Source organism: Globicephala melas, chromosome 7 (assembly GCF_963455315.2).
Source record: "Globicephala melas chromosome 7, mGloMel1.2, whole genome shotgun sequence".
In the NCBI taxonomy this organism is placed as follows: domain Eukaryota; kingdom Metazoa; phylum Chordata; class Mammalia; order Artiodactyla; family Delphinidae; genus Globicephala; species Globicephala melas.
This window is the reverse complement of record NC_083320.1, coordinates 108,024,703-108,168,881: the sequence shown is the minus strand read 5'-3', so window position 1 is coordinate 108,168,881 and position 144,179 is coordinate 108,024,703. Positions and strand designations below refer to the sequence as shown.

Below are 144,179 nucleotides of genomic sequence, written 5' to 3'. Positions count from 1 at the left end.
CCTAAAGCCAGAGCAGCTTCTGAGGCCCCAGGTGCGCACCTGCGCGAAGCTGTGGCCCCAGGTTTTCAGACTCATTTGAGGGGCATTACAAAGCCTTGTTCTTAGATTCCCAAATCTGGATAAGCAGTTTAAGCAGAGCTGAACAGACCCTCCCCCACCTGGAGGTGGGCACTCCAGGAAAGGATTTGGGCTCAATCTGGTGGACCCTTGGCCCCCAGGTGACTCAAGAGCAGCATTGAGATCAGGGGGCTGGATCATGTGGGTGTGCAGGGCACAGGTGCAGCCAACCCCATAGCCCTGTACCCACAGACCTTCCTCACACACACGGAGGTCACCCCCGTGGTGACAGTACCCTCACCCCCTCACCCCCTCACCGCTTAACAGCCTGACCTGGGAGCGGGGGCGGTCATTTCCCTGCTGGGGCATCTTTCTCGCAGCATTTCCCAAGGTCTGCCTGACCACTGGCTCAGGTGGCTGGTGCAGTCCGGCTGCCGCCTGACTTCTGCTTCCCACTGGCCACCCAGCACCCCAGCACCAGGCCTGCCCTCAAGGCTGCCCCTCCTCACTCCCTTCAACGTTCATTCCTGGGCTCTGCTGACGCCCGTGTCCCCGCTGCTATTTCTAAGAGCTGGCTCATGCTGGGGCAGGGCCAGGGGAGGAACATTCTAGAACCTCCGAGGAATTTGCCCCTTTCCTGGAAGACTTTGAGGATATTCCTTAAGAGTGAGGGTGACTGACACCCGGGGTCCAGCAATCAAGCCAGCTGAGTGATGTTGGGGAGACTGGCCAGCGTTCCTGCTTTCTGAGAACCGCCACATGCCGGGCCTTTATAAATAATGCCAACTCCAGTAATCTTCCATCCTGCTGGGGGCCGGCTGCTCCTTCAGGTCTTGGGGCTCAGGTACATCAAGTGGTCTGCCTAAGGCCACCAATGAGTAAGGGGACCCCAAAGACTTCCTGGGGTTGGGAGGTGGTTGAAGAGAATGGTACATACCTGTTATCCTCAACATCTGGAAACCACTGGAGGTCCAAGAATGGGGGGAGAGTTCAGGTCACAGTGAGGAAGCTTCTCCCTACATTTGGAACCTTCCATAAGCAGTGTGCTCTCCCCCATCCCCCCGGCAGGATTGCCTGGCCAGAGACTGGCTGGTCAGAGGTGAGGGGTACACAAGTAGTGGCATTAACTGGAGGTTGGACTTTAAGAGCCCTGGGTCTGAGAGGTAGCAGGCTAGACACTCAGCTCTTTGTATTTTAGTAAGGATTTGCTTCTCAGACTGGCAGTCCTGCCGGTTTTCCCTCCTAAATATCTCTTGAGCCTGTCCACCCTTCACCTCCGCAATCACATGCTCCAAGTGCCAGCCTGCTGTGGCCATGGCTTTCTAGTTATCTCCCAGCTTTCTATTTGGCCCTTTATCCATCTTTCTCCAGTCTGCAGCCAGCATGATTGCGTTAAAATGTGAAACTGTCAATGTCTCCCCTCCCCCACCCCCTTCTATACAACCCTTTTGCATGGCTTTTTTATCACTCTTAAAATAAAGTTTCCTGCCCTGACTACAAGGCCTGAATGGTCTACACCCCTCTGCCCAGCCTCACCTTGCCCCTTCTCCCATGTTCTTCATTCCTCCACGCTGGCCCGTGGGACAGGTGATTCTGGTGCAGTCCCACCCCAGGGCCTTTGCAGACACCAGTCCCGCTCCCCGGATAACTCTCCACCACCTGCTTCCCTTCCACTTCCCCCAAGGAACTCCTTCCCAACCTTCAACTCTCAGCTCAGGCCTTGCTTTCCATGGAAACTTTTCTTGCTGCCCCCTCCCCATTCCATCCTTAACAGCACTGATGTCCTATTATAATCGCTCACTACTCATGTGTTTATTTCTTCCTCCAGCGTCTGCTCTCTGCCAGCTGTGAGCTCCATGAAGGCAGGCACCAAGCCTGCTTTGCTCACAACCTGTCTCCAGCAGCGGGGAAAAGAATAACTACACCAGGCATACCTGCTGCATACATTAAATGGCAAATCCTAAGGCAATGAGACCCAGGAGAGAGGATTTTGAGAGATGAAGGGCTAACCTGACGCTGCTGACAGGTAGGCTGTCCAGGGGTCATTGGGGTTGGCTTCTGGCCCCCAGTGATGGCAGAAGGGCCCTGACATGGGAAAGCCCTTCACCAGGGTACCTGCTCCCTTGGGAACAATTCACCTGTCTTACCTCTGTAGGGACCTGTGACCTGTTGGGGGCGGAGTTACAGGTGAGGGCGGTGAGCTCAGACCCAGATCCCAGGCAGGCGCACCCCGGACTCTGCCCAGCTCAGGTGGTTATGGGTCCCCCTGGGAGAGGGGTTTACTGACACTTCAGCGACCATTCATTCTTGCCCTAGTAGTCTTCAGTATTTGCATTATTACACATTCATTCATTTGTTTGGCCGTTCATGATTTCATTCCTTCTTGAGCATCAATTGGGAAGAATTGTGTACATTGAGACAACTGCTTTAACTAATGAAATGGAGCAGGACCCCATGGTCCTCCCCCCAACCCAGGTCTTTCTCCTGCTTTTTGTCTGTAGAAAAACTTTAGTAAAAAAATAAATTTAATCAGAGAAGTGAGAAAATACAGAAGCAAAGGAAAACAGTCAAACAGGACAAAACAGTAATAGTTTAGTCATTAAGCAAAGTCAAGGACTTTTAGTTCTTCCTCAAGGGCTATAGATAATATTATGCACCATAAACTTCGAGCTGTCTTATAGATACTGAAACCCCCAATAGGTGGAAGGAGTTAACTACATGATGACCAGATTGTTGCCATGACATAAGCTGCCACGATTCTGAGCACTGGCCTCAAAGAAATGGGAACAAACTGACCGTGGAACTGAAGACTAACTTAAAACAATCAAGATGACACTGATCAGATACTACATGATCAATTTCAAGATGACTTTCAGAGCTGACTGTGCTGTTTCTGCATGTAGTCCCTTCCCTCCACCTATACAGCCCTGAAACTCCCCTTTAAAAGCTCTTGCCCCCTGATTGTCAGTGGGGGGAATTGGCCTTTGGACAGGAGTCTGCCCTGCCTATCCCCGACCCTGGTTGCCAGCCTCTGAAATAAAGCAAACTTTCCTTTCCACCAACCTTGCCTCTTATTTGCTTTAGAGCAATGAGCAGCTGGACCCCACTTTCGGTAACAGTAGTGCTAATTTGGGTGAATATTCTTATTTCCTTGTAAAAGTAAAATGATAGTTTACCCTTTTTGAAGATGGTTTGATTTCAGCCATAATGAGAAACCAGAAATCTTGCTAAACTGTCTCCCTTTTGCTTAAGAGCTGGCATCCCTACATCTGGCTGATGGAAATGTGATCTCATTAGTTACCTGTGCTAAGACCTGGGCTTCCTCTGACTCAGCTGTTCTAACCCAGTTAAATATTTAATGTGTGTCTAGTTCATTTTATCTCCTCAGCCTCAAGTTGGTTTATCCCCATCACAATCTAATTCCAGCCTTCCTTTATTAAAGGGGCTTTCTTACAGAGCAGAATGCTTGGGTGGGCTAAGTAATAAATATACAGCAGTGTTTCTCAACACTGTTAGACCCAATCACCCCTTCACAGAAAATATTTTGTAACACTCCCTTTACTATACTGAAATGGAATTCAAAGATAGGATGACTTACCTGTACACATGATTTTTTAAAAAGTCAATAAATCCCTGAACATAATAACTAGAGTGAAAAGGAAAAATAAAGGGAAAGCAATCTGTAACAAAATGCTATGTATTATAATATGTAAATGATCAGGCCTGACTCTATTAGAAAATATAATGAAGTTATCAGATGTTTTCACCTACTTAAAGTGAATAAATGTGGATGAAGAGAAAAGAGACAATAATTTTGCTAAACATTTTTCTTTATGCTTGACCTTTTGAAGTAAGGGCTACAGAAGAGTACTTATACATGGAGTGTACTTATGTATGGGGCCACTGTGGTAGCCACAAATGCAGATGTAACCAGGTGTTTGTGCTGATGTATCCAGGTGTTTGTGCTGGAGGTGACTCAAACACTTTGAAGGGCATTGCCCTTGTTGCAGGATTTTCCCGAAAGAAGAGCAATTCTTGGTAAAGAAGCAATTCTTCCCTTGATTCACATGATTGTTGCGTTTGAAAATTCAGTGTATGTGAAACTATGTAAATATACTTTGTGTATATATGTAAAATCATGTAAAGTTCAAATAACAAACAAGTCTGTTGCCTATATGAATGTCCAGTAACACATTCAAAAGTGGGTTGGGGCCCTTCCCCATACCAAAGAAGGGCCACTTGTCATATTGATAACCCCAAGCACCTCCACAAAGTTCCAAAACACCCCTAAGGGTCAGCAACCCCCATGTGGAGAGCCACTGATGGATGGAGTGGGTGTCAGTGTGGCCCAGAGGAGCTGAATCAGGGTTTCTGCCTCTGCCTCTGCCTTTTCTCCACAGGTTATGAGACAACCACGCCAGTCATAGCAATGATAGGATTCTGAGCATTCACTGCCTGTTGGTCACCGTGGTAGCCACCCTACCTATATGATTAACCCACATCCACCTCCCCAGGTTGGTGGTATTATTCCCATTTTAAAGAAGGAAACACTGAGTCTCTGATGTTGGGCAACTTGTTTAGGTTCTTAACTTTGAATGTATCAGAAGAGGAGAATATCTGCTCTGCAGTTTCAATAGAGGAGGAACAAAGACTGTGGATAGAAAGGTTTTCATCTGATGGGCTATGGAAGTTCTAGTGGAGATTAATACATGTTAAGCATGTAATAATTTGAGAGTGCTTCTCTACTGTGTGCAGCCACAGGAGACCTCCACTGGTAATCACTAGGAAGCATAAAGAGGTCTGTGTTTCATATTACAACCAGGAAGTGACTCTTGTGACCATTTGGGTTTTAAAGTTTCCTTCCTGTTCTGACAGAAGCAGGAAAAGTGGATAGTGCCCATGGGCTGTTGAAGAGTGAGCCCTGGTTTAGAGAAATAAGGAGCTGCAGCCTCAGGGAACCATACTTGTAAAGAACAGAGAACTCAGCAGCATGACAAAGAGCCATGGCTTCACAGGCAAATTCTATCAAACATTTAGAGAAGACCTAACACCTATCCTTCTCAAACTCTTCCAAAATATAGCAGAGGAAGGAACACTCCAAAACTCATTCTACGAGGCCACCATCACCCTGATAACAAAACCAGACAAAGATGTCACAAAAAAAGAAAACTACAGGCCATTACCACTGATGAACATAGCTGCAAAAATCCTCAACCAAATACTAGCAAACAGAATCCAACAGCACATTAAAAGGATCATACACCATGATCAAGTGGGGTTTATCCCAGGAATGCAAGGACTCTTCAATATATGCAAATCAATCAATGTGATACAAAACCATATGATAATCTCAATAGATGCAGAAAAAGCTTTGACAAAATTCAAACCCATTTATGATGAAAACTCTCCAGAAAGTAGACATAGAGGGAACTTACCTCAACATAATAAAGGCCATATATGACAAACACACAGCCAACATCGTTCTCAATGGTGAAAAACCGAAACCATTTCCTTTAAGATCAGGAAAAAGAGACGGTTTCACACTCTCACTGCTATTATTCCACATAGTTTTGGAAGTTTTAGCCATAGCAATCAGCAATCAGAAGAAAAAGAAATAAAAGGAATCCAAATTGGAAAAGAAGAAGTAAAGCTGTCACTGTTTGCAGATGACATGACACTATACATAGAGATTCCTAAAGATGCTACCAGAAAACTACTAGAGCTAGTCAATGAATTTGGTAAGGTAGCAGGACACAAAATTAATGCACAGAAATCTCTGGCATTCCTATACACTAATGATGAAAAATCTGAAAGTGAAATCAAGAAAACACTCCCATTTGCCATTGCAACAAAAAGAATGAAATACCTAGGAATAAACCTACCTAAGGAGACAAAAGACCTGTATGCAGAAAACTATGACAAGGATGAAAGAAATTAAAGACGATACAAGCAGATGGAGACATATACCATGTTCTTGGACTGGAAGAATCAACATTGTGAAAATGACTCTACGATCCAAAGCAATCTGCAGATTCAATGCAATCCCTATCAAATTACCAAGGGCATTTTTCACAGAACTAGAACAAAAAAATTCACAATTTGTATGGGAACACAAAAGACCCCGAATAGCCAAAGCAATCCTGAAAAAGAAAAACGGAGCTGAAGGAATCAGTCTCCCTAACTTCAGACTATACTACAAAGCTACAGTAATCAAGACAGTAGTGGGGCTTCCCTGGTAGCGCAGTGGTTGAGAGTCCGTCTGCCGATGCAGGGGCCACAGGTTTGTGCCCCGGTCCGGGAAGATCCCACATGCTGTGGAGCAGCTGGGCCTGTGAGCCATGGCCACTGAGCCTGCACATCTGGAGCCTGTGCTCTGCAACGGGAGAGGCCACAACAGTGAGAGGCCCGCGTACCGCAAAAAACAAAAACAAAACAAAACAAAAAAACAGAAGGGGAAGATGGCGGAAGAGTAAGCCACGGAGATCACCTTCCTCCCCACAGATACACCAGAAATACACCTACACGTGGAACAACTCCTACAGAACACCTACTGAACGCTGGCAGAAGACCTCAGACTTCCCAAAAGGCAAGAAACTCCCCACATACCTGGGTAGAGCAAAAGAAAAAAGAATAAACAGAGACAAAATGATAGGGACAGGGACCTGCACCAGTGGGAGGGAGCCGTAAAGGAGGAAAGGTTTCCACACACTAGAAGCCCCTTCGCGGGCAGAGACTGCGGGTGGCGGAGGGGGAAGCTTTGGAGTCGCGGAGGAGAGCACAGCCACAGGAGTGCGGAGGGCAAAGTGGAGAGATTCCCACACAGAGGATCGGTACTCACCAGCCCAAGAGGCTTGTCTGCTCCCCCGCCGGGGCGGGCGGGGCTGGGAGCTGAGGGTCGGACTTTGGTCGGACCACAGGGAGAGGACTGGGGTTGGCGGCATGAACACAGCCTGAAGGGGGTTAGTGCACCATGGCTAGCTGGGAGGGAGTCCGGGGAAAAGTCTGGACCTGCCGAAGAGGCAAGAGACTTTTTCTGCTCTGTTTCCTGGTGCGCGAGGAGAGGGGATTAAGAGCCCTGCTTAAAGAAGCTCCAGAGACGGGCGCGAGCTGCGGCTAAAAGCGCGGACCCCAGAGACGGGCCTGAGATGCTAAGGCTGCTGCTGCCGCCGCCAAGAAACATGTGTGCGAGCACAGGTCACTATCCACACCCCTCTTCCGGGGAGACTGTGCAGCCTGCCACTGCCAGGGTCCTGGGATCCAGGAACAACTTCCCTGGGAGAACGCATGGCGCGCCTCAGGCTGGTGCAATGTCACGCCGGCCTCTGCCATCCCAGGGTCACCCCGCAATCCGTGCCGCTCCCTCCCCCCGGCCTGAGTGAACCAGAGTCCCCGAAGCAGCCGCTCCTTTAACCCCGTCCTGTCTGAGTGAAGAACAGACGCCTTCCGTCGACCTACACGCAGGGGCCGGGCCAAATCCAAAGCTGAGCCCCGGGAGCTGTGAGAACAAAGAAGAGAAAGGGAAATCCCTCCCAGCAGCCTCAGAAGCAGTGAATTAAAGCTCCACAATCAACTTGATGTACCCTGCATCTGTGGAACACATGAATAGACAACGAATCATCCCAAATTGAGGAGGTGGACTTTGAGAGCAAGATTTATGATTTTTTCCCCTTTTCCTCTTTTTGTGAGTGTGTATGTGTATGCTTCTGTGTGAGATTTTGTCTGTATAGCTTTGCTTCCACCATTTGTCCTAGGGTTCTATCCGTCCATTTTTTTTTTGTTGTTGTTGTTTTTTAAACTTTTTTTCTTAATAATTATTTTTTATTTTAATAACTTTATTATATTTTATCTTATTTTATTTTACTTTATCTTCTTTCTTTTTTTTTCTTTCCTTCCCTCCTTCCTTCCTTCCTCCCTCCTTCCCTCCCACACTCCTTTCCTTCTTTCTTTCCTTCTTTCTCTTTCTTTCTTTCTTTCTTTCTTTCTTTCTTTCTTTCTTTCTTTCTTTCTTTCTTTCTTTCTTTCTTTCTTTCTTTCCTTTCTTTCTTTCTCTTTCTTTCTTTCTTTCTTTCTTTCTTTCTTTCTTTCTCTCTCTTTCTTTCTTTCTTCTTTCTTTCTTTCTTTCTTTCTTTCTTTCTTTCTTTCTTTCTTTCTTTCTTTCTTTCTTTCTTTCTTTCTTCTTCTACTAATTCTTTCTTTCTACTTTTTCTCCCTTTTATTCTGAGCCATGTGGATGAAAGGCTCTTGGTGCTCCAGCCAGGAGTCAGGGCTCTGCCTCTGAGGTAGGAGAGCCAACTTCAGGACACTGGTCCACAAGAGACCTCCCAGCTCCACATAATATCAAATGGTGAAACTCTTCCAGAGATCTCCATCTCAACACCAGCACCCAGCTTCACTCAACGACCAGCAAGCTACAGTGTTGGACACCCTATGCCAAACAACTAGCAAGACAGGAACACAACCCCACCCATTAGCAGAGAGGCTGACTAAAATCATAATAAAGCAACAGACACCCCAAAACACACTACCAGACGTGGACCTGCCCACCAAAAAGACAAGATCCAGCCTCATCCAACAGAACACAGGCACTAGTGCCGTCCACCAGGAAGCTTACACAACCCACTGAACCAACCTTAGCCACTGGGGACAGACACCAAAAACAACGGGAACTACAAACCTGCAACCTGCAAGGAGACCTCAAACACAGTAAGATAAGCAAACTGAGAAGACAGAAAAAACAGACAGAAAATGAAGGAGCAAGATAAAAACCCACCAGACCTAACAAATGAAGAGGAAATAGGCAGTCTACCTGAAAAAGAATTCAGAATAATGATAGTAAAGATGATCCAAAATCTTGGAACTAGAATAGAGAAAATGCAAGAAACATTTAACAAGGACCTAGAAGAACTAAGATGAAACAAGCAATGATGAACAACACAATAAATGAAATTAAAAGTTCTCTATAAAGGATGAATAGCAGAATAACTGAGGCAGAAGGACGGATAAGTGACCTGGAAGATAAAATAGTGGAAATAACCACTGCAGAGCAGAATAAAGAAAAAAGAATGAAAAGAACTGAGGAAAGTCTCAGAGACCTCTGGGACAACATTAAACACACCAACATTCAAATTATAGGGGTTCCAGAAGAGGAAGAGAAAAAGAAAGGGACTGAGAAAATATTTGAAGAGATTATAGTTGAAAACTTCCCTAATATGGGACAGGAAATAGTTAATCAAGTCCAGGAAGTACAGAGAGTACCACACAGGATAAATCCAAGGAGAAATATACCAAGACACATATTAATCAAACTGTCAAAAATTAAATACAAAGAAAACATATTAAAAGCAGCAAGGGAAAAACAACAAATAACACACAAGGGAATCCCCATAAGGTTAACAGCTGATCTTTCAGCAGAAACCCTACAAGCCAGAAGGGACTGGCAGGACATATTTAAAGTGATGAAGGAGAAAAGCCTGCAACCAAGATTACTCTACCCAGCAAGGATCACATTCAGATTTGATGGAGAAATTAAAATCTTTACAGACAAGCAAAAGCTGAGAGAGTTCAGCACCACCAAACCAGCTTTACAACAAATGCTAAAGGAACTTCTCTAGGCAAGAAACACAAGAGAAGGAAAAGACCTACAATAACGAACCCAAAACAATTAAGAAAATTGGAATAGGAACACACATATTGATAATTACCTTAAATGTAAGTGGACTAAATGCTGCCACCAAAAGACACAGATTGGCTGAATGGATACAAAAACAAGACCCATATATATGCTGTCTACAAGAGACTCAGCTCAGACCTAGAGACACATACAAACTGAAAGTAAGGGGATGGAAAAAGATATTCCATACAAATGGAAACCAAAAGAAAGCTGGAGTAGCAATTCTCATATCAGACAAAATAGACTTTAAAACAAAGACTATTAGAGGAGACAAAGAAGGACACTACATAATGATCAAGGGATTGATCCAAGAAGAAGATATAACAATTGTAAATATTTATGCACCCAACATAGGAGCACCTCAATACATATGGCAAATACTAACAGTCATGAAAGGGGAAATCGACAGTAACACATTCATAGTAGGGGACTTTAACACCCCACTTTCACCAATGGACAGATCATCCAAAATGAAAATAAATAAGGACACACAAGCTTTAAATTATACCTTAAACAAGATGGACTTAATTGATATTTATAGGACATTCCATCCAAAAACAACAGAATACACATTTATCTCAAGAGCTCATGGAACATTCTCCAGGATAGATCATATCTTGGGTCACAAATCAAGCCTTGGTAAATTTAAGAAAATTGAAATTGTATCAAGTATCTTCTCTGACCACAACACTATGAGACTAGATATCAATTACAGGAAAAGATCTGTAAAAAATACAAACACATGGAGGCTAAAAAATACACTACTTAATAACAAAGTGATCACTGAAGGAATCAAAGAGGAAATAAAAAAATACTTAGAAACAAATGACAATGGAGACACGACGACCCAAAAGCTATGGGATGCAGCAAAAGCAGTTTTAAGGGGGAAGTTTATAGCAATACAATCCTACCTTAAGAAACAAGAAACATCCCAAATAAACAACCTAACCTTATACCTAAAGCAATTAGAGAAAGAAGAACAAAAAATCCCCAAAGTTAGCAGAAGGGAAGAAATCATAAAAATCAGATCAGAAATAAATGAAAAAGAAATGAAGGAAATGATAGCAAAGATCAATAAAACTAAAAGCTGGTTCTTTGAGAAGATAAACAAAATTGATAAACCATTAGTCAGACTCATCAAGAAAAAAAGGGAGAAGACTCAAATCAATAGAATTAGAAATGAAAAAGGAAAAGTAACAACTGACACTGCAGAAATACAAAAGATAACGAGAGATTACTCCAAGCAACTCTATGCCAATAAAATAGAAAACCTGGAAGAAATGGACAAATTCTTAGAAATGCACAACCTGCCAAGACTGAATCAGGAAGAAATAGAAAATATGAACAGACCAATCACAAGCACTGAAATTGAAACTGTGATTAAAAATCTTCCAACAAACAAAAGCCCAGGACCAGATGGCTTCACAGGTGAATTCCATCAAACATTTAGAGAAGAGCTAACCCCTATCTTTCTCAAGCTGTTCCAAAATATAGCAGAGGGAGGAACACTCCCAAACTCATTCTACGAGGCTACCATCACCTTGATACCAAAACCAGACAAGGATGTCACAACGAAAGAAAACTACAGGCCAATATCACTGAAGAACATACATGCAAAAATCCTCAACAAAATACTAGCAAACAGAATCCAACAGCACATTAAAAGGATCATACACCATGATCAAGTGGGGTTTATTCCAGGAATGCAAGGATTCTTCAATATACGCAAATTAATCAATGTGATAAACCATATTAACAAATTGAAGGAGAAAAACCATATGATCATCTCAATAGATGCAGAGAAAGCTTTCGACAAAATTCAACACCCATATACGATAAAAACCCTGCAGAAAGTAGGCATAGAGGGAACTTTCCTTAACATAATAAAGGCCATATATGACAAACCGACAGCCAACATTGTCCTCAATGGTGAAAAACTGAAAGCATTTCCACTAAGATCAGGAAGAAGACAAGGTTTCCCACTCTCACCACTCTTATTCAACATAGTTTTGGAAGTTTTAGCCACAGCAATCAGAGAAGAAGAGGAAATAAAAGGAATCCAAATCGGAAAAGAAGAAGTAAAGCTGTCACTGTTTGCAGATGACATGACACTATACATAGAGAATCCTAAAGATGCTACCAGAAAACTACTAGATCTAATCAAGGAATTTGGTAAAGTAACAGGATACAAAATTAATGCACAGAAATTTCTGGCCTTCCTATACACTAATGATGAAAAATCTGAAAGTGAAATCAAGAAAACACTCCCATTTACCATTGCAACAAAAAGAATAAAATATCAAGGAATAAACCTACCTAAGGAGACAAAAGACCTGTATGCAGAAAACTATAAGACACTGATGAAAGAAGTTAAAGATGATACAAATAGATGGTAGAAATAGATGCAGAGCTATACCATGTTCTTGTATGGGAAGAATCAACATTGTGAAAATGACTCTACAACCCAAAGCAATCTACAGATTCAATGCAATCCCTATCAAACTACCACTGGCATTTTTCACAGAACTAGAACAACAAATTTCACAATTTGTATGGAAGCACAAAAGATCCCGAATAGCAAAAGCAATCTTGAGAAAGAAAAACGGAGCTGGAGGAATCAGGCTCCCTGACTTCAGACTATACTACAAAGCTACAGTAATCAAGACAGTATGGTGCTGGCACAAAAACAGAAAGATAGATCAATGGAATAGGATAGAAAGCCCAGAGATAAACCCACACACATATAGTCACCTTATCTTTGATAAAGGAGGCAGGAATACACAGTGGAGAAAGGACAGCCTCTTCAATAGTGGTGCTGGGAAAACTGGACAGGTACATGTAAAAGTATGAGATTAGATCACTCCCTAACACCATACACAAAAATAAGGTCAAAATGGATTAAAGACCTAAATGTAAGGCCAGAAACTATCAAACTCTTAGAGGAAAACATAGGCAGAACACTCTATGTCATAAATCACAGCAAGATCCTTTTTGACCCACACCTAGAGAAATGGAAATAAAAATAAACAAATGGGACCTAGTCAAACTTCAAAACTTTTGCACAGCAAAGAAAACCATAAACAAGACCAAAAGACAACCCTCAGAATGGGAGAAAATATTTGCAAATGAAGCAACTGACAAAGGATTAATCTCCAAAATTTACAAGCAGCCCATGCAGCTCAATAACAAAAAAACAAACAACCCAATCCAAAAAAGGGCAGAAAACCTGAATAGACACTTCTCCAAAGAAGATATACAGACTGCCAACAAACACATGAAAGAATGCTCAACATCATTAATCATTAGAGAAATGCAAATCAAAACTACAATGAGGTATCACCTCACACTGGTCAGAATGGCCATCATCAAAAAATCTAGAAAGAATAAATGCTGGAGAGGGTGTGGAGAAAAGGGAACACTCTTGAACTGCTGGCGGGATTGTGAATTGGTACAGCCACTATGGAGAAAAGTACGGAGGTTCCTTAAAAAACTACAAATAGAACTACCATATGACACAGCAATCCCACTACTGGGCATATACCCTGAGACAACCATAATTCAAAAAGAGTCATGTTCCAAAATGTTCATTGCAGCTCTGTTTACAATAGCCCGGAGATGGAAACAACCTAAGTGTCCATCATTGGATGAATGGATAAAGAAGATGTGGCACATATATACAATGGACTATTACTCAGCCATAAAAAGAAACGAAATTGAGCTATTTGTAATGAGGTGGATGGACCTAGAGTCTGTCATACAGAGTGAAGTAAGTCAGAAAGAGAAAGACAAATACCGTATGCTAACACATATGTATATTCAATTTAAGAAAAAAAATGTAATGAAGAACCTAGGCGTAAGACAGGAATAAAGACACAGACCTACTAGAGAATAGACTTGAGGATATTGGGAGGGGAAAGGGTAAGCTGTGACAAAGCGAGAGAGAGGCATAGACATATATACACTACCAAACGTAAGGTAGATAGCTAGTGGGAAGCAGCCGCATAGCACAGGGAGATCAATTCGGTGCTTTCTGACCGCCTGGATGGGTGGGATAGGGAGGGTGGGAGGGAGGGAGACGCAAGAGGGAAGAGATATGGGAACATGTATATGTATAATTGATTCACTTTGTTTTAAAGCAGAAACTAACACACCATTGTAAAGCAATTGTACTCTAATAAAGATTTTTTTAAAAAAAGAAAAGACAGTAGTGTACTGGCACTGCAACAGAAATATAGATCCTTGGAACAGGATAGAAAGCCCAGAGATAAACCCACGCACATATGGTCACCTTACCTTTGATAAAGTAGGCAAGAATATGCAATGGAGAAAAGACTGCCTCCTCAATAAGTGGTGCTGGGAAAACTGGACAGCTACATGTAGAAGAATGAAATTAGAACAATCCTTGACACCATACACAAAAATAAACTCAAAATGGATTAAAGACCTAAATGTAAGGCCAGACACTATAACACTCTTAGAAAAAAACATAGGCAGAGCACTCTTTGACATAAGTCACAGCAAGATCCTTTCTGATCCACTTCCTAGAATAATGAAAATTAGAACAAAAATAAACAAATGGGATCTAATTAAACTTAAAAGCTTTTGCACAGCAAAGGAAACCATAAACAAAACAAAGAAAGCCCTCAGAATGTGAGAAAATGATTGCAAATGAAGCAACTGACAAGGAATTAATCTCCAAAATATACAAATACCTCATGCAGCTCGATATATAAAAAAAATGAACAACCCAGTCAAAAAATGGGCAGAAGACCTAAACAGACATTTCTCCATAGAACATATACAGATGGCCAAGAAACGCATGAAAAGCTGTTCAACATCACTAATTATTAGAGAAATGCAAATCAAAACTACAATGAGGTATCACCTCACACTGAAACTTTTAAGATAATTGTAGATTTACATGTAGCTTTAGAGGTAATATAGAGAGATCCATGGACCCTTTACCCAGTTTGTTGTAAGGTAGCCCCTTGGAAAACTACAGGACAATATCCTAACCAGGACATTGGCATTGATACAATCCACGAGTCTTAATTAGATTTCCCCAGTTCTAGTTGTACCCGTGTGTGTATGTATGTGTGTGTGCATGTGCATTGATAACACAATGTTATCTCATGCAAAGGTTCATATAGCCACCACCTGAGTTGAGGTATAGAACAAGTTCCAACAGCACAAGGATCTCCTGTGTTGCCCTCTAAAAAAACAGTTTATTGAGGTGAAATTCACAGAAAATAAAATTAATGCACTGGGAGTTTGGGGTTAGTAGATGCAAACTATTACATATAGAATGGATAAACAACAAGGTCCTACTGTATAGCACAGGGAACTATATTCAATATCCTGAGATAAACCATAATGGAAAAGAATATAAAAAATGTATATATGTGTATGACTGAGTCACTTTTCTGTACAGCAGAAATTAACACAACATTTTAAATCAACTATACTTCAATAAAAAATGAGAAAAAGTAAAATAACCATTTTAAATTGGATAATTCAGTGGCATTTAATGCATTTACAATGTTGTATAACCTCCACCTCTATAAAAACAATTCCATCATTCCAAAGTCAAATTTCTTGCCCATTAAGCAGTTTCTTCTTACACCTTCTCCTTAGATACTGGCAAGAATCAATACGTCTTCTGTCTCTATGGATGTATTTATTCTGGATATTTACATAAATAGAATCACACAATATATGACATTTTGTGTCTGGCTTCTTTCCCTTACCATTATGTTTTCAAGATTCATCAACATTGTAGCATTTGTCAATATTCTATTCATTTTTATGACTGAATAATATTCCATTTTATCTATAGACCACAATTTGTTTACCTATTCATCTGTTGATGGACATTTGAACCTATATGAATAATGGTGTTATGAATATGCTTATATATGTAACAGTATTTGTTTTCAGTTCTTTGGGGGCACGTATACACCTAGGAATGGAATTTTGGATGATATGGTAATTTAATGTTTAAAGTTTTCAGGAAAGGCCAGACCATTTTCCATAGTGGCTGAACCATTTTACATTCCCACCAGAAATGTGTGAAGGTTCCAATTTTTCCACATTTTTGGCAACACTTTGGGAGATTGTTCTTCAATCTTATTTACTTGTTACAGGTTGTATTAATCTGCTGGGTCTTCAACACACGTGTTTTGAGGGGGGAAAAAATTCAGTCCATAACCAGCATCTATTCAGATTTTTTATTTCTTCTTGAGTCACTTTTGGTAGTTTACATATTTCTAGGAATTTGTCTATTCATCTAAGTTATCTACTTTGTTGGTGTATATTATTCATGGTATTTTCTTATAGTCCTTTTAATTTCCATAAGAAAGGACTTAAAGTCCTTTCTTGGAAATAAAGTCCCCACTTGAATTTCTGATTTTAGTTATTTGTGTCTTCTCTCTTTTTTCTTTGTCAGTCTACCTACATGTTTGTCAATTTTGCTGATCTTTTCCAAGAACCCACTTTTGGTTTCATGGATTCTATTGTTCTCCTGTCCTCTATTTCATTGACCTCTGGAGGGGGTAGTCAGGAATGTTCCCAAAGGTGATGGCACCTGGTTAAGTCCAGAGTGAAATGGGGGGTGGAAGGGACAGGTCTCTACCCACAAGGAGGTCCCAGGCTGGTGGGGAAGACACAGTGCAAATCTGGAACAACATGGGGAGGTTAGGGTCCTGATCTCAGCCTGAGGCCCCGTGGCCCATGCAGCAGCCTCTGTGCATGCTCTTGAGTAGAGATGTGGTCTGTTGACCTTCACAGCTGGCGGTATCCCATTGTAGGACCAGACACAGTTTACATATCCAGGCTCCTGTGACAAAAATTTGGTTGTTCTAAGTTTGGAGGTACTACAGACAGTGCTGGAATGACCACATCTGAAAATGTCCTTTGGTGCATGTATGCACACATATCTGTTAGGAATATGCCTATAAGTGGACTGGATATGTTCAGCTTGAGGAGATACAATCTTCCAAAAGAGGTATGGATTTATTTATTTATTGGTGAATCAACCTAACTTCCTCAGTGCTTTAACTGGAGTTGTGGCAAAGCCCTCAATCCACTAGCGGTCTTGGTGAAGCTTTTTACCAGTCCCCAAATCAGCCCAGTGGGCATGTGAAGGCCATGTGAATTATTGGAAGGAACATGAAAGGGATTTGGAGTCAGAAATGTCTGGGATTGACTCCTGCCTCTGTCACTGACTAGCTGTGGGGCTCTGAGCAAGTCACACAACTGTCCCAAGTCTACTTCCTCATGATGAAGCCCAATAGCATTCAGCTGTTGAAAGGAGTTAAATGAAATTGTGTGAACAGTGGGCCTGGTGAAGGACCTAGCGCATGGTGAGTGGGCGATAAATGGCCACTGTCAGTCATGTTGTAAATGCTTTTTGCAGGTGGTGACCCAGGAGGTGAGAAGGGCTTCAAGTTAAAATCACAGGTGTGCAAGTGGCCAAAGCTGCTCTCATAAAGGCCATGTACCAAAACCCAGGCAATTGAGCTTGGAAAGGCTCTGAAGTTCTCCTTCAAAGCCCAGTCCTTCCTATTTTACACCAAGTCCTAAGAAGTTTCTATTTCTTTCATCCCCAGTTCACAGCTGATTAGTAGAAGGCATGATGACAGTGGTGGAGGTCATTATGGGGAGGGGTTTGCCACCCACAGACATTCAGACAACAGTGGGCAACTTTAGCTGAGGGTCGGAAAAAAGGAACTGGCCAAAAAAAAAAGGAAAGAAAAGAAAAGAAAACCCCTATGCCCATGGGCACGGCCATGCCTCTGCTCCTTTGAATATACTCAGCACATCCACATTGGCTGGAGCAGGAAATCTTAAAATGCTGCTGCAGCCCCTTGGCCTCAGGGCATCCTTGGGCTGGCTGTTTGTCTGCCTCAGTGGTTCTTCCAGTGTTTTTGCCCATCAGACTCCATCTTACATCCCACCTGCATTTCCCCACAATTTTGTGTTGTACCAGGCTCTGAATTCACGTTCCTTTTGTACCACACTTTGAGGTTTGCCCTTCAGCTCTACTCACCATAAGTAAGAATCTCCTGGTGCAACCCTACCTCTAGGCTTCCCTGGTTCTCCAGGTAATGCCAGCTACCAGACAGCCTGCTGAAAAAGGTAACAGTCAGTCATCCCTTTAGCGGGTCAAAGGTGCCCCTCACTGCCCCCCAAAATGTCCAGGAAGAGCACAGCACCATTGTGGTAACTCAGAAAAATGACCCTTAGTCACAAAGATGTGTGAAGTTGTGTGTAGGATGTCAAAAGGCAGGGTGGTGTGGGGATATTTCCACCCACAAAATTAAAAGAGAGAAGTTTTGAATCATCAAGAAATCATTTTTTATTATTTGGTTTCTACTTGGCCATATCTTACTTTACAGAAGGTATTATGATCTCCATTTGCAATATTAGAACCTGTGGACTTCTTAAAGGTCTGGGACATGCAGGATGTCACAGAGCTGGTCCTCGTGGCTGGTGCCCAGAGCTGACCCCCAGTCCAGGGAACCACACTGCTGAGCAGAGCCGTTCTCTGACCTGTATCATACTCTGAGTGTGTGTGCACATGTGTGTATGTGAGGTAGCCGGTCTTTGGGAGTCCCAGGGCTGCAGGGTCCTAGGAACCCAAAGGAGCAAGACCTGGATATCCCAGGAGATGCAACAGAAGATGACAGATGAACACAGTACTGGGGAGGGGTTGGCAAGAAGTCCTTTATGAGCATCCACCCTAGGGCACAGTCTGGGAGGAGACAAGCTGTAAAATACAGAAGCCCAAGGCTCAGTCATTAACCATATTCAATACCCACTGGCCAAAGGTGATGTGCATTTTCAGAGAGGTGAACAAATTCATCAAAGGAGTGGAATTTTGCTCTGTTGTATCATAGGGGACACCGTGTCAGTATAAACAGCACTGGCTGGAGGAGACAGGCAGAATTACAAAGGTAGGTGAGCCTTCCCAGGGGCCCCACTCCTAGGAAGCCTCCAGGCATTTGCTGCCTGTGCCCTCTTCAGGCACAGATGCTCTGCTTTTCCACTGTGACTGGTATTTGGTATTACCTGTACTCAGCATGTCTCTGTTACTGAAATACCCACAGCCCAGAGCCAGCACACTCATATGAGGGGGAGCTCCAGCTGGGATTGGGGCCCCAGACTTTGTAGCTTTTGAGGGGACCAGTGAAAAGTGGATGGATTGAAAGGATTTCCAACTCTTAATTTTGCCAAATTAAGACTTTAAAAAAAGTTGACTATTTCACATTCCTTTCCCATTTAGATTATTACAGAATACTAAGTAGAGTTCCCCGTGCTATACAGTAGGTCCTTATTTGAGAAAGAATAGATATATGTATATGTATAAGTGAATCACTTTGCTGTACACCTGAAACTAACACAACATTGTAACTCAACTATACTCCAATATAAAATAAAATTTAAAAAAATGCCTATTACTAACTATAGCTAATCATTTCTCCAAGGGCGTTTTGGCACTAAGAGAAAGAAAATAATATTTCAAAATAAAGGACAATCTTTTATGTTAACTAAATAGGCTAAATTTATATTTTCTTTCTCCCTTTTTTCTCATTTCTCCAAGGGTCAGTGGATAGTTCACCATGAAACAGGACAGCTAGGAGGACTTCAGGCTGTCCCAGATTCAAACCCCTAGCCTCAGAGAATGTACCTTCACTGAGCACAGTACTTTCACTGTATTTTACTTCTCTGAGTGCAATAGTCAGGATTCTCCAGAGAAACAGAACCAACAGGGTGTGTGTGTGTGTGTGTGTGTGTGTGTGTGTGTGTGTGTGTGTGTGTGTGTGTGTGTGTGTGTGTATTCCAAAGGAAATTGGCTGGCAGTATTCCCTCTTGCTTGGAATTTCATCTTTGTTCTCTTATGCCCTTCAACTGATTCACCTGCATTGTGGAGGGCAACCTGTGTTACTCAAAATCCACCAATTAAAGTGTTAATCACAACCAAAAAACACCTTCACAGAAACACCTAGAATAATGTTTGACCACATGTCTGTGCACCGTGGCCTAGCTGAGTTGACACGTAGCATTAAGCATCACACTGAGCTCAGTTTTCCTGAGTTAAAAATAAAAATAATCCATGTAAATTGGTTAAAAGGACTTCATAAAGGCTGTGCCGGAAAGCCTGCCTAGCTTCAGAGGCCTGGCTACACGAGCTGTCCTTCCTCCAGGCTCCACAGACCCCTGCAGACAGTCAGTGGACCCTAAGCTCCTGAGGATTCTAAGCTCTGAGCTGTTTCTTCCTTCTTTTTTTTTTTTTTTTCAGGTACACGGGCCTCTCACTGTTGTGGCCTCTCCCGTTGCGGAGCACAGGCTCCGGACGCGCAGGCCCAGTGGCCATGGCTCACGGGCCCAGCGGCTCTGCGGCATGTGGGATCCTCCCGGCCCGGGCCACGAACCTGTGTCTCCTGTAACGGCAGGCGGACTCTCAACCACTGCGCCACTAGGGAAGCCCTATTTCTTCCTTCTGATCAACCCTCCAGGGTTTGGCCCCAGGGGCCTCTGCAAGGTCTGTGCTTGACTCTTCACAACTCTCCTGTGTTGCGTGATTGGCCCACTTCCCTCATCCAATGATGCTTATTTGTGCAGTCAGAGCCCAGCACAGACCCTGACACCCAGTGCGTATGTGTAGAATGACTTAAGACCTGGATGAATGAGGGGATTTTAGGTGGAATTTTGCTCCTCCATCAACTGCTTTTGAAAAGCTAGACTTCCTTTGCACCAGCCTCTTTCTTCCTTCTCCTGCCCTCACAGTGGGACTTGTGTTCTGTGTTCTGAGCAATCACACTTGCCTCTCCCAGGCCCCCTCCCCCTGGGTCCCATGGAAGCCTCTGTCACTTAAAGGCACCAGGTATATTCCCTGTTTACCTTCTGTAGCACCTCTCAACTTCAGGGGTCCTGTCCGACCCTGCAGAGCTGCTAAGGTCCATCTACACCGGGTGCTGTCACTCCTTGGGGCCTCACGGACACACAGCGTCCTGATTCATCTTGGACACCTACCCCTTGCTCCCCAGACCCTCCAGGCACCTCTTCATGATCCAAGATGACCGCTTTGTGTTGGCCGATAACTTGGTTTCCTGCTTTGCTGGGACTTCTGCTTTCTGGCTAGTTTCTCCTGCTGGCACCATAAACTTTCTCACCATCTTCACCAAGTGTTTACAACTCACTGGGAAGATGGAGAGATGATATCACGCCTCTCAGTCTCTCTCTTAGGACCCCAAATGTCAGTGAGTGCTTACTGTCTTTTCTCCCACCCCTCCAACTCGGAACAAGTAATTTAAGGCAATCCCCATGCCCTCTCACCCCATCTGAGCCCTTGCTGTCTTGCTGAGCATGATGTGATGAAAAAGAATAGGATAAAGCAAGTTCTCTGGGACTTTGGATGAATTACTTCACCTCTTTGAGCCCCAGAGTCCTTGTCTTCCATCCCTACTATCCAGTGGAGTCACTGCTAGGAAGACATGAGTCACTGGACATTCAGGTGCCTGGCACAGGGCTTGGCACAGAGAAGAGGTACAAGGAAAGACAGTTTCCATTACTAACCATGCCTTCAAAAATGCATAGTGCCCCTTCCATCCCGCCCCCACTGGTGTGGAAATGAACCTTGGTGCCCAGTTCATGTGCATCTTACCCCATACCTGCCATACAGGCTGAGCATGGGACGGAGCTGTCCTCCTTCTCCCAAAGCAGGGCAAGGTTGGGATGGGACTGTGGTGGTGTGAAGAACAAGGGTCTTGTCTTTCTCTTGGAAGTGGTGTTGATGGAAGGATGCCAGCCCGGCCCCCGGCCCCTCTGCTCACTGCAGCCGCTGCCCACCCTCCTGATTCCTCTAGCATACTGAGGTGGGACCTTGCTCCCTTGGGGTGAATTTAGCCTTTGCAGCGGCCTCTCATGACTCACACAAGCAAGCCTTCCCAAAGGTGGCCTGGTTTCACCCTGTAAACCTCCCATCCTGTTCCTGGGGCCCTTCCAAACCAGCTCTGCTCTTCCACACGAGGTTCTGCGCTGCCGGCTGAGGTGTGTATTGGTGATGACTCCCCTGGTGGCCATTCAGCTCTGACCTCGTGGCCCAGCAGCAGCTGGCCAGTGGAGGGCAGAGGACTGCACAGAGGACCACCGCATCCCTGCCCACCCCCAATGTTCCCATCGTGCACTTTTATTGAACTATTAAGACTACATTATGAAAGAGAACTAATTAGAGGAGAGACAGCCTTGAACAGGGAAAAAATAGAGGCAGCCAGAGAGGCAGAACCGACTTGATTTTGATTATTTATTCAGTGGTGGAAGAAAAAAGTGTGCAGTTAAGCACTTACTGGACATTAGGGGCTCGCCATTAGAGCTTCTGCTTCAAGCGGAGAGTGTGCTTTAGGCTTTGGGGTATATAAATGCCATCTGCAGAGAAGGCCTGGGGTGCTGGTGGAGAATGCCTACTAGGCCCTCAGAGCCAACAGCCCAAGTCCACCTCATTTCCGTGGTTGGGAAAATGAGCTCCAGAAGGGGCCCAATGCCTCTGCCTCTGGGGAACCCCACCTTGTCACTGTAGCTTTTGTGCACAGCAGTTGTAGAGCGTATCACATGCAGTTGCATTGCTTGTCTGCAAGCCTGTGACAGCTTGTGTCCTGGGTGCCCAGCACTGGGACTGCCATGTAGTAGACCCCCGCTCAGTAGTCATCTTTCAGTTGACAAAGACCATCTTGAGATGGCTGATTGACTTTTGTATCTCCATTTCCTGACTGGCAGCTCTTGGAGGCAGGGACTGAATCATAGTCACCCCAATGTTCCCAGCCTGGCACATGGCTGGGATCCAATAAGCTGCTCTTATTATAATGTCTCCATAGCTCTTGTGGGGAGAGAAGACTGAATCCCGCCAGCTAGGGAGCAGACAACCCACAGGTGTGAACTGTTCACGTGGAGGCTGGAGGAGCCCAAGGCTCCCTGGGCACCAAGGAGTAGACTGAGCTGCAGCTTTTCTGGCAAAACACATGGCAGTTCCCATCTGGGATTGGGGTGTGCATGCTGACACCTGCTGGGGTGGGATGGAGCTCTCATGTTTTTTATGTTTGTTTTTTTTTTTTTTTTTTGCGGTACGCGGGCCTCTCACTGTTGTGGCCTCTCCCGTTGCAGAGCACAGGCTCCGGACACGCAGGCTAAGTGGCCATGGCTCACGGGCCCAGCCGCTCCGCAGCATGTGGGATCTTCCCGGACCGGGGCATGCACGAACCTGCATCTCCTGCAACGGCAGGTGGACTCTCAACCACTGCGCCACCAGGGAAGCCCATGTTTTTGTTTTTTAATGGAAGTAAAGTTGACTTACAATATTATATTAGTTTCAGGTATACAACATAGTGATTCAATATTTTTATAGATTATACTCAATTTGTAGTTATTATAAAATACTGGTTATGTTTCTTATGCTCTACATTGTCTCCTTGAATCTTATTTACTTTATATCTAGTAGTTTTTACCTCTTAATCCCCTTCCTCTATCCTGCTTCTCCCCCTACAGCTCTCCCCGCTGGTAACCACTAGGTTGTTCTCTGTTTCTGTTTTATTTGTTCATTTGTTTTAGTTTTTAGTTCCACAGACAGGTGAAAACATACAGTATTTGTCCTTCCTTGTATGACTCACTTCACTAGGCATAATACCCTCCAGGTCCATCCATGTTGCTGCGGGTAGCATTACTTCATTCTTCTTCTTCTTTTTTTTTAATCAAGGAGTAATATTCCGTTGTACACATATACCACATCTTCTTTATCCATTCATCTGTTGATGGACCTTAGATTGCTTCCATATCTTGGTTATTGTAAATAGTGCTGCTAAAAATACTGGGGTACATGTATATTTTCAAAAATAGGGTTTCTAGGAATTCCCTGGTGACGCAGTGGTTGAGAGTTCATCTGCCGATGCAGGGGACACGGGTTCGTGCCCCGGTCTGGGAGGATCCCACGTGCCGTGGAGCAGCTGGACCCGTGAGCTGTGGCCACTGAGCCTGCACGTTCAGAGCCTGTGCTCCACAATGGGAGAGGCCACAGCAGTGAGAGGCCCGTGTACCACAAAAAAAAAAAAGGAAAGAAAAGGGGGTTTCTGTTTTCTTCAGATATATACCCAGAAGTGGAATTGCTAAATCATACAGTAATTCTATTTTTAGTTTTTTGAGGAACCTCCATACTCTTTTCATAGTGGCTGTACCAGTTTGCATTCCCACCAACAGTGCACGTAGGGTTCTCTTTTCTCCACATCCTCACCAACATTTGTTATTTGTTGTCTTTCTGACAAGACCATTTTGACAGGTGTGAGGTAATATTTCATTGTGGTTTTGATTTGCATTTCCTTATGGTTAGTGATGTTGAGTATCTATTCCTGTGCTTGTTTTCTATCTGTATGTCTGCTTTGGAAAAATGTCTTCTGCCCATGTTTTGATTGGGTTTTTTTTTTTTTTTTTTTTTTTGCGGTATGCGGGCCTCTCACTGTTGTGGCCTCTCCCGTTGCGGAGCACAGGCTCCGGATGCGCAGGCTCAGCGGCCATGGCTCACGGGCCCAGCCGCTCCGCGGCATGTGGGATCTTCCCGGACCGGGGCACGAACCCGCGTCCCCTGCATCGGCAGGCGAACTCTCAACCACTGCACCACCAGGGAAGCCCCTGTTTTTTTTATATTGAGCTGTATGAACTTTCTCTATATTTTGGATATTAACGTTTTATCAGACATACCATTTGCAAATATTTTCTCCCATTCAGTAGGTTTTTTCGGTTTGTCAATGATTTCCTTCACTGTGCAAAAGCTTGTAATTTTACCTAGGTCCCATTTGTTTATTTTTTCTTTTATTTTCCTTGCCTGAGGAGACAGATCCCAAAAATATCCCTAAGACTTATCTCAAAGGTTGTACTGCCTATGTTTTCTTCTGGGAGTTTTATGGTTTCCGGTCTTACATTTAGGTCTTTAATCCTTTTTGAGGTTACTTTGTATGTGGTGTGAGAGAATTTTCGAATTCACTCTTTTACGTGTAGCTGTCCAGTTTTCCTAGCACCAGTTATTGGAGAGATTACCTTTTCCCCACTGCATACTTCTGCCTCCTTCTTCATAGATTAATTGACCATATGTGCCATGGGTTTACTTCTGGGTTCTCTGTTCTGTTCCACTTATCTATGTATCTGTTTCTGTGCCAGTTACCATACTGTTTTGATTACTCTAGCAACCTTGTGACAATTTTGGAACAACTATAACATCTACAAGGCCATAAAAAACATTGACTTTGCTTGGCGTGAGTTTATGGCTATCACCATGAATGGGCTTTGGAAGAACTTTTTTGTTTTGTTTTGTTTTTGTTTTTGTTTTTGTTTTGCGGTATGCGGGTCTCTCACTGTTGTGGCCTCTCCTGTTGCGGAGCACAGGCTCCGGACGCGCAGGCTCAGCGGCCATGGCTCACGAGACCAGCCGCTCCGCGGCACGTGGGATCTTCCCGGACTGGGGCACAAACCCGTGTGCCCTGCATCGGCAGGCGGACTCTCAACCACTGCACCACCAGGGAAGCCCAGGAAGAACTTTTGCATGCAGTTTGTTCATGATTTTTGTGGATTTGAGAAGGTGGATGAGGAGTCCAAAGAGGCTTCAGCAACTTAGTGACCCTCAGCAAGAAGCTGGATCTAGATCTGCAAGAAGACAATTTCATTGAACTCCTTGCTGTGCAACATGAGGAGCTTACTAATGAAGACCTGATGGAATTGGAGGCCCAGAGAAAGGACGAAGAGTGACAAGAGGAAGAAGAAGTAACTGAAGAACCAAAGAGATTCACAACACAGGAAATGGCATGGGGGTTTTCTTTATTTGAGGAGGTACTGTTAGTTTTTGAGGCACAGGACCCAAACACAGAACGATACACAAAGGTTGCAGCAGCTGCTCAGAGTGCAATCCAGTGCTACTGTGTCATCTATGATGAGAAAAAAAGAGCTACTACCCAGATATCATTGGATCATTTCTTCAAGAGGGTAGATAGAACTGAATCCAGCAAGGAACCAGAACCTGTGCCATCAGCATCAGGCATGAGTGACATTGCAGCTTGCCCTCCGTCTCCTATTGCTGACAACCCTTCTGCTCTACCACCTCCCACCTCCTCTCCCTCCTCCAGTCAGTAACTCTTCCTGCCTGTTCACTTGATTCCAGCCCCTGTATGCCAGCAGTTGTACTGTACTACCACACTTTCCAAGGTACTGTACTGTAAGATTAAAAATGTTCTCTTTGTTATTACTTTGTGTTTGTTTCTTACATATTATTTGTGTGAAAAGTATTATAAACCTATTACAGTACAGTACTATAGAGCCGATTGTGTTAGTTGGGTACCTAGGCTAACTTTGCTGGATTTGCGAACAAATTGGACTTAAGGACGGGCTCTCAGAATGGAACTTGTTCGTATGTAGGGGACTTACTGTAGAGTAGTCTTGGTTGTAGGTGTTTCCCTTTCAGGACTTGAATCTATCATGCCACTCCTTTCTGGCCTGCAATATTTCTGCAGAAAATCAGCTGATAGCCTTATGGGCTTGTATATGACTCTTTGTTTTTTTCTTGCTGCCTTTAGAATTCTCCCTTTAACTTTTGCCATTTGAAGTATGATATGTCTTGCTGTGGGACTCTTGGGTTCATCTTGTTTGGCATCTTTTGTGTTTTCTGTACCTGAAAATCTGTTTCCTTCTTCAGGCTTAGGAAAAATTTTCAGCCATAATTTCATCAAATACATTTTTACCCCTTTCTCTCTCTCTCCACCTTCTGAGACCCCTATAATGTGAATATTAGTACACCTGATGTTGTCCCAGTGGTCCCTTAAACTATCCTTATTTTTTAAAATTTGGATTTGTTTTCATTGTTCTAAATGGGCAATTTCCATTATTCTATCTTCCAGATCACTTATGCATTTTTCTGTACCACTTAATCTGGTGTTAATTCCTTCTAGTGTATATTTCATTTTAGTTATTTTATTCTTCATCTCTGTTTTTTAAATTATTCTCTAGTGGTTTATTAAAATCGTCACTGTGTTCATCTATTCTTTTCCCCAGTTCAGTTAGCATTCTTCTTCTTCTTATCACTTTGAGCTCTTTATCAGGTTAATTTTTTATCTCTGTTTTGCTAGGGATTTTTTTTTTTTCGGGTCTGTTTTCTTGTTCTTTCATTTGAAACGTATTTTTCTATATTATTTTGTTTAACTCTCCCTGTCTCTATGAAATTAGGTGAAACAGTCACCTTTCCTGGTCTTGCATGTGTGTCCTTGTGTGGGAGCATCCCTGTGTGGTCTGCACGTGACCAGTGGCTTTGAAGGGAGAGCTGGGTCTGAAGTGCGCACAGCATGTATCTTCCCTTGGGGTGTGCTTGTAGTCGCTACCTTGGTGGGAGGTAAGGCTGGACTTAGAGGGGCTAGAGCCAGATGCAGGTGTGAGCTGGGCTTCTGCTACGCTCAGTGGCTGTGATTACCCTATTGGGGGTGGGGTCAGGGTCCAAGGCATTGCAGCAGGAGCCATGAGGGAGTTGATTTTCTGCTGAGTGTGATGACAGTCTCTGCCTTGGTTTGGGTTATGGCCAGGGCCTGAGGGCTTGGGGCTGCCCTTCTACGTTGGTTTCACTTTTTTAGTTGGTGTGTGTGCCTTGGTTAGAGGTTGGGTCAGGGCTGGAGAGGTTGGGGCCACACTATTGAGCTGGTTTCACTCCTGCCAGTGATGTCAGTCTCTGCGCTGGAGCTAGTTTCCTTCCTCCCAGAGGTGGGCAGGGACATGTGCACTGGCGATGGCTGTCTCCACCCTGGTGAGAGGCTGGGGTCCAAGCTGGCTCTGTTCCCTCCAAATGGGCCACTCTTATTGGCGATGGCAGCCTTTACCCTAGCAGAGAGCAGCTCTGGAGCTAGAGGGGCTGGAACAGGAGGCTGGTATGGGCTGGGGGGTGCACTGGGGTGATCCTGGCAAGCCAGCCACAGCCCCAGGCAGTTTTTCATCTGCTGCCTCCATGCCATGACTGGAAGTGAGCAAGTCTATGTGTGTGCTCTTCAAGAGCTGAGTCTCAGTTTCTTACAGGTTCTTTTCAAACCAGCTAAGGAGCTTATCTTGCCAGTGTTAAACCCTGGGCTGGGGTGCCTTATATGTGGCTCAGACCCCTCACTCCCGAGGGAGGATCCCAGCACCAGTGGTATCCTCTCCTCTTCTGGGTCCCTCACCAGGGGTATGCTTCTCCACCCTTCCTACCAGCTTTCATGTGGATCCTTTTTTTTTTTTTTTTTTTTTTTTGCAGTACGCGGGCCGCTCACTGTTGTGGCCTCTCCCATTGTGGAGCACAGGTTCCGGACATGCAGGCCCAGCGGCCATGGCTCACGGGCCCAGCCGCTCCGCGGCATGTGGGATCTTCCCGGACCAGGGCACGAACCCGTGTCCCCTGCATCGGCAGGCGGACTCTCAGCCACTGCGCCACCAGGGAAGCCCCATGTGGATCTTTATATATAGGCTTGGTTGTAGAAGTTGTCTTGCTAAGTTTCATGTTGATTTCAGTGAGAGTTATTTTACATGTAGTTGTATTTTTGATGTGTTTGTGATGGGGAAGTGAGCTCATCCTCCTCTTCCACCACCCTGATTTCTCTGGAATGCTCCTATTTCAAGCCCACAACCCAGCGTGCCACCGCCGCTGTGATGCTCATTTGAAAACTCAATACAGTAAGTCCCCTACACATGAACGTGTTCTATTCCGAGAGTGCATTCATAAGTCCAACAAAGTTAGCCTAGGTACCCAACTAACACAATCGGCTATATAGTACTGTACTGTAATAGTACATATCACACAAATGATATGTAAGAAATAAACACAAAATATAAAGACAATATTTTTAATCTTACAGTACAACAGTATAGTACAGCAGCTGTATCTTTAAAAGTACAACAGTATAGTACAGCAGCTGGCATACAGGGCCTGGCATTAGGTAAACAGGCAAGAAGGCGTTACTGACTGGAGGAGGGAGAGGAGGTGGGAGATGGTGGAGCTGAAAGATCGTCAGCCAGAGGAGATGGAGGGCAAGCTGCAATGTCACTCCCGCCTGACGTGGATGGAATGCACATTCGCACCTTTGAAAGTTCGCAACTTGAAGGTTCATATACAGGGGACTTACTATAGTGTCTTTTTCTAGATGCAGTGGCCGCTGATGGCTAAGCGGCCCTATGTGTTTTATGATGTTATCCCTGGTAACACTCTCTGCTAGCCCCCTCTCCTGCAGAGAAGCGATCTCCCCAAGGGCAATGAGGGAGAGTCAGGGCTGGATCCCAGAAACGGCCCACCCAAGCCAGATCTCAGTTCAGCTGATGTCCACTCCTCCCTCCTGTTCTAGTCCAGCCACCAGGAAGGACCACTGAGCCTGAGTGGGTGTGCCACATGCCCTAACATCCCTCAGCCCTGTCATTTCTTCCTGCCTTCCCAGCCTCCCATCTCTGAGCCTGCATATTTGGTCCCTGTGCATCTAGGGAAGCTCTCAGGCCTTCTAGCCTTGAGCCTGGGTCTTTAGATTCCTGTGTTGTTGGGTTTTTCTGCTCTGGCCATGAGCACTTCCCTAGTGTGCTAGTCCATCTCTAGTGGGTTTCAAACTGGAGCTGCCTCAAAATTACCCAGAGGTTCTGATTCAAGAGGTCTGGAGAGGGTCCTTGTACTTTACCATGGCTGCTGGTGCTGGTGAGGCAGGAGTGGGGGAGGGGGAGAGCCAGGGCCTGGCTCCACAGTTCCCTAACTGTGTGATCTTGCATAAGAGCCAGAAGCTCTCTGGGCTCACTCTCTGCGTGTGTAAAGTGGGGATGCCCACACCTGTCTCATGCCATTGTTTCTAGAGAAGGCAGTGGTGATGGGGACTTCCCTTTGGTCCTCAGACAGGTGCACGCTCTCTGTCTGGGTCTTCAGGTCTCTGCGGTGTCCATGTCCCCAAGATGGACCATAAATGCCCCTGGCGCTCCTCACGGGGTCACACTGTCTTCAGGAAAAGGGGAGGAAAAGAGACGTGAGGATAAGAAAATTCTTCCACCCATAGCCTGACTTTCCTATGATGAGAAAATCTATCACCAAACCTAACCAACAGACAAATCATACAAATAACAGCAGCTACCGATCCATCTCACCTAGCAGGAGGCACTGCTGTAGGTTTATGTTTCGTCACTAATCCTCACAACCCTATGATTTGTATATGTTTATCTCCTCCAGCTTTCCAGGGTGCTGTCCTGAGCCCAAGGCCATGTGGTGAAGCCAGAAATGGCAGCCAGATGGCCTCTTTTGGGGCCTGGGGTGACCACACCTCTCACTGCCTCAAGCTGGGGCTCCTAGACATGCTCACAGCTACTGTCTTCCCTGTCCTTCCTCCTGAGATGGTCCTTCTGGGAGGACTCAGCACACAGCAGCACACCCTCCTCCGGCCCTGCCCACTCCCTTTCCTGTGACCTCAGACACCCTGCTTGTTCCATGTGGGTCTGAATTAGGCATTTCCCCCCAGGGATGTCAGTTTTAAATTCTATTTGACCAAACTGAGTCCCCTGGCATGCTGGCTTGGTGGCATCCCCAGCCGTTTTTCACCTTTCTTCTCCCAGGAAGGGTTAGTCTAGGACCCATTTTTGGACCCAGCTTCTCCTGGAATCTGTAATGGATGGCTCATAGGAAGAGAATGAGGCAGCTCACAGGAGCTCCTAGATTATAACTTCTCCTGCCCCTTGACTCTGAAATTGCGATAATGGCTACCTAGATGCTGTGCTTGTATTCATATATCTAAATCTGTTATTTTACAAGTGAAGAAACCCAGGTACAGAGATGTTGTGTAACTTACCCAAGGTCACACAGCTAGTAAATGGCAGTGCTGGGTCTGGCTTGAGAGACCAGAGTCTCAACCAGCATCTGTCCTGCCCCATGCTTGGCCCCTGCTGGCAAAATGCCTTGTCAGTCTTCCATTTTTCTTGGGAGGGAAAGTTTAGAAGGCAAGTCCTTCCTGGGGTGGGCTGTCTGACTCTTCCTTCCTGGCTCCTCCATCACCCTCCCAGCTCTCATAGTGCAAGGCACTGTGTCCAGGTCCCCCAGCTTCTCTGCTAAGGGGCTCTGTGTGAGTTTCTGCTCACCCTGGGGTTGGGGTTGGGGTTGGGGTGGAGGGTTTGGAGCAGCAGTCGAGGATACAGGCATGATTTTGAACATTGCGAGTTCTACGAAAGGTCTCCCCATTGACAGTCTCTGTACTTTTCACAGATGTCCTGCGGTTCCCCTCTCTGGCTCCACTTCATCCTGTTGAATCCCGTGGCTCTCAAGGGAAAGAAAACCCTTTACTCAAGAAACTCACTTTAGATCCTTTGTAGAACAAAGCTTTTCTGGCCCTAATGGAAAAAGGGAAGCAAAACCAGCACCCAGAGCAAGGGTTTCTTATTAGCCACGCACTTAATGGGACCTGTTTAGAATCATGCACTGTTTCCAATGTCTGCATTTTTGGAAGTGCCCCCTCCAGATGGCAGTGCATGCTGGGCTTCTAGAACTGGTCCATGCTGGCCACTTTCACTGAGGGTCTGGGCCGTGTGTGTCTTCTCGGCTTCTCAGATGGGTGGGGCTCTGGGGCAGAAGAGTAAACACTGCTTTGCAGAAGAAAAGATGAGGCAGGAAGGGTAGCTGAGACCAGGGTTGGGCCAGGATGGGAGGAACTGGTGACATCTGAGGACCCCTCAGCTCCTAGCTCTCTAAGACATGACGTCATCCAACTCTGACAACACCCTGTTCTGGAAGTGAGGAAAATATGCCTCAGAGAGGTTTAGCAGCTCTCCCAAGGTGGTTTGGCCAGTGAGGAACAGTCTTTCTGACTCCACGGCCAGATGTTCAGGGCTTTGCACGCCAGCTATCTCCAGGTGGGTGTCGGCTTTCTCTCCCTGGAGAGTTTTGCTTTTCTCTTCACTGGTGAAAGGCTTTGTATGTGAATTCAAAGAACAAAGTGAGCATCAGAGGAAGAGGATATTTTCTCTGGAAAAGGCAGAAAACCCCAGCTTGGAGTCAGCAGCCAAGAGCTGTCAGTTCTGACAAGACAGTGGCCAAGATTTCCCCTCCGTAGTCCCAGGACCCAGGAGAGCCTTGGCAAATTTACAAGAATAAATGATGGAGAGAACCAATGGCTTTCTCCACCTCTGCTGCTCTTTCCTGCCCCTCAGCCTCATGCCTGCTTTGGGAAACAAAACGGCACCAGCAGTGACAATAGAGGCACACACACACATGCACGCATGCATACACACACGCACACGTGTGCACACATGCACACACACAGTTGCACACATATGTACATACATTCTTACACACACATGCGCACACAGACGTGCACACACATACTTTACAGGACATGGAGGGTCTTGTGGTTTGGAAACAAAAGAGGAGGAACTGGGAAAATCTCAGTAGAGAGGACCCTGAATGCTTGACCTCCAGGAGTTGGTCACCCTTGGTTCCCATCAGACGTTGCTTCTTCCGTAAGCTCATCTTGTGCCCCTAAATATAAGATCCATGACAGCAGAGACCACTATTCACTGCTGCATCCATGAGGCCCAGGAGAGGGCTTGACATCATGTGGCATTTTTAGAAAACAAATGTTTTTTTCACTGACCATAGCTGTCTGCAGGGACCTTGTGTGGGAACCAGGACCTGGGGACCGGATGTCGGGGCTACAACTTTCTCCTGAGATGAGCTGGCAGAGAGCTGAGATGAGCTGTTCAGGTGCACAGAGGCTGCCTCAAGCTCAGAAGCACAAGGGTGGGCAGAATAGAACGGGGTGGCTGCCTGTGGGCCCGGTGGGTTGATGCCCAGGAGGATGGAGAGATTGGAGCAGGGCATGAGGTGTCGGGAGGTGGGGGTGAGGTGGGTGTCACCCTCCTGCTGCCCGCCCACACCCCCGCTCCTCTCCTCATGCATGCCCCCACCCTTGTTGAATGTACCCAAGGCTTGCAACCCCTTCCTCTTTCTCCTGAACTCTTTGGGCTGCTGGTGGGATGCCCTCCCCCCATTAGAGGTGGGAGAAGCCAGGGAGGTGACCCAGTTCAGCCCCCCTTGAGTCCACTGCACTGTAGAGACACTGCCTCCTACCTCCCAACCTCTTCAGCTTTACTTGTTTGCCGGACTTTTTTTGCACCTTATAGTGGAAAATTTTTAAACATTTACAAAAATAGAGAGAAAGTATAATGAACCCCCTATGCCCATCAACGATTTTTTTCATGATTCTTGATATTTGCCAACCCTGTTTCATGTCTTTCACATCTTTCCTGAATGGTTGTAAAGCAGACCCCAGACATTAAGTCATTTCACTTGTAAACATGTGAATATGCATATTTTGTTGATAAGGACATTTTCTTTTTAAACATAAGGTCAGTCACCCTACCCTCATCTGGCTGGGAATGTCTCTTCAAAGCTGGCCACCAACAATCCCTCCTGTTTCTACCCCATTCCTCAGGAGTGTGAAGGCTGGGCCCCATCCCTCGAATCTCGGCCAGGCTTGTGACCTGCTTTAACCAATATAACGTGATGGAAGGAACACCACGTAATGTCCAAACCCAGGTTAACAGGCCTTGCAGTCTCTGCGTTTTCCTTCTTGGGACCCAGTTGCCATGTAGTGAATCTTGGTCTGGAGTATAAATGCTGAGATTCCATGAACAGAGGGAGCCAGATGGCTACAAGAGCCCCAGCCACCTCCGCAGAGGCATCAGACATGTGGATGAAGTCGTCTAGAATGTTCCTGCCCACCTGGGCTCCCAGCTGAGTGGAGCCACATGAATGACCCCAGCCAGGACCACACTCAGTGAAGAACCCCTCAGGTAAGCCAAGCTTCACTTTGCAGAATAAACGGTTATCCCGCTTGAAGCTCGACAGTTAGGGTGCGTGGCCCAGCCCATGATGTGAGCTGTTCACAGCAGCCCCTTCTTTGCTAAGGGAGGGATTCTAAGCTGTGGGGAGGCCGTGGTGAGGAGGTAGCTCTTCAACCAGGCAGGAAAGGGTCTGGAGAGTGTGCATCTCCCTCCCAGGGAGTCCTGACTGGGCCAGGCAGGCTCTGGCTCCTGCAGAGTAGGTGCAGGGTCCTTGCAGCCTGGCCCCCAGGGATCCCCCTGCCAGCACTGGCTGAGTGCTCTTGGGCCGGCCACTTCACTACTGTTAATCACAGTTACCTCATCTCCAAAACTGAGGAAACACGGCTTGAGTCCTGGGGCTGCAATGAAGATGAGACAAGGACACAGATGAGGGAGCGGCAGTTCCTACCCTGAGTAACCTTCCCATGTTGTGACCTTCTAGGGACCTGGGATCCAGGAGACCAACAAACCAGCTGAGATGTGACTTGGGCTCTTACTGAGTCCAAGCTCACTCTGCTTGCTGCACGACATGTCAATAAATTGGGAGATGAGGTGTTGAGGCAAGGAATAATGATTTTATTCAGAAAGATGGCAGATGGAGAAGATGGCAGATTACTGTCCCCAAAAACCATCTGATTGGAGGCTGGATGCCAGTTTCTCTTATAGAACAGAGAGGGAGAGGTGGTGAGGAAGTAAAGTAAAAGGCCATTAGTCTTGTAAGATATCTCCTTTCTTGGCCCTCATCAGGGAGGGGATGTGTTAGTCTCTTCTTTTCTGCAGCCATTCATAGCTGGGCAGGGTTCCCTGTGACAGGTCATTATGTATGCTTACAGCTATAGACAGCATCCTTTTAGTGATTTATAATAACAAAAGCAACATAAAGCAAAGGTTAAAGTAAAAGAAACAGATCCAACATGGAGTCAGATTTCCCTCTTCCCTGTTACAATTCCCCACTGTCAATGTCCATTCCACAATCTTGTGGGGAAAAGGGACGAGGACCACTCTTGGTGACTTCCTGCTGTGTAGGGGTAATGAGGGGTGATTGTAGAATGCAACTGATCAGCCTTGGGCAGGGGATAATTCTTAGAATTGTTAATGCAAGTTCATGTGCTGGACACACAGTGAGGCCAAACAAACTGAAACATCAGAGTTTGGAGCAGAGAAAGGTTTATTGCAAGACCATGCAAGGATAAAAAGTGGCTCATGCCTTAAAAAGCCTTGAGCTCCCCGAAGGGTTTCAGCAAAGCATTTTTAAAAGCCAGGTCGAGGGGGTGATCAGATCGTGAACAGTTCTCTGATTGGCTGATGGTAAGGCAGCAGGGTGGTGTCAAAGGGGTTAACTTTATCAGTCTTTAGGCTCCAGGAAGCCTGGGGTTATGTGCTTCTGGTCATCAAGTAGTTAATATCTTCCATTTGGTGAGGGGTTTTCACATCTGCAAAACAACTCAGGAAATTTGCATCAAATACTATTATCTGTGTACTTCAGAGAGCAGCTAAAGCAGGGGACATGGGGGAAGGTCTGTCCCAGGAAGGCCCCATAGGGTCCTGCTCAGTTACATAGTTTTTAGTAAATAGTACAGCTCTCAATTATTTGAACCTGATGCTCTGTTGTTCAGTAGAACAGGATTGACCCACCCTTCTCAAGCTGTAAAGAAATTGCAGTCTCAACACCTATCCTTTTTGAAGTGCAACCTTACGTCTTCTAAAGGTTCACAAACCCACTGCTCTCCAAGCCTCTCAGGAGTTGCGTCATTTTAGATGATGGTGGTGCAGGTTTAATGCAAGTGTGATGAATCCAAGGCTTTATCCCAGCCAATCTGACAGATGAATGCATGGTGAGTAATACCACATGTGGTCCTGTCCACCTTGCAGTCAGCTGGTGCCCAGGCCTTTGTTCTCTCCAGGTTTTAAGGAGGACTTGATCTCCGGGTCAGAAATGATGTAGGGTACTTCAGTTGGATAGGCAGATCTGCTGGAAGCAGATGAACAGAGGTTAGCATAGTGCCTGGAGCTTTAACATAATTAGAAACAGCTAGGTCTTTCAGAGCATTTACAGATTCCCCTGTCCAGGCAGACACCTGGAATGGCCTGCCATACAATATTTCAAAGGGGCTTAATTTAAGCCTGCTTCTGGGAGCCACTCTGATCCATAGCAGGGCAACTGGCAACGCCTTATCCCAAGTTAAATTAGCTTCTTGCCATGTTTTAGCAACGCTCCTTTTCAATGTATGATACATTTTCTCACTTTTTCCTGTTGATTGTGGTCTCCAGGGTGAATGTGACTTCTAATCAATTTGCAGCACTTTACACACTTTTGGAGTTATGCTAGAGAAAAGAGCAGGTCCATTATCACTCTGAAGGGTGTTAGGCAGTCCAAACCGGGGAATAATTTCCTTAAGGAGGACTTTAACCAGTTTGGAGGCTTTTTCTGTTTGTGTGGGATATGCTTCCACCCATCCTGAAAAAGTGTCCACACACCAGCAGGTATCTGAAGTTTCCTGCAACTCGAGGCATTTGAGTAAAGTCTATTTGCCAGTCCTCGGTGGGGCAGGTCCCTTTGTGCTGGGTCCCCATCTGGGAAGGTCTGACAGCAGTTTTGGGGTTATTTTTAGCACAAATCATGCAATTCCGTGTGACTCACTGGATGGCCTTTTGTAGGTGAGGTCCAAGTATATACTTTGGAATCCACTGCAGGCATCTCTCCCGTAACATGTACTGTCATGAATGTGCTTCAGCACAGTGTCCAAGAGGGCCTCAGGAATCAAAACAGTTCCTTGTGCATTACATTTCCAGCCAGGTGAGTTATGGTCAAAGTGAAACCCCACTCTTTGGTCCTCTCCTTGTCCTTTTCTGAATACACTGGCTGATATTGTGACAAGTCGATCTGTGGGAGAAGTGACCCAATCATGGCTTGATAATCACCTTCCTTTGCGGCTTTCTTTGCAGCTTGGTCAGCTAATCAATTGCCTTTTATTATATGAGTCTCGCCCTTCTGGTGGCCTGGGCAGTGCATTACAGTCATTTGTGAGGGCTTATGGACTGCTTCTAATAGTGACAGGATTTCAGAAGCATGTTTTATGTCTTTATTGTTTGAAGTGAGAAGCCCCATTTCTTTCCAGATCGCTCCCTGAGCATGCACCAAAGAGAATGCATAGTGGGAATCTGTGTATATATTTACTCACTTCCCTTTAGCAAGGAGCAGGGCTCTTGTCAGAGCAATGATTTCTGCCTTCTGAGCTGAGCTTCCTGGGGGCAGGGCTTTTGCTTCAACGATCCTTTTAAGCGTTACCACCGCGTACCCGGCACGTTGCCTACCTTGGCCCATGAAACTGCTTCCATCGGTGAACAATTACATATCTGGTTCAGCCCAGGGTTGGTCCGTTGTGTCCGGTCTGCTAGGATACAGTAGCTCGATGATGTGTAGGAGTCAGGCTCTGAGGATTGTGCAGCAGCCATCGGGAGCAATGTGGCTGGATTTAGGGCTGAAGGGACTTGAAGTCTTATGTTGGGATTGTCCAGGAGGATGGCTTGGTACTTTCCCATTCTCCAGGAAGTCAGCTGATAGCCGGCTTTCTGTTCCAGCAAAGAAAGGACACGTGAGGAACATACACAGTGTTCACAGTGGTGGTTTGCCCCGGGGTAAACTTCTCACCTTCCTGAAGTATATCCCAAGTAGCTGCTACAGCTCGAAGGAAAGGAGGCCATCCCTTAACCGTCTGTTATAGTTGTTTTGAGAAGTAGGCAGTGGGTGGAAGGATATTCCCCAGAGTTTGAATTAACACCCCAAGGCTTATGCCTTGTCTCTCATGGACACACACTTTGAATGGTGTCTTTAAGTCCGGTTGTCCCAAAGCCGGTGATGAGACTAACTTCCTTTTTATTGTTTCAAAGGCTGTTTGGCACTCTAGCCTGCAATTACCTGCTTTCTGTCAGGCAAAAGATCCCGCTATCCTTGGGAGAGGACAAAGCCCAGATAAGAGATTTGCTGTTTGCATATCTGGGTCTTTTTCTGGGGACATTATATCCACAATTAGCTAAATAATTCAGGGTTCTGATGGTATTTTGTAGACATTTATCATATGTAGGGCTCGCTATGAGCAAGTCATCCACATAGTGGAGCAAGAGTCCTTTGTCCAATATTAAGTTTCTAAGGTCTTTAGTCAACATCTCCCCAAACAAGGTGCAGGAATACTTTTTTATTTAGGATCTTTATTGGAGTATAATTGTTTTACAATATTGTGTTACTTTCCGCTGTATATAAAAGTGAATAAACTATATGTATATATATATATATATATGTATATATCCCCATATCCCCTCCCTCTTGTGTCTCCCTCCCACTCTCCCTATCCCACCCCTCTAGGTGGTCACAAAGCACCAAGCTGATCTCTCTGTTCTATGCGGCTGCTTCCCACTAGCTATCTATTTTACATTTGGTAGGGTATATATGTCCATGCCACTCTCACTTCATCCCAGCTTACACTTCCCCCTCCCTCTGTCCTCAGGTCCATTCTCTACATCTGTGTCTTTATTCCTGTCCTGCCCCTACATTCATTAGAACCATTCTTTTTTTTTAAAAAATATTCCATATATATGTGTTAGCATACGGTATTTGTTTTTCTCTTTCTGACTTACTTCACTCTGTATGACAGACTCTAGGTCCATCCACCTCACTACAAATAACTCAATTTCATTTCTTTTTACGGCTGAGTAATATTCCATTGTATATATGTGCCACATCTTCTTTATCCATTCATCTGAAGAGGAACACTTAGGTTGTTTCCATGTCCTGGTTATTGTAAATAGAGCTGCAATGAGCACTGTGGTACATGAGTCTTTTTGAATTATGGTTTTCTCAGGGTATATGACCAGTAGTAGGATTGCTGGGTCATATAGTAGTTCTATTTTTGCTTTTCTAAGGAACCTCCATACTGTTCTCTATAGTAGCTGTATTAGTTTACATTCCCACCAATAGCGAAAGAGGGTTCCCTTTTCTCCACACCCTCTCCAGCATTTACTGTCTGTAGATTTCTTGATGATGGCCATTCTGACCAGTGTGAGGTGGTACCTCATTGTAGTTTTGACTTGCATTTCCCTAATCATTAGTGATGTTGACCATCCTTTCATGTGTTTGTTGGCAATCTGTATATCTTCTTTGGAGAAATGTCTATTTAGGTCTTCTGCCCATTTTTGGATTGGATTTTTTGTGTTTTTGATATTGAATTGCATGAGCTGCTTGTGTATTTTAGAGATTAATCTGTTGTCAGTTGCTTCGTTTGCAAATATTTTCTCCCAGTCTGAGGGTTGTCTTTTCATCTTGTTTATAGTTTCCTTTGCTGTGCAACAGCTTTTAAGTTTAATTAGATCCCATTTGTTTATTTTTGATTTTATTTCCATTTCTGTAGGAGGTGGGTCAAAGAGGATCTTGCTGTGATTTATGTCAAAGAGCGTTCTTCCCATGTTTTCCTCTAAGAGTTTTAGAATATCTGGCCTTACAATTAGGTTTTTAATCCATTTTGAGTGTATTTTTGTGTATGGTGTTAGGAAGTGTGTGCACTTCATTCTATTACATGTAGCTGTCCAGTTTTCCTAGCACCACTTATTGAAGAGGCTGTCTTTTCTCCATTGTATATTCTTGCCTCCTTTATCAAAGGTAAGGTGACCATATGTGCATAGGATTATCTCTGGGCTTTCTATCCTGTTCCATTGATCTATATTTCTGTTTTTCTGGCAGTACCATACTGCCTTGATTACTGTAGCTTTGTATTATAGTCCGAAGTCTAGGAGCCTGATTCCTCCAGCTCCGTTCTTCTTTCTCAATATTGCTGTAGCTATTTAGGGTCTTTTGTGTTTCCATACAAATTGTGAAATTTCTTGTTCTAGTTCTGTGAAAAATGCCATTGGTAGTTTGATAGGGCTTGTACTGAATCTGTAGATTGCTTTGTGTAGTATAGTCATTTTCACAATGTTGATTCTTCCAGTCCAAGAACATGGTATATCTCTCCATCTGTTTGTATCATCTTTAATTTCTTTCATTAGTGTTTTATAGTTTTCTGCATACAGGTCTTTTGTCTTCTTAGGTAGGTTTATTCCTAAGTATTTTATTCTTTTTGTTGCAGTGGTAAATGGAAGTGTCTCCTTAATTTCTCTTTCAGATTATTCATTATTAGTGCATAAGAATGGAAGAGATTTCTGTGCATTAATTTTGTATCCTGCTACTTTACCAAATCATTCATTAGCTCTAGTAGTTTTCTGGTAGCATCTTTAGGATTCTCTATGTATAGTATCATGTCATTTGCAAACAGTGACAGCTTTACTTCTTCTTTTTTGATTTGGATTACTTTTATTTCCTTTTCTTCTCTGATTGCTGTGGCTAAAACTTCCAAAACTATGTTGAATAATAGTGGTGAGAGTGGGCAACCTTGTCTTGTTCCTGATCTTAGTGGAAATGTTTTCAGTTTTTCACCATTGAGGACAATATTGGCTGTGGGTTTGTCATATGTGGCCTTTATTATGTTGAGGAAAGTTCCCTCTATGCCTACTTTCTGCAGGGTTTTTATCATAAATTGGTGTTGAATTTTGTCAAATGCTTTCTCTGCATCTATTGAGATGATCATATGGTTTTTCTCTTTCAATTTGTTAATATGGTGTACCACATTGATTGGTTTGTATATATTGAAGAATCCTTGCATTCCTGGGATAATCCCCACTTGATCACAGTGTATAATCCTTTTAATGTGCTGTTGGATTCTGTTTGCTAGTATTTTGTTGAGGATTTTTGCATCTATGTTCTTCAGTGATATTGGCCTGTAGTTTTCTTTTTGTGTGACATCTTTGTCTGGTTTTGGTATCAGGGTGATGGTGGCCTTGTAGAATGAGTTTGGGAGTGTGCCTTCCTCTGCTATATTTTGGAAGAGTTTGAGAAGGATAGGTATTAGCTCTTCTCTAAATGTTTGATAGAATTCGCCTGTGAAGCCGTCTGGTCCTGGGCTTTTGTTTGTTGGAAGATTTTTTCATCACAGTTTCAATTTCAGTGCTTGTGATTGGTCTGCTCATATTTTCTATCTCTTCCTGGTTCAATCTCGGAAGGTTGTGCATTTCTAAGAATTTTTCCATTTCTTTCAGGTTGTCCATTTTATTGGCATATAGTTGCTTGTAGTAATCTCTCATGGTCTTTTGTATTTCTGCAGTGTCAGTTGTTACCTCCCCTTTTTCATTTCTAATTCTAGTGATTTGAGTCTTCTCCCTTTTTTTCTTGATGAGTCTGGCTAATGGTTTATCAATTTTGTTTATCTTCTCAAAGAAGCAGCTTTTAGCTTTATTGAGCTTTGCTATCGTTTCCTTCATTTCTTTTTGTTTTATTTCTGATCTGATCTTTATGCTTCTTTCCTTCTGCTAACTTTGGGTTTTTTGTTCTTCTTTCTCTAATTGCTTTAGATATAAGGTTAGGTTGTTTATTTGGGATGTTTCTTCTTTCTTAAGGTAGGACTGTATTGCTATAAACTTCCCTCTTAGAACTGCTTTTGCTGCATCCCATAGGTTTTGGGTCGCCGTGTTTTCATTGTCATTCATTTCTAGGTATTTTTTTATTTCCTCTTTGATTTCTTCAGTGATCTCTTCGTTATTAAGTAGTGTATTGTTTAGCCTCCATGTGTTGTATTTTTTACAGATTTTTTCCTGTAATTGATATCTAGTCTCATAACATTGTGGCCAGAAAAGATATTGATACAGTTTCAATTTTCTTAAATTTACCCAGGCTTGATTTGTGAACCAAAAAATGATCTATCCTGGAGAATATTCCATGAGCACTTGAGAAGAAAGTGTATGCTGTTGTTTTTGGGCAGAATGTCCTATAAATACCAGTTAAGTCCATCTTGTCTAATGTGTCATTTAAAGCTCGTGTTTCTTTATTTTGTTTCATTTTGGATGAGCTGTCCATTTGTAAACGTGGGTATTAAATCCCCCTACTATTATTGCGTTACTGTCCATTTCCCTTTTATGGCTGTTAGCATTTGCCTTATGTATTGAGGAGCTCCTATATTCGGTGCATAAATATTTACAATTGTTATGTCTTTTTGGATTGATCCTTTGATCATTATGTGATGTCCTTCTTTGTGTCTCTTAACATTCTTTATTTTATAGTTTATTTTATCTGATGTGAGTATTGCTACTCCAGCTTTCTTTTGATTTCCATTTGCATGTAATATCTTTTTCCATCCCCTCACTTTGAGTCTGTATATGTCTGTATTTCTGAAGTGGGTCACTTGTAGACAGCATATATATGGGTCTTGTTTTTGTATCCATTCAGCCAGTCTATGTCTTACGGTTGGGGCATTTAATCCATCTACATTTTCGGTAATTTTCAATATGTATGTTCCTACTGCCATTTTCTTAATTGTTTTGGGTTTGTTATTGTAGGTCTGTTCTTTCTCCTGGGTTTCCTGCCTAGAGAATTTCCTTTAGCATTTGTTGTAAAGCTGGTTTGGTGGTGCTGAATTTTCTTAACTTTTGCTTGTCTGTAATGGTTTTAATTCCTCTGTCGAATCTGCATGAGATCCTTGCAGTGTAGAGTAATCTTGTTTGTAGGTTTTTCCCTTTCATCACTTTAAATATGTCTTGCCACTTGCTTCTGACTTGCAGAGTTTCTGCTGAAAGATCAGCTGTTAACCTTATGGGGATTCCCTTGTATTATATTTGTTGCTTTTCCATTGTTGCTTTTAATATTTTTTCTTTGTATCTAATTTTTGATAGTGTGATTAATATGTGTCTTGGCGTGTTTCTCCTTGGGTTTATCCTGCATGGGACTGTCTGTGCTTACTGGTCTTGATTGACTATTGCCTTTCTCGTGTTAGGGATTTTTTCAACTATATCTCTTCAAATATTTTCTCAGATCCTTTCTTTTTCTTTTCTTCTTCTGGGACCCCTATAATTCAAATGTTGGTGGGTTTAATGTTGTCCCAGATGTCTCTGAGGCTGTCCTAATTTTTTTTCATTCTTTTTCCTTTATTCTGCTCTGTGGTTGTTATTTCCACTATTTTATCTTCCAGGTCACTTATCCATTCTTCACCTCAGTTGTTCTGCCATTGATTCCTTGTAATGAATTTTTAATTTCATTTAGTGCTTTGTTCATCATTGTTTGCTCTTTAGTTCTTCTAGGTCCTTGTTAAATGTTTCTTGTATTTTCTCCATTCTATTTCCAAGACTTAGGATCATCTTTACTATCATTACACTGAATTCTTTTTCAGGTAGACTGCCTATTTCCTCTTCATTTGTTTGGTCTGTTGGGTTTGTACCTTGCTCCTTCATCTGCTGCTTATTTCTCTGTCTTCTCATTTTGCTTAACTTACTGTGTTTGGGGTCTCCTTTTCACAAGCTACAAGTTCATAGTTCCCATTTCTTTTTTTTTGGTGTCTGCCCCCAGTGGGTAAGTTTGGTTCATTAGCTTTTGTAGGCTTCCTGGTGGAGGGGCTGGTGCCTGTATTCTGGTGGGTGGGGCTGAATATTGTCTTTCTGGTGGGCAGGGCCATGTCCAGTAATGTGTTTTGGGGTGTTTGTGAACTTATTATGATTTTAGGCAGCCTCTCTGCTAATGGGTGGGGTTGTGTTCCTGTCTTGCTAGTTTTTTGACATGGGTCATACAGCACTGGAGCTTGCTGGCTGTTGGGTGGAGCTGGGTTTTATTGTTGAGACAGAGATCTCTGGGAGAGCTCTTGCTGATTGATATTACCTGGAACCAGGAGGACTCTGTTTGTCTAATGTCGTGAACTTGGCTCTCTCACCTCCGAGGCTCAGGCCTTACACCAGCCCAGAGCATCAAGACCTTGTCAGCTGCACGGCTCTGAAGAAAAGGGAGAAAAAAATAAAGAAATAAAGAAAAATAATAAATTTAAAAAATTATAAAAAATAATAATAATAAAAAAGAGAGCAACGAAACCCATAAACAAATCCACAAATGATCACAAGCTCTAAAAACTATACTAAGGTAAGCATAAAAAGCAGAAACAAATCAGTTGCAGGAGGCAAACCCCAAGTCCACCGTGTCAATTTTGGGATGATTCGTTGTCTATTCAAGTATTCCACAGATGCAGGGTACACCAAGTTGATTGTGGGGAATTAATCCACTGCTCCTGAGGCTGCTGGGAGAGATTTCCCTTTCTCTTCTTTGTTCGCACAGCTCCTGGGGTTCAGCTTTGGTTTTGGCCCCACCTCTGCGTGTAGGTCACCTTCAGGAATCTTTTCCTGCCCAGAGAGGACAGGGTTAAAGCATCAGCTTATTAGCTGGCTCTGGCTCACTTATGTGGGTGGGTGAGAGGGGAACGGTAGTTATAATTGGAATTCAGGCGAGTGTGTGGCGGCAGAGCCTGGCTTGATGTTGCAACAGCCTGAGGCGCACCATGTGTTCTCCCAGGGAACTTGTCCCTGGGTCATGGAACCCTGGCAGTGGTGGGTTGCACAGGCTCCTGTGGGGTGTGGATAGTGACCTGTGCTTTCACACAGGATTACTGGTGGCTGCATCAGCATCGTTAGGTTTCATGCCCGTCTCTGGGATCCAAGCTGATAGCCGTGGCTTGTGCCTGTCTTTGGAGATGTTTAGGCGGTGCTCTGCTTTCTGTGGGCAGACGAGGAAGGAATACCCTCCCCTTGTGCATCCCGAAACAATGGTCTCTTGCCTCTTAGGCAGGTCCAGACTTTTTCCTGGACTCCGTCCCAGCTAGATGTGGTGCACTAGCCCCCTTCAGGCTGTGTTCATGCAGCTAACCCCAGTTCTCTTCTGGGATCTGAACTCTGAAGCCCAAGCCTCAGCTCCCAGACCCCACCTGCCCTGGCGGGTGAGCAGACAAGCCTCTCAAGCTGGTGAGTGCTGGTTGGTACTGATCCTTTGTGCAGGAATCTCTCTGGTTTGCCCTCTGCACCCCTGTTGCTGCACTCTCCTGTGTGGCTCTGAAGCTTCCCCCCTGCCACACCCCTGTCTCCACCAGTGAAGGGGCTTCCTAGTGTTTGGAAACTTTTCCTCCTTCACAGCTCCCTCCCAGAGGTGCAGGTCCCTTCCCTATTCTTTTGTCTCTGTGTATCCTTTTTTCTTTTGCCCTACCCAAGTACGTGGATAGTTTCTTGCCTTTGAGGAAGTCTGAAGTCTTATGTCAGCATTCATTAGGTGTTCTGTAGGAATTATTCCACATGTAGATGTATTTTTGATGTATTTGTGGGGAGGAAGGCGATCTCCACATCTTACTCCTCTGCCATGTTGAAGGTCCCCACTCAAAGTAGGGGAATCCTTAAATCCTTGAGGCAGGACTGTCCAACAATACTGTTGGGCTACCTGTGTTTTTGGGTCCTGTCATTCAAAAGCAAAAGGTTGCTGTGATTAGTCTGCAGTAGGAATGCAGAAAATAGCATCTTTCAAGTCCAGGACTAAGAACCAGCCATATGTTCCCAGAATAGCTGTGAGCAGTGTGTGGATTAGGCACCACAGGGTGTAAGTCTTGGATTACTTCATTAATAGCCCTCAAATGTTGGACAAAGTGATACTCTGCTGAGTTTGACTTTTTGACTGGGAGGATAGGGTTTTTATATGAGGACCTGCAAGGTTTAGTCAGTCTTGTTTTCAAAAACTTCTACAGAAGTGGCTGAATTCCCTTGCGGGTCTCTTGTCTCAGAGGATATTGTTTTAGATTAGGTGTCCCACGGGATTTGTATTGGTCTTGCGTTTTTGGCCTTCCCTGGAGTGCCATCAGCCCCCACTTCTTGCCTTACCTTTTTGTAGACCTCAGGGGGAAAGAGCTCTGTCTCCTTTTCTAGGGTTTCCATGAGTGTCATTTGTAGGTTTAAAGCATGCTCCAGTGGGACCCTGATATTAAGCTGTTCTGGTGAAAATGTTACTTGAACATTTAATTTACAAAGGAGATCTTAACCCAAAAGGCAGATTGGACACTCTGGCATATATAAGAAGCTATGTTTCAGGGTGAGGTCCCCTAGTTGACATTTTAGAGATTTTAAGAATGAACGGTTTTGTACTTCTCCAGAAACTCTGGTGACCAGACTGAGATGTTCTCTGTGCCACCTTGGTTTTTACCAGAGAACATCCCCACCAGAGCCCTACCCGGTTATGGCCCCTCCAGTTCAGTGGCAGCCTTTCTGCCCTCAGGATAAGAAGCAGTTAATCTGACCTAGTCCTGCTGCAGCCCTGAGCCAGGAGGACATGGAGAGGTTTCCATGGGCACTCCCAGGGCCCATGCAAGCTGCACTTACCTCCTTACCCAGGCTTCCTCCTAGCAGCTAGGAACTTGACTGCAGTGGCTGCCCCTTGTCATCAAAAAAGAAAAAATGCAACACTTAGTTTTGCTAAGGTGTGAAGGTTTTGACATGTTAATACCTGGCCAAAAAGGTCTCAAATTTGTAAAGGTGAAACCCCACAACCCAGATTGGGACTTGAACCCACTGTCTTTTAATTGAGATCACACACCTGGTCTCAGGACTTAATGAAGCGCAGGTTCTTTTGTGTCTGTACACAGAAAGAATTCAGTGAGAGACAAAGTGATAGAAGTAGAAGTAGATTTATTTAGAGAGATACACATCCCACAGACAGAATGTGGTCCAGCTCAGAATATGAGATGGCCCCAGGGCATGGGTTTGTCTAGGAAAGTGAGAGCGGCCAAGGGAGAAGCACACTCCACAGACAGAGTGTGGACCATCTCAGAAGGCGAGAGGCACCGACATATAGGGTGGTTAGTGTTTATGAGTTGGATAACTTTATAAGCTAATGAGTGGCAAGATTATTCCAACTATTTCAGGGAAGGGGCAGGGATTTCCAGGAATGGGCCACCATCCCACTTTTTGACCTTTTCTGGTCTGCCTCGGAACTGTCATGGCAACTGTATGTCATTTAGATGCTGATGTTTACAATAAGCATATAATGAGGTTCAAGGTCGACTAGAAGTTGAATCTTTCACCATCTCGGACCTAGTTTTTCCTAACCAGTTTATGCCATATCCTCAAGGGCTACGTAATTCTTTTAAAGGTTGTGCCCTGCTCCCTCCCCTCCTGTTTCAAAAGGGCTAGGAGACCAGTCAACTGGAGCCAGAGTGTGGGCCTGTTCCTCCTCCCTTCCCTCCCCCACTCCTTTCTTCCTCTCTTTCCGCTCAAACCTACATAGCATGTCAAGTCTCCAGCAGCCTCTGTATTAATCTCTGGGGATTTAAAAGTGAATAAAAACATGTCCCTGCCCTTACATTGTGGGAGACAGACATTTATCTGAACAATAGTCTTCTGAATAATAATGCAGAATGCCTATAGTGGTAGAGAAATCCTCAGTCCTCTGACAGCATAAAGGCAGGAGTGAGGTGGTTTGGGTGGGCCAGGGAAGTTTTCAGGGTGGGAAGGAGCTCCTGTGGGTGTCATAGGAAGAGCAGGTGTCAGGCATGTGGGCCAGAGAAGTGTGATTCCTGGTAGATCCAGCCACACAAAGGCAGCCCCGGGCTCATATCTGTGGTATCAGGCATTATTATGGTTGGCTTGGAAACCCTCATCCTTCACGACTCATCCCCAGGCTGCCTTTGTGTGAAGTTTCCTGTGATTTCCCTCGAGGCCCCAGAGTACCAGTGCACACATCATGCACAGAATGGAACAAAACCGGAGCTCCCAGGGGAGGTGGCCACTTCCTGTTGGCCTCTGAGTTCTCAGCCCACACAGAATGCATTTCCACACGGGGTAGGTTTGCCCTGTAGGGTCAGATTACAGTGAGATCCAATAAGGAGCTCAAGTTTGGGCTTTTTCTTGTGGGAAATAGGAAGTTGCTATAGGAGATTATGTGCAAAAGGGATGTAAGCAGAGAGGGTAGGGGGTCCCTGGAGAAAGAGAACCAGGCATGGCTTCCTTGACATAAGAGAAGTCATTTTGGCCTGAGCCATTTGGGAATCTAAGCCTGGAAACAACATGTGTCCTTGAACAGGTCTCAGTAATCCGTGGTCTTAAGGAAAGTGAGGGAATGCAGGAACAAAGGAAAAGCAGTCAAGAAACAATAGTTCAATGATAAAACAGAGTCCTAGTTCCTCCTCGAGGCATATGCCTCAAAATCTGATACAGTCTTTGAGTTCTGCAGGAACCAAGGTCCCCACCCAGGTGGAGGATGGAAAGATGACGTTGACCCTCCTGACTTCAGTCAACTAAAGCTTAGACTCTGTCGACCTTTGCCCCAATTCTATGCTGAGTTCTCCTCTGCTCAAGCCCCTTCATGAACGTGCACGTACCCTTAGCTTAAAAGGTCCCCAATTTTGCTGTCTGGGGAGACACTGCTTTGGGAAAGATCCCCAGTGCTCTCCTTACTTGCTGCAAGTAATAAATGCTTCCTTCTGGTCTTTGTCTGGGTTGTGTCTTTTGACTCAACACCCACCAGAAGGTTACCCAGTTTTGGGGTTAACAGGGACATTGTCAGATTTTATGTTACAGTGATTTTTTTTGGAGGGGGGCACGTTACGCCGGAGGCTTGGATCGCTGGGCTGGCTCTTACCTCCTTCTCTGATCTGACACTTTGTGTCCTGAGCCTTTGTGACGGGCAGGAAGGGACAAGGGAGGGATTGGGCCTCATCTCAGGGAGGGAGGAGCAGGGAACAAAGGCCAGGAGGATGAATCTGAAGACACATATTAAAAAAAAAATATCTCTCAGGATGCTTTGGGCTGAAAGCAAGAAGCTCCGGCTGCAAATGGCTTTAAGAAGAAGGACTTACACCATATGCTGAGGCAGAAGCAGAGCCACGAGTGGTCTCAGAGTTTGTGCACTGGCTCCAGACATCCTCGGAGACCCAGGCATATTCCATCATTCCCCTCAGTTATCCTCTCCCTACCAGGGATGTTTCCCCAGTGGTTGTGTTAGGGGAACCACTGATTGAAACCGCCCATCCTGGCCAGGCCCGATAGCAACCACTTGCATGAGTTCTCTTACAACAGGAGGTCCTGGTGAGGAATGTGGAACTAATGAGCTACCACCAACCACAAGAATTCGGCAAAGGTCAAAAGGAGAGAGGAGATGCCAGTCCATACATCCTACCAACCTCCCAGAATCCTCCTGGCTGGAATTCATCTCAGCTGAATGATGTGTGCGCCACCAGGAAGGAGCCTGAGTCAGAATGATTGGTCAGAGACAACCCGGAAACTAACCCCATCACCATAAAACCTGAGACTGTGAGTCACGTGGCAGAGCAGTTCTCCTGGGTTCCCTTACCCTCTTGCTCTCCACCTGGGCTCCCTTTCCCAATAAAGTATCTTACTTGGTCAGCACATGTGTCTCCTCGGACAATTCATTTCCGAGTGTTAGACAAGAGCTCACTCTTGGACCCTGAAAGGGGTCCCCCTTCCTGCAACAGTTGAGGGAAGACAGCAGAAGAAAGGGCACCTTCTCAGCCACTCTTTATAGTAGAGGAAACCTCCTTCCCCAGGAGGCCCCAGCAGAAGTCCCAACATGTTGTTATTGGCCAAGTCTGGCTCCAGCGCCCAGAACTCCTCAGGCAGCATGGGAAGGTGGGGTGTGCCATTCTCTGCCACTGGCGCAAAGTGGGCTGTGCACGTGGAGAGCAAGGCGGGGAGGGGTGGCCCTCAGTCACATCCCACACACCAGCAATCCTGCAGGGTTCATTTCTGTGTCTCCCCATTGGGATTCACAATGGAATTCTCACAACAATGGGGAGAATCCTTTTAAAGGAAGAGGGGTGCCGAGGAGTCAGCATCCTCCATCCCAGCTAGACTCTGTGGGTCTCAGGAACAAACCACTGAGTGTCTGGTCCACGGTCCACTGAGCTGGAGAAGGCTGCTGATCCTATGGGAGGAAGAAAGGGGGCCCCCAGGTGCTTCCCTGGGATCGTGAGTGAATCAGGGGCTTAATCAGCCACGAAGCAACATTCTCAAGTGGCAGTGCTGAGCCATTAGGCGCAACTAATAGCTGCCTGTTTCTGAAAGATGCTAGGAACCAGACAGTGAGGAGTTCTTTGCATGCACTCCTGCTAATCCTGATTGTGCACACGTTACCCCGACGCCTGACTTGCCAAAAAGGACTAAAGGTTTCCTGTCACCTGTTGACCACCAGCTCCTTCTCTGTTCTCTCTAGCCGCCACCCCCAGTTTCTCCGTGGGACTGAATTTGTACAGGTGCCTGATTTCTCAGGAGGGAGTTGCTCTTATTTTAGGCTCTCCCTGGTCTAGGAGCTCAGCCTGGAGCTGCACAGGTATCCTTGCTGGTGTTTTGTTTTGTTTTTCACTATTGTTGGTGTTTTCTGTGAGCGTTCAGGTGGTCTTTAGCAGCCGGCCCAGTGCCCGTGGAGTACGGGGCCCCTTATGTGAGGAAGGGGGGGGTGCTAGAACTGCAGTCACTCTGTGGGGTGCTGTTGAGAATCCCCAGAGACCAACCTGGCCAACTCTTGTCCCCTTTCTCTGGCATGTGGTCTTGTCTGTTGGTCACCTTTGCTGCCCTCTGGGCACTCTGACCACCGCCCTGACCCTTCCCTCCCTGAGCACGGACACAGGCCCCTCCCTTGTGTCCCCAAAGCACAACTAATACCATGCTGGGGCAGCTTACAAGACTCCTCTGAGGCTTGGGCATGGCCTGGGAGATGACACACAGAGGAGGGGAGGGCCACGCTGATTCTCAGGCACATGCGCAGAATATCTAAGGAAGAACCTTGTTGGGTGCCGTGTGGACTAACGGGGGATGAGGCTGAAAGCGAGAGTTGCTTTTTGGTGTAAACTTTCTGAATTTTGCACTTAAAATTTTTAACCATGCGTATTATTCCTTTTTCCAGCTCACTCAATCAGTTAAACAACCAATAAACAAACAGGCACTACTGTGTCCAGAAGCCCTTCCCAGGGGTCTTCTTCTACGTCAGCCTGCGACCCTGAGATCCCCTGCTGAGTCTCCAGGGCCCCAACACAATGTCAGGAAGAAAAGCCACAGCAACCCTGTCCTGACCTCCTGCCCTGGCTCCTCTCATACATGTCCTTGGTGTCCCCTAAGATGTTCTTGACCCCTGGGCAGATGGCCTCTTACACGACTATGCAGTATACCTCTCGTTGGTTCATCTCTTCTTTCCTAGGAGAAGATTTAGGCTTTATGGCAAAACTAAAAGTTCCACTGAAAAGTCTGCCTCTGTTTGGAGAGGCCCAGTGGCCAAAAGACAACTGAGAAAGTGCTGGCAGCCCCAAGACTGCAGTTTTTTACATTTCACATGGGGTCCTGGAGCTGAGGGACCCGGGAGGTCTCAGAGTGCAGCCAGCCCACTGTACTGATGAAGACATTGTGAGTCACAGGGAAGATAGGGCTGAAACTTGAATTCCACTCCGCCCCGCCCCCGCCGCCCCCCCCCCCCACCGGAAAACCCTGGTGGCCCTGTCATGGGCTGGGCTCTGGGCCCTGACATCCCGTGCGCTCTGGTTCCACCTCCAGGCTCCCCCGGGGGCCGCGTAACTGAGCCTGGAGTGGGCTCCAGGGCGGAGTATTTCTGGAGTGGGTGGGAAGGGATGAGAGATCCAAGTCTGACCTGGGCAGAGGTTTGACAACTGGAAGGTACTGCATGTAGCCCTGCAGACCTTCCCCACAGGGAAGCTGCGGCGGCGTTTTCGGTGGGTGCCAGCTCTGAGGGGGCAGAAGCAGGAGCTCTTTGAGGTGGGAGCCGGCCGGCCCTACAGGCTCGTCCACAGCAGCTCTCAGACGGAGGCTGCACGTCTGCAAGAAACCAGGTTCAGCCAGGGAGTGTGGAAGGCACCCCAGCGGTGCTTGCTGAGGCTGAAACAGCGCACAGTCAGGCGTGGGTCCAGGTGACACTGAGAGTCAAGAGTGCTAAGCACCGGGACTGCATCCTGCCATGTCCTCCATCTGCTTCCTTTTCGGCCTTTCCATGTTTCTTCAGGGCAGTGCTTCTTAATTATGGGTGATGTCAGAATCACTAGCGGGGTTATTTTCCCCAAAATTGACCTGCCAAAGCCCACTTCAGGGATTCTGATGTTGGAGTCTGAGGTGACAATTTTGAAATTCCCCCTGGGTAATTCAGGTGAATGAGCCCATGGTCCTCAAACTCTGCCTCTTTCACACAAGGCGGGGCGGGGGGTAGAGGAAGGGGGCAGGGTTGAGTGGGCAGAGCACCGGCTCAGGGCTCAGGATGCGAATCTCCGCCTTCGTCCCCTTATCTCTGCCCGGAGTGCCAGCTGCTCTCAAGGTCCTACCTGAGCCTGTGCAGTTCACCTGGAACACACTCTGCTCATTTCCGTGTTCACCCCTTTGCTGCCAACATTCTTGCAGCTGCAAAGTCTGATGCTCTTCCTCCTTAGGAAACCTCCCTGCTAACTTCCCTCCAACCCCCTGACTTCCTACTACATTCACAAACTACACCCCTGGGGGGATATTCGCTACGCCCACTTCACAGTTTAAAGTCAGGGGGCTCTTGCCTCTTACTAGGTCCTGTTTCCATTTCCTAGAACATCTAGCTAAGGGCTATACTTATTGAGCGAATGAAATAAGAAGAAATGAGTGTCCATGGGAATGAAATGTAGGTAGAAAGAGCAAATGAATCAAGAATGAATAAGTGATTGCAGACTCTCCCCAACCTCTGCTGAAAATAGACCAAACCTGGTCACTCTCTCATATTCTTTCCCAAATCTCTTCCCTCTTCGTAAGGTGGTTGAGGTTGGGGGTGACAATTTTTTTAAAAAATTTATTTTATTTTTGAAGTATAGTTGATTTACAATGTTGTGTTAGTTTCTGTCATACAGCAGAGTACAGCAGATTCAGTTATATATATATATATATATATATATACTTTTCATGTTCTTTTCTATTATGTTATTACAAGATATTGAATATATTTCCCTCTACTATACAGTAGGTCTATTTTATATATGGTCTATTTTATATATGGTCTATTTTATATATGGTAGTGTGCATCTGTTAGTCCCAAACTCCTAATTTGTCCCTTCCCCCACCTTTCCCTTCTGGTAACTATGAATTTGTTTTCTATGTCTGTGAGTCTCTTTCTGTTTTGTTAATAAGTTCATTTGTATCATTTTTTAGATTCCACATATAAGTGATATCATATGATATTTGTCTTTCTCTGTCTGACTTACTTCACTTATTATGATAATCTCTAGGTCCATCCATGTTGCTGCAAATGACATTATTTCATTCTTTTTTACGACTGAGAAATATTCCATTATATATATATATATATTCCATTTTATATATATATATATATATATATATATATATATCACATCTTCTTTATCCATTCATCTGTCGATGGACATTTAGGTTGCTTCCACATCTTGGCTGTTGTAAATAGTGCTGCAATGAACCTTGGGATGCTTTTTGAATTAGAGTTTTTTCTAGATATATGCCTAGGAGTGGGATTGCTGGATCATATGGTAGCTCTATTTTTAGTATTTTAAGGAACCTCCATACTGTTTTCCATAGTGGTGGCTCCAATTTACATTCCCACCAACAGTGTAGGAGGGTTTCCTTTTCTTCACACCCATTTCACCATTTGTTATTAGTAGACTTTTTAATGATTATTTTGACTGGTGTGAAGTGGTACCTCACTGTAGTTTTAATTTGAATTTCTCTGACAATTAGCAATGTTGAGCATCTCTTCACGTACATATCGGCCATCTGTATGTCTTGGAGAAATGTCTATTTAGGTGTTCTGCCCATTTTTTTTTTAATTGTGTTGTTTGTTTTTCCTTATTGAGTTGTATGAGCTATTTGTATATTTTGGAAATTAATCCCTTGTCTGTTGCGTCATTTGCAAATATTTTCTCCCAGTACGTAAGTCGTCTTTCTGTTTTGTTTATGGTTTCTTTTTTTTTTTTTTTTTTTTTTTGCGGCACGCGGGCCTCTCACTGCTGTGGCCTCTCCCGTTGTGGAGCACAGGCTCCGGACGCGCAGGCTCAGCAGCCATGGCTCACGGGCCCAGCCGCTCGGCGTCATGTGGGATCTTCCCGGACCGGGGCACGAACCCGCGTCCCCTGCATCGGCAGGCGGGCTCTCAACCACTGCGCCACCAGGGAAGCCCTATGGTTTCTTTTGTTGTGCAAACTTATAAGGGTGATTAGGTCCCATTTGCTTATTTTCATTTTTATTTCTGTCGCCTTGGGAGACTGACCTAAGAAAACATTGCTACGATTTATGTCAGAGAATGTTTTACCTATGTTCTCTTCTAGGAGCTTTATAGTGTCATGTCTTATATTCAAGTTTTTAAGCCATTTGAGTTTATTGTTGGGTATGGTGTGAGGGTGTGTTCTAACTTTATTGATTTACATGTAACTGTCCAACTTTCCCAACACCACTTGCCAAAAAGACTGTCTTTTCTCCATTGCATATTCTGGTGTTCTTTGTCAAAGATTAATTGACCGTAGGTGTGGGGGCTGGCTTAATTTGATTTGATTTGATCTGTTTAGTACGTACTGACTGAATCTAACCAGCTCAGATAGGCCCCTTGAAGCCCCCCATTTGATCATGTGTGCCCCCTTCTGTTGCTCAGCAGTTGGCCTCGTTATATATCTGGGCATTGTCTGCTCTTAGGTCATTTGGGGTGACATTCTCAGGCCTGAGACTCCACCAGCAGATTACCAACCTCTTCTGCTTGCTTATTCCGGCTGGCTGTTACCAGTGCTGCCTGAGCTATTTATACTTTGTTGGTCAGCTGCCTTGGAACAATGCACAGTGAGCAGTTTTATCCTTTGGCTGACTTCTCTATACTCTGTGTGATGGAAGGAAGCTTGAGAGGAGGTGGGGTGGATGGAGCCCCCGAGTTGGCACCCAGATCTGTAATGCTGCAGGTTGTCCAGCACCTCACTATCTGGAAAATCGTAGGTTTTTCACACTTCAATGCTGTGTATTCCTTGACCAATACATCCTGAGTCTTTTCAAGTGTACTAAAGGATTGAAGTGGTCACCAAAGACCTTAGAATTGGGGATACTACTGGGTTATCTCAACGGGGTAGTGACAGGTAGAAACCTGTGGGAGATAACCAGGTGGCTCTTCCAGCTCAAAGACCTGAGGTTAGGTGCAAGAGTCTAAATGTGATGCCATCACCTTTATCCTTCCATCCCCATCCCTACTGCCTTTCTGCTGCCATCAGACACCACGATCACCACTATCAGAACCCATCCTAACCCCAAGGCTCTCACCATCACCAGTGCCACCACCACCATCAACATCCCTTCCCAATCCCAAGACTTCCTCCAACACCACTGCCACCACCACCAACACTCCATCACAATCCCAAGGCTCCCACCGTCACCAGTGCCACCACCATCATGAATACCCCCTCCCACCCCCAAGACTTCCACCATCGCCACTGTCACCACCACCATCAGCATCCCATGCCAACCGCAAGACTCCCATCATCACCACTGCCACCACCAACACTCCAACTCAACCCCAATACTCCCACTATCACTATTGCTTCCACCAACATCAATACCCCATCCCAACCCCAAGACTCCCACCATCACCACTGCCACCACCATCATCAATACCCCCTCCCAACCCCAAGCTGGGCAAGTCACCACCCTGCCATCATCGGCAGCAGCAGCACCCACCCCAATACCAAGGCTATTGCCACTACCATAACCATCAGCAGCCCTGCCCTCACCTCAGCCCCAAGACTACATCATCACCACCACTCCCATTTCCATGGTCACCTCAGCTGTCTTTATCATAATGCCTGTGGCCGAAGAGCTGGAGGGCCTTTCTCATACCACATACCTTCCTAGGCTTCACTTCTCTTTCTGCATTTCCCTGGAGGTGTTTGTAAAGCCAACTGCATTTGTACAGTGGGAGTGTGTGGGCTCATGATGTAGATGGGGCTGGATGATAACACTGGTAATTCCTACTGGCCCTAGACAGCACAGTACCTTGAATTTTGTACTCGTCAGTGTGAACTTGATTTCCAGGTTAGTTTTTTGAGTTCAGAGAGCTTCCTGAGCAGAAAGTTACATTAAGATCCCAAGAACCACAGGAGATTGAAAGTCAAGGGTTATTCAACCAATGGACACTCACTGGACACCTGTAAAGGAGTGATCTGAGGGAGGTGGGCAGGGGGAGGCAGGAACAATGAGCAGGGCAGACTGCGAGGAGGTGACCTTTCAGTGGGAAGGAACCAGTCATTTGTAGATTGTGGGAAGAGTGTTCCCAAAAGAAGTGTTAACAGGTGCAAAGGCCCTGAAGTGGCTCAGAGCTTAGCTTTCTTGAGGAATAGAGAGGCACTGATGGCCACCGTGGGCTTGTGCCTTCTCATTTACTAAAGAGTGACATAAGACGTTGCAAGGGTTAAATAAGTAATATGTCCTCAGCACATGCTATCTTACTGAGCACACACTATGTACATGGAAACACCGAGACCCGCTGTTATTACACTTCTTTGCCTTTTAGAAACCTTTACCTCTCTTCCTCCTCTGCCTTCTTCTGGCAGTTCATGATGGTTTGGGGGGTGGTAGTGACTTTTATGAAGTAGTTGAGTGGGACTGGGAAGGCACAGGATAGTAGGTGAAAAGCAAATTAGTACATTCCATTCGTTTAGAAATGGTGAGAAGTCATATTGAGGTGGGCAGGCCAACACTGCTCGATAAATAAGACGTACGAATCTGTATTCATGTTCTACCAGATCCTACTAGTGAAAACATACCTCTGGGATATTTACTGTTTCCTGAGATATTATGGTTCTACCTCTTAGAGACTTTTTTCCTGTGTTCTCAGAACAGGGAATTAGACATTCCTGGCCACACACCTCCAAGGCACACAAAGCAGGATACTTACCTTAAAAAAATCCTTGTGTTTTAATTCTCTGTATGTAAAATATAGATCCCAGAGTCCACCTTCTGTAAAAAATACAGAATTCCCTGCTTTGGGTACTAACTGCTGACCTTGAGTTTGAATTATTGGTGGCCAGGATAATGGGCATCCTAGAACAGCTCTTGCAGGACCAAACACTCAGCAAGGCCAAGCCAGCATCACATTTAGTGACCTGGGTAGAATATAAGAGCTGACAACTATTCACTTCACAATGACATCTTCACCTATATTCTTTTGGCACAGATTTTTTTGCTTGTTAATCATGTAGGATCAATCTTTCCTTCCACAAAGTGGCATGTTCTCTCCCAAACTTCTTGAAATGCACGGACCTCCTGGTCTAGCTCTTTATCTTCCACAAGAAGCAGTGGAGAGGCAGTGATAAATGGCAGGTGACAAGGGTGTCAGGGAGGGAAGTGATGGGGAGAGGGAAAGCTGGGGTCAGACAGGAGAATGAACCACCTAACGCGGGCAGCCGTTGCTTGCTTCTGGCAAGTCAGGAGAGACAAACGGCCAGAGTTTCTGGCTGTTCTAATTTTCCAAGGGAATCCAAAAATCCAGATATTTTCTGGTATGTCTCCTGAGTTTTAAATATGGGCAAGTAATTCGAAGTTTTAAGAAACCCTGTGCAGGGCTGAATCGAGAGGTCCACAGTTGAATGTGGAACTCTTTTCTGGAGGGTGAGAGAGGAAGGATCGCCAAGTGCCTCTCATCACTTTTCCATGTGCTATCCACAAGGACAGAGCCTGTGCCACCTATATTTGTGGGTCAGCTTGCCCCGGTCCTCCACAGAATTTCACTTATAAAACAGATTCCATGAACTTGGTGGAGGGTCCCATGTGAATCGTAGAGGAGGTGGGTGGGGCTTATCCTTGAAGAAGGGGTTGGGTGCTGGGCTGGGAGGGCCTGGAAAATCCTTGATGGCAAGAAACAGAGGGACTCTGCCTGTCATGATCTGAGTGCTGCGTCCTTCCAAAATTCATATGTTGAAGCCATAACACCCTGTGTGGTGGTATTTGGACAGGGGGCTATTGGGAGGTAATTAGGGTTAGATGAAGCTATAGGGGAAGAAGGATTTTGCCTCTCTTCTCCTGGGTTTGATAGCTGGGTCTACAAAATAAACTTACAACAGTCAGAAAAGGTATGCACATTTATTAATTTTTAATGTCATGTGCCTAGAACATCACATGAAAAAAAGTGAATACTCAAAAGAATGGTGAGATTTGAGAGCTTATATAGTATTTTAATAGGGGAAGGGGAGGAGGGGTGGAAGCCACTTGGAGGAGAGTAAGTGATTATCAGGAAAGAAGAATGGGGCCCTAGAAGCATTGATGGGAGGTGTGATGGTTTGTGACCGTCTGTCTCGATGTGGTGTAACTTCCAGTCAATTCCCCTATGAGGAGTCAATTCTCCCTGGTTGATAAACACCCAAGGAGGAGATCTGTGATGATTGCATTCCTTTTGGAGGAGGCTTGGTCTTTAGACAGATTAAGGGAATTCAGAGAAAGCCTCTCTCTGCATTTGCTATTTTTCAAATGTCTTCAGCTCAAAATATTCAATATGCCAAAGGGGCATCTTTTGGGGTGGCACGTTCTGAACACTCCTTCAAGGACATAAGAGTGAGGCCCTCATAATAGGATGAGCACCCTTATAGGACACCCTCACCCTCTCTAGCTCTCTTGCTCTCCCCCCACTGGGGGATTAATGCCAGAGACCTAGGGTTTGGGTTCTATAACTGGCAGCCCTGACCATCGAAACTGACATCTTTTGCTTGCTTTGCTAACTCAGTGCTGCTTTGGAGCAAACGTAGTATTATTGACTGTTGTGCTAATGATCCCTTTGTGGAGATGACATCAGCAGCTTCCAAGAATACAGGACTTGGAGGAACCGTATCTGACAGTGATGAGTGCTTTGATTGACCAGTCTCTGGTGAGGTCTTTACATTTGCTGGAGCAAAGCCCAGGCTTTCATTCAATCCCAGTTTCCTGGGGTCAGTCTCAACATTGAATGGGAAGAGACGCTGTTTCTTGGTCATACATCAAGACTGCAGCTCCTCACCCAGACCTCTGGGTCCTGGTAATGTGCCCCCAGCAGGTTGGTGTCCCAAGGCCTTTCACGTGCCTGGAAAAGGCAAAGGCTGAGGGAGGTGGTGAGTGCTGGGAGCCGAGCTCCCCAGTTTTTGGGGGAAGAATTCCATGCAGGTTCAGGTCACCCTGGGGAGGGGTAACCTTGTGAGGCTGAGGTTGGGACTCTGCAAACCGCATTTCTGCTTAGCCAGCTACTCCTGTTTAGGATCTGTCCATCTTGGTCACTGCAGTGCAACTGCGTGGCTGGAGGGGGAGAAGGGGCTGCCTCCTTATCTCCTGTGGTCTCCCGGTTCCTGGGAGCATCACTTGGCAATGCTTCTTTGCCAGAGTGGCGACAGTTCCCTCCTGTGACAGCAGCCGCAGCCAGTTTGCAGTTTCCACCCTCTTCAGAACCACCCTAGTCTTGCCTTCAGATTCTACAGCACCATGGAGAGCGGCACCTCCTTAGGTCCCAGATAGCAGGAGCCCTCCGGTGGGCTCAGAGACCCCAGCACCAATGGCCAAGATTAGGAAGTCCCGATAAAGATCAAGATGTATGGAAAATGCATTTTTTATTTCCTCAAAAGTCCAGCTTTTCTCAAACAAGCACAATGTTAGTTCTGTCATAAATTAGGTTCCTTGTATGTGTGGGTCTGTTACTTGGTTCCCTCTCCTTTCCATTTGTCTTTTCCCCTCCCCCTGTACCAATACCTCATGGCCTAATTACTGGGGATAAAGAATAATTCTTAATATCCTATGATCAGTTAAGTCTTCTCGCCTAATTTTGCTTCTTCAGGACTATCTTGGTTATTCTTCCTCTTTCCACTTCTATGCAAATATTATTAATAGAAACATATATTAGAAACAGATCAAGTTACACAACCACAAATCCAACAGAACACAACAACAACAACAACAAAACACACATCTCAACCACTTCTGTGTTTTGATTGGAGTGCGTCAAAGACATACATCACTGAGGTTTTTTAATGTCTTTTAATTAAGTTTCTAATTTTGTCCATAGAGGTCATCTACTTCCTCTCTTAGATTTATTCCTATGGACTTCACATTCTCAGGACAATTTTCAATGATACTTGTAAAAGTAAACTTTTTAAACATTTGTTGTTAGTATAAAGAAATGCAATTTTAGAAACTGACCTTTAATTCAGTAATCTTGCTAAACTCTCTTATTAATGCAATGATTCATCTGTAAATTCTTTGGGTTTTCTGTATTATCAGTCATGTTGTCTGCAAGTAATGACTGTTTTGGTTCTTCTTGTCCAATGCTGACATTTCCCCCCTTGCCTTTCTCTGCCCTCTGGTACCTCCAGTACGATGTTCAGTGTAGGTGATGATAGTGAGTCTTTCTCTATTCCTAATCTTAAGGAAACACTGTTATAAGTTCACATGATCAGGTTGAGTAAATTTCTTTCTATTTCTACCTTGCTAAGAGTTTTTATAATGAATACATGCTAAATTTTATGAAATGCTTTTTCTGCACCTTATAGATAAGCCTATGACTTTTTTCCTTTGATCTGTTAATGGATGGCTTTCATCTGTTGATTTTTTAAAGTGTTAAATGAACCTCACACTCCTAGAATAAACTCAATGTGGTCAAGATAGATAAGCTTTCATATGTTTTGCTGAATTTAGTTTGCTAATATGTTTTTAGGAATTTCTTTTTTTTTCTTTAATAGTGATCTTGGGGTCTTCTTATTTATTTATTTTTATTTTATTTTTATTTTTGGCTGTATTGGGTCTTCGTTTCTGTGTGAGGGCTTTCTCTAGTTGTGGTAAGCGGGGGCCACTCTTCATCACGGTGCACGGGCCTCTCACTTTCGTGGCCTCTCTTGTTGTGGAGCACAGGCTCCAGACGCGCAGGCTCAGTAGTCGTGGCTCATGGGCCTAGCTGCTCCATGGCATGTGGGATCCTCCCAGACCAGGGCTCAAACCCGTGTCCCCTGCATTAGCAGGCAGATTCTCAACCACTGCGCCATGAGGGAAGCCCTTTAAGAATTTCTTACATCTACATTCACGAAAAAAAGATTGTCTGTAATTTAATTTTCATATACTTCTGTGGTTGGATTCTGGTATCCGGTTTACACCAGCCTCATAAAATGAGTCTACTGCCTTTTCTCTGGAAGAGTCAATAAATTTAGGATTGTGTATCTCTTGTATACTTGGTATAGCTCTGGTGATCTCTCTGTGGAAAGGTTTTAACTGTTGGTTCAGTTTCTATAATGGTTATAAGACCACTCAGATTTTCTGTTTTCCCTTTTTCCTTGGTATTGGTAAGTTACATTTTTAAGATTTTGCACATTTCATATAAATTTTTAACTTTATTGGTATAATGTTGCTCATAATGTCCTTGTATTGCCTTTTTAATATCTGCAGCATTTAAAGTTATGTTTTCTATTTTACTCCTAAATTACTTATTCATGCCTTTTCTCATGTGTTTCTTGATTACTTTTGCCTGAAGTTTTAAAATTGACCTTTTCAAAAGAACCAGTTTTTGACATTATTTTTCTCTCTATTGTATGTGCTTATTTTTCATTAATTTTTGCTTTTGCCTTTGTATACTCTTCTTTCCACCCTCTTTGGGTATATTTTATTGTTCTTTCAAGTCTGGTGCTCAGTTCATTAAATTATACTTTCTTGTTCCTAATATTAATATTTACTATTTTGTCTCTATGTCAAATTAACATTTCATTACATTTTGATATATAGCCTTTTATTATCTTTCAGTTTTAAATGTTTTCTAATATTCATATGATTTCTTATTTGACAGGTGTTATTCAAAAGTATGCTGTTGAATTTACATGTTTGTTATTGATTTCTAACTTAATTACATTGTGGCCAGAGAATGTAGTTTGTAAGATACCAGGATACCAATCATTTAAAAGCAGTTGAGACTTTTCTCTCTTTTTTTTGTGTCTTAATATGTGGACAATTTTTGTAAATATACCATGTGCACTTGAAGAAAATGTGCATTTCTCAACTGTTGAATGCTATGAATATTAATTGATTATCTACCTGTCAACTATCTATCATCTCCCTCCACCTACCTACCTAGTTACCTATAACTATCCATCTATCTGTCTATCTATCTCTTATCTATCTGTCTATCTATCTATCATCTATATTTATCATCTTCTATCTAATCTCTGTTATGTCAAGATTGGTGTGTTTTTCTAACCTTTTATGTCTCTGTTTTATTAAAAATTTTGTTGCTTATTTAATCTTGCTATTCCCAAAACAGTGTGTCAATATCTCCTAAAATACTGGGTTAGCCAAAAAGTTCGTTTGGGTTTTTCTGTAAGAATGAACATTTTGGCCAACCCAATAATTCTGGATTTGTCTATTTCTCCTTGCAATTCTATTATTGCTTTATATATTTTAAAACTGTATTTTCATATGCATTCAAGTTTATAAGTGCTGTAGTGGTTTTGGGGGAAATCAATATTTGCATGATTTATTTTTTACTGTTTTATCCTCTCTGTGTCAATATGTTTTAGACTTATTTCTTGTAAACAACATCTGTTTACTTTTCTATTTTGACAATATGTTCTTTTAAATGGAGAATGTAATAAATTACATTTATTGTAGTTCTGATATAGGGTTGTGTTTTTTTTTAAATTTTTGACCATGTGGCTTGTGGGATCTTACTACCCTGACCAAGGATTGAACCTGTGCCCCTCAGCAGTCCTAACCACTGGACCACCAGGGAAGTCCCTATATTTCTGATACAATTGAATTGGTTTCCAATAACTTACTTTGTACTTTCTGTCTGATCTTCTTTATGTTTATTTTTCTTGCTTTCTTTTGAATTGATTGAATATTTTTCTCACTTCATTTTTGCATCTAATGTAGAATTTATACATTTTTTTCTGTTATTTCACTACTATTTGTGTTTAACTTACCAAAATCAAAATTTAATTAATATTATTGTCATTTTCCTAAACAATACAAAACCCAAGTATATTTTAATTTTAACTCTCCTTTCTAAATATGGTGTTGATGTCCATTATTTCAGTTTTACTCTACTTCTAAGCACATAAGAGATTATTATTATTGTTTTGTAAATTTAGCTTTTGTTTAGATTTACTTATATTTACCACATTTTTTGCTTATCATTTCATCTTGCATCTTACACTTCCCATTTGGATTCTTTCCTCTGCCTGACGTATTTTAAATTTTCCTTTAGTGAGAGTTTCCTGTTTGTCTGAAAATGTCTTTCTTTCTTTATATTCTTGAAAGATAGTTTTGATAAGTATGTAACTCCAGGTTGACAGTTTTCTCTTTCTCATTTAAAATATTATTTCTTTTTTCAAATGGTTTCCTTCTTTTTTCTGTTGAGGAGGGTTTTTTTACGGTCAAAATAATTCTTCATACTTTTAAATTTAATCTATGTTTTCTCTCTCATTGCTTCTGATTGTCTTCGCTGTTAGCAATTTGACTACAATGTGCCTAGGTGTGGGTTCTTTGTATTTATCCTCCTTGGGAATCTTTGGTATTCCTGTACTCTGAAGATCAGTGTCTTTTACTGATTCTGGAAAATTCCCACCTACCTATTGCCTCTTTCCATTTCTCTTCTCCCCTTTTAGAAATCTGATGAAATGTACATTAGCTCTCCTTACTCAATCCTCCATTTATCTTTTGTCTCTTGACTTCTCTTTCTATCTTTTTGTTTCTATTTGTCACTTTCTGGATAATTTTTGCTCAGCACATTGTAGATAATTCATTGCCTTCTGACTTCCTTTGCTGCTGTTAAGAAGTCAACCACTAGCCCAGTTGTTATCCCTTTGGAGGCAATCTCTCTTTTCTCTGATTTTCTGTGGCTTTGCTAGGATATGTCAAAATGTGAACTTAATTTTGCTCGTGCTTCATGGTGCTCAGAGGGCTGGTGTTCTCCAAAGGTCTTGCTTTCTGAACTATGGGTCTCCCTTCCCAGGTGAATACCTTTATTTTCTCTTACCCAGCCAGAGCTATTTCCTAGCAAACAAGCCAGTCCCTCTCTGAATCTCTGATTTTTTTCTGACGCCACAGAAATGTTTTCCTTGCTTTCTCCCTTCTGTGCTTTATCTCTTATTACCATATATTTAGAATAGTTTATGCATCTAAAGAGGGAAATTGTACCATCTCAACTGGAGCATTACTTCTAAAATTATCTATCTAAAAGCATATAAAAATGATATTAAAAATAAAATAAGAGGCTTCCCTGGTGGCACAGTGGTTGAGAATCTGCCTGCTAATGCAGGGGACACGGGTTTGAGCCCTGGTCTGGGAGGATCCCACATGCTGCAGAGCAACTAGGTCCGTGAGCCACAACCACTGAGCCTGCATGTCTGGAACCTGTGCTCGGCAACAAGAGGCCGCGATAGTGAGAGGCCCGCGCACCACGATGAAGAGTGGCCCCCACTTGCTGCAACTGGAGAAAGCCCTTGCACAGAAACGAAGACCCAACACAGCCAAAAATAAATAAATAAATTAATAAACTCTTACCCCCAACATCTAAAATAAATAAAAAATAAAAGAAAATAAAATAAATGACCTTTCCTATGCTTTGTGAGCTTGGGGCCAGGATTTTCCTTGTCACCTAATCTGAGAAAGGGATGCAGGCTCATGTGCTATAGGTGTTTTTGTGTTCATGGGAGCTAAAGTATTAGTAGGTGAGTGTTAAGGAATTACCCAGGGAGATAAGGTGATATACCCAGGGAAGGTATTTGCATGCTGTTAACTCCTTTTCCAGAGATAGTGTATTCTTCTCAGTTAGAGACTTTATAAAGTGGTGGGGATTTCCATCACTTTGGCCTGAGGAGGGGGATGATTCTATCTAGTCCATCTCCCCAAATCAGATTAGGCCCGTCCCTGCTCAGAATTCTCAAGCAAGTCCCATTGGTGGCAGAGTGAAAAGCACCCTTCATAGCTTGATATTCAAGGCTATTAGTGAGGTTTCTCCTTGCATTCTCCAGGACCCTGGGCATGCCAGACCCATTTATGTCTACTCACCCATCTCTATCTGAAATTTCTTTTTCTTAATTCAATTAACCAATAACTCTGTAATTCCTACTTACCTTTTCAGACTGACAAGCAGAATTCTTCCTCCAAGAAGCTTTACTTGACCAACCCCTCTCTTCCTTTCTGCCCACACCACGCTTTCTTTCCCTTTCCTTCTATTTTCTCCTCCCCATCCTGCTGGACATGTAAGGAAACATCCTGTGGTTCCCTCTCTCTATTTAGCAATATGTGTTGCTTTGGGGTTCCTTTCTATCAATGTCTCTGTCTGTGTGATCTGCTTGAGAGCAGACCTTCGTCTCTGTAGACCCAGTGCACACACAGGGCCAGGCACATAGGAGGTTCTCTGCACATGCTCTGTTACTCCTACCATGGTGGCAGGTGGCACTCTGCCCTCTCAGAGCCCCACAGGTCCTGCTTTGCCAAGGCCAATGAACAAAGATCTCTGACTTGCCTCCTGGGCAACACCATCCCTCAGGGTTTCCCACTACCCTGAGAACTGAGTGTCTGCATCTAGGTAGGATGTTTCTGGAAGGCAGTGCCTTCCCCTCCTCCTTTGCCTCCTCCCATACAAAAACCCCTGGGAAAGCAGGGAAACTGTAAAGGAAAAGATGTCTTATGGTATCTGAGAATGTAGTTGCCTGGCCTCTGAGAGTTTACTTGGGAAGGCACTTACATCAGTCAGAATAAATATCAGCTCAGCAGATAGGAAGCCAGCTCAGCAGATAGGAAGGCTGACGTGGCTGCCTTGGGGTGCAGATGAGCTCACTCACCTCATGTGAGACAGGGAAGGTCTCTGGGTACTGTTAGAGCAATTCTCCTGCAAGCCCACAAACCCCAGCTTCCCAGAAACTCACTGGAGCTCTTCCATATCAGATCATCAGTTTCTAAAAAACCATGCAGTGCATGGGCTGAAGCCTGGGTTCCAATCCTGGCTCTGCCACATTATGCTATGCAATCTGGATGAGGTTCTTCATGTGTCTCTGTCTCAGTTTCCTCATCTATAAAGTGGAGAGAAAATAATAACGCTTACCTCAAAGGATCGTTGTGAGCATTCAGTGAGTGAATAGGTAATACCTAGTATGTAGGTATGTCGTCACTCACCTTCAGTGCATTGTGTTGTATCAGACAAGCCTTTATCCCATCTCTCTCGGTCTCCCCACCGAGGACTAGATCACTTTCACCTGGTCTTGATTATAGTTTGGGTGATACTCATGTACCGTTTCTCTGCTTGGTTCTAAAGACCCCTCCTGGGTAGACAATCTTCACTGGGGGGATTCACACAGGGACTCACAGGGAGGACTCAGCGGGAGGGGTGGGCTGTAAAATACTCTGCATCTATGAAAATGCCGCTTCTTGGATGACGTTCATTTAGCTTATGCTGCTTTTTTTTCTGATTATATATTTTTGGTAGAAGACTTAGAAAGTTTATGTGATAGGAGGGAAATATCCAAAAACAGTGATTCCTACTTATTACTGTTTGTGAAGAAGCTCTGCTTCAGAAGCCGAGGTCCTTGCAGAGCTCCGGGATGGAGGGAGATGCCTGGTGTGCAGACTCCCAGGGACCGTATGGGTCTTGAAGTACTGCATGTGACCCCTTTGATAGCAGGTAGACAGCAAGTGGAGGGGTCCATCCTGAGGGCAAAGAGACAAGAGGTCACAGGGAAGATTCACATTCCAAAGGGAGAGGTGTCTCAGAAGAGCTTCCTTGAGTCCTTTGGAAACTTCTCTCATTGGTCTTAACCCCGAGCAGTTACTGTTAATGTGCAGGTGAGTTTTCCCATCTTTTCTGTGCCTTTTTAGTGTGCTTGTGTTTGCACTGGGTATGTTGTGTATTTTAATGTTTTTCACGTAATGTTACATCACGAACATTTCCCCAACTTATTAAACATTCTCTGCAACACCATATCATCACTGCAGAATATTTAATTGCAAGTCTGCCTCATAATTATCTTAACATTCCCCTAATGATAAACACTTAAACTGTTCTATTTTTTTCCTTACTGTAAATAGAGCTATTATGGGCTTTTTTAAACTGAAATCTTGGCCTGTATTTCAGGGTATTTTCTCAGAACAGACTTTTAGAGGTAGAGTTTCTGGGACAAAGAATGTGAACGTTTACAAGATTCTTGGTGCACTGCCAAAGGCATTGCCAGAGAAGTGATGGGCAGGTCTGCACTCACCAGCGTGTGCCCATTGGATGCTTAGTGGCTTTGGGTAAGCTTCTTTTAGGTAATCTCTGTCTTAGTTAATACGATAAAATGTGATATATATGCGTATATATGTAAACGTGTGTGTATATTTTATATATATATATATATATATCTTTGATTAGTAATGCAGCTGCACATTTTTTTTCCCTCTTACAATCATTTTTTAATGGCAGGTGATTAGTAGTGGGTAGAATAAACAAGTTAGAGAGCTTACTTCTCCTTCCCTGAGGGGTAGCTGCTGTTAGCTGTCAAGAATTCCCACTCAGCTTGGCTGTTTAAACTCTCCAGCTTGTGTTTTTTTTTTTTTTTTAATCAAACTTGTCTGTAGGGGGAAAATCCCTCTGTATAAGCAACCCAAAATAACTTTGTGATGGCACATTTCAACAGGCTGTTGACAGGGGTGAAAAGACCTTCTCTTCATCCTGAGCATCTCCATGTCCCAGGGCACTGGCTCCTTCTAACAGTTTCATGAAGAAGGGATGGTAGGACTCTTCATCCCCTTTTAAGTAATGAGGAAATCAAGGCTCCAAAAGGGGAGCCTCCTGAATCTGCCCCATGTCGTCTCCCAGGAACCAGCTCCTCTCCTTCAGTTAGTAACAATCAACTGAAAGACCCAACGGGTCCCTTCCATTGTCAGACCATGGCTGGATGTAGGGAGCGGGGCAGGGTGGGGTAGCCCAGTCTGGCTTCAGTGGGAGAGTGTCATCCTCAACTGGCAATGCCTGCCAGGGACACAGGTGTGGGAGGACTTTCACAAGTACCCAGTGCCGCCTAGATGCCCAGTACCACCCAGTTGCCCAGGGCCGCCCAGGTGCTGGTATTTACAACATAGGTGGAGCCTGCCCCTCTTGTATCTCTAGGATCCCATTTTTTCTTCTAGCAGAGAAATTAGAAGGTTGGACATAAGTACCCCTATTGGTTTCTGTGACCTTATCTGGACCATGTCCGGTCATTTTGCCTGACTTCAAGCATAGCCTCTTTTCTGTATCCTAGTCCTATGTGGCCGGGATGGTGTTCTGAACTGAGAAGGGTGTAAGAGCTGAGCCTTTGCAAATTAATGAAATGAGAGACATCTCCCTTCTGTGCCCTCTTGTCTCCACCGTGCCCTCCACCACACAAATATACCTCATCACCTTGTGCTGCTCTCCTGCCTCCAGGCTCTGGTGCCCTGAGTCCCCCACACAGGGAAGAGGGGATGTGTACAGCCTCGCTTTCCCCTGTTTCCCCCATGCCAGAAAGGATACGTGTGGCAGAGAGATTTGCAATGTTTCTTCCTAAAGAATAAAACTTGAATTATGGCATTTCTGACTTCCTTGGGATCGAAAGATTGGGTAAAAGGCCTTCTGTGGGCATCTCCAATGCTGTATAGACAGGCTTTAAGAGGTAGCCCTTCTGAATCCTTTGTTTTATTTCCCCTCTGGGGTTCTAGCCAGGTATCTTTTGTCCCAACGGAATTGCAAACATGTCTTTAGGAAGCTGAAGACCTTGGTTCTTTCTGTGCAGATTTTAGTGACAAAGGTGGATGAAGAGTCTTCATCCATAAACCCAACGCATATCTTTTGAATTTTTGTTCTGGGGTCCATAGTGTTCTGTACACGTTGCAACCTACAAAGCAATGCAGAGACAGGTAGATTCATAGTTGTGTCCAAAGAGGATTTTGCTTCCATCCTGAGGGATCTGTTATAACGTGCTTCTCCTTATTCAAGCCTCGACAATTTCTAGGCCATCTTTCTCCTCACAGTACACCTCTAATTCACCTCAACATTGGCCACCAAAGTGTTCTGCAAACCAGACCATATCCACACCCTGTTCCCTCCCGTAAGTACCTCCGAGGGCTTTCCACCACCTTTGGGGCAATAACCAGACTCCATAGTACGGCAGCCAGGCCCCTCATTACCTGGTTCTTTGCAGTCTCCGGGTCCAGCCTCATCCCTGGTCACTTCCACACATGCCTCAGCCTCCAAAAATAGCAGCTTACTTGAAGTTTCTGGAACTCACCTCTATTTCTCTGTATCTTTCATCTCTGCATTTGGCTGACTCCTTCAGAAGCAGGCTCAGAAGTCCTCCTTCAAGAATCCTTCTCTCAAGGACTTCCCTGGTGGTCCAGTGGTTAGGACTCTGAGCTTCCACTGCAGGGGGCATGGGTTCGATCCCTTTCGGGGAAGTAAGATCACGCAAGCTGCGTGGTGAGCCAAAAAAAAAAAAAAAGAATCCCTCTCTGACCTCCCACAGGCCTTTTATTTTCTAATTGAAGTATAGTTGATTTACAATGTTTTGTTAGTTTCAAGTGTATAGCGAAGTGATTTAGTTATATATATATATATATATATATATATATATATGTATTCTTTTTCAGATATTTTTCCCTTATAGGTTATTACAAGATACTGAATATAGTTCCCTGTGCTATACAGTAGGTCCTTGTTGTTTATCTATTTTATATATAGTAGTGTGTATATGTTAATCCCAAACTCCTAATTTATCCCATCCCCCCTTTCCCCTTTGGTAACCATAAATTTGTTTTCTAGGTCTGTGGGTCTATTTCTTTTGGTAGCCTTCCACTGTGGGCCCTTCACAGCTTGAGCCAATTCAACACGCTTCCTGTGGTGGTGGGCGTCCTCCAGAGCCGTGGGGTCCTGATAGCCTCAAAATCTCTGGCATTGTACCTGCAGCGTAGTATAAACTCAGAGAACATCTGTGGAATGAATGAAGGGGTTTCCCTCCCTGGATGGTGGGGTCTGGGTGCTCACCATCATTTTGTCCTAACATCTCCACTTGTCACCCTTAGAAAACAGTATCTGATGAACAACGGCTGTGGACTAAACGGTCCTTCCCTAGATCACAGTGTATTTGCCTCTGAGGCAGCGAAGCGGCCCACAGGGTGCATTCTCTTGACAGGGTGAATGCAGAACTCTTCCCTAAGTCCTTTTGAGAGAAAAAGAAGAATTCCAGCTAGTTGAAAAATAAGAGTTGGCTGAAGGGTTTGGCTCGAAGTTAGAGACGGGAAGGTCTGTATATCTTAAGCATCCTTGGAGATCTAGCATGTTGGCAAGAGAGACCTCTCCATCACAGGATGACCTCAGAAATAGAAGCTGGCAAATTTCATCCAAGTTCATTGCCAGGGCTCTGGATTTATGAATTCACCCATGAACTAAGACTTCCCACCGTGTCTGCCTCTATTTGTGATAGCAAAGCAGCAAAAGCAATCACACCCTCAGCCATCTCCCTCATACGCTAACAAAGAGGGGCAGAAAAGCCTTCTACTTTAAACTCCCTCATGTGTCTCAAGAAGCAGAAGATGCTTTCTGGGAATCCCCTGGTGGTCTGGTGGTTGGGACTCCATCATGCTTTCACTGCTGTGACTCGGGTTTGATCCCTGGTTGGGGAACTAAGATCCCACCAGCCACACAGCACGGCTTGCGGGGGAAAGAAAAAGAAGCGGAAGTTGCTTTCTGATTTGCTGCTGAGAAGGCAGCAGTCCAGCGGTTATTTAGCTCGTTGCTAGGGGGTCATGCATGTGCACACTTATTCATAGGTGTTTACGGAGCACCCTCAGTCCCAGGCACAGGGTTAGGCAGTGCTTACCATGTGGAGAGACAGTTCTCCATGGGTCTCTCTCATTCCTCACATCGTGTCAGTGAGGCACAGGCTGTCCTTTGTTCTGGACCATCTTTGCAAGGATGTTTGTGGAACAAGTGGTCTTGGAGGATGGAGACAGTGCTTCCCTCCAGAGCGGAGGGTGGGCATGCTTACTTCCCATTATAATGGACTCAACTTCTCCTAGCCAGCACTTGCTTCCAGAACTTAACCCACTCATGTGGACATGCAGCCATCTGGGACCATTCACATTGCCATGTGGGATTTGGGGACAAAGAGAACTGATGAAAAGATGCTGGTATTCATGTCCCGGTTGTGCCATGAGTGATGAAGCCCTCGGTCTCTGAACAAGGACTCCTGTGCCTTCTGTCCACACCCCTGGAAGTGTTCCAGAATGACCTGTTAACTCGAAAGCAGGTAAAATCTCAGCCCCTTCACCGTTCCCGACAAGCTTATTGCCATATTGAATTTTATATTCAAAACGCTGTAAAATTAAAATATTTTTATCTTCACTTTGTTCTTTCGAACTGAAACAGAGAAGTTAAGTAACTCTTCCTGGGTCGCAGAGCTAGTTTGTGTCACAGGGGAGATTTTTGTTCAACTCTCTCTGATTCCAGAACCACTCTCTCTCCATAACATGTGGAGCTGTTACACTGAAAACATTAAAGCGCCTGTAGGTTCATTGTGGCCCTGGGCCAGTTAAAATCCTCTTGGTCCCTTAAAGTGTCCCTGTTGCCATGATGATAAAAAATACTCAGCGAGGAGCGGCAAACAGTTGAGCAGCCTCTCCTCCAAAGGAACGTAAACAAGATAAAATCATCATGAGTTCCTTCCATGGCAGAAAAAGTTCTCCTCTAATATTTACATAACAATTGGCTCGAAGCCCTGACCTACTGCCCTTTCTTCTGGTGAGAGGATGAGATCCATTTCCCACCCAGCAGGATGGGTTGAGTCATGTGAAATTCAGACTAAACAACAGCGTAGCTGGAGTGAAGGGTGTGCTCAGGGTGACGGACATCTCGGACCCTGGGCTGCATCCAGACCTTGATATGCCCTTAGAACCCTTGTACATTTCCACGGTGCATTGCCACATCCTTATGATGGAGACTGACCTGTTCCTTCAGTGGCTCCTTGTTGCCCATGGGACAAAGGCCACGGTCCATCTCTGGTCTACAGTGCAACTGACTCAAGCCTTGCTTTCCCTCTGAAGCCTTTCCTAAGTCCATGCCATCCCCCAAGTGGAACTGGCCCCTCCCCACTTGGTGTCCACATTATCTATATCATTTCTCTTACAGCATCAGTAACACTTTTCCATGTACACTTATGTGCTTATCTCCTCCACAAAGCCACGCACCCTTAGAGCCAGGGCCTGTTATATTCAGCTGTGTCACCCTCACACTTAGATAGGTACCTGTTTGTGGGTTGCAGCTATACACTCTGACACATACAGACATATATGATCCATCTGTTTCTGCGTCTGAAATGTCATCATGAAATATGCTTATTTTTTAATTGAATACTTTTTAAAAGCACAGATCACCCGATAAGGGCGTGTATGAATGACATGATGTCATCTAGTTGGTCATTTTCCTCTTGATTAGAGTGACCTGGGTGGCAAACTTCGGGGGTGCTTGAGGTGTGGGTGAGGTATGATGGACCTGAAAACACTTACTGTCTCTGTCTTGCTAATCGTCCTGCCCAGGGCCAGCTCCCATGGCTCTGAGCTGCCTCTGTCCTTGGCCAGTCCTCAGTGGGAATGGGGATGCTGGCACGGGAGCCCAGGCCGTGGCTGGTTGGGCCTGCTGGACGGCAGAGAGCCGGCCTGGGTGCCCTGGCCCCGTGGCATCCCTGAGTCCTGCTGCCGCCTGCTCTGCTCCCAGGAAGAACTCCCGCTGATTCACCTCAGCCTGTGGAGGGCAGGAGGCTCCCTTCCCCAGTCTACTGGCCAGACAGGCCTGCGTTCAGATGCTCCCTTGGCCTTTAGAAGCTGTGTAACCTCCAGCAAGTCCTTCCATCTTTCTGAGCCTCAGCTTCTACAGGTCTAAAGGGAGGATGACGCGGCCCTCCTGTGAGGTTATGGTGAGGATGACGGAGGACCATGTGCAAAGAAGCTGGGGTTCACATAAGAGTGTCCCCTCTTCTTCCAGCCCTCCCCCCTTCTATCCCCCCTCTCTTCCTTCCCCCTCCACTTCCCTCCTTCTTCCTGAACAGCCCTTGGAGACTCGGGGTGTGCATACTTGTTCTTATTTGTCCTGATTACCATCTGTTGCAGGCCCGCTGCATGGAAGCTCCAGTGCATTGTTGGGGGATGGATCAGAGATAAAGCAAGCATTCTCCCTGCCCAGTGGGAACATTATTTATCTGCACATCCGTGTGTACTGGTTGCTGCGTGCACGTGTCCGTGTCCATGCTCTCACTAAGCTGCTCTGCTCCTTGGTACGGCAGCCCCATCTATGCAGTCAGCCTGTGACCTCTCCCTCCAGGGTGGCGTCTGCACTGAGCCTCCTTGGCCAACCCGGCCTTGCAGCTTCCATGTCACTGAAACAGGAGGGAAGGGGGCAGGGCACAACCTCTAAAAGAATGACGTAGCCCTTGAGGACATGACCTAAACTGGTTAGAACCAGTTAGGTCCAAGATGGCAGAAGATTTGACTTCCAGCGGACCTTGAGACTCATTTTACGCTCATTGTAATACGTTAGCTAAATGACACACCCACAGGAGCCATGACAGTTCTGATGCCGACCATAAAGGGCCAAAAAGTGGGTGGGGCCCAGTTCCTGAAAATCTCCGCCCCTTCTCCAAAGTAGTTGGAATACTCCTCCCACTCATTAGCCTATGAAATTACCCAGCCCCTAAAAACCAAGCACCCCATATTTCGGGGCCTCTCGCCTTCTGAGACAGACTTCACTCTGTCTGTGGAGTGTGTTTCTTCCAAGGCTGTTCTCGCCTTTTGAGATGAATCACATTCTGTATGTGGAATGTATATCTCTCTAAATAAATCTACTTCTTACTTATCATTTTGTCTCTCACTGAATTCTTTCTGTGATGAGACATAAAGAACCTGAGCTTCATTGAGTCCTGAGACCAGGTGTGTGATTTCAATAAAAGACAGTGGGTGTAAGTCCCAATCTGAGCTGTGCAGTTTCATCACCACTGCATCTTATTCTGGCTGGGCCTGGGACCCGGTGGGCTGGGGAGCAGGCTGTGCTCCCATAAAGTTTTCCAGGACACTGGGTAGGCCAGGGGGATGAGGCTGAGTGGAGGGGAGGGAAGAAGTGAGGTGCCAGGGAGCCCAGCTTCTGTGGGCCAGTTCTCAGACTGCAGTCAGTACAGTCGGACCTGGGGCTGTGGAGGGAGGGAGGGAGGGAGGGGTGACCAGTATTCCTCTTCCCACACAGGTACCAGCCCTCAGGGAGGCCCAGGGGCTCATCCTCTCCCTGGAGCCTTTTTAAAGGAAGGCATTTCTGAAACTGAGCAGGACCCTGTGAGGCTCCTGGGCATGGAAGCCTTTCTGTGTCCCCCATTTCTTGTTGGTAGGGAAGAGACTCCAGCCTCCATGACCTTCCCTGAGTTCCAAAGGGCAGTTTCAAACAGCTGCTAATCAGGGAAGGGAGGGGATGCAGAGACAAGGGAGGAGCAGGCAAGAAACAACAGTGCAGCCTTGGGGCAGGGTCCTGGTTCTGCCTCATGGGATACACACAACAATATCTTTGAGCTGTTCTGCAGAACTAAAACCCCCAACAAATGGAAGATGCTAACAACTTAATGAAGCATTCTTCATTCCAGAGAGAAGGTCACAGTTTGATATCCTTGAGAACCACAGAAGCCCATCAGGAGACCACCTGAGGCCAGATTAAAGGAGCGCAGGCCCTGCACACACCCTGATCCTGAACAGCAACCCTGGCCTTGAACCATGGCTGTAAAACTCCTCACCAAATCCTGCCACCCCCCCCCAGGTTGGGGCACACAATTTTTGAGGGCAGGAGCCCTCTGTGTCCCCCTCTGCCTGGCAAAGCAATACAGCTATTCTTTTCTACCTCACCCAGAACTCTGTCTCTGAGATTTGACATGGCACCGGTGTACAGAGGCCGGGTTTCCAGCACCACTTCTGTGTGTGGGCTCTGGGTGCTCCCTCTGTGCCCACTGGACAGTGATCTGTATTCAAACTCCTTGCAGACAAGGCCACGTGCCCACGTATCCTCAAAAACCTAAAGTGACGTCACAACAGAAAGGAACGTTAGAAGTCATTTAGTGTTTCCTAAATGTGGGGGACTCTCGGCCCACAGCTTGCAACAGGTATTCTGGGAAGAAATGGAGTCTTGGCCAAATGCATTTCGGTAGCGCTATCTGACTCTCCCTGCCCTGCCATACACACACTGGGATACCGGAGATGCTGAGGAGACTTGGCATTAGTTTAACTTCCCTTAATAGGCCGTTTTCCAAACTTATTTGCACAGGGAACACCCTTTTGGTTTGGGCTGTTTATCGTCACTTTGCCAAACTGGTGTTCTATAGCATTTTGGGACACGGATACAGCCAAACCTTTTATTTTATAGATGAGAAAGTGGAGGGCCAGCGAGCTTGGTCCTCTCACCCCCACCCCAGGGAAAGGCCTCAGCTTCTGAACACGTCTCTTCCATCTCTGCTTCTTTCCTTCCCTCTGCTTCTCTCCCTGTGACTTCCGGCTCCCTTAGTTGGCAGCCATCCCTGCCTGAGCTTGGATCCCATTAGTTCTCTAAGGAGAGTCATAGGAGACCTTTTTCCTGACTCCTTGTATAGATGGCTCCGCCTCAAGAAACCTGAGCCCTGAGAAGTTCCTGGCCACCTGGGCTGCAGTCTTTAATCTTGGAACTGCTGGTCTCCAGGTGAGGGATCGCTGAGCTGCTGGGAGTCTTAGAAAGACTCTCATGCAAGAGGATGGTTAGTAAGTTCACTTTAGCTCACAGTTGCTCCTGAGGAAGTGTTTAAATATGACGCACTGAGGACATTTCATTGACTGATACATACCCACTATACATCCAACAACAGTTATTGACATCCGAAGACAATTAGTGCGGAGCACATGACACATTTGTTCCTGCCATCAACCCTGGGAGTTGGCCAGGGAGGTCAAGCGAGTTGCCCAAGATTCCAGGACCAGGACAGGGGGAGCCAGGGCCCAAGCCCAGGGAGCAGGGCCCTGCAGTCTGCACTCCAGCTTCTGGGAGCCATTATCACTAATGTTAGCATGGGAAGGATGGGGTGACGCTGTGATTCATAAGAAATATATATTTGCTCATTCAGATGACCAAAATATATTTCTCCTATATATTTATATGGTCTTTGTACACTGTTCCTGGCTCATAGCTTCCAAAACCCTTGGAACTTCCTAAGAGCTGAGAGTGATAAAGGTGTCTTTTGTTATTTGAATGAGGTGATTTTTGGAAGCCCCTAAGGTTGGGGGCTGGTTGTCAGGGGAACCAACCACCTGACTAGAGGTTTGTAACTTTCAGTCTCACCCCTTGACTTCCAGGCGGGAGTAGGGCTGGAGGTTGATGGTCAATCATCATTGACCAGTGATTTAGTTAATTATGATTATGTAATGAAGCCTCCATAAAAACCCAAAAGGGCAGCTTTTTGGCCCTTTTTCAGAGAGCTTCTTGTTGGGGGAGCCAGAATGCTTCTGTGCCACTGTGCTGGGGCCCTGTTCAGGACCTCACCCTACACTATCTGCTTTACCTGGTTGTAGATTCCTAACCTTTAATAACCTTACATATATATATATATATTTTTTTTTTAATTGAAGTATAGTTGATTTAAAATGTTGTGTTAATCTCTGTTGTACAGCAAAGTGACTCAGTTACACACATATATTCTTTTCCTCAGTTACACACACATGCTTTTTCGTATGCTTTTATGTGATGGTTTATTGCAGGATACTGAATATAGTTCCCTGGGCTCTACAGTAGGACCTTGTTGTTGACGCATTGTATACGTAATAGTTTGCAGTTGGGGGTTCAATGACTTTTGATAATAAATCGGTAATCTGTGAGTAAACTGGTTTTTCTGAGTTCTGCAAGCCCTTCTAGCAAATCAATCGAACCTCTGCAGGGGGTCGTTGGAACCTCCAGTTTGTAGCTGGTGGGTCTGTCACTGACATCTGTGGTGAAGGTGATCCTGTAGGACTGAGCCCTCTACCTGTGGAATCTGATTCTGTCTCCAGGGAGACAGTGTCAGCACTGAGTTGAACTGCTTGTTGCTGCAGGGAAGCCTCCTCTGCACGTTAGAATTGGGCTTGGGGACCCTTTTCCGATGGGGTTCACTCGTATTTTTAGCAGGTCCATTCTTTCTAATACCAGGCATTCAGGAACCAATGCTTCAGCTAGTGCCCTGGGGGCTGGGGCAACCTATTTCTAGAGGGACACTGCACTCGTGCATCTGTTTCCTGAAGCTGTGCCCAAGTGGGGAAGACGCATGCTGGTCACTGGGCCCTCCCTCTCTCCCTCCCTGGTGGGGGCCAGGAGCCATCTGTACAGACTGTGTTCTCTGACAACCGCCCCGTGGAGCCTGAAGTGGCCGTCCCAGTATCAGCGGGCGGAGTCGATCAGAGAACACAAAACTGCATGGATAACAGGTAAGCCCTGGGCAGCCTTTATCTTTCCCTAAACAATCACAGTCACGTCATTTGACTCTGAATGCTCCATTACGTTTCAGATTTATTTCCAATCATTGAGAGCTGCATCCCTGGGAGACAAAGGTGCCTTTGAGCTCCGGCACCTGCTGTTCCCCTCAGATGTCAAGGGCTGACGTTTGATGTCTTTATCCGCAGTCGGCGTGATGATGACTCACTCCTTGCTCCCCACTCCTAGGCCCACAGCCCCATTCACACCCAGCGAGGACTTCCATGCCCCACACGCAGGTGGCAAAGTGCGCGGCCCAGGGGGAGCCGACCTCCTCCCTCTCTTCCCTCTGGCAGAGCCTGCCTGGGTCCCTGGGAGAGGCCTCTGCAGCTGGGTTCCTCCTTCGCTCCCTCCCCCACTGGGCGGCACCCAGTGTCCCAGGCGAGGTGTGTGTCTTGGGGTGCGGGGGGCGCTCGCGGGCTGCCTGGTGCTGCAGGTGGGGGGTGGGCTTTCTCTCCTGGACGGGGAGGCGTTGGCGGGAGGTGAGTCCTGGTAAAGTCCTTCAGATGAAGTACTCCTTTCTGCTGCTGTCACCGTTGTCCTGGAGGGACGGGTCGTCCTGCAGGGCCGCGTCGGCGCTCTCGGCAAACTCCGTGCCCTTGGCCTCGTTGGTGTGGTACGTGCCCTTGTGCCGGTACATGTAGTGCAGCATGAGAAAGAGGAGGCAGACCAGCACGAAGGCCACGGCCGCGATCACGCCTGCAGGAGCGGAAGCACAGGGCTCTGTGTCGGGGGGAGAGGCCGGGCTGGGATGGGGGAGGACGCAGGCGGGACCCACAGGGTTGTGCTGGGACAGACACGCTGCCGGCCAGACACCAAGCCCAGACAGGCTGGCTCCTTCCTGCCTCTCTCTTGCCCTGCCCAGGGCACTTGCCCCTCCCCTGTGCCCATCTAAGCTACCCCTGACCTCCCCTCTCCCTCCGGGCAGCATCCTCAGACTGAGGCTGGAATCTTATCCCAGAACTGTCCCTGCTCCGAGGCGCTCCCCGTCCGCTGAGGGAGGCAGACCTAAGTGAACCATCCACGGAACGCAGCTCGCGGGTTTGCCTAAAACTGATAGGTTCACGGGACTTGGAACTTTCAGGGATTTTTTTTTTTTTTTAGAGATAAGTTTAATTCAAAGAATTAGGTATTTTATATATAGCTATTAAAAAGGTGGAAAAATTATTTTATAAAGACACAATCATTTTTTAAAACCTGGCAAATTCAGAGAAACACAAATGGACGTTAACATGTCCTTAATCCTTCGGCTCAGAAATCACCGCAGTTAACAATCTGATATCTTTCCCTCCCAAGAAGCATTCATGTTTAATCGAAGGTCTCCTTCAATCTTCAAATGAATGGCCCTCTCTAAACCTTTGTAACACTTTAGCATTTAGAACTTGCAATCATTTTCAAACTCTTCTTACTGGAGTCCCTCTGGCCGATTTACGGTTCTCCAAACACTTTTTATTTGACCAATTTTCCATGTCTTTGCACATGTTCTCTCTGCTGAAAATATTTTCCCCTCCCCTTGCCTTCCTGGTAAACTTGGATGCTGCCTTCAGAATCCAGCCTCTCCCACCTCCTCTAAGAAGACGGCTTTGCCTTACTCTCCTGGCCCTGCAGAGCAAATCACTCCATCCCTTAGCATTTCTGCTGTACTTTGTAAATCTGATAACTGAGTTTTAGAAGCAGGACAATCCCAGCTGAGGGGTTTCCTGGGCATGGGATTGAAGTGCGAAAACCGGGAAAGTGCCAGGAGCGGGCGGGGGCGAGGGCTGCCCCTGGAGAAGTGTGGTGTGTGTGCCCCTTAGCCCACAGCTCCCCTGTGCTCCGGGAGGTGGGGTCTGCAGGAGGGGCTGGGAGGTGTGGCTAGACGGCTGGTCAGAAGGAAGAGGTCACTCAGGCTTTGGAGTGATGGGGTGAGAGGGCAGGACCAAAGAGTTTGGGTAGGACTAACGGGTGGCGCTCTCACGTGGGGAGGTTCAAGTGCAGGTGTTTGCTTTGAAACCCCAGAACAAACCCTCTGCCTTGACTTAGAAGGTGGGTTTACTGCGGGAGGGGCCTTTGGAGAATATGTAGAGGTTACAACCGTTCCCAAGTCCCAGCTTTGGGACAATTTCCTCAGCTCCCCGCGGCCTTTAGGGGACACTTCTGTCTGCATGATGTTAATGGCATTGTCTAAGAAAAAGAAGGTCCGGCCGTTCAGTGAGTAGGAGAACATCAGGGTGATTGCCTGCTTTTATTTATTTATGTCGAAACGTGAAGTTCCCTGAGCTAGGAATGAGCTAGGGAGAAGCGTGAAGCTCTGAAGGACACGGCAAGCTATAGCTCACAGACTTAGTCTGTCCTGAAACACAGTTTGGGTCACAGCTGTGACCAGTGGGGGCCAGTATGGGCTTCAGAGCAAGGCTAGGGCAGGGTTAGGATGGAGAGACAGGGGCGTGAGACCTACGACAAGAAGCAGTGTGGCTTGATGGAGCCGGGAGAGAAGTCAGGGAACCCTGGTCAGCCCCCAACCCCACCCCTTCCTCACCAGAGCGGCTCTCCCTCCAGCCCCGCTTCCCTGTGCATCTAGGGCCCTGACAGGACCTGATGCAGATGCCTTGGCACCTCACCCACCAGGATGCTGTGTTGGACATTTTCTTACAGAGCCAGAGTCCCCCGGTCCACCTTCAAACCACCTTTGAGGGAAGGAAAGCAGGGCCATGGCAGGTCCTGCCCTTAGTGTTTCCTCTGACCCTCGTGGCTGTTTGAGGGGCCCCCGGACAGCGTACCTGCAATGACGGCGATGTCCATCTCCCTCGAGGCCATCCCGGGGTCGGGCTCTGTGGACAGAACAGAAGAGGCTGAGGTGAGAGAGGACGGCTGCCCATGCCCTGCAGTGTCTCCGCCGAGCTTGCACCCTCTGCTCACAGGTGCACTGGCCCAGGGTGCATGGGAAACTGCGTGGCACGCAGACAGGCCTCTGGCCGGGGCTGCACAGGGCCGGGCCCAGGCTCTCCATGTCCGCTGACCGTTGCTGGAGAGCATCGTGTCACTCCCAGGGCTATCAGACACCATTATGGCATCTCCAGGACTGAGCCAGCCATATGTGAGGGACCTCTGCTGCAACCCTGACTCAGACCCCTGCCCACACCTGCAGGTGCTCACCAGACACCTGTGGGGGTGTGAGGGCAGGCACGACTGTGTTTAGTGCAGTGTCACCTGCCTCTTCAGGCCTCAGCTTTTCTCATGATGATGGTAAAAACAGACCACCTGTGGGGTGTCTACACATGTCAGGTGTTGGTTTAGTTGCCATCCATCTAGCATACCAGGTACATGGTATTATTAACCCATTTCACAGGTGGGACACTGAGGCTCAGAGACTGATGTGCCCACCGTCACACAGCTGGTCTGGTGGGCGAGCTTGAGGCCGGGACTTAAGGCTGTGCTCTCTGGGGGACACTTTCTCTCTTCTCACTTGAAGACGCCCTTCCCAGGAGGGCTCCTATCCAGGGATCTCTCCCTAAGACCCTCCACAGGCCTCTGCATCCTTCTTCTGAGGGTAGGGCTACTCTGTGGTGCTATCCAAGTTACTAAGTGCGTTTTTCAGAAGCTCAGTGGTCTAGCCAGAAGGCTACGATGTCCAGGAGAGCAGGAACCTCTCCTCTGGGATATGTGTGAGAGGAAGGATTTATTAGAGCACGGAAATATCAGTGTTCACATGGAAATCCCATGTTCCCATCAAGGGCTCCACGTATTAAAACAGAGAAGGCTGCTTCATAATAGTCATTTCCGCTCAGATAATCACTTTAATTATAGCGTGATGAGGTCATTCTCCCCAGCGCAGCTGCCAGATGCCTCTTTCTGATAAGAAGCTGGCTGGTGGTGGAGGGAAGTGGGGGCTCCAGGCTTGAGACCCGGAGGAGGAGAGCCAGGCTGGGGGCTCTGAGGCCAGCACAGAGCCTAGAGGTGGCGGAGAGGAGAAAACAAGGCCTCAAGTCAGCAAAGAGACAGAGCAGGTATCAGGGCAGGGGGAGGGAAGTACAGATAGGAGAAGGTCAAATGGATGCTGGACTTTGCAATCCAGGGTGGTCAAGTGCAGCCTGGGACTTAGTATCTAGCACACAGTAGGTACTCTAAACATTTACGGAATGCATGATCGAGGGGATAAATGCACACAATAAATGAATGCATGCAGAGGCCAGAGTCCTAGAGCTTACTCTATCACTATGCACCTCCCATTTCAGCAAGAAAGAATAGCCCCTTCCTTAAGTTGGCATGGATGGTTGTAGAAGCTCAAATACCCAGGATTGCTGTTAGGAATTTTCCAGGTGAAAGCAAGCCTTTCTTAAGTCAGTTTGTCCAAGGCAGCCAGCATTAGAAAGGACTGCTATTTCTTCTTCTTCTTCTTTTTTTTTTTTTTTTTTTTGCGGTACGCGGGCCTCTCACTGTTGTGGCCTCTCCCGTTGTGGAGCACAATCTCCGGACGCGCAGGCTCAGCGGCCATGGCTCACGGGCTTAGCTGCTCCGCGGCATGTGGGATCTTCCTGGACCGGGGCACGAATGCATGTCCCCTGCATCGGCAGGCGGACTCTCAACCACTGCGCCACCAGGGAAGCCCTGCTATTTCTTCTTTTAAAAACAATTAGTAATTGCTTACCATGTGCCAGGTACTGTTTTTAGCACTTAATGTGTTTTAACTCAAATAGTCCCTATGACAATGCCATTCAGTAGCAGTTATTATTGTCCCCTTTTTACAGATTTGGAAGCTGAGTTCCAGAAAAGTGTAATTGATTTCCCTGGGTCAGAACCTCTCCTGTTTGAGCCTGAGCAGCCTCAAGATGACATGCCTAACCCTGCAGGGCCCTGCTCAGTGGTGAGCCTGGGTGAGCTGGGTGAGGACCAGAGGTATTTGGCTTGGATCACTTGGGGTGAATTTCTTGGTTTGGGCGTAGGGACCAGAGCTGAATTTGTTGAAGTTGCACCATGTGACCGGACTCCAGGGTAGTGACACTTCAGCCTGGCCAGACCTGCCACCTAGGTCAGAACTGGCACAGAGGAGGAAGCTTGGGCATGTCTGGGAAGGTGGGGATGGTATAAGATAGTGGTTGTCAAAGTGTGGTCTCTGGAACAGCAGCATTTCCTGGGAGCCTGTTAGAAATGCACATTCCTGGGCTCCACCCCAGACCTACTGTACCAGAAGCGCTGAGGCTGGGGCCCAGTAATCTGTGGTAACAGTCCTGCAGGTGATTCTGATGAACGCTCAGGGTTGAGAACTGCTGGTGTAAGAGAAGGCTTCCCAGAGAGGGTTTATCAGGATGGGCCCTTGAAGGATGAATAGGAGTTTGTGGCACAAACAAGAGTATAAGCATTGGGTTTCCCTGGTGGTGCAGTGGTTGAGAGTCTGCCTGCCGATGCAGGGGACACGGGTTCGTGCCTCGGTCCGGGAAGATCCAACATGCCGTGGAGCGGCTGGGCCCATGAGCCATGGCCTCTGAGCCTGCGCATCCGGAGCCTGTGCTCCGCAGCAGGAGAGGCCACAACAGTGAGAGGACTGTGTACCGCAAAAAAAAAAAAAAAAAAAGAGTATAAGCATTTCAGGCAGAGAGCTTAGCCCCTACAACAGCCCCTCACCTTTCTCTAGTTCTCAGTTTTCTCCCCAAATGACTGCTTGCCATCCATGGCACCTAGGGTCCTGAAACTTGGGCTTTGATCTCTTGCTTCTGGAGATGCTGCAGTGAGAGTCCTCACTGGCTACACCACCTCATGCTGTTTCAGCCAGCATCAATGATATGGGATATTTGCAGAAGGCTAGTTGGAGTAAGCTCGAATCCCTCCCAGGAAGTTGATGGGTTACTGTGCGATTGGATTACGAGCCTGGAATGAGAGTCCACCCCTTGCTGAGTTTCAAGGGTAAGTAGGAGCTTGGGATTAGAATCACTCCGAGTTCAGGAACTGGGATTGGGGGCCGATGAGCAGCTTGAGGAGGGTGGATTTTATGGCAAAGAAAGATGTTATTTATGGCCAAGTGTGCATCTGAGATCAGAACAGACAGCGGTCTACTCCTGAGATTGGACAAGCATGAATGGCCTCCACCCTTTTTGTAGAGACCCAAAGTGCCCTGTGCGTTTCCGTCCTAGCTCTCCTCAAGATTGCAACGCCCCCGCCAGAGAGAAAGCTCTTCGAGTCCCAGGACCGCATCTGTCTTACTCACAGTCCTGCGTGGCTGGCACGGAGTAACAGTTGTTGAGAGTTATTTGAAAGCCTAGTCCTATCTGGGGAACAGAGGATGAAACTGCGCCCTGCACTGTCCACATCACTCTGATGACCCTTGGGTTCAAATCCTGGCTTGACTAACTTAATGGCAGCGTATTCGGTAAAATGCTTAATACAGACTGGCTTTAGTTTCTGTGTGTGTAAACAGGGATAACAAACCCACTTTGTGGTAAGTGTTAGAAATGATACACACACACGTGATAAATACTGTATATATGTTATATAGACAGTTACTATGTGGTACATAGCTCAGAATAGGTGTTTTTCAGTTGTAGCCACCGCTTTGATTGTGAGTCATTATTACCCTGGTTTGCATGGAATTCAATGCCATTCACCTAAGGGACCAGTTCCCAGATGCCGTGGGTCCAGGCAGACGCTGGATGCTGTCGGGAATTTCCAGCATCGTCCGGCTGCCAGTCAGAAAGCACCGGATGCTCAGTGCCTCTCTTTCCCGTTTCACTGCAGGGACCAGGAGAGCTTCCAAGAAACAAAAAGTGAGTCTCTGACCTCAGGGTGCTTACAGTTTCCCTGGGTGGTGTGATTGTGATGGATGAATTATTTAGGGCAGTGCCTGTCACACAGGAAGCCCCAGGTCACTGGTGGGTGACAACCAGCTAGAGAGAGAAAGAGGCAAAGAGAGAAAAAGGGAAGGAGAAATAAAGAAAGAAACCAAAACAGGAAAAGAGAGAGGAGACAGAGAAAATAGCATAGAAACCACGAGGTCCATCATGGGCAGTCGGGATACTGTTTAGGGAGCTCTGATTTCTTTTGTGCACACACACCACAAGCATGTGGATCTGAGTCACAGTGTAAAGGGGGTTTCTTACTGAGGGCGGCATTTACCACGATTTTGGGAGACTGTGATTTAGACAACAACACGACAAGAGGGAATACACGAAACCCTTTGTGTCCTATAGTGTCGGGTTCAAGGGTAGCCCGTCTAAGAGATCAAGCAAGGAGCAGGCAGATGGAGAACAAAGCACGGCCTCATACCAGTGAAAGCTGATCTAGGTGATGGTGGCCGAATGGTCAAACAGCCTGATACCTCTGGGCTTCTGAACACCCCCGTGTGGCCACCCAGCTGCAGGCCTTGCCACAAGGCCAGGGCCAAGGGCAGGGACAACAGATGTTTCCCGTAGCTGTGGATCCAGAGAGGGAGAGGAAGGGAAGGGCTGTTCCTGCCCCCAACTCACATGCAGGGAAGTCACCACCTCCCATGGAGGCATGGTGGGGAGTGAGGGCAGGGATGGGGGGGAGGCTGATGCTCTCCTAGAGGCCTTGGGAAATTTCAGGGGTGGGAAGAATGTTCCAGGACTAGGGAAGTTCTGACACAAGTCCTGGGGGCTCAGCCTCGGGGGGGAAGCAGGGGGAGGACTTACTAGGCAGCAGGCTCTGGGTGAAGTAAGTTGCCACTTACATTCCTCACAGCAAGCGAGCCAGAGGGAAGTGTTTATCTCCACAGAGCTTGAGCAAGTGGTCGACATCTCACAGCCCAAAGAGGCAGAGTCTGTGTTGTAACCTGGGATCCCTGGCTCTAAAATGTGTGCTCTCTCCAGAGTGCAAGCTGCCATGGTTGGGAACGGCTTCTTTCCTGTGCCATCTGCAACGTGGCAGCAGCCAGAGCCCTGCTGACTCTCTAGGTCTGCAGGGTGGTCCGCTGCGTGTTTCCTGGTCAAAGGCAGCACCCCTGGGAGGTAGCAGGGTGCAGAGGTGCTGCCCCTCCATGCAGGCGACAATCTCCACTCCAGCTGGCAGCTTGGGCACCGCTAATAGGATGCAGCACTTTAGCAGCAGCTGGATCCTCGGGGCTCCAGCAGTGCTTCTCAGATGTCAACAGAGAGCAGTGCTCAGGCACTGGCTCCAGGGACACAAGTCGACCCTCCTGTTGCCACCAAAAGCCTTGCTTCTCTCGTGTTTTCTGATGAAGCTGTGCAGGGAACTTCTTTTTCCTGCAAGGGTTTGTCTTCAGCACCTCCTGACCCACCTCTAATGGTTTTTCCTATTGCCTCAGGGGTCCTGGTGGAAGCACCCCATTCCTGTTTCCCATCTCCCACCTGGTCCAGTCAAGAGGAAGAATTCAGGCACGGGGCAGAAGACTCTGGGAAGAGTAAGATTATTTAAGCCTTAGGAGCACGAAGGGAAACGTTTGTTGACCAAAAGGTTTGTCATCAAGTCCTTGAAGAATTCATGCCATGACAACGGTGTCAATGCCAGCAATGAGCAGACGTGGCAACCACATCTCTCGCTTGATGGTTTGCTCTGGGCTACTTACACTGAGAGCCTTTTTTTTTCAGGGGGCTTAGTGGGTGATGGCTTTGCGTGAGGCTGACTTGGGTTCAGAGGAAGGACAGGAACGGTTGTGGCCCTAGATAGTTCTCCTTGGCTCACACTGGAGTTTCTCCTTCCTTTTCTAGATTCTGGCCTCAAAGGCCTGATGCAAGTGAAACAGAAATCAGCTGACGATTGACGTTTACTAACTGACTTTCCTTTGTGGTAAGAAAAAGGTCAAAGACATTTACTTTTCTTTGATGGTCTGTTGTTATCTCACACTGAAAGGGTGTAGCATTCAAGCTACAACAGGGGAAGAATGGGTCTCAGAATATAAGAGCCCCAAGGAAAGAAACGGATAGCTCGGTATCCACTGTCCATCTCTCTTGCAAGACAGCCAAGGTCGGCTGAGCAGTTAGCATTTGCCCAGCCCCAGGCTTCACCGGATGCAGAGAGGATGAGGTCTGTCCCCAGAAGGGTTAGGACTTGGTTGAGGAGACACGACACATTTACATGAAAAGTTAGACTCTGTGTGTTTAAGTGTCAAAATGAGCAAGAAAGACGTGCCCGGGAAACAGAGTCACAGATGGAGAAACCAAACTTATGGTTACCAAGGGGGAACAGGGGGAGGGATAAATGGGAGATTGGGATTGACATATACACACCACTATATGTAAAACAGATAATTAATAAGGACGTACTGTGTAGCACAGGGAACTCTACTCAGTACTCTGTAGTGGTGTATATGGGAAAAGAATCTAAAAGAGAGTGGTTACATGTATATGCATAACAAATTCACTTTGCCGTACACATGAAACTAACATAACACTGTAACTCAACTATACTCCAATAAAAATTAACTAAAAATAAACTTCCTTTAGCACCCACTACATCCCAGCAACGTGGTGGATAGTTAAGGCAAGGCCCCTGCCTTCAAGGAGCAGACCGTACAGCAGAGACAAGGACGTCTGTGGGTAACTTTGGAAAGGGTAGGTTTCTGGGTTCTCCCGAAGGCTTCCTGGAGGGGGTGGTCCCCAAGGCTGGCCTGCTGAGATGCTGAGTGGGTGATGCCAGCAGCAGTGGTAAGAGAAGGACGTGGAGGGAAAGCTCACGGTGGGTCATCGGGTGTCGGGGTCTGGGCTCCCGGCAGCTGCAGGTTGTATGCTGGGGAGGGGCGTTACCTGCCTGCAGCTTCCAGCAGGTCACCCTTCCTATCTGTGCAGAGAGGCTGTGTTGCCTTCCCCGGGCTTGCAGACCAAATTCTCCACACAAAGTACCCGGCCAGGCGAGGCCAATGTGAATTTGACCTGCCTTTTATCAGAATGTGCCTGCCATTCTCAAGGTCAAAACTATTGCCCTCATGGTCCCTGTGTGTCACCTTATAAACAGTCTCCCCGGGCCCAGGGCTGCCAAAGTGCTGTGCAATGTTATTACACTGCTCTGAAACCCCATCCAATGATCCAGCCACGCTTTCCTCCTCCTGGCTGTGATGCTGCCTTCCCTGTTGCCCTGGTGCCTGATGCTGCTATATAAAAACAGGCACAGATGTCTGGCGGGTACCGGAGCCTTGCAGGCTGCAACATGCCAGCCACATAAAAAACACTGGTGGGTGAAGTACTGGGGCCTGCGAGGGGGCAAGGAGAGGTAGACTCCCTGCTCTGGAGATCAGAGCCATTCCCGGCATCAGTAAACTGGGGAAGTTGCAGCCTGGGGGCAGAGGCAGGAGAGGGTGTCTTCCTGCCTCTGGATCCTTTGCTCAGGGAGTTTTCATACTCAGGCATTGTCGTTTGGGGGATGTGCTCAGGGGAGGGGAACTGAAAGCTGAGGATGCTGTAACTCACAACCCAGAGTGTCCAGGCTTTCCTCCACCTATATTTCCCTGCTATTACCCCTGGGTTTTTTGTTTTTTTTTAAATAGAGCCTTATTCCAATACAATGACCAGTCTGCCTCAGTTGAGCTACAGGGTCTAAGTAAAAGGAAACGCTGCTTTGTCTCTGTTCCTGGGGCCAGAGTATAAAAAATGGAGCCCCTGTCTCCCCAGCCCAGGATGGTGACAGCAGTGGGAGTCAGCAAGAAGCCCTAACGGGGTGGGGGGAGGGCGCATCTGGGGAGACAAGGGTCTGCTGAGCAACATGAAGTCGCCACTGTCCACATGCGGACGCTCCTCTGAGAGAGGGAACCTTGTCAGCTTGGGCTGTGTGGGGTTTGGGGCTTGTTCAGGAGGCAGCAAATATCCCCACGGCACAGAGTGAGGAAAGGGAACCACCGCTCCCTCCCCACACCCTGTGCCCACCGCCTCCTGAGGACCTGAGGGTTTCTAAGAGAATGGAATTCAAAAGAGACAGGAAGAAGGGGAGGAGAAGATCCAGTCCGGCTGCTGTGCCTGGTTCTGGGGAGGATGCTGGTGCTCGGTACCCGTCCGCTTCTCAGGCTGGGGTAGCGGGGGTGCTGGAGAGGTGTCTGGTTCAGCAGGCGTCAACAGAAGCTCAGACTTGAGACAATGCCAAGACCACGGAAAGGAGCTCAGCAGGTTTGCTCTTCCCGGGAGGAGGAGAAAGCCTGCCCTGGAAACAGCTGGTGTGGCTTCAGCTCACTGGGAGAGGAGACCCAACTATTTAACTTCTGATTTGCACCTGTCCCTTTGTCAAGCCCACTGATCTTCACGTTGAAAGGAGTACAAGTTTAAGAGGAAACGGAAGCTGAGGAGGAGAGGAGGCGGGTGTTACCCGAGAGTGAGATAGCGTCCCTGCTCTGACCAAGGTCGGGGTCCAGGCTCTGGAGGCCCTCACACCCCACCGGGAGAGGGACGGACTGGAGCCCTCCTATCCGTGTGTGCACAGGACTGCACTCAGCCTCTGGGGTTTGTGTGATGTCCGGGTCAGTGTGTGGAGCTGGTGTCAAGGCCTCTTATGCCGTGGCCGTTCCCGGCTGATGGCCCTCTCCTTCATCTTACTCTGTCCAGCTAGGTCGAGCGGCACCTCGGAGGTGGGATTTGTCATCACGGGCAGTTCTGCAGCTCTGTCCCTGATCCCCACCCAGATCCAGCCCATATTCTAAGCCTCAGGCTCCCCAGGCTTGGCTGGGCTCAGAGGTCCCCAGACACAGTCCATTCCCAAGGCCCCATGTTTCTCCATCCTCCTGAGAGGGGCTCTGCCTACTCAGAACTCACTCCTCGACTCCCCTCTGGACTCTTACATGTGCTTCAGCAGCTCACACAGCTCTGACCTCTGATCCCTAGAGGAAAAGAATGCCTGATCCCCAGGGCGGACACACATGGCAAGCCTGGCACGGAACGAGGGTTCAGTATGGCGGGTCCTCCAGAGAAACAACATCCTTCACGTCTCTGTTTCTCTTTCAGGGCTAAAGGGAGACTGGGAGCCTGGCAGCATTTGGGAGGAATTTGCTAAATTATGGATAAAGAAGGAACAGATAAATTACTCACCATCCACTGCGTACAAGACGCAAGGCCCTAAGGAGGGAAGGAATTAAACACCCTTAGGAGTCTTACTTGTCTTCTCAAATGGCACGTTACCCATGCTTCCCATCTCGAGGTAGGATGACACCTATGGCATAGGGCAGACTTTCACAGGCAAGTTACCCCACGTCTTGGAGCCTCCTTTCCTGTCTCTGTTACACAGAGATAGTAAACCCCCAGCCTAACAGGACTGACAGCTGAGGCCCTGGTCCTCAAACTTGATTGTGCATCAGAAGTGCCTGGGGCATGGGATCTGTTCCATCCCAGCTTCCTGGGTCACTGCCCCCGCCGCCCAGATTCTGAGTCAGCAGGTCTGGGTTGAACGCGAGATTCTGCATTTCTCACATGTTCCCAGGCAATGCTGCTGGTGCAGGAGCCTCCCTCTGAGGACCGCTGAGCTCATGACCGTAAGTGCTGCTTATAGAGCACGAGGTTCCATTCAAACACTGTTACACACTCCCTTTGCAAGGGTGTGATATTAGGCTTCAGCAACTAGAACTGGGGGGGGCCTGGTACCCCCTCAGCAACGCAAACAAGCAGCCACCGTCACAGCTGATCTGGTCACGGCCTGAGCTCAGCACCGTTTCTTTCAGGACCAGATGATGTAGCTGGAGACCTGGCACAGTAACACACTCTGAGAATTTGTCACCTCTGCTGGCTCCCCTGCCTGGCTGGGCGAGGGGACAGGGACACTGTGGCAGGGTCTGGTAGCTGCCCGCACCCTCTGACCAATGACCTGTCAGGAGACTGCAGCCTTGCTCCCTGGAAATTCTGAAAGGGCCCTCAGCTGCCCACGTGTGCACTTAATGCACTGAGACCCAGGGAAGGAAAAAGAGCCACTGCTGATTCAGCGAAGTACACCTGGGCTCCCATGATGCGGCAGGAAAGCGCTTCTCCAAAGGAAGGTGTCTGGGGCACCAAAATGGCAAAGGAAGGAAGTGGATTCTTGGAGATATGGGGCTGGCCAAAAAGTTTGTTCGGGGTTTCCCATAAGACGGTACGGGAAAAACCCAAACGAACTTTTTGGCCAGCCCAATATGTTGAGGCACCAGAAAAGGCACTGTGTATCTCAGTCAGCATCGCTTGGCTTCCCAGATCTCAGCTCCACCAGAACCGGCTAAAGCTCAGAAGACTCTGGACATGCTTTTTCCAGCCCCAGCTCCATCCGGATGTGGGAAGACCGAGAGTACACAGAAAGCTCCCCTGCCTACTGGTGAGCTGAGCACGGCGGCCAGGCACAGAGTGGACGGGGGCAGCACGAGGGGTCGTCCTGCAGGGCGACTGAATCCCCGCCCCACACCTAGACCACCTTGGGAAGTACCAACCCCAGTCTCCTCTTGTGTCCAATGTGGTGGCGCTCCTCTGTAGGGTCCTTGTGAGCTAGTACATGGTGAGCACCTAGGACAGCGCCTGGGGTAGACTGGCCGTTTGACTGTCACTTATTATCCTTGTCCACAGTGTTGACACAGCTTCGGTCAAAGTGGGATTCTCACAAATGGGCAACTTTCATTCTCTCATACGCTCTATGGCCAATGTATCACCCTGAGCATCAAACACTCCATTTCTAGTCATTGATCCAGAGAAATCATCTGAAACAGGAACAAAAATTCATCCTTGGCAAAGTGTATTGCCATTGGGTTTAAACTGGAAAATAAAAGAGGACAGTCTAAATGCTCCACGTCGAGAAACTCGTTCTGTCAATTACGATACACACACAGGACAGAATGTTCTGCAGTTACTGAAGGCATGGGTGGGAATTCTGAGCGACAGGAGGAAATGCTTACAGTATGATTTAATGGAAAGGAACAGGACTCTATAAACTATGTTAAATATACAAAAAAAAAGGCTTAGTAAAAGGAATGAAAGGAAATATACTTTCCCGAGATGGTGGCTTTTGGGTGGTTATGGGTGGGGGCTAGGTTATGGGGGTATTGTTTTCTTCTGATATACAGTTTTCACACACATCCACACCCACATATACATTCATGCACACACATGGCCTCCCGTGACCCGCAGCCCTGCCAGTGACCCCCCTGGGCTGACTCAGGGGCTCCTCTAAGGCACGGTCCCCAGCCTTCACTGGCGGGCGTGTGAGCATCTCTGGTTGGTGACAGTTATGTCCCAGCCAGGGCCAAGTATGTGGCTGGTGGGTAGGATCCAGGTATGATGGAGAAGACAGTTCTGTAAGGAGAAGCTGTGCCTCCCAGTGAGATTCGGAAGCCCAGGAAATGGGCCAGCAATGCTCTTTTCAGTCCTCATTTCAGGCTGGGGGACCAGCCTTGACCTCTCCAGCTTAGGGAACGGCAGAGGCCAGGGTTATAAAGCCTCTCCCTGGGAGCACCCTGGACATCTGGCTGCTATGACGCTTTATCTGAAGAGAATGTCACCTCCTCCACAGCCCTGTGAAAGCAGGACCAGCCCCCTGCTAGATCTGTGTTTGTGCCTTTGTTTGTTCTCCCATTCACACCCCAAGGCTCGGCGCTCCCCTGGCCTCCACTTCTCCAGGGACCATATTGCCTGGGGCTCTCTTCCCACTGGAAACCCTCCTTTCTGGATATGGATAATGATGTAATTGCCACCATTTGGGGGCTTGCTTTATAAGTGCATGTATTGGTGCGATTTCCTACAAGAACCTCCGAGGTGGATGCTATAATGCCTATCGCTTTACAGTGGAGGAAACTGGAACTTGCCCAAGGTCACACAATGGTGACAGGAGAGACTGGGATGGGGTCTGACCCAGAGAGAAGACAGCCGGCTCTGAACCAGCAGGTGGGCCCCCCACCAGACACCACGTCTGCTGGTGCTTTGATCTTGGACTTCCCAGCCTTCAGAACTGTGAGAAATACACATCTGTTGTTTTAGCCCCCAGTCTGTGGTATTCATTATATCATCCAGAAAGGACTACTAAGGGCTGAAATAAGGGAGCCCTGCAGACATCGGAATGAGGACTGTCCCAAGCAGACACCAGCCAGGCGATGTGTTCCTGGGTGACCCAGGGACCGTGTGGTTGCTGCAGTGAGTGAGGGGCAGAGTGTAGAAGGGGCAGTGACGGCACGACAGGCTGGACCCTACGGGCCTCTGCGAGGGATGGGAGGCCGTGGCGGGGGTCCAGAGGGAACTGTATGAACTGTGTGTGCTTGAGGCCCGTCACTCTGGCTGCTGTGCTGAGTGAGGACAGACCCTGGGTGAGGATGGGAGAGGTTAGGACCATGGTCCAGGCACGTGCTTGGACCAGAACCATGGTGGTACAGGTGATGAGGGACAGGGAGATTTTGGATATATCGGGACTGTGGGGCAACTTGGGCTTGCTGACGGATTAGATGTGGAGTGTGCAAATAAAGAAAAAAAAAATAGAAGAGTCAAAGTTTGGGCCTGAGCAGGAAGGATGGAGTTGTGGTTCACTAGAAGGGGGGCCCGGGGGCAAGGTCTGGTGGGGGGCGACATCAGTGCTGGCTGAGGGTGTGTTATGCTCAGGGAACCTGTTAGATGAGAAGTGCACAAAGGTTAGTTTCGAAGACTAGTTAATAAATCTATTTTCTTTTTCTTTGCACAGAAGCTGGTAATCTAGGACCTACGTGTGAACAACTTTATATATGAATATTTTTAGTGCTTGGTTTACTTGGGTTGGTATGATATATTATAGTTAAGTTACTTGAACACTGAGGATTCCCCTAATGTGTATGAATGACTGAGGCTTTGTAGATCAAGGGACTTTTCCTCCCTTGCTTGGGGAGATTTCAGGGAGAGGTGAGGGCTGAGGGAGGGGCTGGGCGGAGGCAGTCTCCAGCATCTTGATGGTATTCACAGACCCCTGCGAGTGTGAATGAAGGAGAGGACCCAGAGCTGAGCCCTGGAGCTTGGACACGTGGAGCCCAGGACGAAGCAGGCAGCGAGCCAGGAGGAGCCCAGGGGGAGCGGTACCTGGGAAACAGGGCCACCCACCCCTGCAGAGGCTGGGCGGCCCCATCACAGCTTTCCTCCTGCTCTGTCTACAGCTGCCCGGTTCTCCCCGGGGCCTGTGTATGTACTAGACTCCACCTCGTCACACACTATATACATCACTGCTGAGACCTCGCCCCTCTCTCCTGCGTCATCAAATCGGCCCCCCCAGCAGATCCCCCCTGAGCACGCTGTTCTCCAAACTGAAGAAAAGACAAAACTCCCTTCTTCACACCCTGTCTCTCTCCCACTCCTGGCCCCTTTCTCTGCCCCCCTGTACAGAAAAGCTCCTCAAAAGGATTTCTATACCTTCTTTCCATGTTTCAGGTACTTATTTTTTCAGTGAAATAAGCTGCCTTGATAATGTTGGTGCTTGGAGGGGTGAGTGGGGGAAGCAATTGGACAGAGAATTCAGGTTTGGGATCACACCAACAGGTGGGACCAGTCAGTGTGAGGATGTGTGTGTGTGTGTGAGAGAGAGAGAGAGTGGGGTGTGCTCCCAGCCATGGTCAGCTGTTTGAATTCAGGTACACAAGAGGGGGAAGAGCTGTATTTATTGATCCAAGCCTGGGCCAGTAGGAGAAAAGGAGAAAAGGTTAAGAGAGTTCATTGGACATTCAACAGAAACCATCTGGGGATACAGCAGTAAACAAAATAGCTGAAAGTTCTTGTCTCTCTGGAGTTTACATTCAAGGAGAAGGATACAGACAAGAAAAAGGAGAAATAAACAAGCTATGCAGTATACTAGATAGTGCAAAGACAGAAAACAAAGCAGAAGAGAGGAGGGGGCTGTGAGTGGGAGTCGCAAATTTAAATACTGTGGCCAGGGAAGGTGGTATTTGACTTAGCCCTGAAGTGGGTAAGGGAGGGAATATCTGGAGAAGAGTGTCCCCCATGGCGGGAACAGCAGGTGCAAAGGCCCTGGGGTGGGAGCAGCCCCAGTGTATTTAAGGACCAGCCAGCAGGCCAGTGTGGCTGGAGTGAAGTGAGCCCGGGGTGAGTTGTAGAAGATGCAGTCAGAGACTTAAATGCGGCTGGATCATGGGCCTTGAGAGCACTGGACGAGCTTTAGCTCTTATTCTAAAATAGACGGGGGCCATGGAAGGATTCTGAGCAGAAGAGTGACATGAACTGACCGTCATGCTGTCAGGTGCTCTGGCTGCTGTGCAGGGGAAGGGGACCAGCTGGGGGCCACGGTACCATCCAGAGGAGAGAGGATGGTGGCTCGGACTTCAGTGGGAGAGATGAGAGGTGGTGGGTTTGGAATGTCTTTTCTAGGGACTCTGATGAGGGGCTGTGGAGTCTAAGATGCTCAGGGGAAGAAGTGAGGCGATGGAGGGTGGTGGACGGCAGGAAGCGGTCAGGTACTGGATTCGCGGTGCCCACGCGGCTGAGGAATTGCCAGAGTGGAGATGTGAAGTCAGCAGGGGCCCGAGCTAGAAGTGCCAGGAGCTGTCGGGGAGCAGGGTGGTTGAAGTGGAGACGCTGGAAGTCTCCGGGCATGTCTCGTTCTGCTTACGACTGCAGGAGCAAGAGCTGATGCCCAAAGCGGGGAATTGAGGTAAGTGGAGTGTGTAGGGGGGCGGGATGCTGGAGGTGGTATCTGAGAGAGATGGAAGATGATTGCCTGGTGGTGGAGAGCATGATACGCGCATCAGGGAGAAAGGAATCACAGTTGTCTCCAAGTGGCCCATCTCCACGCTGCGCCTGGTGGCAAAGAGCGGGAGGGAAATGGTCACCACCTAAGAGGGCCAGCAGTGTCCTGAGGAGCCAGGCGTCTGCTGCAGGAGAGGGAAGGTGTGCTCAGTGGGGAGGGGGTGGGATGCTGGGTGGTGCAGCCTGTGGTCCCCGTGGGCTGAGATGGCAGGGAGATGGCAGGTCTGGGGATGGGGGTGACCGAAAGGCCTGGGGGTCCAGGCGTCCTTGGCATCTGTGTGCCCTTCTCCCTTCCCTGTAGCTTTTCTCTTCCACATCATTCAGTCCCCAGGACTGACCATCTGGGGATTCAAGGGCTAATAGCACTGGCGTCAAGTCCATGGGGCCTGAGAATCTGGGTTGTCTGTCCCTTCCCATTGCCTCGGTGTTGGGGACCAGCTAGCCACATCAAGTCCACGTCCCACTGCCCAACATTTCAGAATCTCTGGACTCTTCCAGCCCTCATTTCAGGTAAAAATCCCCTAAATTTGTCTTTTATCGTTGTTTCTTGTGTGTAGTGAGCCAGCTGGCCAGAAGGAAGCTCCTGAGAGGTGGAGGTGCTGCACCATGCTATAGATGCTCCTGCTTTGTCATGGCATTCAGGTCACGTCACCTCCTCTGAGAAGCCGTCCCGGATTTCTGCATGGGGCTTGTGTGCTCCTTCCTCTATTCCTGCAGGGGCAGCAATCGTTTTCGTATATGTTTTAGGCTTTGCAGCCCACATATGGTCTCTGTTCCACATCCTTCTTTGTTTTATCAGTTCGTTTGTTTGTCTGGTTTTTTTTTACAACCCTTTAAAAATGTACAAACCCTTCTTAGCTAGTTGACTGTACTGAAATAGGCCACAGGCTGGGTTTAGCCCACAGGCTGTAGTTTGCCGAATAACTCGTTCAAATCATCATTAAAGTGCTTTGCTGTCGTCTGTCTTTGCACTCATTTTTGAGCTACTAGAGGGCGGGGCTTGTATCTGACCCCTCACCATCTGACACAATGCTAGGTGAATGAATAAGTGATGTTGCGTAAAATATCCTCTGACATTTCCCAACTGACTCTTCTATCATTATTTTTTCTACCTACCTGCCTCTCACATGTTAAATAAATAACCTCCTTAAGAGTCTCCAAGTCAGCTATTAAACAGTCACTCCACAGATGTACGCAAAGCTCCCAGTGATATAAATGGCTGTCATTTATTAAGTTCTTTGCTGGCAGCCGACTGTTGTAGAGGTGAAGCCAACATTGTGTGTGTGTGTGTGGGCATGCGCGCGAGCGTGCGTGCCTGTGCATGTGTGCATACGCACACGTGCTCACCCGTGTGATTCAAGTACAGACCACTGGGCCTCTGTGCATCCCACGGTCACGCTGACGTGCCCTCCATGGTCCCAGCTCTCCAGCTGGATCAAGTACGCTAATCCTTACCACTTCTCCAAGGACTTAATTCACTTAAAAAATCATATAATTGCATTTTCAGCATAATTAGGTACCTAATTACATGACTAAATGTCCTCAGTCAGGCTGCATGTGTAAAGAATGAGGATGCAGTTAGCCACGTTTTGTTATGAGGTTTCCAGGAGGCTCATCAGTTGGTAAATAGGAGGTAGAAAGTGTTTTTCTCTTCCCTTCATGGGGTTTGACAGGCAGGAAAATGAGCAGGACAGTGAGAGTGGTGGGAGGTGGCTGGGGACTTGTGCTGCCCTGGGATCTCGGTTAAAGCCTCAGGAGAGCCTGTCAGATGAAGGCATGGAGTACTCGCGGTCTACAGACAGACACTAGCACTCCCCTCCCCTCCAGCATGTGCTAACGGGAGGCCACAGTGACCTAGAGACACAGGACCTTCAGTTCATGGGCCCAAAAGGTGAAGATGGAGCAAAGGATCCTCAGCGGAAGGAAAGCGTGTTCCTCCTCCACTCCCTGGACTTCTTCTCCTCCCCTCAAGCCAGGGTAGGGGCTGCACTAAGAGTTGCTGCGTTCTCCCCACTCTGGGTGGAAGGGTCCTGAGCCTCAGCGTTCCTATGGGTGCAATGGGGCCACGAGTGAGCCTGCCGCTGGGGGCGGTTGTGAGGATGACATGAGATGATGTGTATGATGGTATGGGATGAGTCTGTGTGCCATACACATGAGCTGATACTGAGTGATACCACTGTGATTTGTTGTTTCTGCTGAGATAGTGTTTGAAAAGGGCGCTAGGAAAGAGAGGGTGCATTCTGATCCAAATACTGGGAGCGTGTGGCTTGGGGTGGTGGTAAGGAGAGGGGCGAATGTACGTCAGCAAACTGCTCTTTACAAAAATTGTCTGAAAGTGCTTCAAGGGGGCATCTTGTGGGTGAAGGGAGCATGGGTTGCAGTAACAGAGAGATATGGCTGTGAGTCCAGGCTCCTCCACCATGATGTGCAACCCTGTTGCATGTGACCCTCTCCAACCCTCAGCTCACTGATCTGTAGAGTAGGACACACCTGCCTGGCTCCCAGGGGTTGGTACCCAACACATGACAGCTCTTCTTATTATCCACATTTATTTGAGAATAGCTCCTTCTCACACACACCCACACAAATACACATACACACACAATTGGCCTCTGGATGCAGGGTCCCTAGGGGGGGAAGCACAGGGGAAGAGTTCCTGTGGCTTGGGGGTCAGGGAGTGCTTGTTTATCTCCTGGAAGAGTTGGGCTTCCTGAGTACTTCCTCTGTGCTGTTAGCCCTCTTCTGTCCTCTGGCTATCAGGGCAGGAAATGGGCTTCAGGAAGTCACCAGTTCACCTCCTCAGTTTGCATCAGGCAATGGAGCTAGGAAGTTGCTCACCCCTGGCTCAAGCCCCTGTGCTGTCTCAGTGCTCGGGAAGGAAAAGCCATTTCTCTTCACTGTTCCTGCCCCACCACCCCAATGTCCCATCCTCCCACTGTTTTCCTGGCTGATGAAGATACTCTATAATATGTCTCAATCCATCACCCGGGAACACTCCTGCTCCATTTTCCCAGCATCTCTCTCCCCTAAAGGTCTTGTGATTTATGTTTCGCCTACATTAATCTTTTAAAAGCAAAGAAGCCATAAACACACACATAACTCTTCCTCCTGTCAGTTGAAATCCCATGACACAAACGCAATGCCATCTAAATTAAATGTTTCTTTCACAGAAAGTGATAAATGCCCTGGAGACTAATCAAAGAAAGCCAACAAACTTAGAGTTTGTTTCATTTCAGAATTTTGTAGGTGGTTTGTTTAAAGTCCAACAACTGGTTAACATCTAATGACTGATGGGAATGGTGAGTTGCACCCTCCTACTGTTTTAATGCAGCCAATATAAACAGGATTCATTACCCATCTTGCCCCATCAGGGATCTTGGCACCTCAAAATTGGGTTTGAAATCTAACACGTATTATGGGGAGAAGGGTAAATACAAACACAATTTATTATTCTATTGGACTGGTGTACTAATTTCTTAAACAAACCAAGTAAGAGAGCAAAAACAGTTACCCGAAAAGACATTAGCCAGTTACAGGGTTGGACCTATTTGAATGATCAGGACTCCAAGATAAGCCAGATGGTCTAAGACAATATAGATTTCAAATAACTTTATCCTTATTACTATGGATGATTTTACATTGAAACAAATGTTATTTTTAATTTTACACCTTTCAAGTAACTATTTGGAATAGAAGAAGGAAGGAAAATATGAATGACTCAATGCAGTACATGTCTTGAGTTTATTTTCCTCTCCTCCTTTTCCTTGTCTTATTACTTCTTCTAACATCACTATCCCATTCAATATCATTAATAAACTTTATCATTCATCTGCTTGGTGAGTAATGAGCAATGAACAGTCTTAAAGGTCAGGTTAGAGAAGCTGAGTCTTCTCTTGTAGGCAATGAACAGGTGAGAGATTATAGAAAAAGGGAATCTCTAGAAATTTTGTAGCACAGGGATGGAAAGGAGGAGAACTTTCTTTCTTCTAAGTTTAGAAGAGTCATTGGGACCTATCAAGAGAGGATCAGCATGACACAATGAGCAATCAACAGGGCTGAGAGTAGTGGACATGGAGAAGGTGGTATGGGTGTGAAGTGGGGGCTCCAGGCAGGCACACCTGACAAGGCTGGAAGTCTTGAGGGTTAGAGAGTTTGAGGTTCTGGAAGGAGTGTGGTTAGCAGTTAATGAAGGAGACATCAGTGTGTTGGAGCATTATGAATAAGGATTTATTGTTTTGTATTTAAATATATCCAATTATTGAATCGTTTCTACAATTACATCATTTAAAGCATTACAAAATTAAGATGGGTTTCAGATTTTCACATTTACACAAAAAATAAGTTTTTCACTACTGTGGGTGGCATCCATGAGATAGATGGAAAGGATAAATAAAGGGGAAATCTCAAAAGGTTCCCCAAAGGTGTTTTTAAGACTGGAAATGCCCCATCTACTAGAAATCTTTGTAGTTAGGGACCTGGCCAGGGGCTCGAGATGGTGGGCTTGCTCACAGCAGTAGGAGCCTCTAACTCACGGTCCTCAGCTCTGGCTGGACATTAGCATCTCATGGGACCCTTTAAAAAACACCCATGTCCATGCCCTGTCCTCCTGGGGTTGCCAGAAAAAACACAGGATGCCAGTTAAATTTGAGTTTTGGATAAATAACAACGCAATTTTTAGTGTAAGTATGTCCCAAATATTGCATGCCACCTCCACGGACTATTCAGTTCTTTTGTCAACTTAGCAGATGCCCTGTGAGTTTCCTAATAGGGATTCACCCAGAGGAGAGCACGGGGAACTCCCGGGCCTGAGCCCAGAGCCATAGCCTCAAGCAGTCGGAATTCCCACATTGTCATCTCACACATTCACAACCTGCCTGTCCCTTGTCAGCCCCTTGGAGGTCACACGGACTCCAGTTCTATTTTACACCCCCAGGTACTGGCTCATGCTGTGCCTTCTGCCTGGAATGTTCACTCCACCTGGCTTATCTGGTGAATGTCCACACGTCAATCCACTCTGGTCCAACACCACCCATGGAGGGTGTCTGTTCTGACCTTCCAGGAGGAAGTGACCTCCTGTTTCTATGGACAAGCTCATCAAACACATCAAAATAACCCTGGGGTACCGGGAGGGCTGTGGCATCTTCCTGTGGGTGTCTGGCATTTTGCAAGGTGACCAGCACATAGAAGGTGGTCATCAAAAGCTTACTAAGTAAAAGCTGTCCCAGCAGTCCAGTGAAATGCAGCAGGAAAAATCATCCAGACGAGTAGTGACAAAAGCAGGAGCGTGCAGTGATTGCTAAACCAACTAAACTGAAGTGAGCACCTACTAGGTGTCAGGGGCTTGCTTTTATCTCCCCACACTGCAGAGAACATGTACACATGCTGGTCCTCTGGTTCTCGTGATTACCCATGGATGCTTTGACTGATTTCAGGAGAGAGATTGGAGGGGCCCCACTCCTTCTTCCCCAGACACCAGCTCACGTGAGCAGCCAACCTGGCTGGTCCTCCTGGCCTGCTCCTCAGCCTGCCCTTTCTCTGGCCTTCAGCGTTTTTCAGCCTTGCTGTCTGGGAAGGCTGGTTTTTCGATATTTCAGCTCTAATCTCAGGCCTTTCAGGCCCTGTCCATCTCAGGGCCGACCACCCACAGGGTCCTGCTTCGGGGACTGAAAAGGCAGGAGCTGCTCTGCCCAGCTATGCTGCCAATCCTTTCCATGACGTTTGCTTTGACAGCACTCCTGCAAACCATCTGAAGGCAGCTGCACCCCTCTGCACCCATCCCGCGGGCCCCCTCGGTGGCTGCACCTCCAATCACTGGCCCATAGTGCCAGGTGGCCCTGCCTGACCACCCCGCATGGAAGGCTACTGTCTCCACCGGGTCTCGGAGGGACCTTTAGCCCTGTGTGCATCCATGTGCGTAACGGCCTGGAGCAGAGGGCAGCCAGGAGATCGGCTGGGCTCCTGCCGCTGCTTTTTATGGGTCTGCTCTGTGCTGGGGCTTCACTCACATCATCTCACGCTCAAGATGCTTCTCACTCAAAACCCGCTCTCATGGGACAGCCACAAATCACAAGTACCTCTCATGAGCTGAACTCCCCCGAACAGCCTTGCTAGCCGGGCATGTCCATCCTTTCTTTCAACACGAAAAGACTGAAGCTCAGAGACAGTAGCCAAGGACAGAGCCAGGATTCAAACCCAGACTAAGGCTCTACTGCTGACCCTGCCACCAGGCCCTGGCCCAACCTTCCAATGTAGGGCGGACCCTGGTGGCCAGTCGTGGCGAGATGCCCTCCACCTGTGAAATCCTGGCTGCTCCCAGCAGGGCACTGGACACAGGGATGACGAACCCATTTTATAGATGGGACAACTAAGGTCAGAAAGCCCAAGTCACTTTTCACAAAACAATCAGCTAGCCCAGTCTGTCCTACTCTAAGGACAAGGAAGTTTAACAGTGACCCAAGCTTAAAGGAAAAGAAGTTAAGGTTTGAGGGTAGAATTTCTGTCTTCCAGTGGTGTGTGTGCAGGGTCGGAGGAGGGATGAGCTCCTTGATCTCCTTCAAATCAGAGTTTCCAGGAGCAGGCTGGGCAGCCTGGGCTTTGGGGGCTGCAAACCTGCTTCAAACCCGATCACACCACATTAGACCAAATGCCTTAATCCCACCCCCACACCCCACACCCCTTTCCTAGTCTCAGTGTCTTATTGGGAACAGTAGTGCCTCACAGGGAAAGGCTCAAACCACACACCTTATCCCGATACGCCCCTGGGAGGAGCCGGCTCCCACTGTCATGTCCGGAGCCCTAAGGCCTCCTGAGGCCCTTTCTCTCCATCAGCCTCCACGCCAAAACTTTGTCCCCATCAGGTCCTGTGGCCTGTGGTCACTGGAAGTCGGCTCTCATGTCTAAGAAAGCAAAGAAGCTTCCTGGGTCTCACTGCCCACACTTCTGACGGGTTGGGCCTGGGGGGCAGGTTGAGAAAGCATCTGGTGAGCGCTGGGCCCAGGACCATTTTATCAGCACCAGGCCAGCCAGTGCTGGCACCAGATCCCCTGCTGCTGCCTGATAAGAAGCTCAGCTCTGCTTTCTTGAAACCGCTGGAGCCTTATCGGAGGCAGACCTTGGGTGAAGGAGCCATTTCCATCAGCGTGAATAAAGGGAAGGAAAAAAAAAGCCGGAAGAAATACAACGCCTTTGCACGCAGACACAGCCAAGCTATGTGCACTGCTGCTACAGGGCAGCACCACGGGCGACCCCGCTCAGGAGCGAGGCGGGGCCTGAGCTGAAAGCAAAGAGGTGGGCTCCCTGAGCGTGCTGCCGGCCAGGTCTCCCCACCTGTGTGTGTTGAGGGGGGCAGGCCATGCTTAAGCATGAAGCATTTATCCCCTTAGATTTTATATTTTTATTGAAGCAGAGTTGATTTACAATGTTGTGTTGGTTTCAGGTGTATAGAACAGCGATTCAGTTATTATATGTATATATGTGTGTGTGTGTGTGTATGTATATATATAAATTCTTTTCCAGATTTTCCCTTATAGGTTATTACAAAATGTTGAGTAGAGTTCCCTGTGCTATACAGTAGGTCCTTATTGATTATCTATTTTATATATAGGAGTGTGTACATGTTAATCCCAGACTCCTAATTTACCCCTCCTCCCTTTCCCATTTGGTGACCATAAGTTTGTTTTCTGTCTGTGGGTCTATTTCTGTTTTGTAAATAAGTTCACTTGCATCTTTTTTTTTTTTTTAGATTCCACATACAAGCAATATCACACGATATTTGTCTTTCTCTGTCTGACTTCACTTAGTGTGATAATTTCTAGGTCGTCCGTGTTGCTGCAAATGGCAGTATTTCATTCCCTTTTAGGGCTGGGTACAAAAGCCCCTTAGGTTTGTAGCACATAAAGTGCATGGCATCATGGGGGGAGGCTACTGCCTGCCTGTAGGTGAGCCTGTCAGGTGCAGAGTTTGGAATCGAATGACACCTGGATGTGGGCCTGCCTCTGCCATTTGCTGTTGGTGTGGCCTCGGGACAGTCACTTTATCCCCTTTCCAGGAACACTCAGGGGTTGTGTGATACCCCGACCCCTCTTTTAAGCCGTGTATAAGAGCACTCCCCTCCCCAGTGGGCACATGGACAGCCCGCCCTGGCACCTTGGCTTAGAGAGACTCAGGAGATGCTGACGCCCTCTCCACGCCCTCTCCACACCCTCCGGCCTGTATCAGGCTGCAATGAGGACCTGGCGAGATAAGAAATGTGCTCCTGCCTTGGTATGTGTGAGCAGTTCCGAGTACAAACGGGTGCCCGGTGGCCCGACTTCCAGCACCGCTGTTCATGGAGGTGAGAAGCCAGTCACTTGAGTAGCGCCTGGATTCTCGCGCTGGGATCACGTTATCCGAGGACAGGAGGCGCCCAGGATGAGCTCCTGGGTTGTGTTTATGTGGCCCTGGTCACTTAACTGGATGACTCCTGGGACTGCTCAGAAGACTAAACACAACAGTGTGTAAATATAAAGCAGACGAGAATAAGCTCTCAACCTCCGTTCCTGCCGTATGAACCTGGCTGCTGGAGGGCCCTGCCTCTGCAGAGGGTTGTATTAATTTGTGCCTCTGACATAGGGGTTGCAGAGAGACTGAGGCGGAGAGTCCTGGCTTCCAATCTGAGCTGTAGGAGCCTGTGCTGGCCACCTCTCCGATCTCAGGGAGAAAGAGCCTGTGTTTCTAGGCTGTTCTTTCATACCGCTGGGGATGCAGGCACACGTGTGCACACACGGACAGAGGCCAGCTTTCAGAAGCCTTTCTGGGATTGCCGGTTGTGTCTTCTGGGTGAGGCCGAGGTGTCTGTGGGGACGTCCTTCCCCAGGCAGGTGGCAGCATGGGCCCCAGGAGCCTGGGGCTCTCGACCACCCTTGTCCACACCCTTTCCTGGTTCTCTTCTCCACCCCTGCTGGCCAGACCCTCCACCCCTGGGGGCTGCTCCGTGCCCTCTGCTGGGCTGCGTCCCCGGGGCTTCCGTGGACTCAAAGCTGCAGGGGAGGGACAAACACACGCCCCCTCTGGCCCTGGGTGGGGCTCTGTCCCATCTCTTCACGCTCCCAGCTGGTCCCCAAGGGTCCGGACGGCCTGTGACGGCAGGTACTGGGGACCCCACATCCACACTCATTCTCTGTAGAGCCCGGCACGGTCCTGTGGAAAAGCTCTACACGAAAGATGCAACTAGCAGTTCCAGAGAGGCTCTGAAAGCCGGCCTCTGTGTGTGTGTGTACGTGCGTGTGTGCACATGTGTGCCTGCATCTGAGGCGTCTTTCAGGGCAGCTGAGAGCAAACGGGGCGCTTGGTGAAGTGCCCCCATCTCCCCCTGCATCTCAGGCACCCCTTGGGAGTTCTCCGCCATCCTCTTCCCTCCCTCTCAGCTCCTACCCCGTGTCACGGCTCACTCAGGGACTTGCTAGAGCGGAGATGCTGAAGGGCTCCTCTCTCGGGGTTAGAAGCCTTCTGGCAGGGGAGACTCAGGAAGATGCTACAGCGGGTACTGGGACACAGTCCCATCGTCCCTCTGCCGCCTTATCTGTCTGACTTCATCTCCTAGTTACCACTTTCCACTCTCCTCTCCTCAGGGCACTGGCCTCTGTCAGTTCCTTGAGCAGGCCAAGCCTGCTCCTACCGCAGGGCCTTTGCACGTGTTGTGCTCTCTGCCTCTTGCCTCCTCTCAGATATTCCTGCGTTTGGCTCCCTGGCTTCCTTTAGGTCTTTCCTAAACATCACCTTACCCAGTGGAGATTCTCTTTAAAATGGCAGCCCCTCTCGTCCCTCCACCCTCTGTCCTTTCCTGGCTTGATCATCCTCCCTGCACTTAGCACCATCTCACCTACTGAGCATTCTACCCACTTGTCTTGTGTCCATCTGTCTATCCGCACTAGAACATAAACTCCCTTTTGGGATGACTGTTGGTTTGTCCACTGTCACATCCCCAGGGCCTGACACACAGTTGGTGCTCAAAACAGGCTCATGGACTGTGACGTCTGAGCTAAAAGCTTGCTGGTGCCGGTGGCAGAGGCAAAGAGCATGGGTGTAGACTCAGGGAGACTATTGTTGAACTCAGGATCCACTGTTTTATAACTGGTGAGGTGTGGACACACTTTCCCCCCCTGAGACTCCATAGACAATCTGAAAAGAGGGATAATAACCTCCTGAGATGTGGAGAGATGTCAATAAGTTTGATAAAGAAGATGTGGTACATATATACAATGGAATATTAGCCATAAAAAAAGAATGAAATAACGCCATTTGCAGCAATCCCACTCCTGGGCATATACCCAGAAAAGACAAAATCTCTAATTTGAAAAGATACATGCACCCCAATGTTCATAGCAGCACTTTGCACGATAACCAAGACATGGAAACAACCTAAATGTCCATCAACAGAGGAATGAATAAAGAAGATGTGATACACACACACACACACACACACACACAATTGAATACTACTCAGCCATAGAAAGAATGAAATAATGCCATTTGCAGCAACGTGAATGGACCTGGAGATTATTATACTGAGCGAAGTAAGTCAGAGAAAGACAAACATCATATGATATCGCTTATATGAGGAATCTAAAAAAACGAATGATACAAATGAACTTATTTACGAAGCAGAAACAGACTCACAGACTTAGAGAATGAACTTACGGTTACCAGGAGGGAAGAGTAGGGAGGAGGGATAGATTGGGAGTTTGGGGTTGACATGTACACACTGCTGTATTTAAAATGGATAAACGACAGGGACCTACTGTATAGTACAGGGAACTTTGCGCAATATTATGTAACAACTTAAATGGGAAAAGAATTTGAAAAAGAAGAGATACATGTATAACGGAAGCACTCTGCTGTACACCTAAAACTAACACAACATGGTTAATCAACTATACTCCAATATAAAAGTTAAAAAAAAATTCAGGACAATGCTCCTGGCCCAACACCAGTCTGGGTCCTAGTGAGAAGCCCTGTTTTCTGAAGGAAGCGGGAGAGATGGCAGGTCCCGGGAGAGCCTGTCTGGTGTGTGGCCCTTTTTCCTACACCTGCCTAGTTGGGGTGAGGATTTTCTGCAGGGCAGCAGGAGAGCCCCGAATGCCTGTGTCTACAGAGGGGGTGACAAGAGGTCAAGAGAAGGTGAAGGCCAAGAGAGGGATCCTCCCTTTGGCAGGTTGGGTGGATCAGGTCGGGGGAATGAGACACTCCATCTGCACCCAGGTGAGAGCTGGGCCTGGCCTGATGGGCTTCCCTGGCTGCTGCCTGGTGCCTGGCCTCAGCTGCAGGTCTTTCTTCCGTGGCTTCTCATCTACCCATGAGGCTATGGTTTCCCCAGAGAGAGGTGCAATGGGGCCAGGTAGGCTCTAGGCCTAGAAGTCGAGCCATTGGAGATGCTCCTGTTGGTTCAAGACAGAGGTCAGAAAACTTTTTAAATAAAGGGCCACATAGTAAATAGTTTAGGCTTTGTGGGCCATGTGGTCTCTGCTACAACTCTGCCATTGTCCCATGAAAGCAGTCATGGACACGTGCAAACAAATGGGTGCAGCTGTGTTGCAATACAACTTTACTTATAAAAACAGGTGGCAAGCGGATTGGGCCTGTGGGCCTTTGTTTGCAGACCCCTGGCTTAAGTCCCTGTGTCACTGAGTCTCTCTCATCCCTCTCAGGCTAACATTTGCATTGTGCTTGCCCCCTGCTAGGCCTGGGCCATTACCTACATCTTCTCATTTAAGGTGCCCACGGGGATGGAGCCGTTGAGTGACCGGCCTGCACCTTGAACCCAGGTCTGTCACGCTCGCAGCCTATACTTTCAACTTGTGTGATCATTAGCTGTTAGAACGCAGGCCACTGTCCACTACTGTGGCCACTTTATATAGATTCCAGAGTCTGGCCACACCCAGGGCTCACTGCATCTTGAACACCCCATGCGTTTGAGAGGATGCAGGCACCAGGGTAGTGGAAGCCAAAGAGGGTGACGTCACCATCCCAAGTTCACCTGCACTAGTTAGTGGTGGGGTTAAGACAGTGGTTGGAGAGGTGGCATGGGCTTTAAACCTTGCACGGGGTTGAGGCCATCTCTGCTGGTGAGGGATGTGGCCCGGGCCTCTCCGACTGGGCCCTGGGTACCTCCCCTGGCTGACTCCACTGACTGGCAAGGCCCCGTCATAGAGAGTCTCACCAGGGAATCCTGAGCCCTGAGATGTCAGGTCCCAGAACAAGATAAATGGCCTATCCAAGTGGTCACAGCCTGGCTACACCAAGGGCTTGCTCCAGGGAGGCCAGAGGAGGTCTGGGCAGCGTCCTGCTCTGGTACAAGGGTCCCTGAGCGGAGCTAGTTGGCTCAGGAGACGTCAGAAGCCGAGTCAGAGGAGAACTCCCACCCTCTGCTCATTTCTCCTCAGGGAGGGCCCCACTCAAAGGAGCTCAAAGGAGAACCATGGGGCCCCTGGGCAGGAGGCAGGGCAGTGAGAGGTCAGCCTTTTATCTGTGTAGACAGTCAGGCCTCTGTTCCCAGAGCCCCAGGGCAAGGAGGGCAGGAACTCAGATAATTGTGCCTTCAGGGCAGTGTGACCCCATGGCTTTTACCAAAAGCACAGAGGATGGTGAAGATTTGGCCATAGGCCAGAGCCTCAGGAAATAAACAGCCCTGAGGTGCCCTTGTGTGCGAAACACAGCCTTCCAGGGTGTCTGAACTTGGAAGGGAAGCCATGGATTTCATCTGCCTTTGACTGCATTGTCCTCAAAGATGTATTCTGACTTTCTCTAGCATTGTTTGCTTTTTCAGGGAGTGACAAACATCATTTCACTCAATTGAGTTCTTTACAAATAGCATCTTCCAGAAGATCTTTCCAGAAGCTCCACGATTCTTAAATAGGAAATGACCTAGGGCTGGTGACCAAAGCCTGATATAAATAAGTAGTTTAAAAGCGCATTGGAACCAACTTTCTTTCACTCCTGTGAAAGAGAATTTTGTTCCCCTTTGAAACTCCCCATTTCCTACACATACAAATGGTGACGGTGAGCAGGGCTTAAAAGACAGCCTCAGGGTTGGAGCATCTGGGTTCAAATAACAGCCCTGCCACTCCCAGCCTGTCCTGCACCTGGAAGATGGAGGCTGCATCCACAGACCCAACTCACAGTGAGGGATGAGGGTGACGAGGAACGAACACTTCGAACCAACATTTGCTCAGCGTGTATGACACACCAGACCATCCCTGCTCACAGCAGGTACCCCGTATCCTTGCAGTACTTTTTGTATTTTTACATCCTTGCCACTTGTCTTGACTTAAGTCATTTCCCAGAGTTAGAATGTTCTCAACAATCGGCATTGGTCTGTGAACTAAATATTGCCTGTCTTATCAGTAAACAGAGGGCGCTGCCGCCATCAAGCCATCACATTACAGACGGTGAGCCCTGAGAGAACTCAGGATGGAACAGGATGCCCGCCATCCAGCAGTCAGCCACTGCGGCCACCCGAAACGATGCACCCGGAGGAGACTCAGGCTGAGAAAGCACAGGACACTGGCCCCAGGGAGCAGAGGTGCATATCAAAGGAATGATTTCAATGAGCCGGGACTCTTGCCTCTTCCCATACGTAGAAAAGCGCTAAATTCATTAACGTGAGATGTCTGCTTTTCTTTGATTAACGGTAATCTTTTGATGTTCTGACTATCTGGTCTTTTGTTGCGAAAACTCCTATATATCCTGGCTCCCCACCTTGCCTCTTTGGAAAAGTTTCTCAGAATTATCTGAATGCTGTGTCCTGGGCTTAAGTCCTCAGATTTGTCCATTGAATAAAACATAACTCTCAACTTTTAGGCTGTGCATTTTTTTTAATTTTATTTTTTTAATAAATTGATTGATTTTATTTAATCTATTTTTTTGGCTGCATTGGGTCTTCGTTGCTATGCATGGGCTTTCTCTAGTTATGGCGAGCAGGGGTTACTCTTTGTTGTGGTGCATGGGCTTCTCATCGTGGTGGCCTCTCTTGTTGCTGAGCACGGGCTCTAGGCATGCGGGCTTCAGTAGTTGTGGCATGCGGGCTCAGTAGTTGTGGCTCGCAGGCTCTAGAGCGCAGGCTCAGTAGTTGTGGTGCATGGGCTTAGTTGCTCCATGGCATGTGGGATCTTCCCGGACCAGGGCTCGAACCCATGTCCCCTGCATTAGCAGGCGGATTCTTAACCATTGTGCCACCAGGGAAGTCCCGGTTGTGCATTTTTTTCAGTTAACAGGTCACTGACAACTTCTTCAAGTACAAAGTCTTAATTCAACAAGATAAACCTATATCTGGTTAAGGAGAAATTCACCATAATTTAATATCAGCTGTCAATATTAGCTAGTTTTAGATAGCAATTTATATTTGAGAAGTTATCTTACTTTAAGTTATTCTTTAAATATCTAGATATCTTCTTTAAATATAGAAAAGACACAGGCAATTCGATCTGAAACCTGAATTCCTGTGATAAGAAATTTCTCACTAGGAGGATGGGATTATTTTTATTCCTGTCATGATGTGTGCCTTGCTGCCCCAAGAAGCCCAACGATGCTTTGAGGGCAGGGATCTTGTCTTTAGACTTTCTTTGTCTCCTCCTGCACCCCTAGGGCAGGTGACAAGACGGACACATCGTAAGCCTATGAATTTCTGCTGATGAACCACGGATGTACACGGTGGTTAGTAAACATTTGTGGATAAATTGTTTCCCTAATGGAATTATCCATCTAGTTTCTAACTTTTCAGATTTTCTTCATGGACTCTTGAAGTTTGATAAGAACCTCTCTCAGGGAATTAATTGGTAAAGTGATTGACAGCTGGGTGTACACTGCAGTCTGGCTGTAGGCAAATAATTGAACCACAGTGAAGGCATTTTATGGCTTCATGTGATGGAAATGTCTAATACGGAAGGATCCTCTGAGATGCAAGCCCCAAAGCATCATCACTGACGATGAATAGTGCCTGGACATCAGTCGGCCGTCCTGGGAGGCACCAGCTAGGAGGCTGCAAACAGCGTTACGTGAAGCCCTCAATGTCCAGCGATGACTTGAGGGTGAGCATCACAAGGGGGCCCTGGAGTGGGGTCACCAGGCCTTTTCTCCCCCACTCCACTATAACAGATGGGTTTTTATTGCTTTCATGTTTCCAGACTTCATCTAAGAATTTATTTTGTAGAAATGTCATTACTCCTGAAAAGAACTGCAGTGGAGATCTGTAGCTGTGACATCGTTTTTTAACGTGTGTGTTTTTCAGGGTGGGGACCCCAGATGGGAAGCCACTGATTTGGGAGATTGAGGGATGTATGGCTTTCATTCCTTTTGGTGACTCTGCAGTCCCAGCATTAGCTCCTCTGCACCACCCCGTCCTGTCCCCACTTAAGAACCTGCTGAGTGAGTTTCCATGGCAGAAACAGTGCACCCCCAAGGGAAGCAGAGACTCGCACTCCACGCACGACAGCTGGCTGTGTAAACTCTCCTAACTTCTCTGAGCTTTGCTTTATTCACCTATCAGAGGAGGCGAGTGGTGCCTCTTTCTTTTTCATTTTATTTTTTATTGAAGTATAGTTGATTTATAAGGTTGTGTTAATTACTGCTGTATAGCAAAGTGAATTAGTTATACATATATATGTATTCCTTTTCTAATATTCTTTTCCATTATGTTTACCATAGGATACTGAATATAGTTCTCTGTGGTATACAGTGGGAGAACAGACTGGTGGTTGCCAAGGGGGAGGGGATTGGGGGAGGGATGGACTGGGAGGTTGGGGTGAGCCGATGTAAGCTTGTATATAGAGAATGAATAAACAGCCAGTAGTGACTCTTTTTTTTTTTTTTTTTTTTTTTTTTTTTTTTTTTTTTTTTTGGTGGTACGCGGGCCTCTCACTGTCGCGGCCTCTCCCATTGCGGAGCACAGGCTCCGGACGCGCAGGCTCAGCGGCCACGGCTCACGGGCCCAGCCGCTCCGCGGCATGTGGGATCCTCCCGGACCGGGGCACGAACCCGTGTCCCCTGCATCGGCAGGCGGACCCCCAACCGCTGCGCCACCAGGGAAGCCCCAGTAGTGACTCTTGAATGAAGAAAGGAACTAGATCTGAAAGTGCCTAGCAGAGGAGAACATACAGGGCAGGAATGGTCCCATGACTGGTGATACTTCAACAAAAGACAATGCCGCCAGCCCAGGGGTGGGTCTGTGGTGGAGGCATTCCAGAAATTGGCCAGGAATTGGTGGAGGCGTTATTCTCTCCTGGTGCCCTGGCAGTGACCCTGAGAGGCAGCTGCCCGCTGCCTCCCCGGGGAAGAGTGGGAACTGTATGTGGGTTGGCCTCAGCTGGCTGCACTTGCCCGGTCACAGCCCAGCCCTCGTGAGCCTTTCATCAGCAGCTGCTGGGCCGCCAGGTGGGGGCCAGCAGAGCAGAGGGGAGCCGGCACAAGTGGCCCGGGGTGGGGTGGATAAAGAATGGCCTTTTCTTCTGAGGCAGGAGAGTGACCTGAGGGCCGCGTGGAGCTGCACAGAGGGGCAGGGGGTCGTGGGCAAACCCCTCCCAGCAAGGTGGGCGGCCACATCCCAGAGGCAGAAGGACACACCTGGCTCGAGGCTGGACAGTGCAAGTGATGCCCAGTGAGGCCCTGGGGGAATAACCTCTTTGAATCCCAGTTTTCATGTTTCCATGGAGCTCATAATATCCATTTCTGGAGTAATATTAGCTACATCCAGGTAACATCTTCCAGTTGAACAAGGTACCATGTGTATCCTCCCCAGGTGTGGCCAAGAGGACTCCCCACACCGCCTCTGCACCTGTGCTGAGATCCACCATCCAGAGAGATCAGTGCGACCTCAGCAGGCTCTTCGTGGCTCCCCCCGGGCCCCTCGCTGTGTGGCCTCTGTACACTGAGGTCCTCCGTCTTTATCTCTGCCTGGGTCTCTTTCTGAACTGCTTTCCAGCTGTCACCTGGCTATCCCATGGGTACCTGAAAGTCACCTCTGCTCTAGAGAGAATCTTCCTATATCCCTCTTCTTGGTCTTGTATATATAATCGTACAGTGAACAGGAACTGCTTCTTTCATAATGAAACAGGGCAAAGGAAACTTACTTTTAAACTTTGAAGTGAAGAATAGCTTAGCTTCCTCACTTAAAAAAGCAAGAGGATAAGAGAAATACAGAGATAGACATAGAGATAGAGACAGAGATAGATAGAGATAGAGATAGGAATTCCCTGGTGGTCCAGTGGTTAAGACTCTGCACTTCCACTTGCAGGGGGCACAGGTTCGATCCTTGGTTGGGGAACTAAGATCCTGCATGCTGCGTGGCCAAGAAAAAAAGAGAGAGAGAGAGAGAGAGAGTCCTGGGTATCCTCACGCATTTCCTTTGGATTCTCCCAATCTCCTGAGGGTAAAGGCAAAGAGCAGGCACGGGGCAGACACTGCAGCTGCCCAGCCCAGGGGCCCTGCCGTGGTTGGGCTGGGCAGCACTGCTGGGGGTGGGGGAGCACGCGGATTTGAGATGGAAGCCACGCAGAGGAGGGTCAGGGCTCTGGGCGCTGGGCAAGGAGAGCGGCCTGGCCGTGCAGGGACCAGCGGGCACCCAGCCCCAGGGCCTGGATGGGCTGAGCCAGGGCCACAGGATGGCCTTCGTGGGCCTAGGTGGTCTGCCTTCCTGGTCTCTTCTCCCCCCAGATATTAACAATTGTATTTTAGAGGGGCATTGATATAAAGACAAATGCAAGGTTTAGTCTTAAAAGTTCATTTTTCCCATTTGATTTTAAAAGAACCAAAGCTTTGTTGTGGTTCTCTGAAAGCTCTAAGTGTTGTGCCTGATGTGTGAGGCGGCCCTGGCTAAGCCCCTCCTAGAAACACCTGCCGTGCACGAGTGAGGGGTCTCGGCTGTCGGCAACGCACACTGCCTCTTGAGTTTCTGTATCATCGCATGCAAAATGGAGATAAAAATACTTGCTGTAGGGCTGCTAGAGGGTGAAATGAGATAACTTAAGCAGAGCGCAGCCGACTTTCTACGCTTTGAGTCAGGGAGACAGTCGGTCAGGATACTTTACAGAATTTGTAGAAAAGAAAAAAAAAAGAGAGACTAAAATTTAAAAAAAATGACAGCTTGGGATTTTCAGCCAAAGCTGAAATGAATTCATTAAAATGAGAACTTTGGCAGGAGCTGAAGGAGGGCCATTCAAATGACAAGTCAGTCCCACGGCACGATCAAAGGAGAGAAGGCCCAGCTTCCTTGCAGGAGTTCGAGCATGGGGAAGAGGCTGGAAGGGAGAGAAGGGGCCCCTCCCAGGAGAGAGGGGAGGCCCAGCTCTGCACCCATCCAATGGCAGCATCAAGGGAAAGAGAAAAACGCTGGTGAGAGAAGACACTGAAAGATGGAGCGTCTGCAGGCCAGATGGGAGGGAAGGGGCCCCATGTGCACACAGGTTGGGGTGCACAAGGCATGCCAGGTGGGGAAAGGTCAGTGGGCTGAGCCAGAGGCCACTGTGGGCCACCGAGGGGGCATGGCTTACACAGGATTGGGAGAGGACGCAGGTGAATATGGGACCGATAGCACCAGGATTGTCTACACTGGTTGGACCTTCACATCCCTCCATTCCTCCCTCCCTCCATCCATCCATCCATCCATCCATCCATTCCTCCATCTATCCATCCATTCATTCATTTTTTTTAAACATCTTTATTGGCGTATAATTGCTTTACAATGGTGTGTTAGTTTCTGCTGTATAACAAAGTGAATCGGCTATACATATATCTCCATATCCCCTCCCTCTTGCATCTCCCTCCCACCCTCCCTATCCCACCCCTCTAGGTGGTCACAAAGCACCGAGCTGATCCATGAGTGTTTTTAAGGAGGCTACTCTTCCCCAAGACAGCCGAGACCCCTACTGTTAAGGGGCTGGTGTTCAGGTGCGGCTGAGGAGGTGGGGCTGGTAAGGAGACTGAACTGCAAAGGGTAAAAGGTTTGCTCAAAGTCACATAGTTGGTGGGAGAGGACACATGCTCTCTGCTGCTCTTTGACCACCTTGCCCACTCTGATAAATGCAGGAAGGAACAGAAGCCTCGGAGGCAGCCGTCCTAGCTCAGAAGGGAACAGCATCCCAGGGCTATTGCAAAGGCAGCTCCCCTGCTGGGTCTGAGGGCCTTGCCCACCTGGAACCCAAGGACCAGGGCAGACTATGCCTCCTGTCCTTGGTATTATTTTCAGTGGCAAATGAGCAAACAGGGACAGGAGGAGGGCATGCGGAGGGAGCTGGGCAGTGGGGAGTGAGCCTGAACTCACTGAGGACACCCTCAAGCACTCAGGCAGGGGCAGTGGTGAACTCGGACCAGGCCCTATACTAGGAGTTTTATCTATGAGCTGAGACGCCAAGGGGCTGGCGCCATGTTCAAGACCACGGCCAGGTCAGAGCTGGTCCTCATTCAAGACCAAATCCTGAGCTCTAAAGCTGGTATTCTAACCTCCTCATCACTAGCCAATTGAGGCCAAGTGTATTTGCACTAAATGTCTTCAAAAAGTACAGCAGGGGGAACTGAGCTTGAAGCCCCTGCTTGCTAAAGGCTGTGTGTATTGTGTCCGGTTCCAGCGAGAGTGCTTGGGGAGCATCTCAAGCGAAAGGGCCTTTCATAGCCAGTGGACTTTGCTGCCTGGTGAACACAGAGGTCACAGACCGGAACCCAATGCAGAAGGCAGGCAGGCAGGATTGTTTACCTGGTTTTGATCTGACAAACCACAATTCCCTTCACTTTAAGACACTGCTGAGAATACATGTGCCCATAGCTATGGGTAAAATAGGACGACTCTCCAATCCAGGGTCCAAGGGGGGAGCGCTGGGCCCCAGGGTCAGCTGGCAGCCACATACGTGAACCCTCATAAAAGTGGGCGTTGTATGAAGGAGAAGGAGGGTAGGAGGTCCCAGCTGTGCTCGCTGCAAGTGGCATGCCAGTCTGTCCATCACAGTGGAGCTAAAATACCTCCATCAGGTGTGGTGGGTGCAGTGAGATGATGGGGCAACCTTGCCGAGAGCTTGTCCCTCCCAAGGGCCCCCAAACGCACGCCTCCTTCCCTCAGAGACCTGGCAGGGGTCAGAGGTGTATCCACTGAGCCCCAGAGAGTATGCCGACCGCAACGTTTTGGCAATAAGAGAAGGGATATGTGGCAGATACAAGACAGGGACTATAATAAAAGCATCATAAAGAGTTATTCATCCCAGTTGTTTTAAATTCCCAGTCTGATAATTCCCACATCTCTGCCATGTCTGGTTCTGGTTCTGACTCTGTCTCTTCAAACTGTGTGTTTTGCCTTCTAGTACGTCTTGTAATTTTTCTTGGCAGCCAGATGTCATATACTGGATAAAAGGACCTATTGTAACGAGGCGGCGAGATGTGGGGGAGGGGAAGCACCCTATGGTCCTAGGATAAGATCTGTAGCCCATCCCTCTGGAGTGTGAACTTCACAAGTGTTCCTCCGTGTTTTTCTCTCCTTGCAGGTGGGCCCAGATGGCTACAGTGAGCTGGAGTTGGGTATTTTCCTTCCCCCAGGTCAGTTATGCTCTGATAGTATCCCATCGGGTTCGGCTCTGGTTAACTAGCTTCCCTGAGGCCAGGCTTTGTTAAGAACAGGTGCACTGGTCCCCTCCTTCCTGCCGGAAACTCAAGAAGACTTTACTCCGATATTTACCGTGGGCACCTGCTCAAACTCCAGGAGGTGGATCTCACAGTATTGCGGGGGGCCCCCAATGACTAGGTCCCCTTGCAGTTTTTAACTCTCAGAGGAGTCCACGCTGAGCCTCCAGCAATCTGTCAGTCCTAAAGAGTCATGAATGAGAGCTGCAGAAGATGTTGGGCCAGGAAGAAGGGCAGGGCTGCAGAGTCAGGCAGGTGGGCAGCCAATGAGGCTCTGACACCAATCACCAGGCGAGGCAGGTGGGTGGCTGTCTGTGAGCACAGGGAACCAGAACACAGGCTCTCCGGTGGCTGGAGGGAGGGTTGGGGGCAGCTGTGTGAGGCCGGCTCTGTGAAGGAACCTAGCATCTTGGGCTCAGGCTCTTGCTGGGGTGAGAGAGAACTGGCCCTTGACAGTATCTGCCATTGGCTGAGATGCTGCACACTAACGTTCCTTCTGAAAGGATGTACCCAAATTAAAATGTATAATGACTAAAGGCAGGAAGTGGCGCTCCTGCAGAGGTTCAGATTACATAATGATCTGAAGAAAGCCCTAAGCAAAGATGGGGGAGGGCGGGAGGGGGAGGGGAGGGAGGAAGGAGGGAGAAGATGAAATACCCAATCAGTGCTGAGCGGGAAGGAGAGCTAGGCTGTGATAGCTGGGGCCCATCAGCGTGCTCTGAGAATCTGTTTTGGTTTGACTCTTTGTCCATTTCAATTTATTTTATACTCTGCCCTCCAAGTTCTGGAATAGGAGCTATTGAGCGGATGATTTTTAAAAGGGGGCCTTTGGGCTTCCCTGGTGGTGCAGTGGTTGAGAGTCCGCCTGCCGATGCAGGGGACGCGGGTTCCTGCCCCGGTCCGGGAAGATCCCACATGCCGCGGAGCGGCTGGGCCCCTGAGCCATGGCCGCTGAGCCTGCGCATCCGGAGCTTGTGCTCCGCAACGGGAGAGGCCACAACAGTGAGAGGCCCGCGTACCACAAAAATAAATAAATAAATAAAAATAAAAAATAAATAAATAAAAGGTGCCTTTGGCCTTTGGAGCGGACATGGGCCTGGAAGTGTTGAACTTTGGGTTGTCTGTGCAGCCACCTGTTCGTGTCCAAGTTGCTGGCTAAGCACCTCTCTGAGCTAGGCCCCAGTGGGGGGGCGACAGGTGGGGTCACAGAGCTTCTCGGAAGTCAGAATTCCTAGAAGGCAACAGACTCAGAAATCTGTCGGGGCTACAAAGTGTCCCCAGGGCCAGGGTGGGTGGTTTTCTAGTGTCAGGAGAGCCCAGGGAGGCCTTAACTGACCAGTAGGTGTATGTGTGCAGGGGGCGGTACCCAGAGAGTCCAGGGGCCTGAAGCAGGCAGGCATGAGGGTGAAGCTGGAGGGACAGGGTGATCCAGGCACAGAGAGGGGCTCTAGGGGATGTCAACCTGAGCGCGCTGTGGAAGGCAGGGTGGAGGGCAGCAGGTGGCCCAGTGTGGGTCAGGCCCGACCACAGAGATGGGAGTGATGGCGGGCAGCCACAGGCCAAGATTAGACCACAGGCCTGGCTGAAACACTGTGGAGTCGTTAGCGGGCTCTGAGTGTCTGTGCAAAGCCACAGCCATGCTTTCCTGGGCACAGTTCTCACAGTATGTGGGCAGCAGAAGGCCCCGCCTGGCACACAGGGCCAGCAGGCCCACATGCCCCCTAACACCCCCCTTAGTTTGGCCTCTGTTGGCTCTGGGGCCTCACAGCCTGTGTTCACAGGCTGGCTGGGCCCTCAGGACCTGGGAGCCCTGGGGAAGGTCATCCTCCTCCAGCCTCCAGGGCTTCATCTGCAAAACAGGGGAGAATATGCCTGTGAGACCAGGCTGTAGAGGAGTGACCCATGCAAGGTGGGACCACAGGCCTTGGCATAGAGGTACTGATGTTGTTCTTACATTATCCGAAGCAAACCCAGCTGCCGTCTGCTAGGGAGACTTCAGAGGTGACTAGCACCTGCAGGCTAGGTTTGCTTTGATGAGTTCTGTTAACAACCGTTGCAGATAACACTATCACTGGGCGCGGTGCCAGGTCCTTAGTCTCTTGTTCATCACGTGACTCTCGCCAAGTCACTGTTATCCTTCCCACTAACAGATGAGAAAACTGAGGCTCCGAGGTACTGTGCACCTCCCCAAAGCCAGTAAGTGTCGGGGATGAGATCACATCTGGTCTGACTCCACAGCACAGCCCAGTGTGGGGCTCTGGTCCACTCTCTAACTCATCATGAGAGAAAGGACACATCATTTAACTTCTGGGGTGTGTTTCCTCACTGGTTAGGGACCTGGTAGGAAGTGGGCAAAGGCCATACAAGGTATTTCCCAGCAAAACAAATACAATATCTTACAGAGGTACAAAAACACGTGTAATTACAGAGGCGCACTCAAAGGTGACAACATGGTTTACTCATCAGATTGGCCAAGATAAAAACCACACAGTGTGAATGAGGATGTGGGGAAATAACGATTTTCATTGGCTACCGGTAAGGGTTAGAAATTTATGTGACCTTTTGGAGGGTAATTTTGCAGTACCTACTAACATTGTAAATGTACATACTCTTGGTCCCAGAAGTTAAATCCTGGGGGAATTTATCCTAAAGGTATACAAACACATGCATGCAAAACCCTACTTACAAGGGTTGTCATGACACTGTGGTTAAAAAGAGAAATTAAAGACTGTACACAACCCAGATGTCCATTTGTGGAGGAATTGGTTAAATAAAATAACCAATTCATTTATAATATTCATGCTGTGCAGCCCCAGAAGGATGAGTCTATATATGGTGATAAGGTATCATCTGTAGGATATGGTCTTATGAACAAAAAAGATGAAGTCGAATATGTGTTTCATTTTGCCAACGAAAAATTAATTGTATTACATATAATACTTCTAGAAGGAGTCTCATAAATAAATAAAGTTACTGCCCTGGAGGTGGGAAGAAAGTTATTCTTTTCTATTATGAACTCTTCACGCATTGTTTAACTTTGGTTTGTACCTTGTGCTTACCGGGCCTGTTGTGTTTGCTCACTCTTTGAAAGGTGTTTTGGTTGGGGTCTCCAAAGGGCATTTGATGGACTATATATCTGCCCCCCAAAGAGGCAAACTGACTTTACTTGCCAGCCTCTCTGTGCTAGTGAAGGGCCTCCCTCTCTCTCCCCATAGTGAATGGGCGGATGCGCTCCCACCAAACACAGAACACCTCTTACCCCTCACTGCTGTTTCCCAGAGGGCACTGCAAGTCCCCAGAAATAACTGCGCAACTCTGGGCACCCTTGGAAGGTCCAGCTGCTGGCTGTGCCGAGGCCATGTGACTCCCAAAGCCACGGATATCTGAAGGGGTTGCGCAATGGCTGTGATGGAATGTCATCTGGCACTGAACGAAACCCTCCCTGCTTTTCCCAGAGGTGGCACATTCTATATAAAGCTGCCAGACCTGGCCATCTCCTTGCTGAGCCTGACCCCTTCCCTCCAAGGGCGAGGCAGTGGATTTCTGCACAGGACTCCTCCGCAATAACTGTGGCCTCTGGGCTTATGGCAGTTGGCTGAACCCATAAGCCCAAAGGCTAGGCTAGGGGAGGCCTGGCCGGGAGGGAGCAGAGGGTCCTCTCTGTTCTAACGTCTGGTTCTGAGGGGCAGTGATGTAAACTGAGACAGGATATAGACACATCCTGCCTGAGTCAGCAGCACGAAATAGGGCCCCATGGTTCTCCCATGGCAGAGATCCTGCCAGAAAGTAAATCCTAAGGGTAATCTGGAATGGTATGCAAGTAAGGGCTGCATCCCCATCAGTTCCGCAAGGGAAGTATTTGCAGTCATTGGTCAAGGTCTGAAACTTGAATCCTAGAGAATTGCTGTAGGGGGAGGACGGGGCGGAAGGGGGGGGGGGGCTGCGGTCGGGGGGCAGGGCAAGGCTCCCTGAGCAAGCCTGTCCTCTCCAGACAGGCCTGCACTTCCTCGGTCCCTGAACTGGAATAATTACAGTGCCTTGTCCCCTTAACCCTGGTCCCGACACACACACACACACACACACTAGTGTCTGACTCACCCTCACACACACATACACACGCGTCAACACTGACTCACACAGGCTCATGGATCCACAGTATGACGTAAAACGAAACTAAGGATGCCCGACATTTCTCAAGCACTTAACATGTGTTCATCTCTGCGCTGAGCCACTGACATGCACTTAATTCTCACGACCCGAAGAGGCACACTATCCTGTTATTCCCACTTCGCGGATGATGAAACTGTAGCTAAGAGAGGTGGGCTTGCCCCCTTGTGACAAGAGGTCCCGAGGCAGGCAGCAAGGCCCTGACTCCACAAGGAGCTCTGTGCACACCCAGATGGCGCCGAGCACCTCAGTCACCCGTACACACGTGGCCGTGTACACACAGAGGCGCCGAGCATGCAGATACAGACCCGGCCGCGCTCACCCAGGCTCAAGTTTGCCGCCTAAGGCCACACAACCTTGCTTTTTTTTTAAAGACGTATAAACCCATACCAGGATCATATTAATTACGTAACGTGATTACATGATAGACTCAGAATGTCTCCTCTCTGACAGTTCCATACGATCAGACCTAACCAGGGTAGGAACAGGAGGGATCATCATTCTTTTTTTTTAAAAAAAATAAAATTTTACTTCTTTAATTGCAAAAGCCCTGTGGCGGGGGAGGCCCAGCAGTGTTTCGGAACGTTGCTTTTGAGATTCACAGAGAATCTCACGGCGATTTCCTTTCCGCAAGAAAGCATGTGCTGATTTTAGAAAGAAAGAAAACAGCCTCTGAAGAATTGCAACCGCTCAAATGGTCACGGCGAGCGGATCCCTGCAACATGGGCGTGGGCGTGTGGCTGGTTCCCGCCCGGCCCGGGGAGAGAGTCGGGAAGTTGTCGGAGTTAACTCAGAGTTTCTGCGGACGCGCCTCCACCGTCCTGCCCGGGCAGCTCCGGCAAACAACTTGTGCTTTCTCTCTGCGCTGCTTACCGATCTGCCTCTCTCCCTTTATTCTCTTAGGGGAAAAGTTCTGGCCGCACGCACATCCCCAACAGCACACAAAGAAACAGAAAGCCAGCGGATGGCCGCGGGGGCGGTGGTGGCCTCTCCAGGCCCAGGGCGCGCGGAACCCGCGCACCAGGCTCGGGGCTCCGGACCGGGACTCCGCGATGCCCGGGGCGCTGTGATGTCCGGGGCCCCGCGATGCCCGGGGACGCGGCCGGGCGGGGCCCTAGTCCCCCAGGAGGCCGGGCGCGGCCGGAACCCCGGGGCTCCTTGGCCCCCCCTCCCCGGCTCGGCCCCCGCGGACCCGTCCCCGGGCGAGTACTCACCTTGGCGGGGCGGGGGCGGCGGTGTGACCTGGGGGCTGCTCATCGCCGACCAGTGCGGGGCGCGGCCCGGGGGACGGTGGTTGACCCTCAGCAGCCGGGAGGAAGCGGCACCTGTGTCACACTCCTCGGCGCGGCCCGAGGGGAGGGGCTCCGGCCCCGAGATAGGCAGACTTCATTTAGTTTTTTCTGCAGACTTGGCTGGTGGGGTTTCCACCCCCTTTTTTTTTTTTTTTTAACACAGACACCCGCCCACTTCTGAACTCTTCTGTGCTCCGACTTCCCTGCGCAAGAATCACATTTTTCTAACTAGTTTCTGTTTCCATCTGAAGCTACCACATACAGAGGTTGTGGTTGAGATTTACCCCACGTGTGGGCTGAAAAACTCCCAGATGTGACATAATGCCTGCCCCACCACCATCCGGGACGGTGACCAAATACAGCCAGACCTGCGTTTCAGTCTTGGCTGGCCCTTATGAGGCCTCTCAGATCCGCGGAGGCTTTGTGACCTGGGAAGAGTTCCCGGCTTGCTGGCCCCTTCTGGCGCACTGTCCCAATCCATGGGCTGATGTCTGAGAAAGACTCTTAGGAAAAAAGGACTGCTGGACAAAGGCCTGTGACTTATTCGGACCACCTTTGTTTGAGGCTTCCAGACAGTGTGGAGTTTATTAGGCAATTAAAAACTCGACCTGGATTTTGACACTGGTTAGTTAAAGGCAGTCTACCCATCTCAGCCAAAAACAATGGTATGTGATATGCAGCATTAAGTTCTCCTCGCCCTGCAGAGAGAAAGGCAGGGAGCTTGAGAACATGTCAACCTTGTTTTAAATCCCAGTCCCAGGAAACACCCTGTCCTTCTCCTGTCTCATGTCTGATCTTTCCCGTGGTGCTTTTCATTGCTGTTTACCTGAGAGTCCTCATCTCTGCTGCAATCCCAGGGCACCATTCCAGCTGTCTGTACAACGTGTGTGCTGTTGGGAGTACCCTCTGGATTGAACACAACTCAAGGCTGCCCCCTGGAGGTGTGCAATGCAGGTGCTCTGCCCAGTACCTCCCAGGCTGGACCACTCCAGGCATCTTTATTAGAGCTGCCTGTTTGACACAGTGGGAAACTGTTCCTAATTCTCTTAAGTTAGATATTGCTTATAGATCTTTAATCAGACTTCCATGCTCAACATGTCCATGTTGACGTGAAGTGAACTATTCACAGAATGTCTTTGGCCAGGTGTGGAAATTTTGAGTCTCAGTTTCCTCATCTGTAAAATGGAGACAAGAACACCTACATTCCAGAGTTTTAGAGAGACAATGTCTATAAAATAACAGTGGGGCAGAAAAGGCATTTAGTAGAGGCTGGCAGTGATTACTGTAACCATGTAACATTTTGTTTTGTAATAGATATAGGTCCATGTTGGATAATAGTATCCGCTGTGTTCAGAGTTCATAAATAAAACAACTTCAATTATCTGAAATGCAGCTGGGGAGCTGAAAGGAAGCCAAAGACCGGCCAGGTAACTGAAGAATGAGTCTCTAGGTCATCCCACCTCACTTATGGGAGAACTTCTCAGAGGCTCACTTACAGTTAACTGGCCTTTAGACATAAGCATAAGAGGTTTGTTTAATTAATTTCTTGGGGTAGGACACGTTAAAAGCACCAAAAAGTAACGAGAATTCCTTATAGACAGGAAGCCAAAAACTAAGCAACTAACTAAATGACTGAACAGCAAAGGTAGAAATCCAGACAAACTATAGAGCTCAGATACAAGAACAAAGTAGCATTTGTTATACAACTAAAAACATCTTCACTCCATCCTTAAGTGGAGGATGTGACTTCACCGTGGGGTACCGAGGAGCTAAGGCTTTGGGACTCCATCTGGGTTTGAGTCTTTATTGCCTTCTAGCTGAGTAGCCATCAGTATTTTACTTAACTTCTCTGAGCCTCACTTTTCTCGTCTATGAAACTGAAGCGATCTGCAAAGTTGTTGTGAGTGATACATTAGACAATTAATCATTCATGGGATAGTGCGATGTCTTCCTCAGCACATAGAAGTTAAAGATATCGGTCCCCGCCCCCTTCACAGGAACACTCGGTTTATGTTAAGGACCCCAGGCCATTCTGAAAAGAAGGTAAGTAGTATTTAATAGTGAGTAGTTCAGCTAGCAGGGACACACTTGGTATATTTTAGAAGATTTAACCATGGAAGTGTCTAATTTTAAAGAAATGAGGGCTATTTTAAAAACGTAAAATATTATAGGAAACATTAGATTATATGGCAAGAGTCTGACATTGAATCGCAGAAACACACTACTAGTGTGTCTTCATGTGTAGGATGTTTATTAATGGAGTAAAGAACTCAGCTACATCTTGTAACAATAAAACAGTTCTTATCTCACTTAATTCCCATAAATACCTTCAAAGAGGATATTGCCAAGAACCCATTTTTAAGGTGAGAAAACTGAGGTTGGGAGCAGTGACAAGAACTTGTCCAAGGCAGTGGAGCCAGGATTGAGACAGTATAGTACCTTGAAAAGTACAGTAGTACAGTACAACTACTGGCATCCAGGGGCTGGCATCGAGTGAAAAGGCAGGAAGAGTTACTGACTGGAGGAGGGAGAGCAGGTGGGAGATGGTAGAGCTGAAGGATTGTCAGCAATAGGAGACGGAGGGCAAGCTGCCATGTCACTCACGCCTGACGTGTATGGCACAGGTTCTGGTTCCTTGCTGGATTCAATTCTATCTACCCTCTTGAAAAAACGATCCACTGATGTCTGGGTAGTAGCTCTTTTCTTCTCATCATAGATGACACGGTAGCACTGGATTGCCTTTTGAACAGCTGCTGCAAACTTCGTGTACCATTCTAGGTTTGGGTCCTGTGCCTGAAAAACTAACAGTGCCTCCTCAAGTCAAGAAAATCCCCTGCCATTTCCTGTGTCATGAATCTCTTTGATTCTTCAGTTACTTCTTCCTCTTGTCTCTCTTCATCCTTTCTCTGGGCACGTTTGCATCTTTGAAAGTTCACAACTTGAAGGTTCCTAGGTAGGGGACTTACTGTGCTGCAGATACAGTAAGTATTTTTTCCCTTTGGGTCTTTTTCTGGTTCTTTCTCACTGGCACAGAAATAGTTTGACTTATCTGATTGGCAAGTTGGCAGCTTTTAAGAAAACTAGACTGCGGCTCTGTATATTTTAAGAAGAGTGGAGAGAAGAAACAGGGGTTTGATTCCATCACAAACTGTGAGGAATGTGTGTGGGGAGCGGAGTGGAGAAGGTGGGGTGCAGAGAAGCACAGAGAGACCTAGGGTGGCAGGATCTGCAGCCCCCCAGGAAACTCCCAGCAGCACACAGGTCTTTCTGAGGAAAATCCTTCAGTGAGACAGTGTGAAGGCTGAGAGGGAGGACATCTAAGGTGGGTCGCTAACACTGAGCTGCTAGCCCCCTTTGGTCTAGACTTTGCTAAAGGCTGGCTCTCAGTTTGCCAGGCAGAGAGGAGTGCGCCCCATGTTCAAAGTCGGTGAGGCTGCAAGACCCTGAGCTATAGCCTATGCCCCTAACTTACAGGGCGCCTCATCCAAAGGCAGATCTTTACGCATCCATAATGGCCTGTCTCTGGAAGTTTCCAAACCATACCTAGAGAAGAGGGGCAGCACAGAAACCCAGCAGGAATACCAGGTGGTCTGGGATAGTTTGAAGTGACCCTAGGCAAAAGCTCATCCATCAGGGACACATCTAAAGGCAACCTGTTATGGGCTAGGATGGAGATGCTAGGAAGCTTCAGGCTGGGAACAAAAGCAAACAAACAAACAAAAAAACCGACAGAAAGAAAGAGCACAGAGAAATGTGGGAGTGAGGGGCTGGCTTGAATCTTAGAAGAGTCCATGAAAAGGGCACAGCCTGGAGGTCAGCCTGGGTGATTCCCACACTGTAGGGAACGTGTGAATTTCCAGGGAAACATATCCCAGCGGGCACAGGGACAGATAGGGACAGTTTCCTGAGCACCTAGAAAGTACCAGTCCTGATGCTACGTGAGGACCTCTCACATGTGATTATCGCTCATGTCACAGCGTCCTTACAGGGCAGGTGGCGCTTTGCTTTTGTTTGTTTTTCCTTTTCCATCTTCTTCATTTTACAGGAGAGGAAACCGGAGACCAGAGAGGTGAAGAAACTGTTCATGCTCACACAGCTACTCAGGGACGGCTCTGCTGTGGTGGAAGGGCTGCCGGGTCACCCTCGTCAGCACCCCTCCTGCTCAGCCCTGTGTCCTGGTGACTCCCTGGTTTCCTGCTCAGCCTGATGGGGCTCTTCGTATCGGAGGCCCCAAGACACAAGGAAAGAGGAAGAGAGCTGCTGGACAACTTTCCAGTGGGTCCCGTCAGAACATAGGGAAATAGAATCTTCCAGCACTTAGTGAATTACAAACTTCCAGGGAGTCCTGTTTGGGTCACAGCCCTTTCCCTCCAGATATAAGTTGTTGGTATGAAACTGAACTAAAAAATGACTTCTCCAGTGGCTCCCAGTTGAGCTCTTGGACCCAATAAGGGAAGAGACAGCTTCCTCCTTTGACTTTTTGTTGTGGCTTTTATTGTCTTGGGCCAAGAGGAGGGAGGAATTCTGGGCATGGAGCTCTGTGACTGGGAAGAGGGAACTGGAGTGGTGACGCTACTTGGCAAACGTTTGCTGTGAGCTGTGCAGTTTACCTCATTTCATCCCCAGAGCAATCTCACGAGCAAGGAAGGACCAGGGCTGGAAAGGTGGCGACATGACTTCTCATTTGTGGCTCACCACTTGCCACTTCGCTAAGTGTCTGTGCCTCCAAATTTTCTCATGTGCAAAATGGGGCTAGTGATGCTTACATCTGGTGTGCTTCTAGGGAGTTGGTGCAGGTCCCCTTTGGAAGCTCACACATTCATTAAGATAATAAAGACAGGGCTTCCCTGGTGGCGCAGTGGTTGAGAGTCCACCTGCCGATGCAGGGAACGCGGGTTCGTGGCTCGTTCCGGGAAGATCCCACATGCCGCGGAGCGGCTGGGCCCGTGAGCCATGGCCGCTGAGCCTGTGCGTCCGGAGCCTGTGCTCCGCAACGGGAGAGGCCGCAGTGGTGAGAGGCCCGCGTACCGCAAAAAAAAAAAAAAAAAAAAAGATAATAAAGACAAAGGACTGTAGAAAAAAAATTTAAATATCATGTGAAGTAAACACACACATAGACATAAATGTGCCATGATCACTGCTAGATATAATTGGTCCAACTCCAGATGGGAATGGTCATGGCAAGGCCCTGCAAACATGGGTAACTATTTATCTATTTCTCCCCTTTATAAGTTTCTTCAGGTGGATGGCTCAAGACAACAAATTTAGCATATTTTATACTCTCTCACTTTTGATAGCCCATTAGAATTGTGTGAAAGGAATAATAAAAGAAATTAGCTTCCTTGCAAACTATTCTATATAGAATGGATAAACAACAAGGCCCTACTGTGTAGCACAGGGAACTATATGCAATATCCTGTAATAAACTATAATGTAAAAAGAATATATATATATATATATATATGTATAACTGAATCACTTTGCTACACAGCAGAAACTAACACAATATTGTAAACCAACTATACTCCAAAAAAAAAAAAAAAAAGAAATTAGCTTCCAAAGTGAAGAGACTTTAAGGGGGTCCTTCAGCATGTATGAGATTTCAAGAATCCCGGGAAGTTGGATGGGGTGTGAAGCATGTTGAGTGGAGGAAATAAGGAGACGGAAGCTCCAGCCCAGAGAAGCTCCAGGGGAGGCTGGCGGGGGGGGTGGCCATGGTGGGGTGGGTAGGATGGAGAGGGTGTGTCTAGGTCTTCCAGAGACACAGAGGTTTAGGCTCAGAGTCAGCGGGCTGGAGGGTGGGAGTTAGAAGTGGGGTGGAGACACGGAGATTTGTGGAAAGTCTATTTGGGGTAGGAGCAGCCCCTCCCCCTCCTGATCTCAATCACCCCACAGAACTTTGGCCCAGGGACAAAAAACATGTGGCTGTATTTAGGAATATTAAGAAACCGTGTAGGGCTTCCCTGGTGGTGCAGTGGTTGAGAGTCTGCCTGCCGATGCAGGGGGACGCGGGTTCGTGCCCCGGTCTGGGAAGATCCCACATGCCGAGGAGCGGCTGGGCCTGTGAGCCATGGCCACTGGGCCTGCGGGTCCGGAATCTGTGCTCCGCAACGGGAGAGGCCACAGCAGTGAGAGGCCCGCGTACCCAAAAAAAAAACAAAAAAAAAACAAGCAAACAAAAAAAACGTGTAAGTGAACCAAGGCTGCTAGTGTGGGAAGGAGTTTTTTTTTTCAGTAAAACCCTCCTCTTTCTGGGATTTTGGGGACCCATAGCCTGTCAGGAAGCTCCTTTTCCACACACCCTAAAACAGAGACCACATAATTCAGAATCACAGATCTCACAGCCAGATTTTTCCTCCCCAAAGAAAAGCTGATCAGGAAGCAGATAGATTCAGCAATAGAAGAGGAAGTTCTTAACAACCCTTTGGAATAATCAGCTTGGTCTTTCATTTTTAAATGTTGATAGACAACTGTATATGACAACCAAGTCACATATAAGAGCCGGAACATGGAAGAAAAAGGCCAAGTTGAAAAAAAGAAAAACACTAAGCTCAGCTAATGAAACAGAAATAAATAAGAAAATAATTTAAAACAAAGGAACAAGGCAGAATCTTAATATGTTCAGAGATTTGGGAAAATATTAAAACTATAAGATAAGAGTAGCGTGCTATGAAAAGGAAAAACAAATAATAAGCAAGAATTCTCAAAAATTAACAGTATAATGGCCGAAGTGAAAATTCAGTTAAAGAATTGAAAGTTAAAGCTAACAAAATTCTCCTAGACTCAGGGCAAAACAAGAAAGAAAAGATGAGCCATGACTTAGGAGGTCCAACTAGTGTGAATTTCTCAAAGACAGAACAGGGAAGATGGAAGGGAGAAAATTACACGTAAATTATATGAAGGAGCTAAAGAAAGAGGAAATAGTCCAGAGCTAAAAAAGGAATATAGGCCTTCAGACTGGAAGGGCTGAATTTAAAAAATGCATATATCTCTATTTTATATAATTTCAGAGCAACAATGATGAAGAGAACATTTTTAAAAGCTTTCAGAGACCAGTGGGTGTGGGGTGAGCCCTAGGGGCACCTTCTACAGAAGAGTAAAATCAGAAAGGCATCAGAACTCACATCAATAGTACAGGATGCTAAAAGACAACAAAGCAGTGCTTTCAAAGTTCAGGGGGTGGAGATGCCCTTGAACCTTTACTCTTACTCCTGGCTGAAAGAGCAATTGACTACGAGAGAAGAATAAAGACATCTCTGGATACATACAGACTCAAAACATTGAGTTCTTAAAAACAGAAGAAAGTTCTTGGAAGATAAAATTTGCCAGAAAAAGGAGAACGCCATGACAGAGGAGCCCTAGGATCCAGGCGATGGTGGGTGTGGCTGGAGGGCAGGGAGGTTCCAGGCTTTCCTTTCCTTCTGGGGGTTCACGAACTTCAGGAGGGGTAACGCAGTAGGAGAAAAGACGCCTGAATAGCTGGATACACCTTAAAATGTCATGAAAATGCATACACAGCTTCTCCACAAGGAAAACAAAATGTTGGCTGAAACCCCAGGGAAACAAACAAAAATCTGTACAAATAAGTCATGGTCCAAATATGAAGCCAACTAAAATATGGCATCATTTGAGGTCATTTATGGAAGATGAGAAAAGATCATTCATTTTGCCACAAGTCTGGGGACATTCTCTTTTGAAAAATGCTGGGACCAAGATGTTGGACCCCAAGCACAGGAGGCATAGATCACCCACACCATAGGGCTCTGCAGTGGAAATGATTCTGTGGCTTCCACATGAAGGCATTGTTCATTGGTATTCAGGTTCAGAGTAAGCCTATAGGAAAAAAATAACATAGGAAACAATTGGGGTCAGGGCACAGACGGCAGTTTTTGATAACATTTTGCAAGTGCATGTCAATCGGTGATGGAGGTGGAGGGGAAGGATGCTGGTATTTTTGATTGACACAGAGGGCATGGGGGTGGGGATTGCATTGGATGACACAGGAGTGCACCCTACACGTTTCCTTAAAAGTTGCAAAGACAATCAACCAAGAGAAAACCAAACATAATGATACAACTATTCGATTTTTGGAGAAAGAGGGGAAAGGAAATGGGGGTGGTGCCACAGTGCTAACCTACCATTGTTCTCAGGACCCTGGAGTGACAATGATGAAAGGCGTGGGCTCACAGAGAATTTTGAGCGTGGACTGGGTTAAGGGCCTCACTCCACCTGCCTCATGTGGGTGCCTTCTTTGGCCGAACCTAAATGTCCACTCTGCTGATAAGCCCTCACAGGCAGTGCCCTTCCTCTGGGCATGAGTAAGGGGAGGATGGATCTGGGGTGGGCGTAAATAAAGAGTAACTGGCATGAAAAGTCAATATGCGTTGTCGGAATTGGCGAGTGAAAAACTGAGATAATTAATGTTTTATCTAGGAAAATGAACTCACCCACTGCAGACCTCCTATCAGCGATGGTGAAAGAGCCTTTTGAGAGCATGCCTGTGCGTGGGGGAGTATGTGGTGGGAGAGGGCTGCTTTTCAAACAAAAGCCCTCTGTAGTAGTATTTGAATTATTATTATTATTTTAATTTTTGAAGAACACTTGGGAAAACCTAAAATATCAAAAAAAACTTCAGCTGGCTGAGAAAATGGGCTTGACTTAGCAAGATGAAATTTAGCAGCAGTTAATCTGAGTCTCTGAACTTGTTTCAGTAAAATGCACAAGGAGGCATAACTTAGCTCAGTCTCCCAGCTTCTCCTCTGCATGATTTAAGGGGAGGGGTCACCGGGGGGGTTCACTGTTGGGGAGGGGAGTGCCATGGGGGTGGGTCTCAATCTCTGTGATCTCCTTGAAGGACTGGTCCTGAGCCTCCCCACCCCCCAAGCAATTCCAGGTGAGACTCTAAGTAGAAATGGTAACCCACCTTCTCCCAATGGACCATCCAGATGAATACCATTGTGCATTCCTGCTTTACTTGAGTCATCACCCAAAGTTCAAGCTTCCCAGTGTCTTCATCCCATCCAGCTCTTAATGTGACTCTGTTGCCTATTCCTTGTGATTCTCCAAAGCCTTCCACCAGCGCTCCAAAACTCACAGTCCTACCAGCCAATTTCCCTGTATTCTGTAAATTTTTGTTAAATGTTATCTTTATTTTCTTGCTTCTTCAGGATCCAACCTTTCTTTAAGGACATTTCTCCCTCTTTAGTCCTCTCAAGTCAAGATTTTTTTTTTTAATATTGTTTGCTTATATATCTACGTGTATGTCTATGCCTATATCTGTATCTATATCATCTACATTTATATCTCTATAGATCACATCTATACTTGGGAAGATGGCTTTCCAAAGTGCCCATTTCCATGGTCACTAGCAGTGTATGGAGTTCTTGACACTCTACATCTTGAACACTTGGTATTTTGAATCTTTTAAATTTAGTTTTCCAGTTTGGTGTGTAGGACTATTTCATTGTGTTCTTCATTGGCATCAGTCAATCAATCAATCAGATAAGACGATCAATAAAACTGAGTGCCCTAAGAAGCTGGAAAGGGCTCGTGGACAATTAGATGGGCTGCTGGAATTGGGCTTGCCATCTATCTCTGGCATGGACTTAGTGACATTGGATTAGATACTTCCTCTCTTTGATCTGTAGCTTTCTCCTATGTAATGTGGGCATAACAACTCCTACCTGACATATCTGTAGTGAGAATTAAAAACAATACATACATATATAAAGTGGCAGGGAAATACTAAGTACTCAATAAATAAGGATGCTTTTTCTTATTATCTTTACTCATTGGGTGGTAAAAGCCACCAAAACATAAAAAATCAGGAAGAGCTCCAGGGGGCTGTGAGAAGGCAGCAGGGGCCTTGAGAGTTAAGTTTTGAATGACCCCCTGTGATAGCTTGTACTATTATCCAACAAATATTTACTTTTCCCTTCCCCAGCGTGAACCCAGTGTACTGCCCTGCCCTATGGGTATTGGGCTGGCTGTGAGATTTGTTTTGGCCAATGGAATGTAAGTGGACATGACCTCAGCCACATCCCAGCAGAGGCTTGGAATGTGTGCACATAGTTTGACTTGGCCTCTGGTCCTCCAGCCCTCCACCATGAATGAGCATGCCCCAGGCAGCTGCTGCTTCTTCAGTCTGAGCCGCGCTTCTGGAAGCCTCACTGGCTCTTCCTATGCAGTTTTGATGCCTTGATTCAGCTGTGTACGATAGCTGAGAATTGCTGGCTGTGATGGCTGTCTGAAATGTATCAGGATTTCATTGTCTATGGCAATAATAAAAAAAAATAAACGGAATAGATTTTTCTTACAGATAGAAATTAACATGACAGTGGACAGATCATGTTCCTTGATAAGTATATTTATCCTCGAAGCTGTTAGTGCTTGTTTTCTCAGAAACACAAAACAATAGATAAAAACGATCTGTTTTGAGAAGAGAAAAAGCAGCTAAAGTAAATGGCACCGTTTTAGTTGTAGTTTTCTCTGTACTGGTGAAGCTTAAAGAGTAGAAATAAATTCCACAAAACTGGAATTTTAAAGGGTGGAAATAAGCAAGATGAGAATATAGAAATATTTGTAGAACAGTAAACTTTAGACACCATCTAGTGACACCTTCTCATATACATATAATAAGGAAAGGGTTAATAGTAGACCCTGCCATCCACCCATCTACTTGCCTATTCATCTATCCATCCATGGGTCCAACAATTCATGTATTCAACAGCCATTCACTGACTGTCCATTGTGTGCCAGACACTGATAGGTGTGGAGGATACAGAGAGGAATCAGATAAAGAGGGGCCTGGAAGAAAAACAGAGACAAACAGTGGAGAGAAACACTTGACCGGAAATTCCCACATGGTGCTCCAGATTCTGCCTAGATATCTGGGCAGGGCTCTTTCTTTGGGAGGCTGGAGCAGAGTGGACAGTGTTTCTACATGATGTCCAGACTCTTTGAGATTAAGTCTTGTGGTTCTTCCCCAAGCCCCACAGCAGTTGGCACTGTGGAGCCCACAGAGATGGAAGGTGATTGAAGATACTTGGTGTGAATGTAGTGGAATCTTCTCCCATAGGTAACAAATTTTACGTGACTAGCGCAGCCCTGTTGCTTTAGCCATCTGGTTCCATGTTATGACCCTTGACCCACCTGGGCAACACATTCTGATTTATACCTCGTCTCCTTCATTCAGTCATTCTTTTTTAAAAAAAATTTTGCCTCTTCTATGTATCATGTGAGGCAAAACAAGCACTATATTCCTTTTTTTTTTTTTTTAAGCTTTAATTTCCTACTTCAACTATCATTCAGACTGGGATGTATCTATTACCTCTATGTCATTTGGAGAATTATATGAGTTAATACACATAAAGCACTAAGAACAGAAACTTAGCTAATATATCTTTGTGTGCTTTTATGAAAATTTCTGAATGACAGAGTCTTAACCATGGGATTGCTGAATCAAAGAATAAATAAATCTGAAACACATAGAGAGACCTGCCTATTAACAATTTTCATTCCCAAGTCCTTAGGATATGAAAGTCCCATTTTTGCCATCATAGATCAATGATGTATTAATTTGTAACTTAATACAATGTATAAAAAATAGCATTTTATTGCTATTTTAATTTTGCATTTCCTTGACTAAAAACAAACCTGCACATCTCTAGATATATTCTTGTATTTGTGGTCTCTTTGTGAATTGTCTTTTAGATCCTTTGTCCATTTTTCCTTGGTGGTGATTCTCTCTATTCTTATTGATTTGTTAGAACTCTTTATATATTGTTAATAATGATTATATCTTGATCTGGGGATTACATGAGGATATACACATGTAAACACCCATAAGGATGTACTCTTAAGATTTGTGCACTTTACTGTATGTTAGCTATGATCCAGTCAAACACTTTAAAGATAGAAAATCAGACAATAGAAACAGACACACAGAAAATTCAAGTATTGGGCTTATTAGACATGAACTCTATAATTATACGTTCAAGGAATCAGCTAAAGTGGAGATTTTTATCAGGAAACTACAAAGAAGATTATATGAACATTACAGAAATAAAAATACAACAACCTATATTAAAGAACCCAACAGATGAGTTTCACAGCAAACTGGACAAACAACAGAATTAGTAAGCTGGAAATCAGGTCAGTAGAAAATGAAGAGACTGAAGCATGGAGAGAAAAAAAGATGCAAAATACAGAAAAAGAATATGAGCCATGTGGAGCATGGTGAAAATATGGAGCACAGAATTATAATTGGAGTCCCAGAGAGAGAAGAGAATTAAATGGTAAAGAAGATATGCTTGAAAAGTCATGGCTGATAATTTTTCCCAAATGACAAAAGACATCAAGTCACAATTTCAAAAAGTGCTATAAAACTTAAGTAACATAAGTGCAGAAATAAACCTATGTCTAAATCTATCACAGAAAGACTGGTAAGAACAAAAGACAGAGAATCCTAAAGACAGCTAGAGGAAAAGGACATGTTACCTTCAAAGGAGCAACAATTAGACTGAAAACTGACATTTTTTTTTTCTTTTGGCAGTAGGATTAAACTGGATTTTCTTTTTGTCTGTGTACATTTTAAATATCAGCAGAAAATAATATAAAGCTACTATATAGGGGAAAATCCAGGTATAGAGGCTAGAACTATATTTCAGTGATACGGCTCTTCATGGAAATGATTTTCCAAATCATCTCAACTTTGCAAATTGTCTGTGGATTAATTTATATGCCACATAAGGAAAACCATTAAAAAGTCCACAAATAGCAAATGCTGGAGAGGGTGTGGAGAAAAGGGAACCCTCCTATACTGTTGGTGGGGATGTAAGTTGGTGCAGCCACTATGGAAACAGTATGGAGTTTCCTTAAAAAAACTAAAAATAGAACTACCACATGACTCAGCAATCCCACTCCTGGGCAATATCCAAAGGAAACCACACATTGAAAAGATGCATATACCTCTGTGTTCATAGCAGCATTATTCACAATAACCAAGACATGGAATCAGTCTAAATGTCCATCAACAGATGAATGGATAAAGAAGAAGTGGTACCTATATACAATGGAATATTGCTCTGCCATAAAAAAGAATGAAATAATGCCATTTGCAGTAACATGGATGGATTTAGAGGTTGTCATACTAAGTGAAGTAAGGCAGAAAGAGAAAGACAAATACCCTAAGATATCACTTATATGTGGAATCTAAAATATGACACAGGAGGACCTTCAAGATGGTACAGAAGTAAGGTGTGGAAATCACTTTCCTCCACAAAAATACACCAAAAATACATCTACATGTGGAACAACTTATACAGAACACCTACTGAATGCTGGCAGAAGACCTCAGACTTCCCAAAAGGCAAGAAAATCCCCACGTACCTGGGTAGGGCAAAAGAAAAAAGAATAAACAGAGACAAAAGGATAGGGATGGGACCTGCACCTCTGGGAGGGAGCTGTGAAGGAGGAAAAGTTTCCACATACTAGGGAGCCCCTTCACTAGCAGAGAAGGGGGGGTGGGTTGGGGGGAAGCTTCAGAGCCACAGAGGAGAGCACAGCAACAAGGGTGCAGAGGGCAAAGTGGAGAGATTCCTGCACAGAGGATCGGAGCTGACAGGCACCCACCAGACTGAGAGGCTTGTCTGCTCACCTGCCGGGGTAGGTGGGGCTGGGAGCTAAGGCTTGGGCTTTGGAGGTCAGATCCCAGGGAGAGGACTGGGGTTGCCTATGTGAACACAGCCTGAAGGGGGCCAGTGCACCACATCTAGCTGGGACGGAGTCTGGGAAAAAGTCTCGACCTGCCTAAAAGGCAAGAGATCATTGTTTTGGGGGTGCATGAGGAGAGGGGATTCAGAGCACCACCTAAATGAGCTCCAGAGATGGGCGTGAGCTGTAGCTATCAGCTCAGATCACAGAGATGGGCATGAAATGCTAACGCTGCTGCTGCAGCCACCAAGAAGCCTGTGTGCAAGCACAGGTCACTATCCACACCCTGCAGGAGCCTGTGCAGCCCTCCACTGCCAAGGTCCCATGATCCAGGGACAAGTTCCCTGGGAGAACACACGGTGTGCCTCAGGCTGTTGCAATGTCACTCTGGCCTCTGCCACCGCATGCTTGCCCTGCATTCCAATTATAACTGCTGTACCCGCCCCCCCCCACCATGAATGAGCCAGAGCCCACTAATAAGCTGATGATTTAACCCTGTACTGTCTGGGTAGGAACAGATGCTTGAGGGCGACCTACATGCAGAGGCGGGGCCAAAACCAAAGCTGAAACCCAGGAGCTGTGCGAATAAAGAAGAGAAAGGGAAATTTCTCCATGCAGCCTCAGGAGCAGCAGATTAAATCCCCACAATCAACTTGATGTACCCTGCATCTGTGGAATACCTGAATATGCAATGAATCATCCTAAAATTGACACAGTGGACTTTAGGAGCAACTGTAGACATGGGGTTTGCTGTCTGCGACTGATTTGTTTCTGATTTTTATGTTTAACTTAGTATAGTTTTTAGCACTTGTTATCATTTGTTGATTTGTTTACTGGTTTGGTTGCTCTCTTCTTTTTAAATTATTATTATTATTTTCTTTTTTTTATTTTAATAACTTTTAAAATTGATTATTGTTCTTTTTTTTGCTTTCTGTTTTTCTCCCTCTACTTCTGAGCCATGTGGCTGACAGGTTGGACAGGCCTGGTGTCAGGCCTGAGTCTCTGAGGTGGGAGAGCTGAGTTCAGGACACTGGACCACCAGAGACCTCCCAGCCCCATGTAATATCAATTGCTGAGAGCTCTCCCAGAGATCTCTATCTCAACGCTAAGACCCAGCTCCACCCAACAGCCAGCAAGCTTCAGTGCTGGACACCTCACGTCAATCAACTAGCAAGACAGGAATACAACCCCACCCATTAGCAAAGAGGCTACCTAAAATCATACTAAGTTCACAGACACCCCAAAACACACCTCCAGATGTGGCCTTTCCCACCAGAAAGACAATATCCAGCCCAACCCACCAGAATACAGGCACCAGTCCTCTCCACCAGGAAACCTACACAAGTCACTGAACCAACCTCACCCACTGGGGGCAGACACCAAAAACAACAGGAACTATGAACCTGCAGCCTGTGAAAAGGAGACTCCAAACACTGTAAGTTAAGCAAAATGAGAAGACAGAGAAATACGCAGCAGATGAAGGAGCAAAGTAAAAACCCACCAGACCAAACAAATGAAGAGGAAATAGGCATTCTACCTGAAAAAGAATTCAGAGTAATGATAGTAAAGATGTTCCAAAATATTGGAAATAGAAGGGAGAAAACACAAGAAATGTTTAACAAGGACCTAGAAAAACTAAAGAGCAAACAAACAAAGATGAATGACACAATAAATGAAATTACAAATTCTCTAGAAGGAATCAATAGCAGAATAACTGAGGCAGAAGAATGGATAAGTGACCTGGAAAATAAAATAGTGGAAATAAATACCACAGAGCAGAATAAAGAAAAAAGAATCAAAAGAATTGAGGACAGTCTCAGACATGTGTGGGACAACATTAAATGCACCAACATTCAAATTATGGGGGTCTCAGAAGAAGAAGAGAAAAAGAAAGGGTCTGAGAAAATATTTGAAGAAATGATAGGTGAAATTTCCCTAACAAAGGAAAGGAAATAGTCAATCAATTCCAGGAAGCACAGAGAGTCCCATACAGGATAAATCCAGGAGAAATATGCCAAGACACATATTAATCAAACTATCAAAAATTAAATACAAAAAAATATTAAAAGCAGTGAAGGAAAAACAAGAAATAACATACAAGGGAATCCACATAAGGTTAACAGCTGATCTTTCAGCAGAAACTCTGCAAGCCAGAAGGGAGTGGCAGGACATATTTAAAGTGATAAAAGGGAAAAAATCTACAATCAAGATTACCCAGGAGGATCTCATTCAGATTCTACAGAGAAATTAAAACTTTTACAGATAAGCAAAAGCTATGAGATTTCAGCACCACCAAACGAGCTCTACAACAAATGCTAAAGTAAATTCTCTAGGCAGGAGACACAAGAGAAGGAAAAGGCTTACAATAACACACCCAAAACAATTAAGAAAATGGTAATAAGAACATACATATCTTTAACTACCTTAAATGTAAATGGATTATGTGCTCCAACCAAAAGACATAGACTGGCTGAATGGATACAAAAACAAGACCCGTACACATGCTATCTACAAGAGACCCACTTCAGACATAGGGACACATACAGACTGAAAGTGAGGGGATGGAAAAATATATTCCATGCAAATGAAAATCAAAAGAAAGCTGGAGTAGCAATACTCATAACAGACAAAATAGACTTTAAAATAAAGTCTATTACAAGAGACAAAGAAGGACACTGCATAATGATCAAGTGATCAATCCAAGAAGAAGATATAACAATTGTCAAAATTTATGCTCCCGACATAGGAGTACCTCAATACATAAGGCAATTGTTAACAGCCAAAAAAGAGGAAATCGACAGTAACACAATCATACTAGGGGATTTTAACACCCCACTTTCCCCAATGGACAGACCATCCAAAATGAAAATAAATAAGGAAACACAAGCTTTAAATGATACATTAAAATAGATGGTTATTGATATTTATAAGACATTCCATACAAAAACAGCAGATTACACTTTCTTCTCAAGTGCTCATGGAAACTTCTCACAGATAGATCATATCTTGCGTCACAAATCAAGCCTTGGTAAATTTAAGAAAATTGAAATTGTATCAAGTATGTTTTCCAACCACAATACTATGAGACTAGATATCAATTACAGAAAGAAAACCTGTAAAAAATACAAACACATGGAGGCTAAACAGTACACTACCAAATAACCAAGAGATCACTGAAGCATTCGAAGAGGAAATAAAAAAAAAATACCTAGAAACGAATGACAATGAAAAGACGATGACCCAAAACCTATGGGATGTAGCAAAAGCAGTGCTAAGAGGAAGTTTATAGCAATACAGTTCTACCTCGAGAAACAAGAAACATCTCAAATAAACAACATAACCTTACATCTAAAGCAATTAGAGAAAGAAGAGCAAAAAAACCCTAAAGTTAGCAGAAGGAAAGAAATCATAAAAATCAGATCAGAAATAAATGAAAAAGAAATGAAGGAAGCAATAGCAAAAATCAATAAAACTAAAAGCTGGCTCTTTGAGAATATAAACAAGATTGATAAACTCATCAGACTCATCAAGAAAAAAAGGGAGAAGACTCAAATCAATAGAATTAGAAATGAAAAAGGAGAAGTAAGAACTGACACAGCAGAAATACAAAGGATCATGAGAGAGTACTACAAGCAACTATATGCCAAATATTGGACAACCTGGAAGAAATGGACAAATTCTTAGAAAAGCACAACCTTCCAAGACTGAATCAGGAAGAAACAGAAAATATAAACAGGCACTGTGATTAAAAAATCTTCCAACAAACAAAAGCCCAGGACCAGATGGCTTCACGGGTGAATTCTATCAAACATTTAGAGAAGAGGTAACACCTATCCTTCTCAAACTCTTCCAAAACATAGCAGAGAGAGGAACACTTCCAACTTATTCTATGAGACCACAATCACCCTTATACCAAAACCTGACAAAGATGCCACAAAAAAGAAAACTACAGGCCAATATCACTGCTGAACATAGATGCAAAAATCCTCAACAAAATACTAGCAAACAGAATCCAACAGCACATTAAAAGGGTCATACACCATGAGCAAGTGGGATTTATCCCAAAAGTGAAAGGATTCTTCAATAAACACAAATCAATAAATGTGATAAACCTTATTAACAAATTGGAGGAGAAAAGCCATATGATCATCTCAACAGATGCAGAAAAAGCTTTTGACAATATTTAACACCCATTTATGATGAAAACCCTCCAGAAAGTAGGCATAGAGGGAACTTACCTCAACATAATAAAGGTCATATATGACAAACCCAAAGCCAACATTGTTCTCAATGGTGAAAAACTGAAACCATTTCCTCTAAGATCAGGAACAAGACAAGGTTGCCCACTCTCAAAACTATTATTCAACATAATTTTGGAAGTTTTAGCCATAACAATCGAGAAGAAAAAGAAATAAAAGGAATCCAAATTGGAAAAGAAGAAGTAAAACTGTCACTGTTTGCAGGTGACATGATACTATACATAGAGAATCCTGAAGATGCTACCAGAAAACTGCTAGAGCTAATCAATGAATTTGGTAAAGTTGCAGGATACAAAATTAATGCACAGAAATCTCTTGCATTCTTATACACTAATGATGAAAAATCTGAAAGAGAAATTAAGGACACATTCCCATTTTCCACTGCAAGAAAAAGAATAAAATACCTAGGAATAAACCTACTTAAGGAGACAAAATATCTGTATGCAGAAAACTATAAGACACTGATGAAAGAAATTAAATATGATACAAACAGCTGGAGATATATACCATGTTCTTGGATTGGAAAAATCAACACTGGGAAAATGACTCTACTACCCAAAGCAATCTACATATTCAATGCAATCCCTATCAAACTACCACTGGCATTTTTCACAGAACTAGAACAAAAAAATCACAATTTGTATGGAATCATAAAAGACCCCGAATACACAAAGCAATCTTGAGAAAGAAAAATGGAGCTGGAGCAATCAGGCTCCCTGACTTCAGACTATACTACAAAGCTACAGTAATCAAGACAGTATGGTACTGGCACAGAAACAGAAAGATAGATCAATGGAACAGTATAGAAAGCCCAGAGATAAACCCACGCACATATGGTCACCTTATTTTTGTTAAAGGAGGCAAGAATATACAGTGGAGAAACGACAGCCTCTTCATTAAGAGGTGCTGGGAAAACTGGACAGCTACACATAAAAGAAAGAAGTTAGAACACTCCCTAACACCATACACAAATTAAACTGAAATTGGATTAAAGATCTAAATGTAAGTCCAGACACTATAAAACTCTTAGAGGAAAACATAGGCAGAACACACTATGACATAAATCACAGGAAGATCCTGTTTGACCCACCTCCTAGAGAAATGGCAATAAAAACAAAAATAAACAAATAGGACCTAACGAAGCTTAAAAGCTTTTTCACAGCAAAGGAAACCATAAACAAGATGAAAATAAAACTGTCAGAATGGGAGAAAATATTTGCAAATGAAGCAACTGACAAAGGATTAATCTCCAAAATATATAACCAGCTCATGCCACTCAATATCAACAAAACAAACAACCCAATCCAAAAATGGGCAGAAGACCTAAATAGACATTTCTCCAAGGAAGATATACAGATCTCCAGCAAACACATGAAAGAATGACCAACATCACTAATCCTTAAAGAAATGCAAGTCAGAACTACAATGAGGTATCACTTCGCACCAGTCAGAATGGTCATCATCAAATATCTAGAAACAATAAATGCTGGAGAGGGTGTGGAGAAAAGGGAACCCTCTTGCACTGTTGGTAGGAATGTAAATTGATACAGCCACTATGGATAACAGTATGAAGATTCCTTAAAAAACTAAAAATAGACCTACCATATGACCCAGCAATCTCACTGCTGGGCATATACCCCCAGAAAACCATAATTCAAAATGATACGTGCACCCCAATGTTCATTGCAGCACTATTTACAATAGCCAGGACATGGAAGTAACCTAAGTGTCCATCAGCAGATGAATGGATAAAGAGGATGTGGCACATATGTACAATGGAATATTACTCTGCCATAGAAAAGAAATGAAACTGAACTATTGGTAGTGAGATGGATGGACCTAGAGTCTGTCATAAAGAGTGAAGTAAGTCAGAAAGAGAAAAACAAATATTGTATGCTAACACATATACATGGAATCTGAAAAAAAAAAGTTCTGATGAACCTAGGAGCAGGACAGGGGCAGGACAGTAATAAAGATGCAGAAGTAGAGAATGGACTTGAGGACACAGAGCGGGAGAAGGGTAAGCTGGGACGAAGTGAGAGTGTGGCATGGACATATATACACTACCAAATGTAAAATAGATAGCTAGTAGGAAGCAGTGCATAACACAGAGAGATCTGCTTGGTGCTTTGTGACCACCTAGAGGGGTAGGATAGGGTGGGTGGGAGGGAGACACAAGAGGGAGAGGATATGGAGATATAGATATATACGTATAGCTGATTTACTTTGTTATACAGCAGAAACTAATACAACACTGTTAAGCAATTATACTCTAATAAAGATGTTAAAATAAAAATATGACACAAATGAACATATGTACATAATAGAAACAGACTCACATAGAGAACAGACTTATGGTTGCCAGGAGGGAGGGTGGTGGTAGAGGCTTGAATTGGGAGTTTAGGATTAGCAGATGCAAACTACTTTATATGTAATGGATAAACAACAAGGTCCTACTGTGTAGCACAGGGAACTATATTTAATCTCCAGGAATTAAAGCAGAATGGAAAAGAATATGAAAAAGAATATTTATATATATGTATAACTGAATCACTTTGCTGTACAGAAATTAAGACAACATTATAAATCAACTATACTTCAATAATAAAATTAATTTTTAAAAATGTTCCAAATGGCCTCCAAGACATTAAATTGAATAGGGACATTCAAAACTTCAAAAAAAATTAAAAAAAAAGAAAATCAGGCCTCCTTTTTGTTTTAAAAAGCATATATATCTAATCAGCCATGCTAGTTTTGATTCAGAGGAACTGGTGGCAGATCCTCTTCCAGGAAGAGTGAAAGACACCTGTAAGTCTGACAGCAGCTCAAGGGAACACAAGGAGAATAAGTGCTGAGCTTCAAAGGCAACTATTTTGAAGGAAGAAAATAACTTATTTGGACATATATGTTATAACGTGAGATAACTTATTTTAAAAAATCTAATAGACTTTGTTTTTTAGAGCAGTTATTCATTTACAGAAAAATTAAGCTGATAGTACAGAGAGTTCTATAAACACTTCCCCCTACACACAGTTTCCCCTATTACTCACCTCTTGCATTAGTGTGGTACCTTTATTATAATCAAACGAATATTGATACATTTTTATTAACTAAAGTCCATGGTTTAAGTAAGGGTTCACAATTTGTGTTGTACAGTTCTATGGGTTTTGACAAATGAATAATGTGACTTATCAATCATTACATTATCACACAGAAAAGTTTCACTGCCCTAAAAATCCCCTGTTCTCGACCCATTCATCATCCATGAACCCCTGACAGCTACTCATCTTTTTTGTCTCAGTAGTTTTGCCTTTTACAGAAAGTCATGTGCTTGGAATCACACAGCATGTAGCTTTTCCAGATTGGCTTATTTCTCTTAGCAATATGCATTTAAGCTTCCATCATGTCTTTTCATGGCTTGAGAGATCATATCTTCTTGTTGCTGAATAATATTTTATTGTGTAGATGTGTCAGAATATCCATTCACCTATTGAAGAATATCTTAGTTACTTACATTTGTGTGGTTATAAGTTTTTCAGCTCAAATGGCAAATACCTAGCAGAGCTAGATGATATGGTTAGACTGTATTTAGTTCTGTAAGAAACTGCTAAACTGTCTTCCATACTGCCTGTATGATTTTGCAGGCATGAGGATGAGAATGCCTTTGCTCCACCTTTTTTTTTTTTTTTACGCGCAGGCTCAGTGGCCATGGCTCACGGGCCCAGGCGCTCCGCGGCATGTGGGATCTTCCCGGACCGGGGCATGAACCCGTGTCCCCTGCATCGGCAGGCAGACTCTCAACCACTGCGCCACCAGGGAAGCCCTGCTCCCCTTTTTTAACAAGCACTTTTTTTGGTGCTTGTCAATTTTTTTTTAATTTTAGTAATCTTGAAAGGTGTGTAGTAATATTCCACTGTTGTTTTAATTTACAATTCACTAATGACACACGATGTCGAGCATCTTTTCATATGCATATTTGCTACCTCTATATTTTCATTGATGAGATGTCATCAGCTTGTTTGCTCAGTTTTTAACTGAGTTGTTTCTTTTATTATTGCTGAGTTTTAAGAGTTCTTTGTATTTTGGATACAAGTCCTTTATCAAACATGTTTTGCAAAGATTTTTCTCCCAGTCTGTGGCTTATCTTTTTGTTCCTAGTGTCTTTCACAGAGCATAAGTTTTTAATAAAGTTCAACTTAGCAATTTTTCCTTTCATGAGTCATGACTTTGCTGTTGTATCTAAAAACTCATTCCAAAACAAGGAAACTGAATTTCTCCTATGTTATCTTCTAGAAGTTTTATGGTTTTTTGTTTTAAATACATGATATGTTTTAAATAGGTCTATGATCCATTTTGAGGGTTTTTTTTTTTTTTTTGCATATGGATGTCCAATGGTTCCAGCACCACTTGTTGAATAGACTATCTTTTCTCCACTGAATTGTCTTTGCTGTTTTGGCAAAGATCAATGACTATATTTACGTGGTTCTATTTCTCTGCTCTTTATTCTGTTCCATTGATCAATCTGTCTATTTTTCACCAATCCACACTGTTTTGCTTACTGTATCGCTATTGTAAGTCTTGAAGCTGGGCAGTGTCAGTTCTTCAGTTTGTTCTTTTCCTTCAGTATTGTGTTGGCTATTCTGAGTCTTTTGTCTCTCCTTATAAATTTTAGAATCATTTGGTCAATATCTACAAAATAACTTGCTGGGATTTTTATTGGGACCGCATTGAATTTATAGATCAAGTTGGGAAGAATTAGCATTCTAACAATATCAAGTCTTCTTATCCATGGACATAAAATATCTTTCTGTTTATGTAGATTTTCTTTGATTTCTTTCATCAGAGTTTTGTAGTTTTCCTCATAAAGATTGTGTACAGTTTTTTACATGTATACATAAATATACATTATTTATGTATACATATATTATACATATATGTACATATATTATTTATGTATACATATATTATACATAATATAAATGGTATTGTGTTTTTAATTTCAAATTCCAACTATTCAATACTGATATATAGGAAAGAAATTGACTTTTGTATATTGACCATGTATCTGCAAACTTACTGTCTTCCCTTAGTTTTGGGAGTTTTTGGTTGATTTGGGGGGATTTTCTACATAAGAAAGATGGAAAAAATTTGGAACCTTGTAGACACCTCTGAGATGGCCAATTAATCCTGAAACTTATCCTATCAATGGACCTCCTGTTTTATAAGCTAATAAGTTTCTTCACTCAATAAGCTATTTTATTGGGTTTTCCCATTACTTAGCAGCAATAGCATAATCACTGATACTAGTCAAAGAGAGTAGTTTTCATTCTATGTGACCATTTTATTTAGTAAAAGCACTTTTTCTTTCAGATATTTAGAGGGGAGACTTCCTTTATCCTGAGAAACCACTTTGAGCTGTCTTTGAAGAGAAGGCATGGGCAGGGATTTCAACTGGCCACTTGAGCTTTGAGTCCTGACACCTTGACCCTTATTTGGGCCTTTCCTCATTTCTGTCTTCTCCATCCTGCAAAATTCTCCTCCTTTCTCAGATCCTCAGTC

General features: G+C 46.3%; 1 protein-coding gene across 1 annotated transcript; it reads right to left on the bottom strand.

The window, feature by feature from the left end:
• Positions 1-76,213: 76,213 nt before the first annotated feature.
• On the bottom strand, positions 76,214-120,765 carry GYPC (glycophorin C (Gerbich blood group)). Its single transcript, XM_030840326.3, has 3 exons — positions 120,571-120,765; positions 79,736-79,786; positions 76,214-77,675 (listed from the first exon to the last, which is right to left on the bottom strand). Exons 1-3 carry the CDS (start codon positions 120,611-120,613, stop codon positions 77,479-77,481), a joined length of 291 nt encoding a protein of 96 aa, XP_030696186.1. The 5' UTR covers positions 120,614-120,765; the 3' UTR covers positions 76,214-77,478.
• Between the last annotated feature and the right edge of the window lie 23,414 nt (positions 120,766-144,179).

Bases quoted from the DNA above. Each gene is read 5' to 3' on its own strand.
- GYPC (XM_030840326.3), bottom strand. From the start codon at position 120,613: ATGAGCAGCCCCCAGGTCACACCGCCGCCCCCGCCCCGCCAAG. The intron at 79,787-120,570 runs GTGAGTACTCGC...TTCTGTCCACAG, and splicing joins GCCGCCCCCGCCCCGCCAAG to AGCCCGACCCCGGGATGGCC. The intron at 77,676-79,735 runs GTACGCTGTCCG...CCGCTCCTGCAG, and splicing joins GGACATCGCCGTCATTGCAG to GCGTGATCGCGGCCGTGGCC.